General features: G+C 42.5%; 1 protein-coding gene and 1 pseudogene across 1 annotated transcript; both read right to left on the reverse strand.

Moving 5' to 3' along the window:
* The window catches only part of LOC109914420, a 42,669-nt pseudogene extending 12,896 nt beyond the window's left edge, over window positions 1-29,773 (reverse strand).
* Window positions 29,774-37,888: 8,115 nt separating this feature from the next.
* LOC109923555 (sodium- and chloride-dependent neutral and basic amino acid transporter B(0+)-like) lies at window positions 37,889-106,733 on the reverse strand. Its single transcript, XM_048604949.1, has 15 exons — window positions 106,701-106,733; window positions 103,210-103,363; window positions 101,406-101,537; window positions 96,857-97,024; window positions 81,967-82,063; window positions 79,890-80,022; window positions 78,447-78,587; window positions 72,076-72,304; window positions 69,959-70,084; window positions 63,577-63,695; window positions 51,128-51,227; window positions 50,790-50,899; window positions 50,526-50,696; window positions 40,432-40,517; window positions 37,889-37,910 (listed from the first exon to the last, which is right to left on the reverse strand). Exons 1-15 carry the CDS (start codon window positions 106,731-106,733, stop codon window positions 37,889-37,891), a joined length of 1,821 nt encoding a protein of 606 aa, XP_048460906.1.
* Window positions 106,734-136,768: the final 30,035 nt, after the last annotated feature.

A 136,768-nucleotide genomic window follows, 5' to 3' on the forward strand; every position in this document is an offset into this window, starting at 1 on the left:
ACATTCCGTAATGGAATTGCCTCTGGAAATCTGGTTGACATATCCATTATGGTTAGCAAATACTGGTTCCCACTTTTGGTTTGAGGGAGGATACCTACACAATTAATCATAGCTCACGTGAAAAGTTCTTCAAATGTGGGAATTGGCATCAAAGGTACGGGTTTTATTACTGCCTGCGGCTTTCTTACCATCTGACATGTATGGCAGGTACGGCAAAATTCAACCACATCCTTATGCAATCCAGGCCAATAGAAGCACTTTTATATTTTAGCCTGAGTCTTCCTCATTCCTAAATGATCTTCTACTCGTAATTCATGTGCTATCCGTGATACTTCCTGTCTGTATGTTATTGGCAACACAATCTGGTGAACTTCCATCCATTACTCCTCTGCACTAACTTGCCAAGATCTCCATTTTCGTCTAAGGATTCTACCCTTGAGATAATAACACTCAGGAATACGTTCTGATTCCTTTCCTGAGTAGGCATTTTAATATAGATCTTTTATTGTCTCATCTTTTTGTTGTAACTCCGGTAATCTTCCACAACTAAACACCTCTGGCTGATCCTCTACCTACTTAGGTTCTTCCTTTACCATTTCATCAAACAGGATGTCAGCTAACTGGACCTCAACTCCTTCATCTCTCTCTTTGGTTTTCCCCTCTTGCTTTAACCTTTGTCTGTAGGATCTTGCCACCACAGAGTCTGGAAAAATTCCAGGGTATTTTTTCTCCATTTCACTCCTCAGTTTCCTGGTTTTCCCTCGGCTTCTCCACTACAAGAGGTGTCACTCCCACTTTTGCTCCTGCCAGGTCATTTCCAAGAACAAACTGTATTCCTAGAATAGACACTCTTTCAATCACTCCCACTGTCACTTCCCAGTCTTGATTGGACTTTTCAGCCCAATCTTACACAGGAGAATGCTAAATTTCTGTCCATCTATTTCACAGATTTCCACTCTCTCAGGTAGCATTTCAGAAGGAGTGCAAGTACTTTCATCTCTTACTATTAGAGATTGACCAGGTCCCATATCTCTCACTATTATAACTTCTTTACCTTCTCCCCCGTTCTTCTTGAGTATACCTTACCCACAGAGGTGAAGTCTTTGTCAAGATTGGGCACTGTCTCACTATCCAGCCCATGTTAAGGCTGCAGACTCTCCTGCAACTCCTCGACTCCTTTTCGGATTTCCTTCATTACCACAGCTAATCTCACTGGTGTAGCCTCTTTTACCAATACCTTTTTCCCAGTGCCTTTCTTAAACTACCGGAACTGTGACTTTGTGTGTCCCACCTTACGGCAATGAAAACACCTGAGGCCTCTTGCCTCCTTTTCACCCTCTTTTCTTTTTCCACCTGTGGTAGACTATTCCCAGTGTGATCTACGTTTTGTTTCTCACTGAAGGATCTCCCTTTTTCCCAATTTCTATCCTTCACGGAATAAAATTGCTGTCAGAAGCTAAATTTCGATTTATGCACTAATACATATGCATCCGGCATCTCTGCGGCTCTTCTTACTTTGGTAACTTTCTGTTCCTCAGTATGAGTTCTTATCATCTCTGGAAGTCAGTTTTTAAACTCCACCAGCAGAATATTCTCTCTAAGATCCTTATATGTCTTTTCTATCTTTAATGCTCTCACCCACCTATCGAAGTTGCTTTGTTTAATTCTTTCAAATTCGACATAACTCTGACTTGCTTCCTTCTTTATGTTTCTGAACCATTGTCTATACACTTCTGGTACCAGTTCACTCAAAATAGCTTGTTTAACTTCTTCATAATCTCTTGACACCTTATCTGACAGCGCTGCAAACATCTCACTAGCTCTGCCTACCAACTTTGTCTGAATTAACATTACCCACACAGTCTCTGACCAATTCATCTGCCTAGCCAGTTTCATGAATTAAATAAAAAGTCTTCTACATATTTTCATGGAATTTTGGTCATGTTTTGTTGTATATATCCCTACCATGTCTTTGGCTATGATGAGCTTGTTCATCATCACTCTCCTCCTCACTAAGCCTATCTTTCACCTTCATCTCCCTCGTTTTAAATTGACTTTCCTGTTCAATTTGCAACTTCTGAAGTTCAAACTCTCTCTTTCTCTCTGTTCAGCTAAGAACCTTCTCTCCCTTTCTTTATTTCTTTCCTCTGCTTGTAACCATAATTCAAACTCTCTCACCATCCTTGCATTCTCTAACTCCAGTTGTCTCATTTGCAATTTAATTTTTTCTAACTCCATGGCACTTGTCTGTTTCTCTGGTACACCTAAGCTCTTGACCAACTCCATGATAATTTCAGCTGGAATTGAACCTCTGCTGTTGGTGTTGTAATACAATGGAAACCCTATTCCTGAATGCACGTTCCTACATTGTTAGATACTTCGTTTGCTGTCTGATTGATGCTAACATTCTGATGGTTCAGGACAACTCAGCACTACAGAAATGGTCCAAGACCATGGAAAAGTCACAGCCATCATGAGGTCACTATTGTTAATGATACCTCTATCATGATCGTGTGTACAAATGAGGAATAATACCACACAGAGAGGGCAATTTCTTTTAAATGGTGGCATGAAAACAATGATCCAGAATTTAACCTTAACCCACTATGTCTTCTATTGTCAATAGCACTGGCTTATAGCACAGTGGTTCAGCGGTGAACACGGTTGCTTCGTAAATGCCAGGGACCCAGGTTCAATTCCAGCATTGGGTGACTGTGTGTGGAGTTTGTACATTTTCCCCATGTCTGCATGATTTTCCTCTGGGTGCCCCAGTTTCCTGCTATAGTCCAAACATGTACAGGTTAGGTGGATTTGTCATGCTAAATTGTCCACAGTGTACAGAGATAGGGTAGAGGGTGTGGAATGTTCTCTGGAGGGGTGGTATGGACCTAATGGGCCAAATGGCCTGCTTCCACACTGCAGGGATACTATGATGAGAAAGGCCATTCAGTTCACCTTAATTCATCAATCCTGAGAGCTCCACAGTACTGCTATTCTGTTGTCTCTTAAATAATTCTTGACTTTTGCCTCACTATATGTAGAAATATATTCCATGTTGATCACTCTTTGCTTCATTATTATTATTATTAGCTTGAATCTGTATCCTTTAGTTGTTTTCTTGCAGTTTAATTTGAAGAAACAAATGGAAATTAAAATTGGATAGTTCCTATAACTAGTGGTTTTCTTGGTCATACTTGTCTCAGTCCCTTGGCTTTCCCCTGAAGTTGGACTGGAGCAAAATACCTGAAGTTCATTAACCTGACCAAGCATATCTTGTTCCCAGCCATTAGCGTCTCTACCTCTGTATCTGGTACTTTGTTAAGGATAGGACATTGAGGGTGATCTGACTCAGCGAGTTAAAATGTTAAGAAAATTTGAGAGGTGACAAACAGTGAAACTATTTCGTTTGATGAGGGAATCAACGATGCGGGGTCGCAATTTTAAAATAGGAGTTGATTTATTCCGGAGGGAAATCTGGAATTATGCTTTCACACAGAGGTACTATAAATGTGGAATTCTATCCATGCTAACCTGTGGATGCTGAGATAATTGAAGTTACCCATAATAAAAGCGTCATGTTTGCTATCCAGGCACATGAATTTAGGGGTGTGATTTACTTGAGTTGTTCCGGGGCTAAATTTCTGCTGTTCATGTGTTTCTAATCAAACAATACTACAAAACACAAGTGGCGTGATCCCCTTATATACAAGTGGGAAGTGATTCGTGAAATTTATCATGTCACTCTTACCTACAGATGCAAACTGACTGTCGAGTCCCAGAGTAAGCAGCATGAAGATAAACAAAATGGACCATAAATGTGCCCTTGGCAACTGTGCAAGGGCCTCTGGGTAGGCAATGAAGGCCAAACCAAAACCTAGACAGTAGATACAATTGAAATAGAGAAATGAATGCAACTTAAAAGGGATAAACTGTAAAGTGAGGGGCATTTATTTAATTGGGACGTACAAATCTTGTGTTGTGACTTCAATCAATCTGTAAGAGTTTCAGAAAGTGAAACTAAATACAAAGTTTAAAATCCAATAATGATAATTAAAAAATGCAAGCCTGTATCTTTGAGCTTCAGAGTGAGATAGAGCATTTGTGTGCAGGGACCTGGAGCTGGATTTCCATTGCTTTTCCTTACCTGGAACTGGAGTGCAGCACAACAGCCAAAGTCAGCTGTAGCCCACTTATTGGGATTTTTCTGTGTTGAAACAAGACTTATGGGCAGACCCACCCTCACCTCTCTCCGTCCCTACTTTGCCTTGAGGCTAACACCAGCAATAGGAGAAAGAGATCCAATGCTTCTAAGATGCCACAGTGGCTGGGACCATAGCATAAATTATGAACACTTACACTCATTCAGATCAGAACAGTGGGCACAACAGTGTGACCAATCCGGCTGACAGGTTTACCAGGTGCTCAGCCACCTTAATGGATATGCCAGTAAATACTGCAGCTATGTATGGAATGGTCTATTTGTTAAACCTCCCATATCCACATCACAAAGCAGATGGCTCAGGAATGTGACAGTGGACTGATGAGTCCTGTGTTAAGTAATTCTTGTTGAAGCATTTTGAAGTTTGTGTAAAGTTCTATCATGCCATAGGGCTTTTTAATATGTCTTGGCTTCCTGACTGTGAGTGAAATGTAACCAGTTGAGATGTGGGTCACTGTCTGGATCTTAGCGAGTTACTCAGAGAGTTACGAAGGGAGGTGAGTTCTGACTGAAAGCATCATCACTGAGGCTCATGTTAAACGACTTTTTAAAAGAACTGAGGCAATTGTAATGGCTTGGGGACACACACATAGACATAGAGACATATCAGAGCATATCAATCCAATGGTGAGCACCACCAGACTCCCTGTGTACAAAACTTTCCTAGACAATGATCTGTGGACATGTGTGAGTGGCTTTCTTCCTGCCTTACCAAGATAAAACTGTCACATCCATTTCTGGCACCCAGTGACCTATCCCTAAGATCAGGAAATGACCACTTGCATGTAATCTTGTTTAGACACAATGTTATTGACAATCCAAATATATGACCTGATTTGAGGCATTACCTTATGTGCAAAGGCACCAGGATCAGAAAGGAATGTATCACAGCTCTCAAAGATGTCACTGCTGCAGCCAGGAAAGCATGACTTGGTTGGCACGATAAAACATAAGGTGAAATAACCATTCAGTGATGACCTCTTGTACAAGGGATCTCATGAATCAACAGGTACTGTGAATATGGGCTACTGCTTAAAGCTTTAGTAAACGATTATCACATAAAGTATCCAAAGTTAGTTTACTGTCATTAATACTGCGAGTGTGCGGAGTAATGACATAAGAAGCTAGTGTGACCTCCTGCTTAAGAATCTTATAGTCTCGAGATAATGGTGACTGAACATCAGTAACAGTTTAAATTGCTTGGAATTCAGAGATCTTTACTCATGTCTCAGAGATTGCAATTCTCTTGTCCCGCCCACACACATACTTGCAAATATTGAACAGGACAGTCTCATCTCTTCACTATAGAAATACTTGAGCACGATGCGGTAATTTTCAGTCCAGATACCTGACTGTGCAACCTCTGAAACAGGCTTGTCTTGTACATGAGACATGTGTCCAAGAATGGAGAAGATGGCAAATCCAGCGAACACACTCGTAGCACAATTAACAACACAGACAATGGTGGTGTCTCTGTAGCAGTTGTTGTGGAATTTGTTGTAGGATGCCAGTGTTGTTAAGCCTCCAAAAGATACTGCAATAGAATAAAAAAATTGTGTTGCAGCATCTTGCCAGACCTGGAAATTAGAAGGTAGAATGTGTTAACAGTGGGAGATTTGAATTCAATCAATCAGTTAGTCATACTATAGTAGCTGTGAGGAACATGGGATGAGATGACTGTTGAAATTCACTCTGGTTTGTCAATATCTCCACTATAATAGGATTATTTTTCTGTCTCCCCTGTCTACTGTCTGAGTGGCATGGTGGCTCAGTGGTTAGCACAGCTGCCAGGTTTGATTCCACCCTCAGGCAACTATCTGTGTGCAGTTTTGCACATTCTCCCCATGATTCCATGGGTTTTCTTTGGGTGGTCCAGTTTCCTCCCACAGCCCAAAGATGCACAGGTTTGGTGGATTGGCCATGCTAAATTGTCCGTAGTGTCCAGGGATGTGTAGGCTAGGTAAATTAACTGCATGGGAAATTCAGGGTTACAAGAATTGGGTAGAGGGATGGGTCTGGGTGGGATGTTCTTTGGAGGGTTGTCATGGACTCAATGGGCCGAATGTCCTCCTTCTACATTGTAGGGATTCTACGATCCGACTGCCTGTTGCTAAAATCCCACCAAGGTGACCTGAGGCGTGGCGACCCTTAGGTTAAACCACCACCAATCATCTGTCTCACTTATGAGAGAGCAGCCCTATGGTCTGGAAGGACCATGGCTACTTTACCTTTAGTGTCCAGCGCAGGGGCTCAGTGGCTAGCACTGCTGCCTCAAAGAGCCAGGGACCCAGGTTTGATTCAAGCCTCGGGTGACTGTCTGTATGGAGTTTGCATATTCTCCCCGTGTCTGCATGGGTTTCCTCCGGGTGCTCCGGTTTCTTCCCACAGTCCAAAGATGTGCAGGGTACGTGGATTGGCCATGCTAAATTACCCATTGTGCCCAGGGATGCTTAGGTTAGGTGGGTTAGACATGGGAAATTCGGGGAACAGGTCTGGGCGGGATGCTCTTCGGAGGGGCGGTGTGGACTTGTTGGGCCAAATGGCCTGTTTCCACACTGTAGGGATTCCATGATCTTTGGTTCTTTCATTGCAAGACATGTTTCTGGGCAGTGTCTCAGTTCTTTATATGCAGAGTACACAGTGTCACCTAGTGACCATTATACTTTTGTTAAAACAAAAAGCTAAAGCAGGTATTCTTTTTCAGATTATTACCTGTTCAGTACCTATGGCATGGGTTGCATGGCAAATTTAACTTTTAAACCAACAAAATCAGATAGTTCATACAATTGGTGGCCACTTCACTCTAGCATACTCAGACCAGGGGTACAAAATCTCACCAAAGCCTTGATATAAGACAAAAGCTTGTATCTAAAATGTGAAAGAGACCAACTAACTGTCAGATCTCATGCCAATAGTTACTTTTTCACATTCTGCTGCCATCATGCTAAAATGAGTCATATATATATGCATATTGATCAAACATACATGGCAGTATTGATTGACAAATTGCAATTAAAAGACAGATGTGAAACTCAAAGTTAAAACAGTTTGACTGAGAAAGGTAGTTGAATTTGATTATTTTGCAATGTTCACCTCAGCATCAGCCAGTTTTGAGATGTCCGACTGGCTTCCAATGTAGAATTCTATGCCTTCAGAGGCTCCCTCCAGGGTAACCCCTCGGATCAGGAGTATGGTTAGAACCAAATTCGGGAATGATGCAGTGAAATAAACCACCTGAACATGGAAAGAAACATGTTAGATTTTCCTGCATTTCTTATGCAGCATTTACAAGCTAGATTCTATTTGAATGGAAAATTGATAGGATTGCTATCAAAGCAATAGACTGCAGAGGAACAGAGATTAAATAGTGAGTGCATTTACAGCATGTTGTAACTGAATTAAATATGTTGGTAATTATTTACAGCTTAAACTAAGGGAACATAGAAATGTTTGGGACTGAAGAAGATTATTTGACGAGTGACAAGGGCTAGCATTTAAGACAGAGATGAGGAGAAATTCTTTTCACAGACAGTCATGAAACGCCCTTCCTCAAAAAGTGCTAAAAGCAAAGGCTTTGAATATTTTTATGGTAGACGTTGATAGCTTCCTGATAAATAAAAGATGAAAATTATTGGGTGTAAGTGATCAACTACAATCTTATCAAATGGTGCATCAGCCCTGAGGGACCGTGGATAGATGTTGTATTATGCAGGAGAATCAAGTGTTACTGGGGACAGATGAGACAGTGGCATACAAAATACAACTAAATCAATAATTATTGAAATATGGAGCAGTCTTGAAGGGTCTTGAAGAAGGGTCTTCTTCTACTCTTAATTTTTATGTTCATAAGCCTCATTCCTCACCTTGCCAGGGCTTGCTTGGAACATAAAAACCAAAAGAACTACGGATGCTGTAAGTCAGGAACAAAAACAAAGTTGCTGGAAAAGCTCAGCAGGTCTGGCAGCATCTGTGAAGGAGAAAACAGAGTTAACGTTTCGGGTCCAGTGAACCTTCCTCAGAACTGGGAGCATACTCGGAGCATAACTCTCTACTGGAAGCATGTTTTTCTGTTGTAACCCATCAGATTAATGCTGGCCCCGACACATACGTGCCTAGGAATGTAATGTTTGTATATAATAGTTAGTTGGAATAAACATCTATTGGAACATTCAATACCACATTATCCAACACCAGTTTCTTTCTTTTTTACAGAGCATAACATAATCATTGCCGCATCAGGTAAAATACCCTGATGGAGGCAGACTCACATCAGTGTGTTCATACATCATACTTATTAATTTTGTAGTCAAGCATCTGGTCAAGACTTCATCTCTGAAAGTTCTGACAGAGGCTAGCAGAATCTTAAAAAGAAGCAAACCGTTTAATAGGTTTTATTTCGAGAGGATTGAAAAGTCGCTATATCTTGCTAAATTTCTGTCAACACTTAGTTTCATACATGAAGAATACATGTAGTTCTGGACACCATATTATGATAGAAAAGAAAATGAGGGGGACTGGAGAGGGGGCAGAGAAGTTTTACAAGAATGGCACCAGCAAAGTGGGACAGGTTGGCTATTTTTTTCTCTTGAATTAAAGAATTGCAGGAGGCCCTTAAGATAGTATCCAAGGATGATTTAACATTGACTTTCCCACCATTATAATGTGAGATATTTGCTGATGATTGCAAGCTCTGTTATCTGTATCTTATTTCACGGCCAGTTCTGTTCATTCATCCCTCTGGAATCCTTGTCTCCTTATGTGGCTCAGTGTCAATTTCTGTTTGTCAATGCTTCTGTGAAGCACCACTTGGTGCATTTAATTGTGCTAAAAGTACTATATAAAGACAAGTTTTGGCTACTGCTTAGCCCTATTTGCATTTCCTTAATTGCTGATTATTTCAATGCCACTCACAGCAAGACTTTAGCATACTCACTAGCTTGGATACTAAGTAATATGTAAAATCTGTGTCACACACGTGGCAGGCAATGAGCATCTCAAATGTGAGAGTACCTTCTGAAAGTACATTTCTTGACGTTCAATGGTATTCTCATTATTCAATAACCTACCATTAATATCTTAGAGGCTACTATTGACCAGAAACTAAACTTGGCCAACCAAAATGGTACAACAAATACAATGCCAGTTATTCTGTAGTAAATGACTCACCTCTTAACTCAAAAGATTCTCCACCACATAAAAATCACAAGTCTTCAATCAGGTGCTGGAATATTCTCCAGTTGCTTGAATGCATACCATGGGAATGACATTTAGAAGGCTCTAAACTATCCAAGATAAATCAGTTGATTTGATTTGCATTCATCCACCAGATTACATTAACTAGAGGGCTCCTGTTGTGATGCTTCTCTCTCATTAAACAGGATATTCACCAACCATCTGTCCCAAGAGGAGCTACTGGCCCAGCTGTGCAGATTATAGGTGCAGCTCTCTACAGCAATGTACTTACTCCCAGTATTGCTCATTCGGACCCTGGTGAGGAACCGAGATTTCTGATCTGTTTGGACAAGTTTCATTGTTCGCCTGCAGCCACGTTGTATTAACAATTTCAAAATATCCATCGTCCAGAGTGAGGTTGCAGAGCGGATCTAGAGAATGGGGAATGTGTTTTAGAATTAGTGATGATTGGGAATCCTATCACAATGCACTTCAGAGAGCAACATGAATAGTTTCTCTCCAAAGTCCTCCCAAATCCAGGCTGATCTTTCCCAGAACTCCATGCTTGAATCCCTCTGATCAGATTCCTTCACTAGAATTAGAATTGGAATTAGCTGTTATTTCCGCATATACACAATGGGTACAGTGAAAAATTTATAAGTTGCCAATTACAGCACTGACTTAGGTACAAAAGTACCTAGGCACAACTTCTTTAGATCTTAGACAATAGAGAAATAAAACATGCATGCATTGCAGAAATAAAATTTCAGTACAGCAGGCCACACTGGCACCAAGCTTCCAGTCCGTATCCGGTCCTGGGTCCAAATTATGCCAATGACACTCCATGCCGGGAGGCTGCTACTGGAGGCCGGAAGATCATCATGCAACACCAGGAGGCCCCTGTGGGAAGATGCCACTGCGCCTGACCGGGACGTCACCATGCCACGCTGGGAGGCTGCTGTGGGAGGCTGGGAGGTCACCACGCCACACCAAGAGGCGGTTACGGGAGGCCACTGCGCCAGGCCAGAGGTCATCACTGGAGGCCCAGGAATTGTCGCTTGCCGGAAGCTGGGAATTGCCGCTGGAGGCTGGGCTTTACCGTTGGAGGACAGGAGTCATCGCTTGCTGGAGAATGGGAATTGTCGCTCATCGGAGGCTGGGAGTCATTGCTGGAGGCTGGGAATCAGCGCCAGAGGGCTGGGAGTCATCTGAGGTCATGCGAGAGGAAGAAAGAAAAGCACTAAGAGGAAGAAAAAGGAAGAGAAGGAAGAAAAGAAGAAGAACACGAGGAGCAGATGAGCTCCTGCTAGAGCGTCCTACTCTGACTCCACCTTGTAACAATGTCACAGTATCAAATATTTTCTTACAAATAATGTTTTGTCTGTTTGTGTGCAACCTTTGACTTCTTTGAGAGCATAAATACCTTCCAACGCTTCTGCACTACTGTCCAGCAATGTCATCCAAAGGCACAGCATTAGATTTCACATGTATACCAAAAGCACCCAGGTCTATTTCACCACCATCTCTACCAAATCCTCCTTTTTTTTGTTGCTGAGTGCTCAACACCTGCTCCCCTGAAATCCAGTACCAGAGGGACAGAAATATCCTTCAACTAAATACAGGAGAAGTATAACCATTTTTTCCAGGCTCCGCTCCATTAGCAAGACATGGACTCCATCCCTCTCGCCGGTAACTGTTTGAGGTTGAAGAAGTCTGTTTGTAACAAACCAGAAAGTGCTGGAGAAACTCAGGGTCTGGCTGCATCTGTGCGAAGAAAGCAGAGTTAATGTCTTGAGTCCAGTGACTCTTCTTCCGAAGTTTGTTTGTAATGTTGGTGTCTTCTTTGACCCTGAGATAAGCCCTAGACTCATTCCTAAGCTCACTTTTTTCCACCTCTGTAATATCAGTTAATTTTAGTCCTGTCTCAGCAAAACTACTGCTGAAACCCTCCTTCATACCTTTGTTACCTCTGCGTACGACTATTTCAATGCTCTCCTGACTAATATTAGAATCTTAGAAGCTTGGGAGCACTGTGAGATATGAGGAGGATAGCATGAAGCAATGTTTCCAAACTTTTGTGATCTCTGTGACCCTATTTTGAGACTTGGAAAGAGTAGTCATCCCCCAGTGAGAACTCGGAGAACAGGAGGACCTTCCTCCTGCATTTAAGTCATTGATCATATGTGATAATAAAGGCTATTCTATTCTTTTCTACATCACATGGTTATCGATCTCTCTACTAAGGGAAGTAGATGCTTTCTATTCACTCCAGCTACACATCAGTTTTATACATCACACATACATTTTAAATATCCCATTAGCCTTCTCTGTTATATTGATGACAGCCTATCCAATCCTTATTCATTGCTTAACCTTTATGCTCCTGTCAATATCCTTGTACATCTCCTCAGTACCCTTTCTTGTGCAATCACATCCTTCCCGTAGCGCCATGACCGGTAATGTAAATAGCACTCAAGCACTCTTCCATGTCCTGTCCCAGATTGTCTCCTCTTCCTCCTCCTTCTGCCTATAGTTTCTCCTCTCTGCAATCTCAGCCCCCCCTCTCCCTTCCATCATGTAGATGCAAGAGGGTCTGGAAAACGATAACTCAAACACATTTCTCCCCCTCATTCTTTGTCTTCGGTCATCATTTTGTGTAACTCTGCTAAATCAAACTGAACTACAATCATTATCAGTAGGATTCACCACCCTCCGCTGTTCCCCTTTACATCTGCATCCTCATGTCATCTGTTAATATTAAGTACAGACATGCCCTTTTCCCTGTTAGGCTTGTTACACAGGACAAAAAGTTTGCAATGAGAAAACTGACGAAGGTACACAGGACTCAAGACAATAACTCTGCTTTTTTGCCAGATCTGCTGAGCTACTCCATCACTTTCTGTTTTTGTATTGGGTCTCCAGCATCTGCAGTTGTTTCTTTTAGCCTTTAATTCACTGTCACATCTCTTCCAAGTATGCCCACCTTGAAAAAAGTCTGCTCCTCTTTGACAGGATTTCTGTTTAAACCTTTCTTTTTGTTCACCATTATTACTTTTTTTTCCCTCCTGGTGTTTAATGAAGTATACGTCAGAACTGGCCTCCACAGCCATATGTCATTCCTCACTGACAGCGTCTGGCTCAGATTTGCCCGACATGGATTCCAAATGAAACTTTATTCTTTGTGTTTTGAATCCAGCCAGGATCATAGGTATCTCCATGATGTTCAATGCTCCTCAGATAGCTGTTCTCGCCATATCCTGAGATCCACACTCAGTGCCATGCATCGTCATACACATACTCTTGACCTCTCGTTCCATCAGCAACACCTCTTGCTATCTCAGAGTTGCCCTGTCCCTTTACTAACACTTTATTCTTCAGCACACTCAATGTTATAACAAAAAAAATTGTTTTCTCTTCCTTTCAAATATTAAGGCGCTCAAGCTTCAACAGCTCAGAGGTACCCACACCACTCTGGAATGTTACTCCCCTCCCCATCCCTCTGACTCCATCCTTTCCTCTAACCTCACCTCTTGTTGAGTATTTACTATGCATTCTGACCTTCCACTCCCAGATGCTGAATGTTCTGTACTTGGCAAAGGTCTTAGTGTTATCCCTCTGTTCCCCCCCACGTTAACGAATTTCAGGTTGAATTCTTCTTCCATCGCCTTTGCCTCCCCCATCCCCCAGATCCCTTCACCCACCTTCAACACTCTCCATCGACCTGGACCCCTTTTAACTGCACTCAACCCGTTCTTTGAGATCTGTCAAAATGACATTGGTCAGCCTACTGTCGCTGCTCCCCTCACCTATTCTAACAGATCTCCTTCTGAACTTCCTGCACTGCAAACTCTCAGATCCAGCGCTGACTTTGTCATCAAGCCAGCTGATAAGGGTGGTGCTGGTGTAGTGCAGCGGACTGACCTGTACATTGCAGAGGCTGAACCCCAGCTCTCAGATACCTCCTCCCATCTACCCGTGGACTGTGACCCCACCATGGAACATCAGGCGATCGTGTCAACCACTGTCACCAACCTCATCCCATCTTGAGATGTCGCCTAGACAGTCTCCCAGCTCATAATCCCCCAAACCCACACAGCTTGCTTCCACCTTCTCTCCAAAATCCATAAATAGGGCTGTCAGAACAGATTCACTGTTTCAGTCTTTTCCTATCCCAGGGAACTCATTTCTTATGACCTTGACTCGACTTTTCTCCCCTTGTCCAGTCCCTTCCCACTCACATCTGTGATTCTTCTGACACTTTGCATCAGTTTCAAAATATCCAGTTTGCTGGGAGTAGCCTCCTCCTCTTCATCATGGATGTGAAATCTTCACTTTGAGCAGCTTCTCAATTCTAATAAACAGTCACTGAACTCGAAACAGTAACTCTGCTTCTCTCTCCACAGATGCTGCCAGACTTGTTGAGTTTCTCCAGCACTTTCTGTCTTTGTATGAGAACCCTGCACCTTTGAATGTCTTTTTATGCCTTGGCTTAGCTCAGTTACTGTCATTGAAATCTCTTCCTGTTGTTACCACGCCAATATCACTTGCAAACGATTTATTAAGGGAGGTAGCAAGAAGCTCAAAGCAAACTCAAGGAACTCCACACGGCAGGCAGTTTGAAAGATCTATTTCCTTTTAAAAGAGATTGCTTGCCATCTGAGCTCAGGAAATTTGGCAAGTTCATTTTGGCACAGACTGTGTTAGATCAGATTATTTGGACTGGTAGCAGTAGCAAGGGTGTCACACAACATTAATCTTCTGCATTTCAAATGAAGCTGGCTACAAAAGTTATTGTTGGCATTCTCCCCATTGTTCAGAGGAAGATTGAGAAGTCCTCCACTCAACTAGTTACTAGCATAGAATCTCCATTTTCTCATTCATGCTCCAAATTGTTGAAGCCTCACATCCCTGGCGTGACTCTGGTAAACCTGCTGTACACCCTCTCCAAGGCCTTGGCATCCTTTTGAAAGCACTGAGCACAAAATTACAACTGGGGCCCCAAACAGTGTTTCAGAAAAGTTGAGATTAAGTACCTTGCTTGGCCAGAATTTAGTGCCACCCTGGCAGATGGGTGAGATGCAAAGTTGGATGGGCAGTGAGTCTACTGTCTACCCATCTCTGCTGGAATTGTACCAGGGCAAGGGTAAATGTTAGTTTGCCTATACACTGTCAGCCTAATGGATACCTTAAGCAGCCATACAATGGTTACTTTGTAACTGTGGATGCTATGCTTCTAAACTTTATGCGTCCAGGCTTTTCCCTGGACAGTCCTGTCTCCCAAGAATTCACAAAATGGAAGATACGCTACCTTTTCGAGTCCTGCTGCATGTTTCATCTGCTCCCCACCAACTGAAGCAGTCTGCCCATGGCAGCTGTGATTAGAAGGAAGCAAGCAGGTAGTACAGACTGTAGCCGATGACACAGTTGTAGTAAATTGTCACAAATGTCGACACAAGGACCATGGAGCTGCCCACACCTTTAATTGGGGAGAGAAAGGGAACCTCAAGTTAGAATTTTTCAACCAATATTAAAGCAATAAGCTACAAAAGGACCAGTAAACTCCTTACCATCCCTGGCTTTTATTATCATTTGACTTCATTTATGGAATCCTATTTATACATGGTGGCAACCTTTGACCTCTAGCCTAAGTGGGCTTTGCTGATGACTAACTTCGCACGGTGAATGACAGTGAGTTATTCATCTATAAGGCAGCCAGTTGAACAGTGTTGCAGCTGAGATGGTATGGTATGGAATTAAAATGTCTTCTTAATGTTAACACTTCCATGGGATGCAGATGTTACTGGCTAGGCCAGTATTTGTTCCCTATCCCAGCATGCACTCGACAGGATTAAGGTCATTTCTGCTACTGAGTGGCTTGCTGGACCATTTTGGAGGGCAGCTAAGAATTAACTACGTTGTTGGGGACGCCCTGAGTCACACACAGGCCAGACCAGATAAGGACGGCACATTTCCTTCCTGAAAGAAGAAGGGTCTAGACCCGAAGTGTCAGCTTTCCTGCTCCTCCGATGCTGCTTGGCCTGCTGCGTTCATCCAGCTCTACACCTTGTTATCTCTTTAGTTCCTTCGCTTTGTTTCTACTTTTGCACTGAATGTGATTCTGATTCATCCTATTTCCTACCCCATTATTAGTTTCGTTCACATTCCTTAAATCTTATTGATGAAGGAGCTATGTTGTTGGGTACAACATTCTCCAAAGTCTCAAATACCCTATTGATCTTGTTCCACTATCATCGGCTCACACTGGCAACAATTTACTGTGTCAATATTTTAAAGCTGAGATTTTCAAGAGAAATATCCAACTAGTGACATCTGCCTCAAGATATCGCACTTCACCAATCTTCATTTCTTAATGTATCAATTAAATTTTCCTCATTAAATGGGGGATAAGCATAGTTTCCCTGCTGTACTATTTACAATTTGATCTGCTGAGCATTTTACAAATACAGATACAGACAGTGGAGAGACAGATGTGGCAGGAAAAATATTTTCTCTCAATTTACAATTTGGTCAGATGCTAGACTCAATGCCAGAAGCCTTTGTCCATCCTCCTGCTATTCATGTTGATTCATAATCATTTTGTTACAAAATGATAATTCAATTAATTGTGATTAAGTGAGGGAGAAAGTCAACTCAAAGACAATTTAGGCCTTCAAAGTGGTTAGGCAATACTTGAAAATGATAGAGGGCCACAAATGCACTTTTGCTGAACAAGGCCTGCTTGATTAGGTATTCAAGCAAATATGAGGCTGCATAAGCTTATTGCAAAGGAATTGATTGTAAATTGAAAGAAGTGGGCACGCACTCTTCACTGAGTTGTACCCTTAGGGTAGGGAGATCATCAATCCTCAAAAGGATGCTGCCACTAGAGTTTGCACAGAAACAGCTGTGAGGAGAGATGTTGGCATTGTGGTAGTGATTTCGAGCTAGTAATCCATATTCACAGCATAATGCTTGTGGGATGTGGTTCAAATCCTGTCATTGTAGCTGATGGAATTTAAATTCATCAAATTCCAAAATTGAACACAAATCTTGGTAAAGGTGATCATGAAGTTATCATCAATTGTTATGAAAATCCATCTGATTTGTGAAAAATGGCATTCCTTTGCAGCGTATGAATGTCCTCTTTGAAAGAGGAATTCATTTTCTGTGTTGATTTTAACGTGCAAATGCAGCAATTTCACAAAACCCATGGCGCTGTTGTTACTGAGCTGCAGACGATTTGTAATATGGTGCCCATGTATCGTTTTGAGTTCTAGACAGTCCTGAGTTTCAAAGAAAATACTCAATAAAGTCTGGAGGACTTTACACCTTTTTCTATTTATAGATGGATCACAAACAAAAAAACATTAGCATTCCAGCTGATTGGCCCATTTTTTTTCCACTGGGGAAAATTAAACATCAAAACTCAATGTATGTTAGACAAATGTAAATGATCATATTGATCTTTCATGTATTATAATGGTTTCCCTTACACCAACACAGAATAAGTTTACAACATCACACTTTTTCGTCCATGTTTAAAAAGCACTTTAAACTTGTACAAGTTATACAATAAGGAAGCCGTTTCTGTTGTCTTCTTTCGAACTTTATGAGTTCAGCATGAAACTGTTCTGCAGAGAGAGATTTCCATCAGAAAGTTATTGAAGGCAAGGTATTGAACATTTAAGTCATTGAAGCAACTAAGGTACTAAATGGCAATAGCCTGAAACCAAGAGAAGGACTTCCCCCAATCTGTTCCAGTTCACATTGACCTGAATATCAATTGCCTGAAGATGTAATGTCAAGAACTATAAGTTTACTATGAATCCTCTGCTCCAAGACACATCAATTTATCTAAGAAACCAAAGGTCTGTCATAAAATTGTAATTGCATTTTTTATAGTCACGTATATCTAATCTCTATATCTGTGATTGTCTATGTGAGATATGATTGAGTCATTACAATTTAAATATGTGGGGGTAATGTGTGATGATAAATAATGTTTCTTTTGGTAAAAAGTTACAACAAGTACTTTTTTCTGGAAGCTTTGATGGGTACAATCAACCTGTTGATAGGAGAGTACACTCTTTTTGCATAGAAATATAGTAATCATGGGGAAAAAAAGGAAACCTGTCTCATTTTGTCTGTGACAGGGGATTTTCTTTTCCATGCTGCAAATTACTGAATGACATTCGCATGAATAATCCACATGCACATTCACCTTATCATTATTTTTACAGAAAATTCTAGATCAATATTATTTAAGCACTATTGCTCACTTGAAGGGAACTATAGGCCAGTTAGCTTAACATCTATCATAGGAAAAACTGTTAGAAGCTGTTATTAAAGATGTTATATCAGGGCAGTTGGATAAGGTCAAGGTAATCAGGCAGAGTTAACATGGTGTGTAAAAGGGAATTCATGGTTAACTAATCTATTCAAGTTATTTGAAAAAGTAATATGTGCTGTGGATAAAGTGGAACAGGAGTTGGTGCTGGGGCCTCAAAACTTTGAAATTTGGATGAAGGGACCAAAGGTCTGGTAGCTAAATTTGCTGTTGACACAAAAATAGGTAGGTAAATGAGTTATGAAAGAGGTATAAGGAGCCAAGAAGGAATACAGATAGTGAGTGGACAAAGATCTGGCAAATGGAGTATAATGTGGGAAAGTGCAAAATTGCCTATTTTGGCAGAAAGAGAAAAGGAAGCACATTTTCTAAATGGTTATTGTAGAACTCTGAGATGCAGAGAAATATGGGTCTCCTAGTGCATGAATGACAGAAGGTTAGTATGCAAGTATAGCGAATAATCAGGAAAGCTCGTAGAATGCTATGTATTATTGAAAGAGGAATTGAATACAAGAGTACGGAGGTTATGCTTCAGTTACAGTGTGCAGTGGTGAGACCGCATCTGGAGTACCATGTGGAGTACTGGACACCATACTTACAGAAGGATGTTAATGTGTTGGAAGAAGTTCAGGACATGTTTACTAGGTTACTACATGGAATGAGCAGTATGTCTTATGAGGAAAGGCCAGATGGGCTAATCCTGTAACCTCTGGAGTTTAGAAAACTCAGAGGTGACTTATTTGAAACATATAAGATTCTGAGGGAATAGATGTCAAAAGAATGCATCCTCTTACGGGACAATCCATAACTGTGGTCATAGTTTAAAAACAAGGGATTGTCTATTGAAGAGAGACCTGAGGAAAACATTTTTCTGTCAGAGGGTGGTGGGTCTGTGGAATGTCCTTCCTCAAGAGGCAGTGAGTGCAGAATCTTCAAATATCTTGAAAGCAGAGACAGATTGTTTCTTGATTACCAAGGGGATGTAAGATTATCGGGAATAGGCATAGAGGACGGAAGACAGGAGCAGGAGTAAGCCATTCGACCCTCGAGCCTACTCCACCATTCATTGTGATCATAGTAGAACATGGAGCTCAATACCCTAATCCCACCCTCCCCCATTTCTCTTAATCCGTTTAGCCATAAGATCTACATCTACCTCCTCCTTGAAATCATATCATGTTTTGGCCTCAAATACTTGCTGTGGTAAATAATCCCACAGGCAGACTGCTCTCTGGATAAAGAAATTTTTCCTCATCTCAGTCCTGAAATGGTTTACCCCTTATCCTTAAACCATGGTCATTGGTCCTAGACTCCCCACCTTTGGGAACATCTAACCAGTAGAGTCCTGATTTAATTTCATAGGTTTCTGTGAGATCCCCCCTGCCTCCTCATTCATTTAAACTCCAGTGAATAAAATCCTAACCATTTCAACGTGCCCTCATACATCAGTCCTGCTGTCCCAGGAATCGATTTGATAAATCTTCACTGTCCTCCCTCTATAACAACAACTTCCTTCTTCAAATAAGGAGACCCAAACTGCACACACTATTCCAGGTGTGGCCTCACCAATGCCCTGTACAATTGCAGCAAGTCAACCTTGTTCATGTTCTCGAATCCTCTCACTATGATGGCCAACATACAGTTTGCCTTCTTTACTGCTTGCTACACCTGATTCTACCATTGTTTTCCAAATGGTCTGCTATGAAATTCTTGATAATGGATTCAAGCATCTTCCCCAGAACCACAGCCAAACTCTGTGATTTCCTGTTTCCCTCTACCTCCCTTTCTAAATAGCAGAATTACATTAGTCACCCTCTGACCTGTAGGAACCATTCCAGACCCTTACCAAATCTTGGAAGATGAACACCAATGCAGCCATTATTTCAAGGGCCATTCCATTAAGAATGTAGAGTTCAGGTTAAAATTGGATCAGCCAAGATCTTTATTGAATGATGGAGAAGAGCCAAGTAGTCTACTGTTGTGGGACTGACCTATCCCCTTCCTAACTCCCTACCTACACTCACCTTTACTGGCTCCATCCCCGCCTCTTCGACCTGTTTGTTTCCTCTCCACCTATCCTCTCCTCTATCCATCTTCTATCCGCCTCCCACTCTCTCCCTATTTATTTCAGAACGCCCTTCTCCTCCCCCTTTTCTGATGAAGGGTCTAGGCCCGAAACGTCAGCCTCTCTGCTCCTATGATGCTGCTTGGCCTGCTGTGTTCATCCAGCCCTGCACCTTGTTGTCTCTAGTCTACTGTTGTTCCTTGATTGTATGTTTGTATGAACTGTTGCCGAGACTGTGTTTGCTGAAGAAAAATTAACCTTGTAGGATTGGCACAGCTTTCCACACTGCAACGAGTCCACAACTGGCAAACTGTCCAAATGAGCATTCCAGGAAAAACAGGGGCATCCCAGCAGATACCAGCATGACGATATAGGAAATAAGGAAGGCACCTGGAAAATAGAACAGAGGAAATGGAGAAAGAATGTTTGCATTTTAGACTGACCAGGTTTATTTGGGTAAATTTAATGTAGGAAGTCCATTCCAAAACATTCCATGCCGACCAGATATCCTAAATTAATCCCATTTGCCAGGATTTGGCCTGTATCTTTGGGTTTGAATCCCATGGCAGAGTGGTCCCTCTCTTCTCCCTCAGTAACTTGCTCCCTTACAAAACCCACACCCCCAATCACACACACCTCCCTCCTTAACCCTTTCAACATACAACACTGACTGTGCCTTAAATAACTGATTTATTTCTTGATTTTCAAATAAGTTGCTCACTCCCATATTGACAGGGCTGAAGTCTACAAAGTACAGTGACGTAGTGATTTTAAAGAGATTAGTTGTAGAGGTGATTGGAATGGGAATAGACTGTGTTTTACAATGGCAGCTTTTTAATATGGTTTCAACACTGGGTATAGCACCAAGGTCATGTCCATAACATTACCTCACTTCAAATGATAAGTTGTAGCATCAAAAAGGCACCAACCAGTACTAGTTAAAAAGAAAAAAAAAAATCCAAATGCAGAGAATCCTGAAAGAAAAAAAAGAAAATTTAAACAGATAGCAACACAGTTTCTAAAGCATTCACAGAGATTAAACAAAACGTGCCTAGATCTGGATTGACTCATTATAACAGACCTTCCTCCCCTGCATTTAAGTCATACCTACCTTCACAAAGCTTGCATTATTATTATTGGAATTTTTCCTGTAAGACATGACCCAATGTCCCCAGAGAACAAAGTGACCAAAAGAGACTATTAATTACAGTCCTAATGTAACGGCCAGGAAGCCAATGGGATCTTTTGAACCCCAATTTTCAATTACTTTCTTTTAACCCTCTGAGAGAATTCTTTTCTTGCACATCATTACAATTCGTTAGAAGCTCCCTATTTTATCCCTCATCACAGATCAAAGTTTACTGTGACTAAAAATATCTTTAAGAAGTGAAACATGCAGGGGAGAGAAAGCGTATGGGAACCAGCTTTCGTGCTGTTTCAAGAAATGCAATGTACTGCTTCTGTTTTGGTTCAAACAGCTCTGAGTTATGTACTCCCCATTGTCTCTGTTCTGTCAACAGTGGCCCCATAACATAGCCGAGATAAAATTTGACAATAAAGTTCAATTTTGATCTTTGACCAGGTATTTGCTAAAAAATGTTTCCACAGCCACATCACATTGATCAATGACTGCCTCCAGCTCAGACTCAGCTCATGTGGATGCCAACTCAAGTTTCATCCTTTGTGCTTTGAATTCACTCAAGATCATAGGTATCTCCATGATGTTTAATGTTCCACAGACAGCTACTCTTGCTACATCCTGAGATCCACGCTCAGTGCCATGTGTCATCATATGCACACTCTCAACCTCTCTCTCCAATAGCATTGCCTCACACTGGCTCAGAACTACACCACTCCCCTACTCCACTTCATCCTTTGGATTATTCAACTTGCCAACAAGAAACATTTTCTTTTCCTTTCAGGCATCAGGCACACAAGATGCAACGACTTAGAGATATTCATGGCCCTCCAAAACCTTCCTCCCCTCGCCTTCTCTCTGACTCCATCCCCTTCTCCACCCCACCTCCTGTCACGTTTTCACCATCCTTCCTGATCTTTTGACCTCTGATGCTCAACATTATATGCTCAGTAAAGGTCTCAGTTTTATCCCTCTGTGTCCCCATCTTAATGAATTTTGGGCATGACATGACATTGAACTCTTCTTACATCGCCTTTGCCTCCATGCCCATTTCTTTGGACAAGAGTCCTCTTCCCATCCCACAGGCACCTTTGCCCAGCAACAAAACAATTCTCCCTCCATCTGGACCCATCCCTGTGGCCTTTCACATGCGCTCGACCTGTTCATTGAGAACGTGACATTGGTCGCCACAATTTCTCTGCCCCCTCTCCCCCCTTACCCATTCCAACTTATTCTCCCAGGAACTGACTGCACTCCATGCTCTCAGACCCAAACCTGACTTTGTAATTAAGCTTCCTGATAAGGGTGGTGCTGTTGTAGTCTGGTGGACTGACCTCTACATTGCACAGGATGAGCGCCATGTCTAAGATGCCTCGTCCTATCTCCCCCGGACCACGATCCCACCAAGAAAAATCAGGCCATTGTGTCAACTGTGGTCACCAATCTCATTTCATCCGGTAATCACCCCCCAGTGCCTCCAAGCTGATGGTTTCCCAATGTTGCACAGCTCACTTCTACCTCCTTCCCAAAATCCGTAAACGGGACTGCGTGGGCAGACCCATTGTTTGTGCCTAATCCCGTCCCAAAGAACAGAACTCTCTTCCTATCTTCACACAGTCTCTTCTCCCCAGTCCAGCTCTTGCCTACTTACATCTGTGATTCCTCTGATGCTTTATGCCAGTTTCAGATTTTCCAGTTTGCAGGCTCCAGCTGCCTCCTCTTTACCATGGATATGCAATCCCTTTACACGTCCATCCCCCACCAGGATGGTCTCAGGTCTCTCCACTTTATCCTGGAACAAAGGCCTGTACCGTCTCCATTCATACCAGCCTCCTCTGTCTGGCTGAACTTGTACTCACCCTTAACACATTCACTTTTAACTCTTGTTACTTTCTTCAGGTCAGAGGGTTTACCGTAGATGTCTGCACAGGCCACAGTTATGCCTGTCTCTTTGTGGCATACGGGGAACATTTCTTATGTCAGTCCTATTCTGGCCCCTACCAACATCTCTGCCTCTGGTATATCAATTACATCATCGCTGCTGCTTCCCTCTCCTGTCTGGAATTGGAAAAGTTTATCAATTTTGCTTCCAATTACCACCCTGCCCTCACTATCACTTGCTCCATCTTTGACTACTCCCTTCCGTTCCTTGACATCTCTGTTTCCATTTCAGGGGATAGACAGGTCAAAAATATCCACTAGAAACCCAACGACTCCCACAGCTACCTGGACTATACATCCTCACATCCTATTTCTTGTAACGACTCCTTTCCATTCTCCCAGTTCCTTCGTCTCCATCACATCTAGAACATAAAACATAGAACAATACAGCACAGGAATGGGCCTTTCTGCCCCCAATGTTGTGCTGAACATGATGCCAAATTAAACTAATCCCTTTTGCCTGCCCTTGGTCCATATCCCTCCAATCCTCGCATTTTCATGTGCTTATCTAAAAGCCCCTTAAATTCATCTGTCGTATCTGCTTCCATCACCACCCCTGGCAGCACATTCCAGGCTCCTACTATTCTCTATGTAAAAGACTTGTCCCTCACATCTCCTTTGAACTTGCCCCCTCTCACCTTAAATGCATACCCCTTAGTATTAGGCATTTCAACTCTGGGAAAAGGATTCTGACCATCAACCCTATTTATGCATCTCATAATTTTATAGCCTACTATCTTGTCTCTTCACAGCCTTTGCTGCTCCAGAGTAAACAATCTAAGTTTTCTAGCCTCTCCTTATAGCTCATACTCTTATTTCCAGGCAGCATCCTGATAAACCTCTTCTGCACCATCTCCAAAGCCTCTACATCCTTCCTGTAATGTGGCAACCAGAATTGAAAGCAATACTCTAAGTGTGGCCTAACCAAAGTCTTACAAAGCTGCAACATGACATCCTGACTTTTGTACTCAATTCCGCAACCAATAAGGGCAAGAATGCCATACGCCTTCTTTACCACCCTATCTTCTTGAGTGGCCACTTTCAGGGAGCTGTGGTCTTGAACTCCAAGACCCCTCTGCACATCAATGCTGTTCAGGGTCCTGCCATTAACTGCATGCTATTCCTTAACATTTGATCTCCCAAAGTGCAGCACCTCATACTTACCCGGATTAAAATCCATCTGCCTTTTCTCTGCCCATATCTGAAACTGATCTATATCCTGCTGCATCCATTGACAACCTTCTACATCATCCACAATTCCACCAATCTTTGTGTCATCTGCAAATTTACTAATCCACCCAGCTACATTTTCATCCAAGCCCTTTACATATATCACAAACAGCAGAGGTTCCAGTACGGATCCCTGCTGAATACTATTAGCCACAGACCTCCAGCCAGAAAAACATTCTTCCACCATGAATCTCTGCCTTCTATGGGCAAGCCAATACTGAATCCATGCAGCCAAGTCACCATGGATCCTATGCATCTTAATCCTGTGGATGGCCCTACCATGAGGGACATTGTCGAAAGCCTTACTAAAATCCATGTAGACAACATCCACTGTTCTACCCTCATCGACCACATTTGTCACCTCTTCGAAAAATTCAATCAAGTTAGTAAGACATGATATACCCTGCACAAAGCATGCTGACTGTCCCTCATTAGGCCATGCTTTCTAAATATGCGTAAATCCTATCCCAAAGAATTCTCTCCAATAACTTCCCAACCACTGATGTGAGACTCACTGGTCTATAGTTTCCTGGATTATCCCTATTTCCCTTCTTGAACAATGGAACAAAATTAGCCACTTGACAGTCCTCCAGGACCTCTCCAGTGGCTAATGAGGGTACAAAGATCTTGGTCAAGGCCCCAACAATCTCCTTTCTGGCCTCTCTCAACAACCTGGGGTGGATACCATTGGGCTCTGAGGACTTATCCATCTTAACGCTCTTCAAGAGACTCAACACTACTTCTTTCTTGATCTCAAAATGCCCTAGAATATTAGCATGCTCCACACAAATCTCACTATCCTCCATATCCTTCTCTTGTTCTATCGTTCCAATGATGTCAACTTCAATAAGGGGGTCTTCAAAATGTCCACCTTCTTCCTCAGCCAAGGATTCCCCAGCACTGTTGTTGACAGGGCTCTCAGTCATGTCTGACACATCTCCCGCACTCTGCCCTCACTCCCTCTCTTCCCTCCCTCAACAGTGATAGGGCTCCCCTTGTCCTTCCCTACCATCCCACCAGCATCCACAACCAGATGATCATTAGCTGCTATTTCTGCCACGTCCAGTGAGATGTCACCACCAGACACATATTCCCCTCCCCTCCCCTGTCAGCCTTCTGCAGGGACCATTCCCTCTGCAACACTTTGGTCCACTCTTCCTTCACTCCCAACATCCTCCACAGCCCCATGGCACCTTCTGCTGCAATCGCAGAAGGTGCAACACCTGTCCATTTATTTCCTCCCTCTTCAGTATCCAAGGGCCCAAATACACTTTCCAGTTGAAGCAGTATTTTACTCACACTTCACACAATCTTGTCTACTGCATTCGCTGCCCAAAATATGGTGTTCTCTACATTGGGGAAATGAAGCGTAGACTGAGTGACCACTTCCCAGAACATCTATGTTCTGTCCTCAGAATAGACCCTGAGTTTTCAGTTGCCTGTCACTTTAACACTCCACCCTGTTCCCTGGCCAACATCTCTGTCTCAGGCTTGCTGCAGTGCTCCAGCAAAGCTCAGCACTGGTTGGAAGAACAACATCTCATTTTCCACCTCAGGACCCTGCAGCTCAATATTGAGTTAAACAATTTGAGGGCCTGAGCTGTCCCACATCCTTACCCAAACCCCCACACATCAGGCCTAGCTATCACATAGACTGCTATTACACAGAATCCATTGTTAGCCACTAACAGTCCCCATTCGTAGCAATTCACCCTCTTAGCCAGATCATTATCCACTCCTTCTCTATCCAACTTCTGTACTTTTCTCTCTTTGGACTCTATCCCAACCTATCATTTACTCCTCTCCCCACCTTATCTTCTGCATATAAACCGACATTTTCCTAGGTAATGTCAGTTGAGGAAGGGTCACTCGACCCAAAATGTTAACTCTGATTTCTCTCCACAGATGCTGCCAGACCTGCTGAGCTTATCCCGCAATTTCTGTTTTTGTTTCAATTCTTATTGAGAAGGTGCTGAAAAGCCTTCAAAGCATGACAGTTATGTCAGTTAAGGCCTTCGTAGATAATGAAGTCACAAACTTCATCCTATACCTGCTGAGGTACATTGAAAGGGAATGCTCTGATTCAGATATGGAATCCTTAACTTGAGACAGGCAATATAATGTGCATATGTTACCACAATCTCCTTTCTTGCCTCTCTCAACAACCTGTGTTACCACAACAATGATAGAAAGTGAACAAGTCAGAGAAGTGCACCATGGGTACAGAAGCCATCAGCAGATATTACAATGGAGTAAGAGATAAGGGTGATTTACATAATTGAGGAAGCACAGATCATGGCCTGTTTTACTGCAAAAGTCAGATATTCGGTCATAGTGAATAGTCATCGAATGAGAAATCTTAGGCTCACAAAAGGGTCCACAACTGAGATATGTTCTTGAAACCCTTCTTGGAAGACAATAAAGTGTGCATGTACTGTAGACAGCATGGGAAAACATCAATGTTTCCAATGTTAATGCCAAATAAAGCATTGCAAATTCAAGTTTCCCATTGCTATCTTGTCAGGTTCACTGACATCATGTCTCTCCTATATGTAGTCTTTCTGAGACTGTATTTAATACCTTGATTGCCTTTGAACCTTTCCCATTTTCTTCAATTAAAACACGCCTCTTCCCTTTTACCAGGTCTTTCCAGCATAATAGATGTGTACATTCTTGCACCATCTTCACAAGGTAATACCTTTTGATTTCACCACCTAAAGAAAACCATTTCATATATGTAACAACCCTTAAAAAAAACTCAAAAAAATGCAATTCACTTATAAAACCCAGTGCTAAGGATAAACATATTTTCTGATTTAATTCTGCTGAAATGTTGCTAGTGAATCCTGGAGTATGGTAGGTGCCTTACAGATAATCACTTACAGAGGAGTTTCAGGAATGCACCGACTTTTGACAACTGATATCGTATTTTCTGCACAATTGTAGAACATACAGACTGCAATCTTTATTAAGTGTGGCTTTTGCATTGCCGTTAATAAATCATGTTCCCAACAATTGCACTCTTCAAGGCTAAGTGCTTTTACATGTTAATTTGTATCCAACAACAATGATTAATTAAGAATATTTTTGATGAAGTACGCTTTTACTTCAAGTTAAAAGAGTTCAGGTTCATAGCTCCTTGAAAGTGGAGTTGTGGACAGACAGGGTGATGAAGTAGGCATGTGGCAAGCATATTTTTATTGGTCAGAACACTGAGTTTCGGAGTTCGGGCATGATGATGCGGCTGTACAGGTCATTGGTGAGACTGCTTTTAGAATACTGCATACAATTCAGGTTGCCCTTCTATAGGGAAGGAGTTGTTAAACTTGAGAGGGTTCAGAAAAGATTTACAAGGATGTTGCTGGCACTGGAGGCCTTGAGTTATAAGGAGAGGCTGAATAGGCTGGGGCTATTTTCCCCATAGCGTCAGAGGCTGACCTTAAAGAGATTTATAAAATCATGAGGAGCATGAATAGGGTGAATAGCCATTTCTTTTTCTTGGGGTAGGGGAGTCTAAAACGAGAGGGCATAGGTATAAGGTGAGAAGGGAAAGATTTAAAAAAGGCCTGAGGGGTAACTTCTTCATGCAGAGGGTGGTGCGTGTATGGAATGAGCTGCCAAAGGAATTGTTGGAGGCGGGTACAATTGCAACATTTAAAAGGCATCTGGATGGGTATATGAAGAGGGAGGGTTTAGAGGAATATGGGCCAAATGCCGGCAAATAGGACTAGGTCAGATTGGGATGTTGGCATTGAAGAATTGGACCGATGTGCCTCTTTCATGCTGTACGATTCTATGATTCTAAATACAATATAAAATAAATACAATAAAATAAAGTGTTACCAAAGTTACATTTTGCACAATCTGATCGAACACATCAGTGCTGTGCTATAGGCACGTCTGCACTGCTGGATGTGCTGTCTTTTGGATGGGAAGTTAAACTGAAGCCCCATGAGACCTCTCAGTTGGACATAAAAGACTCCATGGCATTCTTTGAAAAAAAGCAATGTTAAATTCCTTGGGAATATTCATCTCTCAAAAGAACCATTAACAATGCTGATCTATTCTTTTCATTTTGTTGCTCTGTTAGATTCTTGTTGAGGACAATTTAGCTTCTGTTTTTACTTCAACTGTAAGTATTTTGGGATGTCCAGAGACACCACATAAATTCAAACATTTCTTTAAGCTTGAATACTGTTAAGCTAGAAAACAAAGTATGACTTTTGCATCAACAATTTACAGTATTCCAATCACTTAATCTGAACTATCAACATCCTTCCGCCCCTAGCACACCAACCCCCCTCCCACTCTAGCATAAACGCTGCCTCTCCACACTTCAGCTCTGATGAAGTGTCATATAGACTCGAAACGTTAGCTTGCTTTCCCTCCTTGGATGTTGCCTGACCCGCTGTGATCTCCAGCATTTTTTTGTTTTCAGTTCAACTTACTGTATAATAGAGTTACACTCTACATTTGAGTCAGTTTTAGTCCTGATTTACACTCCAAAGTTATTGTCAATATGAAGCACTTCTTTAGCTCCATTTCAATGCAAAACTGCCTCGTCTACAACTGCAAACATGTAAAATCTGATCAAGACTGTATACTCCCACCTTGTGAAATACACTGCATAAAAACCAAAAGAACTGCGGATGCTGTAAATCAGGAACAAAAACAGAAGTTGCTGGAAAAGCTCAGCAGGTCTGGCAGCATCTGTGTAGAAAAAATCAGAGGTCCCGGAGTCAAAACGTTAACTCTGACTTTTCCTTCACAGATGCTGCCAGACCTGCAGAGCTTTTCCAGCAACTTCTGTTTTTGTGAAATACACTACTTAATTTTGAATGACATCTTCCACTTCAGTTCAATATGTTGATTCAAATATCCATAGCAAGAAGTAATAAATTAATAAGTATTATTTTAATTTGAAGTGACTGGTACTGATTTCTTGAAATTGATTAATTTCTCCCTAAGACTGAATGAACTTATTGGCTCCCCCCTACAGTTACATTGCTAAAATCAACCACAGAATTGTGAGAGTCGAGTACTTTATTGCTACACAATTCATCAGTCCTGACATTAACATGCTTCATCACTGTGCATTTACCCATAAATTTCATTACATTCTTGCGTTCTTATATTTATTATTCAAGTCTTAATTGTCCTTTTCATTTCTCTCTGCTATGGTTTGGATTTCATGACAGTACCTCCTCCATTTCTGTAAGCCAGGTATGGGAATCTCCAGACATTGCCCAGACCCACAGCGTAACCGATCATCGAGAGCAAGTAGTCAGTCTTTGAGGACCAATTACCCCGCTCCACATTCTCTTCACTTTTACCTGTAGGTTGAGTGGTAGCCTTGAGGGAGGAGAGGAAATTGCGAATCAAATTTAAACTTTCTCAACCTAGAACTCATGCAATAAGTACAGTTTTCACCCACAACAAAAAATACTGTTGTTGTCCATTTAGCAACAACCGGTTATTAGTTTGGAAACATCTTGAACCCTACATGGAGACTCTGCAATTCACAACAGCCAAAATTGTCAAATCATCAGGATTTTAAATGTGTTTAGTGTCACATTTTGATAAAATACTCACACTGTCCTCCGAAGGGTGGATTCGCCGATCGTTCTGTGAGAACACCAAAGCTAATTTTCTTTTGTCCATTTTTAAACAATGATGAACAATTTTTCTACCTTTGCGCTAAATTTTTCAAACTTTGCACTGCTGCAGACTGCTGGTTAAGAATAATTCAGTATCACATCAGATAGTGACTCCTTCGCTGGCAGAAGTCATGGTTTTATGCAATCTTGAAGGAGTGTAACTCTGTTCAATCAGGTCATAATGACATTCAATCTCCCAGGACCTTGACTGTTAATAAATTAATCTACTATATATGAAAGTTGTTACTGCAGACTGTATATATTATTTTCATTTGTTAATTATATTGTATTCACAATGTAGTTACAAGTTTGACAATTGGGACACGTTGTAGTGCTATACCAGCAAATCTCTGAACCTGGCCACTTGAAAGGAACAACAAGTTCTTTCTAACATTTGCAAAGTGAAGGCAGTTAATTAAGTAACTCAGCTCTTGCTTAAATTTAATCAAACTCCCAAACAACTTAATCAATGGTCCTTTGTCTGCAGTTACTGTTGGATTGAACATCCTGCTTCTCCAAATACTCATGCTAAGTATTAAATATGAACTTGTTCTAGTTCAGCTGCACCTATATACCACAGGGTCAGTAGTTGCATGACACCAGGTTATAGTCCAAAAAGTTAATTTGAAATCACAAGCTTTCAAAGCGCTACTCCTTCGTCAAGTGAAGTGTGGACATGTCACTTTATCTGACAAAGGAGCAGCACTTTGAAAGCTTGTGATTTCAAATAAACTAGCTCGACTACAACCTGTTGTCGTGTTACTTCTGACCTTATCCCCCCAGTCCAACACCAGCACCTCCACTATTTAGCAGAGTGTGAACAAAGTGTAAACAAGTGTTGAGTTACACCATCGGAGACTACTAATTACTGTGGATGTTATTATCAACACACATATTTAATGCATAGTACCAAACTCCTTTCTTCACAACTATAAACAAAGCATCAAACCAGAATTTGAATAAGTTTAAGGGGAGATTGAATTGAGGTTGTTAAATGACCAAGGAATTTAATTGGATAGACGAAGAAAAGTTATATCCTCAAATAATTGATATCTAAATTAGAGCAGGCTCTTTTAAGCGTGAATTCAGGGAGTACTTCTTTGAACAAAGTATAGTAGAGATCCAAAAGCCTGTGGATGCTGAGTTAAACAACTTTATTTTAGACGTGAGTTGACAGATGTTTGGTGAATAAGGGAGAGTCAGAGAAATGCAAATAAAATACAGATCTGTTTTGATTTAGTTGAATGACGGGGGAGGTGGGCAGCTAAATGATGTGTACCACATCTAAATTGTATATTTAAAACAATCTCCCTCATGGAAACACTCAAGTTGGTTAGACCACAATGGGAGTATTGCATGGATATCCGGACATTACATTATAAGAAGGATTCAATTGTTCTAGAGAAGGTTCAGAGGACATGGACTTGAATGTTGCCTGGGCTGGAGAAGCTGAGCTATAAAGATATATTTCAAAGGCTGGCTGCTTTTCCTTGGAGCAGCAAGGTTGAGAAAGGAACTGATAGATATACGTAAGCATATGGGGGACATGAATAAGCTCAATAGGGAGGCACATTTTCCATTAGTAGAGGGACCAATAACCAGGAGCACAGATTTAAGGGAAGACATAGAAGGCTGGAGGAGGGTTTAGGAGAAAAGTTTTCACTCAGAGGCTTGTGAGAGTCTGGAACTCACAGGCAGAAAATGTTATTGAATCAGAACCTCTCATAATATTAAAATAGTATTTAATTATTCGCTTATGTTGCCATGGTCCCCAGTAATATGGGCTAGAAGCTGGAAAATGGGATTACTGTAGCAAGATCTTGATTGACTGGCATGGGCATGACAGGCAAATGGTCTTCTTCTGTGATGTAATTATCTATGAGTCTATGTTCTACAGGATTAGTCTGTAACATGTCTAACAGCATGAATTAATTGTGACTTGCACCCTATGTGCACTTAATTTCAATTTGACTTCTCAGTTCTACCAATGTCCTTTTCTGTTGACATTTTCACCATCTAATTTTACCTCCTGTTACCCCTTTGAATGTTGATTTTGCAATTTTAAATGTGCTTTGCTTTAGACTTCAGTCTGTTTGGTGGTTCCCTCCATCTCATACTTGAAATATTCTTATTGGAATAATCAAAGAAAAGTATCCAAAATTCTTGAATGTTGTGAACTATTTTACAGGCATTATTTACTTGGAAAATGCTTGTGAATACAGGTATTAAGTTCTGAGCTTGGTTCGCCAGACCCGAAGTGCTCACTCTGATTTTTTTTTAAGTGATGCTGCCAGATCTGCTGACCTTTGCCAGCAACTTCTGTTTTTGTCACAGGTATTAAGTTATTATTTGTAAACCTTTCCTTTGCGAAGCAATATTATTCAGGAATTCTTTGGTACTAAATGTGGACAACTCTCAGGTTTTTTTTCAAAGTTTTCTCGATTTCTCTATCAGATTTCTTTCCATGAGTAGCTTGTGCTGATTTCATGGGATTGGAGTGAATGCATTGATTAAGGATAGGTTGGACAGGCTGGACTTGGTTTCCAATGAAGGTAAGCAGAATGTGACTTAAATGAATTCTTGAACAGTTTTGACATGGTTGACATGGAAGAGATGTTTCCTCTTGTCAGTGAATCCAGAGCAAAGGGGCACTATTTTAAAATTGAATGACTAGGCTGACTGGAGGAGCTGAAAGGTGTACTTCCGCTACTATTTTGTATATTTGTGTGTTCATAGATTGCAGGGTCTCATTTGCAAGCCATGACGTTAGTTCATTGTGATGATGACGTTACCTTATGATTGGCTGTGTGACATGCAAATATTACCACATTTTCACACATTCAATCTTCCATGCGTCATCAAGAAGCACAGGTGATATTATACGGTCAACCCATTGACACAATAGTCCTGGTGAACAATCTATTTTCAAAGGTAATGCAGTTTGGAGTAATAGTAAAATAGTGTTGTGACTCTAGGATAACCATGTGAAGTAGCAGTGACTCTGTCAGGTAAAGTCCTTATTATAGAATTAGAGTGCTCCCATTCCAAGATTGAATGACAATGGAAGGGAATATTCAGTCTACAAGTCTCTCCAATGCTTCCTTGTGATCATTAGAAGAGGAAAAAGTGTGTGAAAAATACATGGACCAAAACTCTAGTTTGTGGTCTCCATGGGAGAACTGGATGAATCAAGTTAATTATGTGCTTTCATATCTCTCCTTTCCATCTTCCAAAGCTGCCCTTAAACCTACGCCTAGTACCAGGTTTTTGGAAAACCCCATATCCTGAAACACCAAAAATGATCAAATGAGCATTCTTGTTGATGCGAGTACCATTTGCTGCGTGATAGCATGAAATCCATGAATAATTTCTAACACATTGTCCTGTCTTCCTAGTCTGTAATTGAACCAATGACAATCTGCTCATTGAATGGTGTAGAGTTGAGTGGACATATGTCATTAAAGCAAGATCTGAAAGAGGAACAATGAGTAAACAGGATGGATTTTTACTGTTCTCATCCTCTTCGTATCCTGCATAACAGGAAACATGATGATGATTGAAGTCATTCCATCCATAGGCAGAATCTTATAAGGATATGAGCGATCATGGGCTATAGCAAGTCAAATGCAGTATCACATGAGGAGTTAAGTGAGACCTGTTTCAATGTGGACAGAAACTGGCTTCATCTCTTATAACTCTGCCAGGTGGCGAGATGAGATTCCAACTGGGCAGCAGAGAGTTGCCAATGAACAAGGATTGGAGCTGGATAAATGCCTCATTAGTGTCACAACTCACCTCATTAAGTCTGGAGGCATAGTTGGAGGCACTGGATACCAAAAAGGCAATGGGCCCTAACAACATTTGGGCAATAGTAATGAAGACGTGTGCTCCAGAACTTGCTGCTCCCCTAGCCAAGTTCATCCGGTACAGTTACAACAGTGGCATCTACCCAACAATCTGGAAAATTGTCCAGGTATGATCTGTACATAAAAAGCAGGAAAAATCCAACCCAGGTAATTACAGCCCCATCAGGCCACTCTCAATCATCAGTAAAGTGATGGAAGGTGTCATCAACTGTGCTATCAGGCAGCACCTGCTCAGCAATAACCTCCTCAGCGACGCCCAGTTTGGGTTCCACCAGGGCCGCTCAGCTCCTGACCTCATTACAGCCTTGGTTCAAATATGGACCAAAGAGCCGAATTCCAGAGGTGAGGTGAGAGTGACAGCCTTTGACATCAAGACCACATTCAATCAAGAATGTTATCAAGGTTCCCGAGCAAAATGGAATTAATGGGTATCGGGGGCAAATTCTCCACTGGCTAAAATCATACCTGCATATACAAAAATGGCTGTGGTTGTTCAAGATGTGTCATCTCAGCTCCAAGGCTTCTTTGCAGGAGTTCCTCAGGGTGGTGTCCTAGGCTCAACCACCTTCAGCTGCTTCACCAATGACCTTCCCTCCATCATAAGGTCAGAAGTGGAAATGTTCGCTGATGATCACACAATGTTCAGCAACATTTACAACTCTTCAGATACTGAAGCAGCCCATGTTCAAATGCAACAAGATCTGAAAAGTATCCAGGCTTGGGCTGACAAGTGGCAGTTAGCATTCACACCATACAAATGTCAAGCTATGACCATCTCCAATAAGAATCTATCTAACCATTTTGGCATTCAATGGTGTTGAATTCCCCACTATCAACATGTTGGGAGTTATCATTGACTAAAAACTCACTGGGCTTGCCACATACACACAGTGGCTACAAGATCAGGTCAGAGGCTAGGAATACTGCGGGGAGCTAGTAACAGTGAAAACAGAAAGAAAGATGAAGATGGGTCTGAATCAGAAAAGAGCAAGTTAATTAGAAAAGACAGATAAGAGCAAATTAGAGAACAAAGTAACTCTGAAGCATTAAGCTGCATTTATTTCAAGCAAGAAGTCTTGCTGGTAAGGTGGATGAACTCAGAGCATGTATCAGAACATGGGACTGGGACATTGTAACTGTTGCAGAAATTTGGCTGAGAGAAGAACAGGACTGGCAGTTCAATGTTCTGAGTTTTAGATGTTATATTAAGGAGAGAAAGGGAGGCAAGAGAGGAAGGGGAGTGGCAATTTTGATTAAGGTAAACATTACTACTGTAATTAGAAAAGATATTTCTGAGAGATCAGTTCGCGAAAATATATGGGTTGAAATTAGAAATAAGAAAGGGATGTTCACCTTAATGGGATTGTACTATAGAGAAATTGAGAAGCAAATATGCAGAGACATTTCAGATATATGTAAGAATAATAAGGTTGGAATAGTAAGGGATTTTAATTTTCCAAACATTGACTGGGACTGCTGTACCATTAAAGATTTGGATCACGTTAAAAGTGTTCAAGAAAATTTTCTACACCAAAATGTAAATGTTCCTACTAGAGAAGGAGTAAAACATGATCTTCTCTTGGGAAATAAGGCAGGGCAAGTGACTGAAGTGTCAGTCGGGAAACACTTTGGGTCTAGAGATCATAACACTATTAGTTTTAAAATAGTTATGGAAAAGGATAAGTCTTCCATAAATTTAAATTTCTTAATTGGAGTAAAGCAAATTTTAAGGATATGAAACAAGAACTTTCAAACATTGATTGCAGTAGACTGTTCATAGGTGAAAGGACTACTGACAAGTGGGAAGCCTTCAAAAGCATGATAATGAGATTTCAGAGGCATTGTGTTCCTTTTAAAATGAAAGGCAAGGCTGATAAAATTAGGGAACAATGGATGAATAAAGATACAGAGGTTCTAGTCAAGAATAAAAAAGACAGAATAATATATTAGATATAAACAACTGGGATCAATTTAATCTCTTGAAGTGCATAGAGTGTAGGGGCATTCTAAGAAGGAAATCAGGAAGAAAAAGGGGAATATGAGATAGTCTTGGCAGATGAGGCTAAAGGTAATCCAAAACGTTTCTACAAATACATTAGGAGCAAGAGAGCAACTAGAAAGAGAGAATAGGATCCCTAAAAGATCAACAAGGTCGCCTGTCTGTTGAATTCAGCACATGGGAGGGATATTAAATGAATATTTTGCATCAGTTTTCACTGTTGAGAAAGAAATGGAGGCTAAAGAACTCAGGACAATAAATATTGACGTTTTGAAAACAGTTCACATTACAGAAGAGGAAGTGCTGGAGGTCTTAGAAAACAAAAAAGTAGATAAATCTCCAGGACCTGATCAAATGTATCTCAGGATATTGTGGGCAGTTAGGGATGAACTTGTAGGACCTCTAGCAGAAATATTTGCATCATCTATAAACATGGGTAAAGTACCAGAGGACTGGAGCATGGCTAATGTTGTACCATTGTTTAAGAAAGGTAGTAAGGAGAATCCTAGAAACTATAGACCTGTGAGTCTAATATCGGTGGTGGCTAAGTTGTTGGAGGTGATTCTGAAAGATAGGGTTTACATGCATTTAGGGAGGCAAGGATGATTATGTATAGTCAGCATGGTTTGTGCGAGGGAAATCATGTCTCACAAATTTTTTATTGAAGTTTATTGAGTTTTTTTTATTGAAGTAACCAAAAAGATAGAGGGCAGAGTGGTAGGCGTTGTTTACTTGGACCTTAGAAAAGCTTTTGACAGGGTTCTGCATGGTAGATTAATTGGTAAAGTTAGATCACATGGGATTCAGGGAGAGCTTCCTGGAATTCCCTCCCTATTGGCATTATGGGACAATCTGCAGCACGTAGACTCCTGTGGTTCAAGAAGGCAGCTGTCCACCATTTTCTCCAGGGCAACTAGGAACAGGCAATAAACGCTGGCCCAATCAGCAACACCTAATCCCACGAATGAATAAAGAAGAAATTGGCTTTCTATTTTACCAAATGTACCAAACGATATTTAATTTGCGAAAATGTGACTTGAAAATCAGAGCACGTACCTGGTGAATGCAGCTCACCATTGGCCACAGCCAGCCTCGATGTTCTTCAGCACCGAACACCATCTCAGAGCATGATACATGGGCACTTCTCATCTATAGTCATTGGCATCCAGCAAATGCCAACCCCTAATGCCTATCACCGATCCACTGGCATCGAAAGGCTGCAGCAAGGATACTTTGAGCAAATGGATAGGAACACAGCTCACGAATTGGACCACCATCTCTGGGCAATATATTTGCTGTCTTAGCACTTGCTATCTTAACGCCAGCCTACATGCTCTCATCACCTTGCCAGACCTCGAATTTATCATTACTGCTGTCATGACATGCTTTTTTTCGTGCAGTTGCACAGTCAAACAAGCCAACACCTACAGCACATGCTATTTTCCTGCATGATAAAATTATATCCAACCAAATAGCCAGATTGGAAACTGGGCAGGGACTCATTGTTAGTGCAGTCAAGGGGAGATCTGTTGTTGGTCAGTCATCAGCGGAGTCTGGAAACAGTCCTGGGCCTTGGCTCCAGTCAGTCATCTCCTTAGACTGGTCAAGAGGTTTATCCAGCCACAGTCCTGGGAATGGGAAAAAGAGCTTTCAGACCAGCACCTTTCAGTCAAGGGAGCTGTGTATCATTAGTCAAGGAGCCAGAAGTGAGGAGGCTGGTCAGTCATATCTTGAGGCTACTAGTAAACATTTGTCGGGGACCTGGGGCGAATGACATCCTGGGAATCCATCCATTGTTTGTCAAAAGGGAAGCAAAGGGAGGTGGACTCGGGAAGGTCAATAGGGAAGGAAAGCAAAGGCATTTGTAGAAGTTGGAACACAAATGGTTTAAGGAGGGTAGATTCTCAAGATCTGGGGGTGTGAAGTCGAACAGATCAGAGGGCAAATACATGAAAGAGGTGTTGCAAACTGGTCATACGCTTTAAAATTTTAGCTTTTGATCATCTGTATAGAATACATGCAAAGTAAATGTACTTGATATTAGAATTCTGGCACCACCCCACGATCATTGCAAATTGAACATTGCACTCTCACTCATGGTGAAGTTAGCAGCAATAATGTTAAAAGGAGATGGATGTCGTTCAAAGGGGACTCAGTACTAGTGACATTTACAAGAGTCCTATTGAAGGTGGAGAACATCACTTCATCATCCTATGGTATAAGTTTGACAATGCTTGGAGCAGGATACAATGATTCAGTGACTGATTTGTGTGGATCTGGGATGCTCGCGGTCACTCCTTTTGGAACATTAGCAGGCTTCCCTCATAAATATCAGGACCCTTCCAACAACCATTGAGAGTAGCCATTGAGATAAGACTGTGTAGCTGCACTAGGTAAAGGAAAGATGCAATGAAGATGGGGTGACCAACAAGGATAAATAGTTCATTTCTGTAGGTATTGCTGCATGCATTATTGCGCTAACAGCTTGAATGCTCCTCCAACCCTTCATACGACTAATTTCACCCTTTACCATCTTGGTTTGCTTCTATCTACACTGCTGCCTCCAATCTCCAGCATTAGATTTCCCATATTTGCCTGCATTGCAGTGTCCCTTGGCAAACCTTCTTGATTTTCACTCAGCTAACCCCTTGGACTGACTGTGGCTCACATTCTGACTGACTTGGATGGCCAGTCCCAACTGATGAATGACCAGACCCCTGACTGGTCTCTTCAAGTTCCTCACTGTTTGCACTGGATCTGAAGAACTGACCATGGCCCTTTACTCGGACTGTAGTGAGACGGAGTCCCAACCCTGACCACCTAACTGTGCTAAATCCTCTGAAATGCTAGTGAACAATGAACTTGACTGCCTATTTTGGGATGCCCTGACTGATGGCAGTCCCCTTCTTGATTGTTTCCCTTTGACTTTGAGACATAACTATTGGGTTGAAGCGTGTGCAGTCCAACTGTCAATGTATCTTCTACGTGTGAGATTGACAATCTGCCAGACTTTGTGTCTGTGCTAAACACTAAGGCCAGACAAAAATACTGTCAGCCTTTAGAGCGCCGCTGAAGGTAGGGCAAGGCATGGATGCTGTGAGCATTCAAGTAGGCAAAAGGTGAGTGAGTGCTAAGAGGGTGAGTCAGGAGCCTGGAGTTAAAGCCTGGTCTACTTCATGAGCTGGGTGTATGGCCTTTGCAGAAATGTCCTTAAAGCAGCATTGCGGTAAGAGCTGCCTGGGCTACAAACTGCAGTATTGAACTGCAGACGGAAGTGCAAGTGATGTGTCCTAATAATGCATTGATGCTGATATGTGTCCGAAGCTAATATCCTTGAACATGGACTATGTGCAGTTGATGTCCATGGTGCATACTCTGAGATGTTAGCGCTGGCATTCAAGGTGGAGTTCTGGGTAATGAGCAGCAAACTCGAATTGCCAGGAACCTGCTCTCCATTTCATGTTAGAAATTCTGGGGTCTAGTACAAATTCCAAATGAGATGGAGTGGGTCACTCCATTTGAATGCGGTGAGATTAAGTAATACTGAGCTGTTGTTGAATGCTAATCCATCCAAAAAGATCTCACGCCACTGAGTAGTGAGAATCTTGTTTCAATGTTTAGTATTTGTTTGGAAAACAGAACTTTTCAGTCTCAACATTGAGAAAGTCACAAAAGCCCATTCACAAAGACAGGAGGTCAGGAAGAATACATCACTGATCATCCTTTTTCACTGTTTCGTAGAAAACAAAATGAAGTTTGGGGTTACAGGAAAAGGTGAAATATTCTGCATGAGCATTAATTTTAAAAAAGTCCATTCTAAAAATCTATGTAACACTGTAAAAATCATACTGGAAAAATGCCACCAACATTAAAATTAGTTTTTCAGGACCAAGGTGGTTGTTCATGAGAAACTATGAACTTAATATGCTGTTGCAAACACAGTTACAAAGCATAACATTTGCAAGTATTTTAATGATGAGATAAATAGTGTCGATGTGGAAGTTTGCATCTATTCATGTGGAGACTTCAACGAAGTACACATTGAAAGAACAGGAATAATTGACAGCAATCTCTGGACTTCAGTGTTTAAATACACATATTTAAAACCCTTTATTTAGGAGAAAGCTGTACAAATAAAGTAGGTGCATGTACAGGAGTCAAAACCCTACCATTTCAAGCGATCAACTGCAAAACTACAGAGGGAAATTAACAATCAACGAGCAAAAGATTTGTTGGTACTACTTGTAAAAGTATCCCTGAATGGCTTGCAGTATTCTAGGAGAAAATCGTTTACTCCCCTGGAAAGAAACCAGGTACAACTGTGACAGAATTCAACTTGTGCCCCAAAACAAGCACAAATCTGATGGAACTACCACACTGTGGTCAGATGGCCTGAACCGTTTTGGCATTTGGGCTTCCTCTGAAGAGTTGTAATGAACCACGGGTACAATATGGGCTCCCATGCTGCACTGCACTAGTTGAGACGAGCCAAGGTAATCAGCTGGCACTACTAGGATAGGAGATGAAATCAGTCACATGGAATAGGGAGAACACTCCTGACTCTTCCAGTCCTAGATAATCCTGTCCTTCGCAAAAGAAAATTCCAGACCCTTTCCTAAAATTTCCATCGAGGATCTGTAGTTAGGCCACTAACTGCCAAGGAAAGCAATGTGTGTGGGTCATGTCCTGCCCATTTATACTTGAAAACTTCCTTCCCTATCCCTAAAGCCTTCTTATTTCTTTTTGCTCCCCGCAGAAATAACAGAAATCTTGGATTTGAGGAATCTGTCTATAGGCGCCTGTTGTTTTCTGTATTGCTCCCCTCGGTGTTGTTCCAAGAATGGACCCCAGTCAGGAGCTGGCCTGAAAATTGCAATGGCTTTCTGTGGAAACAAAATTGAAATTATTAGCATTTTTTGTGGCGTGTCAATCACGTGAACGCATTGTCGTACCATTCACTTGGTGTTCTGTTACTATGACCCAATTCTTTCATACTGTCTTCAAATTACTGCTTCTTATTTTTCCCGAAAAGCAATAATGGCTTTCATCAAATCACGTGCAGTGTTTCTTTTTCCCACAAAGTAATATCCTTACTAATCCCAACGTAATAGCATGCTAACCCACTTAACATTGCACTTGCATGCAAGTGCAGAGAGGCAAAACTAGAACTGTATAAAACATGTGTTAGGCCAAAGTTAGAGTGCTATGTACAATTCCAGAAGTAGGATGCAATCAAGAACAGTGCATTTTATATATGAAAAGAGACTGGACGAGCTGAGGATGTTTCCTTTGGATAGAAGAAGCCAATGGAGCATTTAACTGATTTACATAAAATGAATTGAGACGTGGATAATATCCATTTCCCCTCATAAAGGTGCCAATAACCAGAAGACAAAGTAATTGGAAGGATTTGAGATGAGTTGAGGAACAAATTTCTTCACATGGTCTGTGGTGGAACTTTGTTTTGAACTGCCTGGAAAGGGCACGAAAGACAGAAATGCCCTTTGCAGTTAACAAAAGGGTAATGTAATTTCCAAGGCTATGGACAAAGTGCTGAGACATGGGACTGTATTGAGGGGTCAAAATGGATAAAATGGGATAACTATGCTTCCATTATACTTTATCCAAACACTCTATCATCTCCAATCCAACACTGTAGTATCAATCTCCATCATAACAGTGCATTAATTTCTTTCATCTCAATACAGCTACAGCTTTCTTCCAAACACTGAAGCATTCCGTTACAACTGTGCAACGCAGCATCCTGCTGCAACTCAGCAACACATCAACCTGCTCCAGCTCCGCAATGCAGCACCCTGCTCCAGCTCCGCAACGCAATAACCTGCTGCAACTTAGCAATGCATCAATCTGCTCCAGCTCAGCAATGTAGCACCCTGCTGCCACTCAGCAATGCAGCACCCTGCTCCAGCTCCACAATGCATCAACCTGCTCCAGCTCAGCAATGCATCAACCTTCTCTGGTTCATCTATACAACAGCTGCTCTAGTTCAGTAATGCAGAATCCTGTTCCATCTTTGACATGCAGCCACCATCTCCAATACAGCAATGGAGCTTCCTTCTCCAGCACTATGCGGCAGTTTCTCTATCCATCCCAACATTACTTCAGCTTTCCCCTCTTAAATGTGCAACAACTGCCTCCATCCCAGCACAGTAACATCATTCTCTATCCAAATGCTGTTTTATCTTTTTCCATCCTGACTCTGGAGCATGCCTGCTGAGTTCAAGAGCCGTCCATTCCAGTGTTATAGCTCCTTCCTGCTGTGATACTGGTGCCAGTTTATCAGGAAATGGAATGGAACACCTTATTCCCACAGTGTGTATCCTGATCCCAACAGAAATAAGTCTTCCTTCATTCATCTGCTAGGGTAGCCTCAGCCACCTTCATGTTTTATTATGGTGAAGGCACCATTTAAATGCAACTTGTCATTGTAACAGCTTGCAGCATGATCATGTGATTCAGTTGTATTTTTCTCATATTTCTTAACTTATCCTTTTCTTGAATTTTCATCATCTCTATCTGATTTATTTGGCATGTTTTTATACACTAGTTTCAATAATTAAAAACTGTACCACAACTTATCAAAAAGAAAGCAAGCCAATCACTAAGCTTCGTCTCTAATCATACAGAATTGAAACATGAATGACTAAACAGTCCTTAATGTTCAGTACACAGTTCAGGCCAACTTATTATAAAAAGGACATACAGAGGGTGTAGAGAAGATTTACAAGGATGATACCAGAATTTAGGAGTATACACATCAGGAAAGAATTGACAGGCAGGGTTCCTTGTACCTTGCTGAAAGAATAGGGAGATGTTGGCCAGGGGCCGCTCACGCATAAGGCTAGTAACTGTAAACTGAAGTTACCAGAGCCCTAGCTGCTGGCTTGAGCCAGTTTGAGCTTGTTCAGCTCTGAGGATGACATAAGGGGGAAATCACTATTTGGTGGAAGGGTAATGAGGTAATCCTAAAGGTGTCCTTGGAGTGAGCCTATAGTGGAAAGACACCAGCTTGTCTGATGTGCCAAGAACCAACAGGAACAAGACACCACAGTTTGGGGATAAGGAAGAAAGATAAAAGTAAAGGAACACAGCAGGCCAGGCAGCATCAGAGAAGGAGGAAAGTTGACGTTTCAGGTCTGAAGAAGGGTCCCGACCCTAAATGTCAACTTTCCTGCTCCTCTGATGTTGCCTGGCCTGCTGTGTTCCTCCAGCTCCATACTGCATTGTCTCTGACTCCAGCATCGGCAGTTCTTGCTATCTCCAAGATAAAGATGAAGGATTTTTGTGTGCCATCAGCAAACACTCTAGAGAGCAACCTTTGCAAAGTCATGGGCCCCGTGCTTAGAAATGTGGAGAGGACTCCAAGACCTGGGAGAAAACACTTGGCCAACATGAGCTTCTATTCTTGGGTATTAGCCTTTAAATTTTGTTGACTGTTCCAGGAATGTCATTGAAAAACGAATGGACATGCGCTTGTATTTTAGCCTTGTATGAATTGCATACCTACTGTTAATCTTTTCTTAACTAAATGGCATGAACTGTACGTCTGGTTTAACTAAACTAATAAAGTTAGTGGTTATTTGATACAGATTAGACTCTTTTCCTCTTTGTGCCAAGCCAATAACTGTTGTCAAGGGCGGTAACCAGGCAACAGAGGTAACCTAATGAGAGATCTTTACAACAGTGAAAATTTTGGATAGAGTGGATACAGAGGAATTGTGAACAGCAGAACCAGATGCCACCATGACCAGATAGTCACCAAGAAACGTAATCAGGAATTCATCAGAACGGTCTTCGCCCAGAGAGTGATGAGAATGTGAAAATCTATACCATACAGAATGAATAATGAAGTGAACAATGTAGCTGCATTTAAGGGAAAGCTAGACAACATGTAAAGCAACAGAATATAGATAGTTACAAAGTCAGATTTATATAAAATGGGATGAAGCTCGAGGAGAGCATAAAAAAATGGACTAATTACATCCAATGACCTGCTTCTGCGCTGTATAACCTTCATAATCCCAACACACCAGCATCCCAGAACGCCAATTGTCCCCATCTCTACAAAGTAACATCTTTCCCCTTCCCCATATCAATCGAATTCTGAACAATTGACCATCATGCAACAGCCAGCACTATGGTGATGCTCTCGATTTAAAGACTCCAGCATCCATTTTTATCTAAACACTGCAGCATCCTCTTCCATCCAACAGAGTTGTGCGATTCCTTGCCATTACGGTTCAACAATGTGTTGTACTATCAAATACTGCATCCTTCACTTTGTAACTTCATTCTTTCATGAGATATGGGTGTTACTGGTAAGGCCAGCTTTTGTTCCACACCCCTCAACACTCCTTGAACTGAGTTGCTTGCAAGACCATTTCAGAGGGCAGTTAAAGTGAGATGTCCAGTCACATGTCAGTCAGACTAGATAAGGCTAAGAGATCTCTACTGACCCCTTCTCCCGCTTCCAACACACCCCCTCCTCCTGGACACCACCCCAAGGCCTCCTACCCTCCCTCGACCTCTTCATCTCCAACTGCCGTCGAGACATCAATCGCCTCAACCTCTCCACCCCTCTCACCCACTCCAACCTCTCCCCCGCAGAACGTGCAGCCCTCCGCTCCCTCCGCTCCAATCCCAACCTCACCATAAAACCCGCGGACAAGGGAGGTGCAGTTGTAGTATGGCGCACTGACCTGTACATCGCCGAGGCCGGACGCCAACTCTCCGACACCTCCTCCTACCGCCCCCTTGATCATGACCCCACCCCTGAGCACCAAACCATCATCTCGCAAACCATCCACAACCTCATCACCTCAGGTGACCTCCCACCCACGGCCTCCAACCTCATCGTTCCCCAACCTCGCACTGCCCGCTTCTATCTCCTTCCCAAAATCCACAAACCTGAATGCCCTGGTCGACCCATTGTCTCCGCCTGCTCCTGCCCCACCGAACTGATCTCCAACTATCTCGACTCCATTTTCTCCCCCTTGGTCCAGGAACTCCCTACCTATGTCCGTGACACCACCCACGCCCTCCACCTCCTCCAGAACTTCCAATTCCCCGGTCCCCAACACCTCATCTTTACCATGGACGTCCAGTCCCTCTACACCTGCATTCCCCATGCAGACGGCCTTAAGGCCCTCCGCTTCTTCCTGTCCCGCAGGCCCGACCAGTCCCCCTCCACTGACACCCTCATCCGCTTAGCCGAACTCGTCCTCACACTCAACAACTTCTCTTTCAATTCCTCCCACTTCCTACAGACAAAGGGGGTAGCCATGGGTACCCGCATGGGCCCAAGCTACGCCTGCCTCTTTGTAGGTTACGTGGAACAATCCCTCTTCCGTACCTACACCGGCCCTAAACCCCACCTCTTCCTCCGTTACATTGATGACTGTATCGGTGCCGCCTCGTGCTCCCACAAGGAGCTCGAACAGTTCATACACTTCACTAACACCTTCCACCCCAACTTTAAATTTACCTGGACCATCTCTAACACCTCTCTCCCCTTCCTGGACCTCTCTGTCTCCATATCGGGCAACCACCTCGAAACCGATATTCATTTCAAGCCCACCGACTCCCACAGCTACCTAGAATACTCCTCCTCCCACCCACCTTCCTGCAAAAATGCTATCCCCTATTCCCAATTCCTTCGCCTCCGCCGCATCTGCTCCCAGGATGAGGCATTCCACTCCCGTACATCTCAGTTGTCCTCGTTTTTCAAGGACCGTAACTTCCCCTCCTCGGTGGTCGAGAACGCCCTCAACCGTGTCTCCCACATCTCCCGCACCTCATCCCTCACACCCCGTCCACGCAATAAAAACCAAAAAAGAATCCCCCTCGTCCTCACGTACCACCCCACCAACCTCCGGATCCAACGCATCATCCTCCGACACTTCCGCCATCTGCAATCCGACCCCACCACCAAAGACATCTTTCCCTCCCCACCTTTATCTGCTTTCCGGAGGGACAACTCTCTCCGTGACTCCCTTGTCCGCTCCACACTCCCCTCCAGCTCCACCACACCCGGCACTTTTCCCTGCAACCGCAGGAAGTGCTACACCTGCCCCCATACCTCCTCCCTCACCCCCATCCCAGGCCCCAAGAAGACTTTCCACATCAAGCAGATGTTCACCTGCACATCTGCCAATGTGGTATACTGCATCCGCTGTACCCGGTGTGGCTTCCTCTACATCGGGGAAACCAAGCGGAGACTCGGGGACCGCTTTGCAGAACACTTACGCTCGGTTCGCAACAAACAACTGCACCTCCCAGTCGCGAACCATTTCAACTCCCCCTCCCATTCCTCAGACGACATGTCCATCCTGGGCCTCCTGCAGTGCCACAACGATGCCACCCGAAGGTTGCAGGAACAGCAACTCATATTCCGCTTGGGAACCCTGCAGCCCAATGGTATCAATGTGGATTTCACAAGTTTCAAAATCTCCCCTCCCCCTACCGCATCCCAAAACCAGTCCAGCTCGTCCCTGCCTCCCTAACCTGTTCTTCCTCCCACCTATCCCCTCCTCCCACCTCAAGCCGCACCTCCATCTCCTACCGACCAACCTCATCCCGCCCCCTTGACCTGTCCGTCCTCCCTGGACTGACCTATCCCCTTCCTAACTCCCTACCTACACTCACCTTTCCTGGCCCCATCCCCGCCTCTTCGACCTGTTTGTTTCCTCTCCACCTATCCTCTCCTCTATCCCTCTTCTATCCGCCTCCCACTCTCTCCCTATTTATTTCAAAACCCCCTTCCCCTCCCCCTTTTCTGATGAAGGGTCTAGGCCCGAAACGTCAGCCTCTCTGCTCCTATGATGCTGCTTGGCCTGCTGTGTTCATCCAGCCCTGCACCTTGTTGTCTCGGATTCTCCAGCATCTGCAGTTCCTACTATCTCTAAGGCTAAGAGATTGCCTTCTTTAAAGGACATTAATGAACCAAATGAGTTTTTACAACAATCATTTCACAGTAACGTGTGCAGCACAGTGGCTCAGTGACAGCACCAGGGACCTGGATTCAATTCCACCTTCAGTGTAAAGTTTGCATATTCTCCCCGTGCCTGTGTGGGTTTCCTCCCACAGTCCAAAGATGTGCACATTCGGTGGATTGGCTATGCTAAATTGCCTATCACGTGCAGGGATGTGCAGGCTAGACACTACAAGAACGGTTGAATGGATACTGTGTAACAATCGTCAAACAGGGATGTTTCCTCCCAGTGGGGGAACAATTCAGTGGTCAAGGTCACTCGGCCTTGGATCTTTGGGTAAATGTCCTCCAAGGTCGCCTTCAGGATACACAACAACGCAGCGTCACCGAGCAGAGCCTGTTAGCCAAGTTCGGTACCAAAGAGGACGGCCTCAACTGGGATCTTGGATTCACGTCGCACTACAGGTGACCCCACCACACTACACGCTCTCTCACACACACATATACGCACACACTCTCTCATACAAACACACTTGCACAGACCCTCTCAGTCACACACACACACACACGTACATGTGCTCTTTCTAACACACACACACGTGCGCTCTTTCTCTCACACACACACACACACACAGGCTCAAGCGCCCACACACGCACTCTCTCACACACACACGTGCGCTGCTTCTCACACACACACTCACAAATACACGTGCGCTCTCTCTCACACACACACGCGCCCACGCACACACACGCCCTCATACACACACGTATGCTTTCTCTCTCTCAAACACGCATATACACACTCTTTCACTCACACACGTGCACACACACTCACATGTGCACACACACTCGCTCACACATATGCACACATGCTCTCTCTCTCTCCCTCACATGCATGTGCACACACATATATATAAGTCTGTGGGGTGAACTTGCATTTGCAGATTTGTAATTGCAGATACATTTTATTTTGTCCAAAAAGCACCCAATTTGTCGACAGTCATTGTGGCATTTTATAAATTCCTACTTTGGAAATAAAACCAATCTGACTCCAAGTTCTTACACAGCCAGATTCTAAACAAGGCCACATACTTAAAATGCATTGTCCGACTTGGGATGTCAATTCTGGCATACTAATAAAACCGCTAGTTATCTCGGGGCAGTGACTTGAAAGAAATTCTGATACTTGCATATTAATAATTTCTGATTGATTAAAGATTTAACAGGCATCTTAGGTTTGTTCAACACAGCATCAGTTCTATGGCCCTTTGATCTTTTGCTTATAAATTCTGTGTCCATGTTTGTAGATTCAGGAATTTGCCCCCTCAATGCATATAATGGAGGAGTGAAAATACAGGCCTTTTTTTAAAATACAAACATTAAAACAACTTTATACCTTTATAAATCAGCTTCATGCTCACCGCAGCAATGCGGCAGCCCTCCTTATCCCACCACTGCAGCATCTCTCTGTGTTCACACTGCAAAAACCTTCTCCATCCGAATGTGTCTGGCTAATTCTCACTGTGGGAATCTTTAGCTTGTGAATAATTTGCACTGTGGAAAATTCTCACCAGTTCAGTGCATGATTATGCTACTGTGGTGTGATGGGAACGGACGCTGCAGCATTTATAAATGACAGATGAGCTGTTGGGGCAGGGATTGAGAAGGAAGTTACCACGTTGAGATTGAGAAGGACGCTCGACACTTGCGCTGCCGGGATGGAGAGAGCTTCTGCACCATTCTAAATGGCGAAAGATGTTGCTGAGCTAGTATGTAGTAGAACTCTCCTGTGCGACGTTGGACACGAAAGCTGCAGCATTCTGGTTCACAGATGATAAAGTGACATCCTTGAACACGGGGTCCCTTCCTTGTCAAAACTCTCCAGTGTGCTGCTAAATACAATCACTGCAGCATATATCCACAATTTTCTACTGGTGACAAAAACTGCAGAATTCTTTTAGAACCTACCATTGCAGTATCATTATCTACCTTAGAAATCATTCACATCTCAACACACAGTTCCCTTGTCTTACCAACATAGGTATTTACCAAACAAGAAAACATCCTTTTGTCTACTAACTTCACACTCTCCTTCTGTATGTCAATGCCTGTTAGCATTCCCATCTTAGTCTGCAGCAGACTGACCCAATTAAATACTGCTGCATATTTTCTATGATGGTAATGTGGTACAACAGTGGTACATCCTTCTCCATCCCAATACAATAGCAATGATCTTGATTCCAAAAAAACACACACACTTACCAAGTAACTTATTTCAGTCAAACACTGTTGCACGCAACACCGTTTGAAATATGAACATACTGAATTAGGCCACTCAGCCCCTTGAGCCTGGTCTGCCCTCACCCCACAACTTCTTTCTCCTCGTAAACAGATTCCATCCCCATTCCAACGCTGCAGCAACCTATCCATTGCAACAAAGCAGCATCATTTCAAATCTCAATACAGCAGCGTCTTCCAGCATCACAACACAACCATATCGTCTCAAGCCTCAAAGTGCAGCCTCTTCATCAAGCCCAACAGAGTAGCCTCATTCTCAATCCCAACATGTTAGCGTCCATCTTTGTCTAAATCTGCAAAAACAAAACCAATGAGCAAGAAATCGATGTGCGGAAACCAACCCTCAAAGAGGTATTCAATTCAGTTCATCTTGAAATGTTTAAATGTAAATCAATAAGTTTACTTTCAGAGTATAATATTTTGAGCATAACATTTTATCATCGATAACAGCAAACATTGGGTTTTTCTCATTTATTTAGTCTATTGTGGACTAATGGAAAGAAGAGATCATCAACATTAGTCGACAGTTCCATAGTAAATTGCATCCCATGATGACCAGAGTGGTAGACAGTGAACTAGATGGATCTTGGTGAGCTTTGTTAACAAACCTTTAAGTTGTGATGTAGACTTAAAGTTCATTACAAAACGCAAACATGCATATAAGTAACTCTCCTTGTCTCTTTGCTCCACAGTTTCTCCCTGTCGCTCTGCTCCAGAATCTCTTACTGCCTCTTTCTCCACAATTTCAAGAATCACCACCTCCTCCTGTGCTCCAGTATCTCTCCCTGTCCCTCAACTCCAGAAACTGTCTGCTATCTCTCTCTGAATGTCTGCTCCAGAAACTCTCCCTGTCACTGTATAACAGAATCTGGCTTTAACCCTCCAAACCTGGTTCTTGCCTTTTCCCTGTGTTCCAGAATTTGATCCAAGATCTTTCTCAGGCCCTCTGCTCCAAAATCTTTCTCTGTGCCTACGACCAAGAACAACTCCCATAACTCTGCTCAAGAATCTTTCTATCACTCTGCTGCAGGTTCATCATATGTCCCCCTGTCCCAGACTGTCTTCCTGTCCCTCTTTCACCACATTCCTGTGTTCCAGGCTTTTTCTGAATCTCTCTACTCCGAACCTCTCCTCCTGTGCACTCTCTCCTGTAATCACACGGAAATTGCTTGTCTTGAGAATTAAATGGAAAATGGTAAAGCGAAGCATAGAGCAATGACAACCTGACTACCATTTCCAAGCACAAAAACAAAGTTGCTGGAAAAGCTCAGCAGGTCTGGCAGCATCTGTGAAGAAAAAATCAGAGATAACGTTTCAGGTCCGGTGACCCTTCCTCAGAATGTTCCGAGGAAGGGTCACCGGACCTGAAACGTTAACTCTGATGTTTTTTTTCACAGACGCTGCTAGACCTGCTGAGCTTTTCCAGCAGCTTTGTTTTTGTTCCTGATTTACAGCATCTGCAGTTCTTTCGGTTTTTATTATTTCCAGGCAGTCTTTGTAACTCAATTACCTCCTATTACCTGAAGAAGGGGTTTCTTCTGTGTCTTGAATCATATCCAGTGTTACTACCCCAAAATAGCTCACATTATGTTTAGTTTAAATACAGACATCACTCTAAGCTTTATGTTTTTTTTTCTCTTACCTGGCGCAGGCTGTCACCTTCAGCGTAAACAATGACTACCAGCGCAATAACAGGGACCCAAAGGAAACAGAATGTTAACATAAGCCAGCCAAGGGCTATTGCCCAAGAAGGATACTCCACAAATCCATATTCTGGTTTTCTAAATATTATTATAGACCAGATTAGCATTAGCTAAAAAAAAAAGAAAAAGATGTTAAATGAGCCAAAAACATGCCGCTTGATCAATGGTAGTTTAAGGCACTAAAAGATGGAACATCCACTTACTGTCAGCAGAATAGGTGTAACAATAATCCAACAGGCTCTCCACCACAGCCAGAAGAGCCAACTCCTTTCCCCAATCATCATCTCAATGTCCTTGATGAATCTGTTTATCCCTGTGAACAACAAGAAAACAGAGAGACACCATCACTCGCTTTGTCCTGTCTTCTGGGCAGCTTATTTCTGAATTTGAAGTTCATCCTGTTTTAGGTGCTACTGTTGAACAGTCAACTTCAAATTCTCAGTATTTTGGACATGTCTGGTAAATAAATCCCAATGCCAATTTACTTCCTTCTGCTAATCTAAGCGCTTCAGGGATTCCAACCACTTTGACTTTCGCTTACCATAAATCCAGCTTAAGCCGATGACTTCCAGTATTGCAATCAAAATTAGGCCCCATCCAGAACAGAAGTGATCAATTAAAGTTATCCAGTAAATCCCAGCCTAAAAAATGCATTGAGAAAACAGATAAAGAAGATGGTCCTTTTCAGAATGCCAAATACTGAACAAACTGTGTTTTACTTAAAACTAAGATAACCACACATCCCATTCTCTTGGAGACAGTCGCTAAAGTTCGATACAATATAACCTTTGTTAAAGTACAGTTGAAATAGAATTTATGGCTACTTAGCAATGCTGAGGGGTTATTTATTTGGCTCACACAGTATTTCCCATTGTCTCACTATAACATCTCTTCTCCCAATACCCCATTGCCAATCCAGTTGGCCTGAAACAATTTCACAAACCAGCAGTGATGAACCTTTTTATTTCCGGCATCCTAGCACACCCAATCACAGAATCAATTTCTAGACATCAAATAACATTTTTAGGAAGGTTGTAATCAATTCTTTCTTAATTCAAGGATATTTGGTAGCAGTGGTTAAACCTATTTTGCTTCTCAGAGCCACTTGTATTTTTGGACTGATTTTCACTGCACTGAAATAAGTAGGTAAGATTACAGGAAGTCCTTGCTTAATGTTAATTGGGTATATGAAACCGCAATGTTAAGTGGAAGAACATGTTGCAAAACAGTCTGTCTGAGGCTCATAATCCTGTCCTGCTCCCCTCCTTACTCGAGACCTGCATCCCAGCTCTGGCAAGCTCAATATGGGAGCTAGGCCAAAACGTCCTGGCATGCAATGATGTTAATGCAAAGCAGCAGCAATGCAGTGCAAATGCAGGGCTATAATTGCAGGGGGTTGTTAATGCAAAATAGTGTTGCATGGCATGACATTAAGTGAGGGCTTCCTGTATGGTAAAACTATTAAAAATTGCTTGTAATTTTTATATTACCTCACAATTGCTGAAAGCAAATCTGACTCACGGCTATAATTTACTTCCAAGATGCAGCGTACTTAAAGGACATCTTGACACTGAGAGACAGATTGGTTTTAATGCTTCACACATTTAATTATGTGCTCATTACTTCTCAATAGCATGAAATCAGGGGAAAATTGATTGTGTTTGTCTAACATGGAATATCCTGTACCACATAAAAATATTGATGTCTGTTTAATGTCTCCGATGATAGAGGACTTTTTAAAATCCTTTATGGGATGTGTACATCATTGGCAAGGGCAGCCTTGATTGCCCATCCCAAATGACCTTTGAGAATGTGGTGATGAGCCACCCTCTTGCAATGTTGCAGTCATGAAATGCAGGTACACCCACAGTGCTGTTAGGAAGGGATTTTGAGAATTTTGACCAGATGACAATAGTTCCAAGTCAGGATGGTATGTGGCTTGGATGGGAACCCGAGGTGATGGTATGCACATGCATCTTGAGTCATTGGCCTCCTAGTTGGTAGAGGTTGCAAGTTTAGAAAATTCTGCTCAAAAAAGCCATGGTAAGTTGTTTAGTGGACTTTGTACACTGGGCACACTGTGGCTTGGTGGTGGACGGACTGACTGTTTAAGTTGGTGGATTGGGTGCTGACCAAACAGGGTGCCCAACTAAAGCAGCAGCAGAGAAAGCAAAAGAGTCTCTGTTAGAGACTGTGAGAGAGGGGGTTGCCACAGCACAGATAAAGGAAGAGGAAGTGGAAATCAGAGAGTCGCTGTGAGACCAGCAGAGGCTTCCAACATTACAGGAAGCAAGCTAAGTAAATAGTCAATGAGTACTTCTCTTTTTTTATTATTGAAACATATATCTTCCAAACTAGGAATTGGGCAATTAAGAATTTGAATCAAGTTACTGAGGTACTACATGAATTAATAGCTTATAAGCTCCAAGCAGTACCAACTGAGGCATTAATTGAGACCGATAGCTCAATCAGAGTAATACCCAGATTGTTAAAATGGTAATAGAGGTTTTCTTTTACACTATTGATGGGACTTCCTAACATGTGGGACATTTTACGCATCTTAGGGGTCATGTATATTGGAAGTGTTTCCAACTGCTCCAGCTCAAGGTCAGGATTTGCAAGCTCCAGGGACAGCTGGACTCACTGTGGAACATTAGGAAGGATGAAAATTCCCTGATGGCATGTTCCAGTCGGTGCTCATCCCCTGGCAGTGGAAGTTTAAGACAGCAGGTTGGTAGACATCCAAAAGATACATGCTCCTTTTAAACCAGTACAACATTGGAACCTGTTGGGAGTGACGATACCCTGAGTAGTGTGGTTGAGAACATGATACTAATCACCAAATGGCAGCAAAGTATATAAATACAGTTGTTATAGGACATTCCACAGACAGGGGGACAGATATGCTTTTCTGTGGCTATGATTGAGATTCCCATGTGGTGTTTTGCCTCCATGGTTCCAGGACAAAAGTCACCACCAAAGAGAATGCAAAATGTTCTGGAGGAGGAAGGAATTGAGCCAGATGTTGTGGTACTCATTGATTCTAACAATATACAGAGGCAAGCATTTATGGTCAGATTTCCAGGAGCTAGGAAAGAAGTTAAAAAGTAGGACATTAATGATGGTATTGTTGGTTCCTCCCAGGGGCACATATTAGTGAAAGCACAACTAGGAAGATAGCTAGAGTCCTTGCATGTTTGGGAGTACATTGCAGGAGGAAGGACTTCAGGTTCCTCGGCACTGCAGTCAATATTGGGGCAGAAAGCATCTATTCAAAATGAACAGTTTGCACTTGAACAGGCCTGGGATCATTGCCCTCACAGAGAGTTGCACAAGTTTGACTGGAGAGGATTTAAACTATATTGGTGGTAATGGCTACCAACATAATGAAGGAGAGAAAAGTAAGCATAAATTCAGCAGAAAGCGAGAGTGCTTGGCAGTGAATGAGAAGGAAATAGTTTCATATTGAATAGAAGCTTTAAAAAAAAGTAATAGTAAGCTTTTAGGTAGGTTCAGTGTATGAGAGAAAGGAATAAAACTAATTTAAGCATTCTGTGGAACGTGTATATGAATGCATGGTGTGTGTTGAAGACGACGAGGGAGTTACAGATGCAAATTACAATGTGGAAATACCATGTGCTAATTGACAGAGTGTGACAACGCTGAGGTTTTAAGAAGTTATTTTGTCCTTTTTTTAAAAGAGGTTTTAAGACAGAGGTGGAGAGCTATCTATTTTGCAAGCCAATAAAGTAACCAGCTTGTGAGGCCTTGGGGTTTTTATTGAAGTTGGAACAATTGAAGCAGCCTGGATGGGTGTGGCCAGCTCTCACAGACCAGGATTTCTATTTTTTTTAAGCAGTTGCTGTTGGAGTCCCAACAGGGCAGAAGCTGCAGGAGTTTTGAAAAAGTAGAACATAGAACATAGAACATTACAGCGCAGTACAAGCCCTTCGGCCCTCGATGTTGCGCCGACCTGTGAAACCAATCTGAAGCCCATCTAACCGAAACTATTCCATTATCATCCATATGTTTATCCAATGACCATTTAAATGCCCTTAAAGTTGGCGAGTCTACTACTTTTGCAGGCAGGGCATTCCACGCCCTTACTACTCTCTGAGTAAAGAACCTACCTCTGACATCTGTCCTATATCTATCACCGCTCAATTTAAAGCTATATCCCCTCGTGCTAGCCACCACCATCCGAGGAAAAAGGCTTCCACTGTCCACCCTATCTAATCCTCTGATCATCTTGTATGTCTCTATTAAGTCACCTCTTAACCTTCTTCTCTCTAATGAAAACAGCCTCAAGTCCCTCAGCCTTTCCTCAAACGATCTTCCCTCCATACCAGGCAACATTCTGGTAAATCTCCTCTGCACCCTTTCCAATGCTTCCACATCCTTCCTATAATGTGGTGACCAGAACTGTACGCAATACTCCAAGTACGGCCGCACCAGAGTTTTGTACAGCTGCAACATGACCTCATGGCTCCGAAACTCAATCCCTCTACCAATAAACCCTAACACACCGTACGCCTTCTTAACAATCCTATCAACCTGGGTGGCAACTTTCAGGGATCTATGCACATGGACACCGAGATCTCTCTGCTCATCCACACTACCAAGAATCTTACCATTAGCCCAGTACTCTGTATTCATGTTACTCCTTCCAAAGTGAATCACCTCACACTTTTCTGCATTAAACTCCATTTGCCAGCTCTCAGCCCAGCTCTGCAGCTTATCTATGTCCCTCTGTAACCTGCAACATCCTTCCGCACTATTCACAACCCCACCCACTTTGGTGTCATCCGCAAATTTACTAACCCATCCTTCTACGCCCTCATCCAGGTCATTTATAAAAATGACAAACAGCAGTGGCCCCAAAACAGATCCTTGAGGTACACCACTAGTAACTGAACTCCAGGATGAACATTTCCTATCAACCACCACCCTCTGTCTTCTTACAGCTAGCCAATTTCTGATCCAAACCGTTAAATCATCCTCAATCCCATGTCTCTGTATTTTCTGCAATAGCCTACCATGGGGAACCTTATCAAACGCTTTACTGAAATCCAAATACACCACATCAACCGCTTTACCCTCATCCACCTGTTTGGTCACCTTCTCAAAGAACTCAATAAGGTTTGTGAGGCACGACCTACCCTTCACAAAACCGTGTTGACTATCCCTAATCAAATTATTCCTTTCTAGATGATTATAAATCCTATCTCTTATAATCCTTTCCAATACTTTACCCACAACCGAAGTAAGGCTCACTGGTCTATAATTACCAGGGTTGTCTCTACTCCCCTTCTTGACCAAGGGGACAACATTTGCTAGTCTCCAGTCTTCTGGCACTATTCCTGTAGACAATGATGACATAAAGATCAAAGCCAAAGGCTCTGCAATCTCCTCTCTAGCTTCCCAGAGAATCCTAGGATAAATCCCATACTGCCCAGGGGACTTATCTATTTTCACACCTTCCAGAATTGCTAACACCTCCTCCTTATGAACCTCAATCCCGTCTAGTCTAATAGTCTGTATCTCAGTATTCTCCTCGACAACATTGTCTTTTTCCTGCGTGAATACTGACGAAAAATATGCATTTACCACCTCTCCTATCTCTTCAGACTCCACACACAACTTGCCACTACTGTCCTTGACTGGCCTTAATCTTACTCTAGTCATTCTTTTATTCCTGACACACCTATAGAAAGCTTTAGGGTTTTCCTTGATCCTACCTGCTAAAGACTTCTCATGTCCCCTCCTGGCTCTTCTTAGCTCTCTCTTTAGGTCCTTCCTGGCTAACTTGTAACTCTCAAGCGCCGTCACTGAGCCTTCACGCCTCATCTCTACATAAGCCTCCTTCTTCCTCTTGACAAGAGATTCAACTTCTTTAGTAAACCACGGTTCCCTCGCTCGACCACTTCCTCCCTGCCTGACAGGTACATACTTCTCAAGGACACGCAGTAGCTGTTCCTTGAACAAGCTCCACATTTCAATTGTGCCCAGCCCTTGCAGTTTCCTTTTCCATCCTATGCATCCTAAATCTTGCCTAATCGCCTCATAATTGCCTTTCCCCCAGCTATAACTCTTGCCCTACGGTATATACTTATCCCTTTCCATCGCTAAAGTAAACGTAACCGAATTGTGGTCACTATCACCAAAGTGCTCACCTACCTCCAAATCTAACTCCTAGCCTGGTTCATTACCCAGTACCAAATCCAATGTGGCCTCGCCTCTTGTTGGCCTATCTACATACTGTGTCAGGAAACCCTCCTGCACACATTGGACAAAAACTGACCCATCTAAAGTACTTGAACTATAGCGTTTCCAGTCAATATTTGGAAAGTTAAAGTCCCCCATAACAACTACCCTGTTACTTTTGCTCCTATCCAGAATCAACTTTGCAATCTTTTCCTCTACATCTCTGGAACTTTTCGGAGGCCTATAGAAAACTCCCAACAGGGTGACCTCTCCTTTCCTGGTTCTAACCTCAGCCCATACTACCTCATCAAACGTCCTTTCTGCCACCGTAATACTGTCCTTGACTAACAATGCCACACCTCCCCCTCTTTTACCACCTTCCCTGATCTTACTGAAACGTCTAAACCCCGGAACCTGCAACAACCATTCCTGTCCCTGCTCTACCCATGTCTCCGAAATGGCCACAACATCAAAGTCCCAGGTACCAACCCATGCTGCAAGTTCACCCACCTTATTCCGGATGCTCCTGGCGTTGAAATAGACACACTTCAAACCACCTTCCGGCCTGCCGGTACACTCCTGCAACCTTGAAACCTTATTCATGACCTCACTACTCTCAACCTCTTGTACACTGGAGCTACAATTCAGGTTCCCATCCCCCTGCTGAATTAGTTTAAACCTTCCTGAAGAGCATTAGCAAATTTCCCCCCCAGGAAATTGGTACCCCTCTGGTTCAGGTGTAGACTATCCCGTTTGTAGAGGTCCCACCTACCCCAGAATGAGCCCCAATTATCCAGATATCTGAATCCCTCTCTCCTGCACCATCCCTGTAGCCACGTGTTCAACTGTTCTCTCTCCCTATTCCTCGCCTCGCTAGCACGTAGCACGGGTAACAAACCAGAGGTAACAACTGTTTGTTCTCGCTCTAAGCTTCCACCCTAGCTCCTTGAATTTCTGCCTTACATCCCCATCCCTTTTCCTACCTATGTCATTGGTGCCTATGTGGACCACGACTTCGGGCTGCTCCCCCTCCCCCTTAAGGATCCCGAAAACACGATCCGAAACATCACGGACCCTGGCACCTGGGAGGCAACACACCAACCGCGAGTCTCTCTCGTTCCCACAGAATCTCCTATCTGTCCCCCTAACTATGGAGTCCCCAATGACTAATGCTCTCCTCCTTTCCCCCCTTCCCTTCTGAGCAACAGGGACAGACTCTGTGCCAGAGACCTGTACCCCATGGCTTACCCCTGGTAAGTCGTCCCCCCCAACAGTATCCAAAACGGTATACTTGTTATTGAGGGAAATGGCCACGGGGGATCCCTGCACTGTCTGCCTGTTCCCTTTCCGTCCCCTGACTGTAACCCATCTACTTTTTTCCTATACCTGAGGTGTGACTACCTCCCTGTAACTCCTCTCAATTACCCCCTCAGCCTCCCGAATGATCCGAAGTTCATCCAGCTCCAGCTCCAGTTCCCTAATGCGGTTTCCGAGGAGCTGGAGTTGGGTGCACTTCCCGCAGATGAAGTCAGTGGGGACACTAGTGGTGACCCTTACCTCGCACATTCTACAGGAGGAGCATACAACTGCCCTAACATCCATTCCCACTGTTCTTAATTCTCAAACAGACTATTAAAAAAAACTAGTAGCCTTACCAAATCAGCGCTCAGAACCTTTTTTTTTTGGTTCGAGGAGGAGGATGGGTGGGAGACACTACCTAGGTAGTGTTTCGGGTAAAGAAGCTCTCTTTTCCCTCTCTCAGTTACAGCTAGTCGATGGGGTTTCTCTCTGCTACTGGATTATCTGTGAGACAAGTCTATTTTTCCGAATTTGCCATTTTGCCAAAGGGTGTGTCTGCGGGATGTTACTATGTTGGAACAGTTAATTAATAATAGTTACAGCACCTATTGTTTGGTTAAAATATCCAATACAGCTAAGTTCTTCTTTCCTTTGTTGTATTTTAATTATAGTATTTCAATAAACTGTGTTTTGCTTAACATCGAGTAGTTTGACCAATCAAATTGCATCTGGAACACAGCATGTTACATTTGTCTTTAAAGAAAGAAAAAGTTAGGGTCGAGGCTACCTTCTTAAAATATTTTGAGGAGGTCCGGTATGGCCTATAACACAGACCTAGCTCAATAAAGGATGCGATGGGTGTTAAATATCCCTGAACACAATGCGTTCTCAAAAGAAAGGAAGGAAACTTTAGTGGGGAGGATAGTGGTGGGAGTCATCAGTGGGGGTGACCATGTTCATAATGGAGAGCATTGGAGGGACAGAATGCCTCGGAGGGGTCAAAGTCAGAAACTATTTGGCTAGAACTAGGGAGCAAAAATATACAATTACATCACTCAATGTGGATTACAGTGATTTGAATTGAGCTTACAACAGGGTTCAAGAATTCTAAAGTAATTTAATGGGGAGCTTTAATTATCTGAATATAGACTGGGATAACAGTAGCATAATGGTCAAGAGGTGTTCACTGGTCAGTAACAAAACAGATACTGATCATTATATTGTAAAATCTGAATTGATCATGGAAATGATCAAGAAACAATCCAGTGTAAGAACTATTAACTGGGCGAAAGTTCATTTCAATGGGGTTGAGAATGGATCTCGCAGAAACCAAATGGAATTAAAGATTGACAGAAAAAAATACAGTATCTGACTAAAGATCTGCCTTTCAAGTAGAGATATTTCAGGTATCAAGGTATTCAAACAAAATGGAAAGATAGGTTTAACAAATCCAGAGCTCCCTGAATGATAAAAAGATAGTGATTAAAATGAAGCAGCAAAAGTATGCTTCCAACAGATGTCAAGTGGATAATGCCGCTGAGAACAAGGTGAAAGTAAAAGATTCAGAGGGGAATGGAAAAATTGTATGAGGATCTAAGGAAGAGCAGGAGTGGAGACTGGCAGCTAAATTAAATCCCAAAGTCTCCTATAAATAGTAAACAAATGGTAAAAAGAGAATAGAGCTGATTAGGGACATAAACAAAGGGGTTTTACACATGAAGACAGGCACCATGGTTGAGGTATATTAATACTTTATGAAAGAACAAGATATTGCACAGGTCATGATGAAAAGAAATGCAATTCAGATATTTGAAGACCTTAAAATTCAGGTGGAGATATCAGATGGACTGCTTGCCACTTAGAGTTGACAAGTCATCAGGGCAAGATGGGATGTATCCAAGGATACTGAAGGAAGTGAATGTCAAAATGACAGAGGCAATGGCCAGTGCTTGTTATACACACAGGGAATGTTGGACAATGGGAGAATCATAAGTTTACACCTTTGCTCAAAAAGTAATGTAAAGATAGGCCCATTAACTACAAACATACTGTTTAACAGTAGGGAAGCTTCCAGAAATTTTAATTTTGGATGAAACTAATTCAATAATAAAACTGGGCAAAAGTGGATTAATTATGAGAAGTAATAATTAATGGATAGTTTTTGGACAGAGGGAAGATTTGCAATGAGTGCCCCAAGGATCAGTATCAGAACTTTTGCTTTTCCTGATACATATAAATGATCTAGACTTTAGTGCACTGGGTTAATTCCAAATTTTGCAGATGACATATGATTTGGAAACTTTGTGAACTGCGAGCAGGATAATGTAGAACTCCAAAAGGATTTGAAAAATTGATGGATTGGGGAGGCAGGCTGAAGATTTAATTCAAAATTAATTTTTGGTTGGAAGAGCCTGAGAAACAATATAAAATAATTGCCTGGTTTATACTATAACCTATACTCTTAACTATTGTGAGCGAGCCCATAAAAAACTTCCACAAATATTTTCTGAACAAAAACAAAGTTGCTGGAAAAGCCCAGCAGGTTTGGCAGCATCTGTGAAGGAAAAAACAGAGTTAACTTTTCGGGTCCGGTGACCCAAGAACTTTGTTTTTGTTCCTGATTTACAGCATCCGCAGTTCTTTCGGTTTTTAAATATTCTCTGAACCCTTGCTGCTTCTTCGTTCCATCTAAATAACTCTACATTTTTATATTCTGAATTATATTATTTGTCTTAACTCTCTTTATCCTATCCTTGACAATCAAGACTCACCCTCTTCCTTGTCCTATGATCACATGGTGTTATGGGTAATTTATTAGTTTGGATAGAGAATTGGCTAACCAACAGAAAGCAGAAAGTCAAGACAAATGGTCTTTTCTGCATTGTCAAGATGTGATCAGTGGGGTGACACAGGGTTCAGTCCTCAGGCCCCAACTATTTATAATCTAAATTAATGACTTGAATGCAGGGGTGGAAAATACTACTGCTAAATTTGTGGGTGACACTAAAATAGGTGGGACACTACGCTGTAATAAAGAGCGAAAAAAACTTATAAGTGGATATGGATAGGTTAGGCAAATTGGCCAAAATTGGTGTAATGGAGATAAGTGAAAAGTTATCCATTTGATTGGACGAATAGAAGAAATGGAGATAAACTTCAGAGTGCTTTCGTACATAGGGATTTGAGTGTCTCATGCATGAATCACCAAAAACTAGCATGTAGGTACAGCAGGTAATTAAGAAGGCAAAATGAATTTTGGCATCTATAGCTCAAGGAATAGAGTTTAAAAGTATGGAAGTGTTGTTGCTACTATACAAGGCATGAGTGAGACTGCACCTGGAGTAGTATGTTCAGTTTTGGTCCCCTTGTTTGAGTAGGGATGGAGATGTATTGGAAGCAGTTCACAAAAGATCCACATGTTCATTCCAGGGATGAACGAACTGTCTTAGGAAGAGAGTTTGAGCAGCTTTGTTTCATGCTTGCTGGAGTTTAGAAGAATGATAGGAGATTTGATTGAGGTCTAAAAAATACTAAAAGGGATTGACAAAGTAGACATAGAACGGATTTCCCCCTGTGGGCAATCTAGAACAAGGGCCATAGTTGTAGGATAAAGGGGAGCAGATTTAAAACAGAGAAGACGACAAATTACGTCTCTCAAAGGGTCATGAATTTGCACTCAAAATGCAGTGAATGCCGGGACACTGAATATATTTAAGGATTTTTTATTGAAGGGTGATGGAGAGCAGGCAGCAAAATGGAGATGAGTCCAAGATGAGATCAGCCATGATCATATTGAATGGTGGAGCAGGCCTGAGGGGCTGAATTGCATACCCTTGCTCCTCGTTCTTATGTTGTCCATCTTGGACTATTTCTTCTAATGATTAATGATTCCTGAAATGCTTACTTCCCAACTTTGATACTTTACAACAAGGAATGTTTTGCCTTCTCAAATCTGACTTAGGAGTAAGTATCCCAGATACTTAAATGTTAGTTGTAGGGTGGGTTGAGGCAGTCATTAGTGTAAATCATGCCTAACATCCTAGGATATTGTATGGAGGCAACTAGACATGTGGACCTTCAGGTGCAGAGGTGGGCTGTGTGAAAGATTGAACTCGGTGCTATAAAACCTGTAAAAAAGTGAATGAGACATAAAAACCCTCACCCCCTCATAACTCCACATATTCTCCCCATGGACCATCCATGCTAACGTATGCCTCAGAGCAGATTCCATGGCTCTTATACACTTCATACCAAACCTATGCCCCTCTACCCGTCTTTTGACCCTATGCCGCATGCCAAGTTAACACTAACCTGTGCCCCATGAACAATCCCTTGACTTAACCTCCCATTCTAATTCTCTCCGTATCCCTCATGGACAGACCTCATTTGCCCTAGTAAAATTAAATAAAACAATATTTTAACTGTCTGCGGCAGACTTAAAAATCTCACTGATAAAATCCAAACATTTCATTTAAATTCATTCAAGTGTTTAAAGTCTTTAAAAAAACCTTTCGTCCTCAAAGTCTGCATCAAAGACTTTTTCACCATTTGGATTTGTCCATCAAACTGACAGGCACCCCACTATAATAATGATAGGTGATGGAATCAGTAGTGTAACGCAAATCTTATAAGGATACACCTTGGGCTTAGGTCAGCAAATTGCATTTGCAGGCAGTTTTTTTTTTCAAACCAGCAGTCTTTTTTAATGTGAGGGGCAGGAGATATAAAAGCTTGGCAGCTCCACAGAGTTAAATGCATTTTTTTTTGTACAATCACGTCTAGTCTGATGTATGCCAAAGGATATCTTGCCTATTCAAAAGGTGGCTCTGAATCTATCTGAAGCATACCCTCTCTCTTCAAGCAGTTCTGATATATATTGGACCAAAAGTTAAAGTCTATGGTTCCGGTTTCGGACATCATCTTAATGAAAATTGGATCTGCTTATAAAGCAGTGGAAAAGTATAGCTGCCTGTATGAACTGAAGATATGCAAACTACAATCCATCCCTGTCCCTCCTAGTGAAAATGGTCAGTGCTGTATTTGGTGTGGCATTTCCAGAAATCAGGATCCAATACCATTGTCACTGAAGCAGGGAGGCTTTCCATAACCACAAAAATTCAAGCCAAAATTTCCATTGCCTTCATCCCGTGACGGCAGGGGGATTTTTACCATAAAGCTGCATCAATGCTTTACACAAAATTAAATACATTTAAAAGCAATACTTCAATGCAAAGCAAAACAAAATGCAGCAGAAGTTGGAAATCTGAAATTAAAAGCAGGAAACTTGGACCTACTCAGCAGGTCAAGCGTCCTCTGTAGGGAGAGAGACAGAGTTAATTTTTCAGGTCAATGAAATTTCAACAGAACACCATTAATGCATTACGTTGACAGCCAGAATATAGTGCAATCTTTCCTTCAGTACATAGCAACCAGAATCTACAAAAAAAATGCTATATGGCATTTTTAAAGGACTAAAGGACTTTGTACCTCTGTTACGAGCAAAATTCCGAATAAGTATGAGATCAAACACACGGCAACTGTCACATAAAAACGTTTGTTTCGCAGAAAGCTGGGAAACTCATCCTGAAGACTTGTTATAATTGTTTCTGGTGAAAGAAAATGGAGTGACATCAATCAATAATTAGCGCACAGGAAAACAGATGAAATCATCTCCCTCATTTTTTCTCCATGCATATCCTCTCCCTTCTGGGACTTGCAACAAATCAGACTTATGCTGACCAGGCTTGGTGTGAGATATTGCCTTCCCTGTGCCTACACTGACCAGAATCAGTGATCTGGCAGATGGAATTCTGAATGTGTGGCTTCCTAGCAAGATAGCTGCTCACCCATAGTAGCCCATCTTTACTAGGAGCAAGGCATGTAACATACAGTGAAAAATATGGGCAGTACTGGTAGGCTTAACTCCAGTTAACAAAGGGAGAGCCAGGGAGCCATTAATGCATAGGATCATGTACATTATAAGAACTTCTCCCAACCTTGCCTTCTAGAATCATAGAATCCCTACAGTGTGGAAGCTGACAATTCAGCCCATTGAGTCCACTCAGCCCCCTATCCTATTGCTGTAAGTCTACATTTTCTCATGGCTCATCCACCTAGCCAGCACATCCCTGAACGCTATGGGACAATTTAGCATTGCCAATCCACTTAAGTTGCACACCTTTGGACTGTGGAAGGAAGCCGGAGCACCTGAAGGAAACCCACACAGACACAGGGAGAATGTGCAAACTCCACACAGGCAGTCGCCCAGGGCCGGAATTGAACCCAGGTCCCTAGAATTGTGAGGCAGCAGTGCTAACCACTGAGCCACTGTGCCACCCACTCAGACAATTTAATTTAGTTCTTTTCTCTTGGGAAGCATTTCATTGCAATTTAAGCTTGCTCAGTTAATAAAGCTCAACTTGGCAATATGGTGTTTGTATTAAATTGTCAGGGAGATGGTGGGTGCCTTGTCATCAAATGGAACAGGCATCCGTCCTCCTGCCTGCCTAAAATGATGGTTTAGAGAACAAGGTAAGGTTGAGGAGGTTGAAAATTGAGTATCAATTGTGGAGTGGTGGACAAAGAGTTGGAGTTGACAAGGTGGACTTATTTGGAATTGAATATAAGGTGAAAGGGAAATGGGTAGGACAAGCCAAAGAGGTACATAAAGAGAAGTATAACTATTTGAAGTTAACTTACTGCAAGAACCCACGTAGGTCAGTGATAATGGGATCCATTAGCAGTTATGTGTGAGATAGCCAGCTTTGCAATTTTTTAAACAACCTGGGACTTACAAACAAGTGAGGATGAAGGTTAGAGTCTGAACCAGGGTAAATCCGATGTCTAGGGTAGCAATGTATCTCACATTCTGAACCATCTTTAATAATGTAAAACCTCTGAACTTTTCAGCCAAAAATTGACATAGGGCTGATTGCAGACGTTTGGACAGTAGATATGGGTTTTAAAAAGCATTAAAGGAGTGTGGTTTTATGGAATACAATTTGAGAATGGTTAAAACCCTGAAGAAGCCATCATGTCTTTACTGGCTTGCCAGTCAGCTAATTCCCCTCAACCTCCACCCTTGCCATTCCAATTTTGCCCCAAATTCTTGCGTCATTATTTCACTTGACATAATTTTCTAATTCCTTTATGAAAGCCATGAGTGACTCTGCTACCACCACACTCTCAGGCCATGTTCTTTACAACCCACCCACCATATAAAAAGGCTTTCCTATGTCTCCTTTGGTGCTTTTCAAATTCATTTTAAATCATTGTTCTCTAGCTTGGGACTGTTCTGCCAATGGGAATAACCTCTCTCTGTTATCTCTGTCCAGTCACCTGATGCTTTTGGAACATTTTTGTCAAATCTCTCAACCTTCTCTTCTCCAAGGACAACAGTCCTAGTTCCTCCTGTCTCTCCAAACAAACAAGGGGATATCATCAGGTTGATGTCCAGATGACTGAAAGCGTTGCTGGCAATGTACAAAAAAGGGGCCTGATGGCTTCAAGGTGGGTGAGCGGTAACCAGACGGAACCCAGTGTCCACCGTTACCTGCAATAGGACAATGCTGGGACAACACCTAGGGTGGACAGAATCAGAGTCAACATGGTGAGTGAAAGCGCAGTATCCACATCCGCTGGACATTAAGACATGTAAGGGAAAATACATGAAGCATGCATTTGCAAAACTGCAGCAACATTCCATTTAAGATAATTCCTTCACCCATTTACAATGCATGGAGAGTAAACACACTTAGCTGTTGAATGCTGTCTCGACAAACAGTCTAGGTCTATTATGTGATACTCAATAGCTAGCTACATTACTTCCGAGATACAAGTGATGGCGCTGTGCTTTTAAGAGGGATTTGTTCTGTGCTATCACTCTTATAAGGGATATTGCCACAGTGGCACCAGAACGCTTGCTTCAGAAGCAGTGGGTAAACAGCTTTGAGCTCCCTTAACTATTATTTTAAATTCGACAAAAGAAGCCTGAGCAAGTGGAGTCAGGCTCATTCAGACTCAGGGTTTCAGTTTTGCTTTCTGTTGAAGTTAGGATTTAATGCTGATAGATACAGTTCTCTCTGTGCTGGAGCAAAAAATCTTGAGTTCTCTTTATTCTGCTAGATTGTCTCTTTCAATGTTCCTTTCTCCTGGACTGGAGGAGATAGCATGTGAGGAACATCTGCTGAACTGAGCTTTGCCAAGGGTGTGTGTATGAGATGATGCTAAATTCAAACAGTCAATGATTAGAAGTTAAATAATACATATGTTTTTTCTGTAGCTAAAGTTGTGTCGATTCTCCTCTTCTTGTTTATATTTTTACTGTGAGGTAAGAATAAAGTGTATTTTGCTTAAAACATAGTAGTTTGACCAATTGAATCACATCTGGAACATAATGCCTTACATTTGCCTTTAAATAAGATAAAATTTAGGATCTAGGCTATCCCCTTGATCATTTTGAGGGGGTTTAGTCTATTCCATAACACAATTGACTCTTATGAGACATCAAGCTGGACTTGAGAGTAGGTTTACGTTACATTCAGCTACATGGAACTAAACACTAGAAGACCTAATGGAAATCCCAAGAACAGCTCTTTATATCCTGATGTGTGGAACCTTACTTGTGACATCAGTAAACACTTGTGCCAAATGTCTTATACAACATCCATTACTGAATGAATAGAAGTAAAATTCAAAGTCAAAATAGTGCGTGGTTCACTACCTATAGGTTGTGGTGCTCCCAAGAATTGGCTGCCCCTTGTCCTTCTAAGTGGTTTGAAAGGTGTTGTCAAAACAGCCTCAGTGAGTTATTGCAGCGAATTCTGGAGATGGTGCACACTGCTGTCACTGTGCATGTGAACGTTGAAGGCAATGGATATGGCTTCATTCAAGCAACTACTTTGTCCTGCATAGTGTTGAACTTTTTCAGTGTTGTTGGAGCAGCACTCATCCAAGCAAATGAGAAATATTCCATCACAGACCTGACTTGTACCTTGTAGATGGTGGACAAGCTTTGGGAATCAGGAAGTGAGTTACATAAAATAAGGGGAGGCGATGGCCTAGTGGTATTATTGCTGGACTATTAATCCAGAGACCCAAATAACATTCACGGGACCCAGGTTCAAATCCCACCACAGTAGATGATGGAATTTTATTTCAATAAATAGCTGGAATTAAGAATCTAATGATGACCATGTATTGATTGTTGGAAAAACCCATCTGGTTTGCTAACGCCCTTTAGGGAAGGAAACTGCCACCCTTACCTCGTCTGGCCCACATGTGATGCCAGACCCACAGCAATATGGTTGACTCTTAACTACCCTCTGGGCAATTAGGGATGGGCAACAAATGTCCAGGTCTTGATACATTTGGGCATGGACTGCTTCAGTGTCTGAGGACTCACAAATGGTGTTGAATATTGTGTGAACATCAGTGAACATCTTAAACCAGCACAACTACCTTCCTTTGTGCCAGGTCTGACCCCAACCAACAGAGAACATCCCCCTTAATTCGCATTGACTCTAGTTTTGCTTCTGATGCCATGTTTAGTTAAATGTGGCCTTTCTGCCTTGGGCAGTCATTCTCACCTCAGCTGTGATATTCAGCTCTTTTGTCCACGTTTGGCCTAAAACAGTAATGAGGTCAGGAGCTGGGTGGGCTTAGCAAATCCCATACTGAACACCAATGAATAGGTTATTGCTGAGCATGAACTGCTTAATAGCGCTGTCATTGACCTTTTCCATCATTGTGCGAATGACTGACAGGAGACTGATAAACTGGTACCTGGCTGGATTCAATTTGGTTTCAGTGGACAGGATATACCTGAGCAATATTTGATATTGTCAGCTAGCTGCTAGTTTTATTGCTGTAGTAGAACAGTTTGACTAAGGGTACAGCTACTTCTGTAGGACAAGTTTTCAGCACACAACAAACATAACATAATGCATTGGAGTATTTATCTATTTGAAAAAGTGCAACTATACTTTCATAACTGAAGAAAACTCTGCTTTCAAACTCTAGTATCAGGATTTATAGCGATTTTAATATCCTGTGCCCTTTTAAATTAGAATAGAAGGATTCTATAGCTTTCCCTTTGTGAACAAAAAGGCAGCCGCATTGTTTGACTGGATATTTAGCGTAAATTAAGAAAAGAAACTGTCTTTGTAGTTGCAATATTCTCCTTTGTTTGTGTTTCTAATGGTTGGCTTTGCAAACTGAGACATTATCAGTGTCTGGCTTAGTTTCAAAGGTAACAAAGAAGTTTATTTCAGCAGGGGAGTTGCTCATAGATTGACTGACAGTTTTAGGATGTTAACAAAGGATAATCTGTCTTTAAAATGGTGTCTGTGTATATTTTTGATAATGTTACAACAGTTTGGCCACTTGAACGAATTTAATTTTTTAATGATTTTTTTTCAGGTGAATTGTGATAATATAACAGGTTTATCAGATTATAAGAAGTCTTTATTTTAGGGTCTGTTGCAAAGACATTTCTTCTGAAGCTAACCAGTAATGAACAGTGGGTGAGTAGCTATGGAGGGTACATGGAGTGTAGAGAGGGGAATACACAGGGACATGACGATGGGTTGGGTGTGAAGAGGATTGGGAATGAGTAGGGGTGGGGTAAGGGTTAGAAAGAAGAAAACCTAAATCAGAGAGCTGGCCCAATGTCTCAGCAAAGTAAGGCAGACCTTGCAACCAGCCCACTTTGGCATCTGAACTCATCTGAAGCTGGTTCTGGAATAGGAAAATACAAACACTCTCTGCCCATGTCTCTGGGAGTTGACTATAAAGGGTTAATATGCATACAGGTGACAAGATTGGACTTTCAACTTCCATTTCCTATGGCCAAAGTAAAAATCCAGCCCCAGAGGTCAGTAATAAGACAAATGAGATCAATAGTTGCTGCGAGCACCAGTTTGAGGGAATTAAAGCAAATGTTTTCTTTCTTTTTCTACCCAGAAGTGTTATCATACACAACTGAATACTTTCCTACCGCCAAAATCACTGTGATTTCTATTTTGCTTTTATTTTGAAACTAGTAACCACCACAAGTAGGAACATTAGTGTATCCAATTAAGAATTGACAAGCAAAGCAAGTTAAGGGCAACGCAGTTACTAAAATGTGAAGGTGAGGGGTGTGGTTAGGGACAGAAGGAAAGGGCTAAATCAAAATGGAGTAGGAGGGGGAAATAAAGCGCTCCAACCCCCGTGGTGCCCACCTCTCCCTAAAAGGCATCAAGGACATTGATGGACACCACATGCTCCCTCTCCAAGGGCACCCGGGCTCAAAAGTAACCGTGGAAGAGGGGCAGGCACTCAGCAGAGGTGCTTGCCTGGACCTGCTGAGAGCCAGCCTGACTAGGCCCAGAAGCAGATCCACGAGGAAGTCCTTCGATCTCCCCCATTCCCTCTGCATCGGGTGCCCCAAAGTCAGGAGCGTGGGGCTGAAGCATGCAACCAAAACACAGCAAAAGGTTTTTCAAATAACTAAAGAGGGGGTGCAAACACCCACAACTGGTATATCCATGGACTACACATCACTGCAAAGTAAACAGTTGAGCAATTGTTTTCTTGGTAGTTAAGTTTCTTGACCAATATAACACAAGCTACTGCTTAATAAACAGACAGCCAAATCATCCTGTACTTCAGTTGCTGTGATCTGTCTGCTTGAAATGGCTGGGTAATTCTGCAGAAGCACCAACATATTGCTGGTCTTGTTACTATTTGGGAATGGCTCAAGCATTTTTGCATACAACTTAGAAAAAAACTTGCAAAAAATATTTTAAACAGTGAATTCACTAATTAATTTGATAGCTTCCTTCTTGGAAGATCGGATGTAAACTAAATTAGCAAATGCAGCACTCACCTACAATTGCAAACTGACTGGTTAATCCTGTTGTGACAACCATACCAAAAAATACAATGGACCAGAGAGGGGCAACTGGAAGGTGGAGAAGAGCTTCTGGGTATGCTAGAAAGATCAATCCTATGCCTAGACAGTGAATAAAAGTATGCAGTGTTATTAATGAATTACAAGGTCATTGGCAAAATGTTGTACCTTATCTAACCCAACAGAAGTGGGGTGCAGTTCTGTTTTGCTACATGCTACTAATCCCACTATGCCCTCTCTGCCATCATGTTGGCTGGGGCCTTCTGCTGGGCAGTTAACATTGGCATTTGAAAAGGGCAGTCCCCTCCACAGTGCAAACACATCACAGTGTGCCAGATGCCAGGAGAATAGTTCCTAACTGACAAGTAAGTTCCAGCTATCAGAAAGGCTAGCCATCTCCTACCGGGGAAAGAGGGAAAAGTGCCATGTATCACTGCCCTGCAGTGCCATGCCTGCCCTTAAACACAACTAAATATCAACTGACATCATTCACTGCAGAATAGAAAGGAATATAGCTTCTCTAAAATGACCCAAATCTTGCTTTTGACATTATATTGCCATTGGGTCCAACATTAAAAATGACATTTAGTCTGAGATCTAAAACAATGTAATTCGAAAAGGGGCATACAGAAAATATAAACATTACCCATATTCTTACATTTCACTTTCAATTTTCCCTGCGAGACCTGCCCAGAATTCAGGCTGGAATGGAAACCAGTAGATTTTTGGGATCAGAATTCCAAACTTGTCCCTCCATTCCCTACATCCTTCACAAGCTACAGGATGTGTTGAGTCACAATTTGACAGACACATCCTATGATATTAATGTCTCTATATGAAGGCTTACACTACCTGCAACGAAAGGATTTGGGAGCATGTGTGATCCCTATCAGGTAAATTAGTTTGTGAATCTCGGAAGGAATATTACTTAGGTGTCAGGGACTTTTTGGCACTTACATTTAAAAGGTCTTTCCACTATCTCTTCATACCCTGTATACCCCTCAATGACCTGTCATACCTCTACGCACCCTATATGGCCCCTTTCCCCTAATTTACTGTATGCTCGCACCATGCCGCTTACATACTGTCCATTTCCCTTCAATTACCCCTCTATCCTTCTCATGCCCCTGGACATCATTCAAATGCATCTTACCAGTACCAACAATGTAAGAAACAATGTGTTGTTTCTTTGAAATGATCCAAAAACTGATTAAAAGGACAAACAGATTATAAAAATTTCCTCTGCAAGTACCAATAAAAAAAAACAAAATGAAAGGTTTTTTCTCTTCTTAACCTTTCGTGATTTTGTCCAAACAAACAAACAAACAAGTGCTTAGAAAATTTGCACTCCCTTTCAAACTGTTTAACTATTCTTGGCAGTCAACACAATACCCATAATGGAGATCAAATGGAGAAACAGATGCCTCAGAGGGTTCCACTAAGAATGGTTGGTTGAGTGCCAAGACTGGTTGTAAGACTCAAACCTGTAGGCCAGAACAATAGTTTAGGTTCAAAAACAGACGTTGCTGGAAAAGCTCAGCAGGTCTGGCAGCATCTGTGAAGAAAAATCAGAGTTAAATTTTCAAGTCCGGTGACCCTTCCTCAGGACTGGTTTAGGTTGTTCTGGTGGAGAAGAAGGGAGAAACATTATTTGTCCCTGAGTAAGCCACCATTGGATAAATCAAGATATGACCAAGGTGTGAAAAGTTACAGCTAATTGACTATGCTTTGCAATCAAACACCATGGAGTCAATGTTAAACTTTGTCTACTGAGTGATAACATGGTGGAATAGATCTCCTGTCTGTTGCAGAAAGCCATTGGGAGTGCCCCGTCAGTAAGTTCAAATTGGACTCAAAGAGCCACAGTTCTTCATTAAGAAAATATTAAGTCCTAACCTAAATTATTGGGAAAAATCTAAAAGATAGGTGGAGTGGTCTCCAAACTTTCAGATAATCCAAAGTAGGGGATATAGCAAATAACTCTGTTGACCAAAGGAAGTCAGAATGCCAAGAAGACAAAATGACCAGGTGGAATCGGTGGTCACCTTTGTTAATGGTTAGATAAGATAAAATATTTTAAGTACTGCAGGTACCTGAATGTGAAATCTCTGCAACTGATAATTGAATTTGATGAGCCATATGTCCGAGGATGGAAAAGATGGCAAATCCAGCCAACACGCTCGTAAGACAGTCAAGAACAGCAACAATGAGGGTATCTGTGAAACAGTCATTCTGGAATTTGTTATAAGATGACAGTGCTGTTACACCCCCCAGCGACACCGACAGAGAATAGAAAATTTGAGTTGTAGCGTCTTTCCAAACCTGATAAAATGTAAGATAGAATTTATTAGCAGCAGTGATTTTTGGGTGTTCCTTTGTGACAGCTTCACATTTACTGATATGTTACCCAATGTTTTGCCCCTGCCACCCCCACCCCTTGCCAAGCTCACCACTATGTCTCATGAAGACTGATTTCAGCGCTGTAGCTGCATTTGCCCATCATGTACGCTGGGCCACATTTCCATCACCCATGCAGGTAATTTGATCGCTTGCTCATGTACCATTGTGTGTTTCGTATGATTGAGCCAATTTTCTGGTGTTTCCAACAAACCTCATGGCTTCCATCACAAGGCTCTGTTCTGGACAGGTATCTGTTTCTCTTGCTTTCTCAATAAATTAAACAAAAAGCTGTGGGCAACATTAGCAGGAGCTCCCCCAAACCCGGGTCAGGTCACACAGGCCAGGGATCAGCTCCATTGGCTGAACAGCTGGCTTGCAATGCAGGCTGATGCCAACAACATGGATACAGTTCCCACATTGTCTGAGGCTAGCATGAAGATCTTTCCTTCACAACCTCTCCCCTTGTCTGAGGTGTAGTGACCCTTAGGTTAAACCACCACCAGTTGACTCTCTCTAATGAAAGAGCATCTCCATGGTTTGGTAAGTCTATGGTGTCTTTACCTCTAGCATGCCACCACCCATACCCCTACCTGGCTTCTACTGAGAACACAGTGTTAAAACTACCCCTTTTGTTTCTCCATGCTTTTATTGCTGATGGATTTCCTGTGGGAGTCTCACTGCTCAGCCATGTTGGTCAGTGTGTAAGCAAATTTCCTAATTGACAGTGCTAATGTGAATACTTGGCTCCATTTCTCTTTGTTGCACTTGGTGGGGTTCCAAGGCTGGGGTTCAGGTATGTTATTGGGGCACAGTCGAGAAAGTGTTCATCCATACCCAGTTTTATGATAGTTGATCAGGGAACACTTGATCCCCAGGCAGTGTTTCATTCCATGCTGCTAACGTCAGTTATTTCGATGGGAACAGATTTCACCAAGTCTTATTAATGTTCATATAAATGTGGCCCATTGTTGTAGACTGTGACGCTTTACTTTTGTCCTTTATTGATATGTTACTTTGAAAAGAGATGTGAGCTTCTTTAGGGAATGCAAATTAACATTGCCATGAAAAATAACAGACAAGAGACATTTCTCTTCTCAAGTAGACTGTACAGTAAGCTCAACATGTCTATGTTAGGCACCTCTTCAATCAAATTTACGATGACCCTCAGGAATTGCATACTCCTTATAAATTCAGGCCACTTTTCTAATTAGTTGGAAACATTCAAAGTGTTCATTTACTCAGAGACCAGAGCAATTTCATAACAGTGCATATTTGACTAACTCTGTCACCTATCTTAAATTATGGAAGAGCACATTAGAATTAGAATCCCTACAGTGTGGAAACAGGCCCTTCGGCCCAACAAGTCCACACCGAACCTCAGAGCATCCCACCCAGATCCATCCCCCTATGACCCACCTAATATACACCCTCTACCTCCCTGAACACTACGGGCAATTTAGCATGGCCAATGCGCCTAACCTGCACATCTTTGGACTGTGGGAGGAAACCAGAGCACCTGGAGGAAACCCACACAGACGTGGGGAGAATGTGCAAACTCCACACAGACAGTCGCCCGAGGCTGGAATCGAACCCAGGTTCCTGGTGCTGTGAGGCAGCAGTGCTAACCACTGTGCCACCGTGTCGCCCTACACATGCCACTTAAAGGAATATTTCCCAAATCAAGAGAACTTTAGAAGATTATTTTAGAGTAATGTCAATGTTCTTTTTTCACTAGGATGGAAACCATCTAGGTTTTTCACTCTGCTACCATTATTTTCTTCCTGATTGTTGATTTTGCATTTAAGTTGAATGACTCCCTATCTCAGATTTAGCATCAGTGACATTAGGACAGCCAGCATTCTAGCATTTTCTTTAAGATAAATACTGATGTAAAGCATTACTTCCAATGATAATATCTCAATAAACAACTTATAAAAGGCCCACATTACCCTTAACCATACTTTTATTTTCCTCCTATTACAATCATTTTTCTTTTTGACTTGGATAACACTTGCAAAGTTTTCATCATACTGCTGTTTTGTTGCTTTCCTCCTTTGTACCAATTCCTCATAGCCCTCAAATTCTCAACATTTCAAAACTATATCCGCCACCCCTTTAAGCACATTGCAATCTAGCCACCACAACTCTGATGTTGAGAATTTCAGACATCCATTACAGTCTGAGAAAAAGAATTCCCTTGCATTCTAGTTTTAAATGACTGTCCCCTTCAACTGTAACTACGCTCCCTGGTTTGAGATTTCCCCAGTTGAGGAAATATCTCAAAATCTACTTGTTAAGCCCCTTCAAAATCTTGCAAATTTCAATAAAAAATCACTCCACATTCTGCTAAACTCCACTTTTTTTAAGAAAAGACATTTAATAATTCTTGATAAGTCAATCCTTTCATTCTAGGAATCAACTGAGTGAATGTCTTTTTATAGAATCAGAGAATCCCTACAGTGCAGAAAAAGGCCATTCGGCCCACTGCGTCTGCACCAACCCTTCAAAGGGTGTTCTTGTTGGGGCCCATTTATTATACAATTATAGTGTAACGTCCCCACCGCTGGACCAGGAGACCTGGGTTCAAGACCCACCTGCTCCAGAGGTGTGTGATAACACCTCTGAATAGGTTCACGAGAAAAAATAGTGCTCTTTTGGGGGCCCTCTTATGGCACTGTGACTGAGTCCCTACCTGGGAGCACGGGTTCAAGTTCCACCTGCTCCAGAGGTATGTAATAACATCTATGAAGAGGTTGATTAGAAAAATGGGTTAAATTTTTAATAAAAGGTTCTTGTAGTGCAGTGGTAGTGTCCCTACTTCTGAGCTTGGATACCTGGGTTCAAGTCCTACCTGCTCGAGAGGTGTGTAATAACGTCTCTGAACAGGTTGGTTACAAAGGAAAAAAAAAAGGTTCAGTCTGATCCCCTTCCCCTCTTCCTACTTCTCCCTCACCGTTGATGGTCTGAAATACTTTCAATGGGCTTTACTGGTAAGTGAATCAATGGCGGATTTACTGGTTGTGGGGTTAATAGATCCAGTGACAGAGATACAAAATAAAAGTTGTGTTTAAGAGCACTTCTGGATATAAAACAAAAAAAAGGTCCACTTTAGAGGACCCTTATGGTACAATGGGATTGTCCTTATCTCTGAGTCAAGAGGCTTGTGTTAAAGTCCAATCTTCTCCAGAGGCATATAATAACATCTCTGAACAGGTTGGTTGGAAAATATCTTAAAAGGTACAGATAGCCATCTTTTGTTTTTTTTTTAAAGCTAAAGCAGATGGCCTGTCAATCAAATGAGTCCAGAGATATGAAGGCATTTTCATGTCAAATCTTTTTCCCTCTGCATTTCTACCTCTCTGTGATCATCACAGCAGGATCCTCAAGCATCCAAAGATTTTGATTTTCAATGCATGGGAATATTTTCTCCAAATGGCAACATTCCAATATATTTCAACACGGACAGAGTACAAGTTAATGCAATGGCCAACTTAACTTTTCAGGATGGGGGCATATGATCAATTACAACATTAAAAACTACAATTTGAAAAATATGCAATAACATAGCAGATGCAGTACATCATAATTAAATGTCAAGTTATATACATCAGTTTGAAAACCAGAAAGGCCAAGTGTTATTTGGAAAGTGATATATTTTGAAGCATGGATGTGCACACGGATCTGAGTGCCCTTGTACACTCATCAATGAGAGTAGACAGTAAGATGCAGCAAGCAATTCAGAATGTGAATGGTATATTGGCCTTCATTGCCAGAGGATTTGAATTCAGAAATGGAGATGTTTCGTTGCAGTTATTCGGGGCCTTAGTGAGACCATACCTGGAGGATTATGTGCAGTTTTGGTCTCCCTGACTAGAAAAGAATATACATGCCATAGGGGGAGTACACCAAAAGTTCACTAGGCTATTTTAGGGATGGCAAGATTGTCGCATGAGATAGGCTGGTTCGATTGGTCCTGTACTTACTCAAGTTGAGAAGAATGAGAAGGGTATACGAATGAAATGTGGAAAATTCTAACAGGGCTGGACAGACTAGGAGCACGGGGGATATTTTCCCTGGTTGGAGTCTAGATCCAGAGGACAAAGTCTCAGGATATGGGGTTGTCCATTTAGCACAGAGATGAGGGAAGATTTCTTCACTCAAAGTGTCATGGACCTGTGGATTTCTCTACCACAGAAGACTGTGGAGGTAAAAATCACTGAATATCTTCAAGAAAGAGATAGATTTTCTTTTGGATTCTAAAGACATCAAGGGTATGGGGAGAAAATGGGAATATGGCATTGAGACAGAAGATAAGCCATGACCATATTGAATGATGGAACAGGCTCAAAAGGCTGAAAGACATATTCCTACAGATGTTAAAATATTCCCCATGTTTAATAATGTCATTTGAAGTTGTCAATAGGTTTCTCACTCTACAGCAGCTTCTCCAAGAGTAGTGGTGGCAGTCCCAAGTAATTCCCATCGCAAAGAAAATAGCGTACAAGATGGAATTCATATTTTCCCTCTGCCTTTACAACGACAACCCTGAAGTGTCAGGATAAGTGAGCAGTGCCACAACATGTCACATTTTTTGACATGTGCTGATCTAATTTCTGTGGATTAATATGTTCTGTCACTTCAGTGCTCTAGCGTGGGCTGGGTGCTGGTCTCTAAACAACTTCCAACATATAATATTTGCTATTCTCTGTCTTCTCATGCTATCCCTGAACTCTCTACCGTCTGCCTCCTTCTAATGTGTTATATCATATCTTGTCAGAATTAATCTCACCTTTCACTACTGTTGCAATACCTCCTTTCTACCAGATTCTCTCATCTCACCACAGTTTAGTTCCTTGTGCTGATCAGCTTTTAGACCCATGTCTCAGTAATGGCCAGCACACCATATGTCTACAATTAATCATAATGTATTTGAATGGTTTTTTTTTGCAGTCATTTTAGCAATTGGGTGTTTGGGTCACGTGTATCCGAACCTGTCCTTTCGCTGTAACATTAATTCGCTTTTTTATTTCTTTTTCTTTAGGGTTTAATTGCTTTGCCCCTTTAAGAATAGAACAGAATAGAATAGAATCCCTACAGTGTGAAAACAGGCCCTTCGGCCCAACAAGTCCACACCGGCCATCAGAGCATCACCCGCTCCCCGGACCCATCCCCCTATAACCCACCATTCTACACATCACTGAACACTACAGACAATTTATCATGGCCAATCCACCTTGCCTGCACATCTTTGGACTGTGGGAGGAAACCGGAGCACCCGGAAGAAACCCATGTGAAGTTTTCCCTTCTCCTATAGTACATAAATCACAATTTCTGATTGCTACTCTATTCTCTATGACTACTACTACACTACCTTTTCAACTCTGTCTTCCTCCAACTTACTACATCAGAAGTCGCTCGACACCAGGTTACAGTCCAACAGGTTTACTTGAAATCACAAACTTTCGGAGCACTGCTACTTCATCAGATGAAGTTGTCAAGTGATTTCAAATAAATCTGTTAGACTATAAGCTGGTGTGGTGTGACTTCTGATTTTGTCCACCGCAGTCCAACACCGGCACCTACACATCCAACTTACTAGTTTAAGGTCCTCATGGCTGTTTTATTTCTCCTATCTTTTGCCTAGTTCAGCTGAAATCCATCCCAATAGATCCATTCTGTCTCAAAGATGGTTCCAGTGTCTTATGAAATGGAACCGTTGCTCACTTGCCATGCCTTTAACTTTATGTTCACCTCCATAACCTGGTTATCCTGATGCCAAATTGTGTGGGCTTGGAGATTACTTAGAGACTCTAACCTTTGAGATTCTGTTCTTTACTGTATCGCCTAGCTTCTTATATGATTCAAATTATGCCTCATATTCCCTATATTGTTGGCTTATGGGCCACAATGATTGAATTCTCCCCTTCCGCACCAAGATTCTTTCAGTCTCTTGCAACACTTAACCATGGAAACTGAACCATACGGTCAAATCCACCGATAAACACAATTAAATGCATTAATCTCTAAGAAATGTGCTTGAATTCCATTATCCTGGTGTGTTTACCTGAGCATCAGCCAATTTGGAGAAGTCTGAAGGGCTTCCAATGTAGTATTTAATCCCTTTATCGGCTCCCTCTAAGGTAACACCCCGGATCACAAGTAAAACTAGAGAAGCATATGGGATTGTCACAGCAACATAAGACACCTGACATAGAGAGTAGATTGTTAGACTTTTCTGTATTTCTGGTACAACATTTACAATACTGAAACCAATTGAATGAAAATCTAATATGATGCAAAGCAATGCAGAGAATGAAGCAGAAACCAGGTGCAATAATGCCATGAAGTGTATATTTGATATGGAGTGCAGATTGATTCCAAACAATAGAGTATTATTCTAATATTGATCAGTGTATTAGCAACATATTAACAAGCGTAATGCATCAAAGACAGTGAAGGTCGATTCAAAAATTTCAATGCTTCTTCGGTTGTCCTTAAAAATTTAGTTCACTTGAATAATATCTCAATGAGTACAATGACTGAAGACTAACAAACCGAAAACAATCATCATGCTATAGTTTACAACTAATCAAGAGATCGGCAACATAGTCATAGATGCCACAGAAGCTATTTAGCTCAGCAACACTCTACACATGGCAATGAGATAAAGCAGGCCTGAGCGAGAACATTTTATAAGCAAGCATCTTTTAAAAATCCATAATTGATTGAGGAAGCATATTTCTGAGTTGTTTTGCTATTAATTTTGCCTTACTTTTGGTCAGCTGCTAATGCAATAGTGTGTCTCTCCCTCCCTTGTATATGTGGATTGTTGATTGGAATGATATAAAGTGAGATATTTGCAAAAATTGCAGAGGGCAAATTATATACATTTGCCAAAAAGATGGGAATTTGCAGCTACAAAGAGAAATTACAAGAAAACACCTTGTTTTGATGAACAGAGTATGCACAGCAAAGTCTCCATTAGAGGGGGTGTTTCTACAGTATTTGAACACTTGACTAACTTCTGAGCTTCTGAAACTTCTGAAAAGAGATCGCAGGGTGATTAAGGGCTGGATCAGCTGTGGACAATCCCACTAGCAGTCCCACTACACATGACAATGGCAGTGTATGGGGTTCAATCTTAGGGTCTGGGTCAGAAAGACACAGCCATTGATTTGCTAGGGGGCACCTTTAGCTACTACATGATAGAAGGCTGGCATACTTGACAGGCAGTGACACAATCAACTGTGCGCTAAAACTTGACTGGATCTCTTTGCAGAGAAATGCAGTGAACTGACCATAAAGAGGCACAAAAGATAACTCTCACTCGAGTCAGTGCCTTATCGAAAAACGTCTGAACTGCAGCATACATTGCTTATCAGTGGAACAAGGCTGGTATTTAGGGCTCATTGTGTGCTTGTTTCTGAGTTCTATTCCTTAAATCCTGACCCCTATAGCTGTGGCCAATGTAAAAACGTTGTTTCAGGTTCTCCAAAATTAATTTTACCTTTCCAGAAAATTTGATTCCTTTGCATAGCACGAGTAAAACTATTAGCCAAGTTATGAGTAGACAGACAGCTAGATGCCAGAGGACCTTCCCAGTCTCATTAATTGAACTTGAACGATGTAAAACTGTAACACTGAATGAATGAAGACAGAATCGGTTACAGTTATATTTATTACATCGAAAAATAAATTCTGTCCTTGTTCAAGGCTAAATTCTCAAGGGAGCACCAAAGCTTGTCTTATTTCTTGGAAAAGAGCATGACAAAAGACAAATAAAAATGTGTGTGAATAATTAAAGAAACCCAAATGAAGACAAATTTAAATTTAGCATGATTACCAATGTGAAGTACAAGAGAGACAATGGGCACATATATAGGTACCTGCATCGCTGGAGTGGAGCTAGAGGCACAGTCATGAGCCAGCTGAGAGCCACTTATCAGGAACCAGACACTGGGAGCTGGGGACTACATTATACCAACAGAAAGTCTGAAAAGCAGTTTTGATGCATCATGTTGCAGGAGGCTGGAGGCTCACTACAACGTGTGAGCTGCTGTTCATTGCTACCAATCTTCTTTAATCGTAAGAAACTACATGGTCTAGAGTGTTACAGGAGAAACACTTCCTGGTCTAACTAGAAGGGTCTCTCGTGGATAATGAGGTACAGTTTATTGCATGTCAGCAACTAGTTACATATATTTATAAGAAAGACTGTTTTACAGTGACTTTGAGGAAGACAAGATGTTAGGTCTTGACATCCCAAGCGGTTCAGTCCACATGACATCGCCACAGTGGGTAGTGCTTTGGACAACCATCATTATTAACTTATTCAGACCCTGAAGCACAACATGGAAGCAGTGGGAAGTTGGTGGTTCTCATTATAAAGGTAATCGCCTCAAAGTCATATATCTCTCACTAGAATTGAACGCTTGCTTCCAAATGTAATGTGCGAGGCCATTGGGAACATATCCAAAAGGTGACAGCGTTGAGGCAAGGCCTCAGTATGTGTACAGAAGATCAGGCTCTTCATAGCCAGAGTGGAGAAATGGGTACTTCATGTGAAAACTCCCCAGAGGGCAAGATTGAAGATGAACTCTGCTTTAGGGCTCTCAGATGACTCAAATAATTTTAGAGTGATATACATTATACTCTATCTGCTATACCATCTATCGGTGTACCTCTAAAATCTAGGGAACCCTGGAAGTTCAAAATCAATGCAGACGTTGTATGCGTAGCCATCTGTTTTCACCATTTATGCAGCAATAATTTCACAAACCAATGTTTTTAAACAGTACAGTAACAGCAAGCCCAGTTTATCTTTCGTACACAAATTAAACATGGGGTTGATTTTCTTGTAAAATACCATTGCATTTGTATTTGAAAACAAGGCAGCGATAGGAATAAAACAACGTGATGAGTTGACATCACTGTCAATTTCTGAGTGCAATTTCATTTAGACTCCATTTGGAACTATGTGGGGGCCCTTTTTCATATGGTGACTGGGAGTATTGTGGCTCACAATCCCTCATATTCTACCAGCTTTCAAAACTGTATGTGGGAAGATGTGTTACCAATGAAAACTCTTCATTGGATCTTCAACTGTAGGTCAGGAAAAACAAACATTTTTCTGATAGTTACTCATGGGTCTGGGGCCTTGTAGTCTTAGAAGTTGATTACAAGATACCCACTGATCTAATGTGCTGCCCTTGACAGTGCCTCCACAGTCCCTGTGATTTTGGCTACACTGTCCAATTCCTCCCACCCATAGACTGCAGAATTGCTTACTGGAGATATTGCCACGCTTTCACAGTTAACCAAGCTTTTGAAGAGCTGGAACCTCCAGGCCAAAAAATGGATCTGGTCCTACACCGATCATCTAGTGAACTGGTCCTATACTGATTCCATGATCACCTGGCAAACCATAGCAATCCAGTGCACAATAATGCTTAATGCAGAAATCAGTTCCCGCCCTCAAATCTCTACATAAGTAATTGAGTTTCGGTAAACTGACAAACAGTAAGTTCAGACCCCTAGCTTCACTAACTTTTATAGTACCCACTTTGAGTAGAATGTGTACTCACTCCCAGAAGTGTTCGCTTCGAATCTTATGGAATGAAGAATTCTGGCAGTTTTTATTTCCATTCATTTCTGTAGACGATGTCAAGTTGCACATGGGATCTGAAAAATGATAAATAATGCCTAAAAAATTCATCTCGGGAGAACATCATTGGTCCTGTGCTGCATTCACACTTTCTGATCTGTTCAGACTTTTCTACTCATTCTGTTTTATTATATGGTAAATGTGAATGAAATAGTGATTCAATCAGCCTCAACAATTAGTGGCAAAAAGGTATTTGTTGATATCACCCCGTTAAATAAAAATCAAATCCTTTTTAACTCTCCTAATAATAAGATAATATCCCTTTTGCATTTATCTAAACACTAAAAGATAATCATTCGCTTACTTACCTTTTTAAAACGTTTCCACCTTAACAACATCTGCTGCATTGAACACAGTCTAACTCATTGTGAATTTTTTTCGCTCAAGGTCACTTATATTTCTGTCAGGGTGGAAGTGTAATTGTGGTATGGTGCACTGACCTTTACATCGCCGAGGCCAGGCGCTAACTCGCTGACACTTCCTCCTACCACCCCCTTAATCACGACCCCACCCCTGACCACTAAAACATCATCTCCCAGACCTTCCATAACCTCATCACCTCAGGTGACCTCCTGCCCACAGCCTCCAACCTCATCGTTCCCCAACTCCGCACCACCCGTTTCTATCTCCTTCCCAAAATCCACAAACCTGACTGCCCTGGTCGACCCATTGTCTCCGCTTGCTCCTGCCCAATTGAACATATCTCCGCTTATCTCAACTCTCATTTCTCCCCCCAGTCCAGGAACTCCTCACCTACATCCGGGACACCACCCACCCCTCCACCTCCTCAAAGACTTCCAATTCCCTGGCCCCCAACACCTCATCTTCACTATGGATGTCCAATCCCTATACACTTGCATTCCCCATGCAGATGGCCTAAAAGCCCTCCACTTCTTCCTCTCCCACAGACACAACCAGTCCCCCTCCACCGACACCCTTATCCACTTAAGCGAACTCGTCCTTACACTTAACAACTTCTCCTTTACCTCCTCCCACTCCCTACAGACAAAAGGTGTGGCCATGGGTACCCGCATGGGCCCAAGCTATGCCTGCCTCTTTGTGGGATACATGGAACAATCTCTCTTCCACAGCTACACAGGCATCATCCTCCACCTCTTCCTCCATTACATCGATGACTGTATCGGCACTGCCTCGTGCATCATCAACTTTACTAACACCTTTCACTCCAACCTTAAGTTCACCTGGACCATCTTGATACCTCTCTCTCCTTCCTGGACCTCTCTGTCTCCATCTCTGGTGACCACCTCAAAACTGATATCTCTCTCAAGCCCACCGACACCACAGATACCTAGACCACACCTCCTCTCACCCACCTTCCTGCAAGAATGCTATCCCCTATTCCCAATTCCTCTGCCTCTGCCGCATCTGCTCCCAAGATGAGACGTTCCACTCCCGGACATCCCAGATGTCCTTGTTTTTCAAGGACCGCAATTTCCCCCCTTCAGTGGTCGAAAACGCCCTCAACCGCATCTCTTGCGTTTCCCACACCTCTGCCCTCACACCCCCTCCCCGCAATAAAAACAAAGACAGAATTCCCCTTATCCTCATATATCACCCAATTAACCTCTGGAATCAACGCATCATTCTCCGCCATGGGCAATCTGACCCCACTACGAAGGATATATTTCCCTCCCCACCCCTATGTGCCTTCCATAGGGACCACTGTCTCTGCAACTCCCTCGTCCGCTCCACACTGCCCACTAACCCCACCACTCCCGGCACCTTTCCCTGCAACCGCAGGAGGTGCTACACCTGTCCCTACACATCCGCCCTCACCTCCATTCCAGGCCCCAAAAAAACCTTCCACATCAGACAGATGTTCACCTGCACATCCGCTAATGTGGTATATTGTATCCACTGCTCCCGATGTGCCGTCCTCTACATCGATGAGACCAAGCGGAGGCTCGGAGACCACTTTGTAGAACACCTGTGCTCTGTTTGCAACAAACGACAACATCTTCCAGTCGCGAACCACTTCAACTCCCCCTCCCACTCCCTGGACGACATGTCCATCCTGGGCCTCCTCCAGTGTCACATCGACACCACCCGGAAACTGGAGGAGCAGCACCTCATATTCCGCCTTGGGAGCCTACAACCCAATGGTCTCAATGTGGACTTTACTAGCTTCAAAATCTCCCCACCCCCAACCTCATCCCATGACCAACCCTCCCTCTCATTCCCGCCTCCTTGACCTGTCCGTCTTCTCTCCCATCTATCCGCTCCTCCCACCTCACTGACCAATCCCCACCACTGCCTATCTGCACTCAGCCATCACCATCCCACCTACCTTCCCCAACCTGACCACCCCTCTCTCTATTTAGTTTAGAGTCCCCTTCCTCCTCCCCCATTTCTGAAGAAGGGTCCCGACCTGAAACGTCAGCTTTCCTGCTGCTCTGATGCTGCCTGGCCTGCTGTGTTCATCTAGCTCCACACTGTGTTATCTCAGACTCTAGCATTGGCAGTTCTTACTATCTCAGATGGAAATGTTGTTTTTCTTTATGGCAGGATGGATTGCGAGGTTACTTTTTTAAGTTGCAAGGTAACCAAGGCTGGGGAATAAATATTCAAGGGCATTTGATATTTCAGATGGGTAGAAAGAAATACAAAGAAGGTGGAGTAGATCTATGATAAAGCATTAAATTAGTGCAACTATGGGAAATGATCTTGGCTTCAAAGATCAAAGTCTAGAATCAGTTTGAATGGAAATATGAAATATCAAGTGAAACAAATCCCTGGTAGATGTATTTAAAAGTCCCTTAACCAAACTGCAATGTAGGACAGAGTTCATTCTGTAAAATAATGACAGTCATTAAGGAAAGTGATACTTACCTTGGTGATACTTATCCCTGCCTTACAATATGTCTGAAATTTGATAATTTTGTTTTCACAAATACAGTTTTTGCTAGATTTAGCACCGACCCCAATGACTATAATTATTTAAATAAATTTTCTATTTATTCTACATGCACCTTTTATGCCTTTCTGGATGCTACACTATTATCCAATGATACAATAGGCTGGGTCTGCGAAAGGTGGTGAAGGAACCAACAAAAGGAAACATACTTGACATCACCCTCACCAATCTGCCAGCTGCAGATGCACCTGTCCATGACAGGCTTGGTAAGAGCAACTACTACACAGTCCTTGTGGAAACAAAGTCCCACCTTCACATTGAGAATACCTAGCATCGTATTATGTGGTACTATCACCGTGCTTAACAGGACAGACTTTGAACAGATCTACCAACTCATTACTGGGCTTCTATGAGGTACTGTGGGCCAACAACAGCTGCAGAATTGTACTCCTGCACAATCTGCAACTTCATGGCTCGGCATATCCCCCAAGCAACCATTACCATCAACCCAGGGGATCAACCCTGGTTCAATGGAGACTGCAGAACAGCAGGCCAGAAGCAACACTAGGCATTCCTAAAAATGAGGTGCAAAACTTGTGAAGCTATTAAACAGGACCACTTACATGCCAAGCAGCAAGTGATAGACAGAGCTAAACAAGCCCACAGCCAACAGATCAGATCTAATCTCTGCAGTCTTGCCACATCCAATCATAAATGATGGTGGACAATTAAACAACTCACTTTAAGGTTTTAGCAAAGATTTGTAGTTCGGGTCATGGGTGAGGTTGTGGACTTGCTAGCCGAGCTGGCTTGTTTATGTTCAGATGTTTCGTCACCATGCTCGGTAACATCATCAGTGAGGCCTCCGCTGAACTGATGTTGTTCTCCTCCACTTGGAACTTATATTGTCCGGTCTGTAATGGTAAGTACTGTTATTTCTGGTTTTGTTCTGTATGGGTTTGTATATGGGCTCCAATTCTATAGTTATGTTGTCCCAGTTAAACTGATGGTGTTCATTGTCTGAATGTATTGAAATTAAGGAAAGTTTGTTGTGTCATTTTGCTGCTAGCTGATGTTCATGTATTCTGATGGCTAGTTTCCTTTTGTCTGTCCAATGTAATGTTTGTGGCCATCAGTTTAACTGGGACAACGTAACTCTCGAAGCCCAAGCCAAACGTAGACACACATGGGAATTCCTAGAGGCATGCTTCTCAACCCATAATGCAATCAACAAATATATAGAATTGGACCCCATATACAAACCCATACGGAACAAAACCAGAAATGGCACCACTCACCATAACAGTCCAGACAGTATAAATTCCAACTGGAGTAAAACAACATTGCTTCATCAGAGGCCTCACTGATGATGTTACCTTACATGGTGATGAAACATCTGAACAAAAACAAGACAGCTCGGCAAGCAAGTCAACAACCTAAACAACTCACTGGAGGAGAAAGCTTCACAAATATCCCCATTCTCAAAGATGGACAAGCCCAGCACATTATTGTAAAAGATAAGGCTGAAGCATTTGTAACAATCTTCAGCCAGAAGTGCCAAGTGGATGATCCATCTCGGCCTCCTCCAGTGGTCTCTAACATCACAGATACCAGTCTTCAGCCAATTTAATTCACTCCACGTGATATCAAGATATGGTGGAGGCACTGGATACTGCAAAGGCTTGGGCCCTGACAATATTCTGGCAATAGTACTGAAGACTTGTGCTCTACAACTTGCTGCACCCCTAGCCAAGCTGTTCCTGTACATTTACAACATTGACATTGACTCAGGTACGTCCTGTACACAAAAAGCAGGGCTAATCCAACCTGGCCAATTAGCGCCCCATCAGTCTACTCTCGATGAACAGAAAATTGACGGAAATGTCATCCACAGTGCTATCAAGCAGCACCTGCTCAGCAATAACCTGCTCAGTGACACCCAGTTTGTGCTCCACTTGGGCCACTCAGCTCCTGACCTCATTACAGCCTTGGTACATATTGACAAAAGAGCTGAAGTCCAGAGATGAGGTAAGATTGATAGCCCTTGACATGAAAACTGTATTCAACCGAGTATAGCATCAAGGAGCCATAGCAAAACTGGAATCAATGGGAATTGGGGACAAACTCTCTGATTGTTGGAGTCATCCCTGGCACATACGTAGAAGATTAGTTGCATTTGTTGGAAGTCAGTCATATCAGTTCCACGATATTATTGAATGAAATTCTTAGGGATCATGTCCTAGGCCTTCAGCTGCTTCATAATGACCTCCTCTACATCATAAGGTCAGAAGTGGAGATGTTCACGGATGATTGCACAATGTTCAGCACCATTCACAATTCTTCAGTTACTGAAGCAGTCCATGTTCAAATTCAACAAGATCTGAACAATATACAGGCTTAGGCTAACAAGTGGCAAGTAACATTCATGCCACAAAAATGTGAGGGAATGACCATCTCCAATAAGAGACAATCTAACCTTTCACCCACCCCCACTGTTGACATTCAATGGAGTTACCATCACTGAATCTTCCACTAACAATATCCTCAGGGTTACCCTTGACCAGAAACTTAACTAGACTCACCAGACAAACATAGTGACTAAAAGTGCAGTTCAGAGGCTAGAAATACTGCAGCGAGTTATTCGCCACCTGACTCCCCAAAGTCTGTTAATATCTACAAGGCACAAAGTCAGGAGTGTGATGGAATACTCCCCACTTGTCTGGATAAGTGCAGCTCTAACAAAACTCAAGAAGTTTGAAGCCATCCAGGACAAAATAGCCCACATGATTGGCACCATGTCTACAAGCTTCCACTCCCTTCATCACCTAAGGTCAGTTGCAACAGCATGTACCATCTACAAGATGCACTGCAGAAATTCACCAAAGATCCCCAGATAGCACCTTCCAAACCTATGGGCACTTCCATCTAGAAGGACAAGGGCAGCAGATAAATGGGAACACCACCACCTTCAGGTTCCCCTCCAAGCCACTCACCATTCTGACTTGGAAATATATCACTGTTCCTTTACTGTCGCTGAGTCAAAATCCTGGAATTCCCTCCCTAATAGCATTAAGGGTCTACCTATTACACATAGACTGCAACAGTTCAAGAAGGCAGCTCACCACCACCTTCTCAAGGGCAACTAGAGATAGATAGTAAATGCTGGCCAGCCAGCGATACCACATCCCACAGTGAATAAAAAAAATTACATACTTCAGTTATAACTCTGTTATTAATCATCGAAACGTGGATGGGGCATTCTTAAATCCAAAAGGCATAACCCAATATTGGTACAATCCATGGGTATGACAAAAATTTCCTTGCACAGGTCCCTGCCGGTATCCTTTCTACAATTCAATTTTTAGTTGAAAATGACAAGCTACCAACCCTGTCAATTCAAACTTCTACAACACCAAAAACAGGAATTACCAGAAAATCTCAGCCGATCTGGCAGAAACTGTGGAGAGAAAACAGAGTTAACGTATTGGGTCCAGTGACCCTTCTTCTGACCTGTTTTTTGTTTCTGCTTAGTGAAATTTTCTAGTCATAGAGTCACAAAGCATGGAAACAGACCCTTTGGTCCAACCCGTCCATGCCGAACATAATCCCAAACTAAGCTAGTCCCACCTGCCTGCCCCTGGCCTATATCCCTCCAAACCTTTCCTATTCATGTACTTATCCAAATGTCTTTTAAATATTGTAATTGTAACCGCATCCATCACTTCCTCAGGAGGCTCCCTCTGTTTAAAAAATTTGCCCCTCATGTCTTTTTTGAATCTCTCTCCTCTCATCTCAAACATGTGCCCCCTAGTCTTGAAATCCACCATCCTAGGGAAAAAGACAGCTACCATTAACCCTGACTGTACCCCTCCTGATATCTGGGAAAGGGCAAATTTATCTTTGTAATTGCATTCCCTTTCCTCCATAACATCTGATTGAACTACCTGGTTTAGAAACCAATATGACTGGAAAAGTTCAATTACTCTGGCTCAGTTCAATCAGATGATTCTCCAACATATATATTAAATTTCTTTTGTTGCTTAGGCTTGGGTCTGTAGGTTTTGTCTCTGGGTTAAACCAATATGTGTTTTGTTTATTGCGTGTGAATTGCCTGCAAACATCATGTTTGGTTAATGTGGTATGCCCATGTGTGTCTTTGGAAATTTATTTGGATTTTCTGAGCGATCTCACTACATCTATCTGTTGATTTTCTCCAGGCACAAAAACACAGCATCCAAATTCTCTGACATCTCCAAATTTGTTAATCTAAGTTCACTTTGGAGATTGTTCATTTCTCCTCTGTCATCCTTGTTCTTTCTGTCATCCTCTATGACACTCCCTGATACACCTGTACATTCTCATTGTCTTTTCTATAATTCTATTGTTTTAACATGTTCACATGGCACAATTGATTCTTTTCCCTCCAATCAGGAGTATCAATTAAATATGTCACTTCATTCACAATTTTAACTACTTTGGTCGGGAAAACTGAACATCACTTTTCGTAGCTTTTCTCTAAAAGGCAATTGTACAAAAACGTTTTCATCAGCTTTGAAATGTCGAGTTGCCGTATGCTTATCTGCCCACTCTTTCATTTTGTTTTGGGAATGTTTCAGACATTCCTGCACAACTCTACACATTCCGTCAACCTCTTCAGAAACATGAACACATTCTCTAACATTGAAAGTTCATTTATCTGACTTTTAACAATTTATCTCCGATCAGTTTTAATCGCCATTTTATTTCATGGCCAGAGTTCATTGGACTAAAGCCAGAAGATTTATTTTGGAGCATTTCTGGTCACAAATAAGGGAAAATCTAAACTTTTGTCCTGATCCTTTAGACACTCAGAATCATACAATCCCTACAGTGTGGAAGTAGGCTATTCAACCCATCGAGTCCACCCTGACCCTCTGAAGACCATCCTACCCAGACACGCCCCGCCTACCCTATAACCCTGCATTTCCCATGGCTAATCCACATAGCCTGCACATCCTTGGACTGTGGGGAAAATCTGGAGTACCTGGGGGAAACCCATGCAGACACAGGGAGACAGTTGCCCAAGTCTGGAATTGAACACAGGGCCCTGGTACTGTGAGGCAGCAGTGTTTTGAGTTTCATAACGATGAATATCTTCCCACCTGATAACTGGTGAAATTTATTTAGGATAAAGAAAAGGAGTGAGAGAGAACCCACAAAAATACATAAGCAGATTGTGAAAGTGCATAGCAACAGACTTTAACCATGGTTTTGAGAGTCCGGTAATATCTCTTCAAAGCATGTTGGGTCTGTGGATGGTATGCAGTCGATTTAGCTGTTAGCTCTCAAACTACTGATGATATCCTGTAAAGGTTTTGACATAAAGTTTGTTCCTTGATCAGATTATACTTTCATTGTTAGACCATAACAATTGAAAAGCTGTTAGTTTTTCGGCTACCACCTTAGCTTTCATTATTCTTAAGGGAATAGCTTCTGGAAATCAAGTAGTCATATCCATAATTATAACCATTATATTTATTTATAGTTTTCATTTTAGGTAATGGTCCTACACAATCCACTCAGACACAATTGAATGGTTCCTAAAAACTGGTAAGGGAGCCGGGGCACTGGTTTAACTACATATTGAGGTTTACCTACAACTTGACAAGCATAACATGTTTACAAAGCTGCACAACATCTGATTTTGGCCATGTAAAATGCCTGCATTTGTTGAATTCCTATGTGTCCTGTTATATGAATTTCATGTGCTACTCATAATATCTTCCTATAATAGCTGGGCAGTTCCACAATCTGATGAATAAATATCCATTTTTCATCTGCAGGTGTGTGAGGAGATCTTCATTTCCTCATTTCCTCATCAGTACTCAGTTCTTAAGATGACAGCATTATCTACTTCAGCCTCTCCCTCAGTATGAGCTGACTGTGCTAATTTAGTTAATTCAAGATCTGCTTTCTGTGCTTCACTTGGGACCAAATACACTTTCTGGGTTATCTTTGCTTTTCAGAAAAGCCTTTCATTTGTTTGTGGTGTCATATCGACCTTTAATAATGGATTTTGTTTAACTATCACCCTGGTCACCACTCATAAGGGAAAAATAGCAAGAACTGATTCCTGCAATTGTTTCTTGAACCTCCTTGGGCATTCCATAGTTATGAAAAAAGCTATGATTTTTAGTCTCATGAATTGCTACCCAGAAGTAAGTCTACTCCCACAATAGGTAATGTCTTGACTACGCCAACAATTACTTCCCCTAATAACAGATCACGTTCCAATTGTACTTTGTTTCATGGAACCAGAATATATTTTCCATCAATCCCATTTAATAAGACCTTAGCTCCCGTCGAACCCACTGGAGAGAAAATTAAGTCTTTCTCCAGTAAGTGATTGTGTTGTCTCTGTATCTATTAGTATGATTATGAGTTTAGCAATTCACCTGCAGAAAAAAGGATTTACTTCTCCTTTCAACAAAAATCATGTATGCTTCTCGTCTACATAATTATTTCTTTATTAACAACAGACCTCATTTCTGGCTTTTTTGTTCTAGGTAGAGGCACCATCTGGTTTGTGGCGTTGTCTTTTTGAACTCTCTTCCCAATTCGTTTTTACTAAGTCTTATATGCCTCATGGGATAAGCTTACAACTTCTAATATTCTAAATGAACACGTGGCAACTTATTACAATAGAAACATTTAAGTTTCCAAACTTCACCTCCACCCTCAGCATTTCCTTCGTATTATGAGGAGATGTTCTTCAACCACTCCTTATTGTCCATTCTCTATCCTGGCTACCTGCCTTCCTTTCACTCTCCCACATTTTATATTTCTTAAATTTCTGGAGATGACAGTAAAAAAGTTTATCAATCAGTTCATAATCGTCAGCCATTATAGCTGCCTGCCTTACCATCGCAACCCTTTAGTCTTCTACAGGGGTTCTTATTATAGACGGGAGCAAACTTTTAAATTCTTCTAAAATAATAATGTCTCTGAGAGTATCTTAAGTATTTTAGCCTTTAATGCACTTATCCACCTATCAAAATTGTTTTATTTATTCCCTCAAGTTTCTGGGGTCAGCTGTACAAGTGTGAAGTGGAAATAGTCCAATATACTTGCTAAAAGTTTGCTCATGCTGTTGGAGACGTTTTAAACTGATTTGGTAGGGGATGACACACAGAGTGGATGTGAAGTTGGGAGCAAGGCTCAATCAGGTATAGAAGGAACACTGAAACAATCTAGCAAGTGGAAAAGACATAGACATGATAAGGCATGTAAGAGGACTGGAAAGCTAAATTATATCCATTCTAATGCAAGGAGCCTGACTGGTAAGGAGGATGAATGTAGAGCATTGAGCAGCACGCGAGTATACGATATTGCTGCAATCACTGAAACATGGCTGAAGGAAGGGCAGGACTGACAGCTCAACACTCCAAGATAAAGCAATTTCAAACATGTTGTTGGTGGGTGGGGGGAGTGGGGATGTAAGAGGGTGGGGCCGTTACATTATTACTAAAGGAAACCATCACTGCAGTAATGAGAAGGATGTTTTAGAAGGCTCTTCAAATGAGACCATCTGGATAGACCTTAGAAATTCAAAAGAGGTGATCACTTTGCTAGGATTATACTACAGGCCTTCCATCAGTCACAGGGAGATAGAGGAGCAGATACATGGGCAAATCATAGAGAGGTTTGAGAATAATGGGGTTATAGTAGTAGTGGATTTCAACTTTGCTGACATTAACTGGGATCGCATTAGCGTGAAAGGATTAGACAGAATAGAATTTTTAAAAAGCATCCAGGAGAGATGACAGTGACCATAACTCTATAGGTTTCAAAGTAATTATGGAGAAGGATAAGGATAGTGCGGAAGTTAATTGGGGGAAGGCCAATTTCAATATCATTAGAGGGGATCTGACGAACATTGATTGTAGGTAAGTCTACATTTGTGAAGTGAAAGTCTTTTAAATGTAATATAGTGACAGTTCAGGGCAAGCGTGCTCCTCGAAGAATGAAGAGTAAGGGCAGCAAGTCCAGGGATTCCTGGATATCAAGGGATATTGAGAGTTTGATAAAGAAAAAGAAGGAAATATAAGTCAGGTTTGATGCATTAAAAACAGGGAAGGCCCATCAGCAGTACACACAGTGTAGGGGGTACTTAATAAAATTAGTCGGTCAAAGAGGAGCCATGAAATATTCTTGGCAGATAGGATTAACAAAAAACCCAAGGCATTTTGTAAATATAATAACAGCAAGAGAATTACCACAGAGAGAGTGGGAACTATTAGAGACCAAAGGAGGATAATCTGTTTGTGGAGCCAGGGGACATGATTTAAGATCTTTAAATTAATATTTCTTACCTGTATTCACAGAGGAGAAACACATTGTAGCTGAGGATAGTGAAATTCTAGAACATGTTAAGATGAATAAGGATGATGGATTAGATGTTTCAGCAGGCACAAAGGTGCATAAATTCCCAGGGCTTGATGAGATCTATCCTAGGCTGCTATGGGAGGCAAGTGAGCAGATTGCTAGGGCCCTGGCAGAGTTATGGCCACAGGTGAAGTACCAGATGACTGGAGGATAGTTAGTGTGGTTCCTTTGTTCAAGGAAGGCAACAGGGATAGGCTAGGTAATTACAGAGCGGTTAATCTGACATCAGTGATAGGGAAATTATTGGAAAAAGTCCTGAGTGACAGAATTAATCAACACTTGGAAAGGCAGGGATCAATCAGGGATGGTCAACATGGATAGGTTAGAGGGAGATACCATATCACAAAATTTAACTGAGTTTTTTGAAGAAGTGACTAAATATATTGATGCGGTTGATGTGGTTTACATGGACTTCAATAGGCCTTTGGCAAGCTCCCACATGGAAGGCTGCTCCAAGAGAAAACAGCCCATAGGATCCAAGGCAAATTGTCAAACTGGATACAAAATTGGCTTACAAATAGGAGGCAAAGAGTTTGTGGAGGGTTGTTTTTGTGGTCAGAAGCGTGTGGCTAAAAATATACCAAAGGGATCAGTGCTGGGACCCTTGCTGCTTGTTTCGGTACATTAACAATTTGGATGCAATGTAGAAGTTATAAATAATAAGTTTGCTGATGATACCAAAATTGGTGGTATTGCTGATAGTGAGGAGGATAGTCCCAGGTTCCAGTCTGACATTGATCAGCTGGTAAATTGGGCAGAGCAACAGTAGATAGAATTTAATCCTGATGTGTGAGGTGATGTATTTTGGGAGACCTAATAACAAGAGGATATACACAATGAATGGTTGGTACCTGGGGAGCACTGAGGAGCAAAGGGACCTTGGTGTACAAGTCCATAGATCCCCGAAGGTGTCAGCACAGGTAGACAGGCAGAAGGCACATAGGATGCTTGCCTTCATTTGCCAGGGCATAGAATATAGCAGCAAGAAAGTCTTTTTACAACTTAATAAAATATTGGTTAGGCCATAGATGAAATATTGTGCGCAGTTCTAGTTGCCACACTAACGGAAAGACGTGATTGTTCTGGTAAAGATGCAGAAGAGATTCACCAGGATGTTGCCTGGGATGAAAAGTCTCATTTATGAGTCTGAAAGGATTTACAAATTAACTTATCGATATTTCTGTACTTATGTTGAATTATTTTAATTCACAGTATGACAGAAAAACTTCCTGGATAATAGAGGGAATGTGTTTACACTGGGACAGCAAATGAACGAGCGCATGCATTTGCTGGGTAACAAGGTGTCTAAAGGTGTCCCAGTCGCGAACCATTTCAACTCCCCCTCCCATTCCTCAGGCGACATGTCCATCCTGGGCCTCCTGCAGTGCCACAACGATGCCACCCGAAGGGTGCAGGAACAGCACCTCATATTCCGCTTGGGAACCCTGCAGCCCAATGGTATCAATGTGGATTTCACAACCTTCAAAATCTCCCCTCCTCCTACCACATCCCAAAACTAGCCCAGCTCGTCCCCATCTCCCTAACCTGTCCTTCCTCCCACCTATCCCCTCTTCCCACCTCAAGCCGCACCCCCATCTCCTACCTACTAACCTCATCTCGCCCCCTTGACCTGTCTGTCCTCCCGGGACTGACCTATCCCCACCCTAACTCCCCACCTACACTCATCTTTACTGGTTCCATCCCCGCCTCTTCGACCTGTTTGTTTCCTCTCCACCTATCCTCTCCTCTATCCATCTTCTATCCGCCTCCCACTCTCTCCCTATTTATTTCAGAACCCCCTTCCCCTCCCCCATTTCTGATGAAGGGTCTAGGCCCGAAACATCAGCCTTTCTGCTCCTATGATGCTGCTTAGCCTGCTGTGTTCATCCAGCTCTGCACCTTGTTGTCAAGGTGTCTAAAATCTTCAATTTGTGTAAACCTAATCTCAATTGTAATTTGTAGTTGGATTTAATGTTTAAAATGCTGCTTGGAGCAGATTCATTTTCAAGGGATACAGTGAAAGAGCATGCTAATTAAGAAGTGGCTGGAACTGGATCCTCATTAACTAACTTAGATAGGTGTTTTGTTTTGGGAATATGTATTTGTAACCAAATTAATGCAGCTGAGCACTATAGTGAGACTTAGAACAAGAGTTCTAGAATTGAGCATCTCAAGGCGATCAGCAGTAAAAGGAAAAAGAGGTGTTTGGTTGATTTTTGCATGAACAGCAACGGACTGGTGAGTAGAATTAGTGAACACTTATAATCTTTAAAGTGAAAATAAGATTTTCACTTTGTATTCAGCTCTCCAGTTTCTTTTTGTTACTTTTTTTCTTCTGTTGTTTTAAAGCACAGGTATAACAATGATCCTAGTGCATTATAAAAAGAGAAAGATATACAATAAAGTGGGGACCTCAGAGGCCACAAAGTCAATAAGAAACTTAGAGGGAACACTATGAACTGAATGCTGCCAATTGTCTTTTCTTTCACAGTTAAGCAACACCACTGGTCAGACCAAACAATTGGATTGTGCTAAAATAAACAAACATACGCAGATCATAAAAAATAAAAACCAAAAGAACTGCGGATGCTGTAAAAACAAAGTTGCTGTAAAAGCTCAGCAGGTCTGGCAGCATCTGTGAAGGAAAAAGCAGAGTTAACGTTTCGGGTCCGGTGACCCTTCCTCAGAACCTGCAGATCATACTGACAAGTTGCAGGCTATTTTATTTACAGTGCTGTTGATTGTTTTAAAATGTTATTGGCTTTGACTTTGGGTTGGGGTCAGCTGTCGTAGTGGAATTTGTAACAGCTGTCAAAATGTGAGCAAAGTCTTCAGAGCAGGTTGTTAGATGCGGATTAGCCTGAAGCCTCCTCATGCATTTAGAGGGACTAGAATCCACTTTGGCTGGAATTGTAGCATTAATTAGTGTGTATAAGCAAGAGAACTTGAACTGCTTCCCTTTGCAATGTTCATACTGCACCTCACAAGGGTTTTAGGCAATGAATATCAGCTCAGCAATGCTGAAGGACTGGCAATCTATATCTGTGTCAGGAAGATTTGAAAGAAACCTGAACTTAATGGTTTTCTAAGTCATTACCAGAGATAGATGATTGAGGGGAGGATGCAGTCGCAGTAACTTTCTGTTAAACTTACATACTACAGCAGTGGCATGCTGGCGTTGGAACAGGTAAATATCAAGTCCGGCAATGTTTGGAAGGAAGTAGATCCCAAGATGTGACTTCTGTGAGAACCAGGATTATAGATATTGTCCATTATCTTGTTGGTGTCAGTAATAGATTCATTACACATCCATACGATAACTCCTTATAGGATATCACAAATATACCAATATTACTTCACTCTCTGACATCTTCAGCCTACCTCTTTGCATTTATGGAAGCATTATTTATAGCCTTTCTGTGGGCAATCAATACCAACTGCTTCTCAACAAAACAGAATGACAAATCACCAGAGACAATGGCTTTATACATTCTTGAAATTATCACAGTACCTGTGGGAGTCTTGCGGCAGATTTTATCATTTTCCCACCAACTGTAGCATTCTTGCCATGGCAGAGGTGTTTGGAAGGAAATAAAGAAGTAGAATAGGCAGTAGGCAACAATGCAGTTGTAATATATGCCTTGAAATGTTGACGCAAAAAAGGTCAGGAGTCCCATACCTTCAATTGTGAACAAAAAGGAGTTCAGAATAGAATAGTAAGGGCAAACCCTTTAATATTCAAAAGTGTGCAAGCCGGTCAGACTAAACAGATTTATTCTGTTGCAAATGGTTAATTCTAAGAAAGGCAGGGAGAACCCAAATAGTACTTGTCAGTTTACAGCCAATTCAGTACTTTCTGAAATGCTGTCACTGTTTTAACATGGGAAACTTCATATCTGATATGCACACAACAAATTCCAATAGAGTAGAAACATGGAAAATAGGAACAGGACTATTTGAGCCTGCTCTGCCATTCAATATCATCATGGCTGATCATCCTATTCAGTCTCCATTCCCACTTTCTCCCTATATCCTTTGATCCCTTTCAGCCTAAGAACGACATCTAGCTCCTTCCTGATAACAATGTGATGATCTGTTGTTGAACTGCTGTTTAAGGGATAAGTATCGACCAAGGACAGTGGGAAAACTCAGCAACTCTTCTCCAAAATATTATTATATAATCTTTTACCCAAGAACGTCGACAAGACTTCACCTCGACGTCTCATTTGAATGTGATACCTTTGATAGAGCAGCATTCCCTCCAACTACCAGATTACAGGTTTGACGCTAGTTAAAATCTTGACTACATTTTATAAACCAGCATTCTGTGCAGACCTGAACAAAAAAGTCAAAGTAATGTGAAGCTATTATTGCTCAAATATGTGAAGCTGTTATAAGCTTCTTTCTTCCTGATAAACAAGATCATTTGACCGTGATTGAACGCAAGGGTCTCCCACACCATGTGTGTGTTTGATAGTGAGGCCCATTGTCCTATAGATGGTTAAGAGGTCCTAAAACCAACAAAGAACTTCAATTAGAAGTGGTGTTGAATCTTTCAGTTAACTATATTGCAGCAAACCTCCAATTAGATGTGTCAATTAGTACATAGGACCATAACGAAATACCACATTTCTATAGCATGAAAAGGAATTACAATGGTTGAATGGAATAACTATTTTGAGCAGCTGCAAGCATAAATAATTGATCACAGAGCAGAATAAATAATGAACCCTAAGAAAGCTGACTTGAAGAATGCTGCAAGGACATTGTAGAGTTACCCAGGGGAATTCTACAGAATGAAATACAGGGAGATGGGTGTAAAACCTGATTAAAAAGCTCATGGAAGGTGAATAGCATCAGGTCGGACTTCTACTCCATTGTATGAGCAACAATTTGATTCATCTTTAAAAATTGAAACGCACAAAGGTGGATAAATCCTCTGGAGATGATCAGGTATACTCTAGAACTCTGTGAGAAGCTAGAGAAGTGATTGTTGAGCCCCTTGCTGAGATATTTGTATCATCAATAGCCACAGGTAAGGCACCGGAAGACTGGAGGGTGCCACTATTTAAGAAAGGTGGTAAGGAAAAGCCAGGGAACTGTAGGCAGTGAGCCTGGCATCAGTGGTGGGCAAGTTTTTGGAAGGGATGCTAAGGGACTGGATTTACATGTATTTGGAAAGCCAAGCACTGTTTAGGGATAGTCAACATGGCTTCGTGCATGGGGAATCATGTCTCACTAAATTAATTGAGTTTTTTGAAGAAGTAACGAAGAGGATTGATGAAGGCAGAGCAGTAGACATGAACTAGATGGACTTCAGTTCGGTGTTCGACAAGGTTCCTTATGGTAGACTGGTTAGCAAGGTTAGATCACATGGAATACAGGGAGAACTAGCCATTTGGATACAGAACTGGCTAGAAGGTAGAAGACACAGGGTGGTGGTGGAGTGTTGCTTTTCAGACTGGAGGCCTGTGACCAGTGGTGCATCACAAGGATCGATGCTGAATCCACTGCTTTTTGTCATTTATATAAAATGATTTGGATGTGAACATAGGAGGTATGATTAGTAAGTGTGCAGATGGCACCAATGTTTGTGATGTAATGGACACACAAGAAGGTTACCCCAGAGTACAATGGGATCTTGATCAGATGGGCCAATGGGCTGAGGAGTTGCAGATGGACTTTAAGTGTGAAGTGCTGCATTTTGGAAAGGCAAACCAGGGCAGGACTTATACACTTAATGGTAAGGTCCTTGGGACTGTGCTGAATAAAGAGACCTTGGAGTGCAGGTTCATAGGAGTTGGGAGGTCAAGTTGCGGCAGTACAGGACATTGGTCAATCCACATTTGGCATATTATGTTTGATTCTGATCTTTTTGCCACAGGAAAGATGACATGAAACTTGAAAGGGTTCAGAAAAGATTACAAGGATGTTGCCAGGGTTGGAGGGTTTGAGCTATAGGGAGAGGCTGAATAGGCTGGGGCTATTTTCCCTTTAGGGTCGGAGACTGAGGGGTAACCTTATAGAAGTTTATTAAATCATGATGGACATGGATAGGCTGAATAGCTAAGGTCTTTTCCCCAGGGTAGCAGAGTCCAAAACTAGAGGGCATAGGTTTAAGATGAGAGGGGAAAGATTTAAAAGGGACCTGAGGGGTAACTTTTTCATGCAGAGGGTGGCACATGTATGGAATGAGCTGCCAGAGGAAGTGGTGGAGGCTGGTACAATTACAACATTTAAAAGATATCTGGATGGGTATATGAATAGGAACGGTTGAGAGGGATACAGGCCAAATGGTGGCAAATGGGACTAGATTAATTTAAGATATCTGGTCACCATGGACGAGTTGGACTGAAGGTCTGTTTTCGTGCTGTACCGCTCTGTGACTCTACGACGTCTGGGTAATTAATACCAGGAGAATTTCTGTAGGGCAATATGATCCTGTCTATATAATAACCCAGGTGCTCCCCTGAAAAATTATTTAAAGTCATCATAAAAAGAACATTTACATCGCAGCTAACATGTAATGGCTTGACCAGCCACGCAGGCCTATAAAACACTTGGAGCTAATCCTTTGCAGGTAAGCCCAATTGTAGTTTTCAATCTGTTTTTCAGAAAGTAACTCTTTACACAAAACTCAGATGTTACTGCCATTTACTCAAGATAAATCATTTTAAACCCACCAAACACTGCAGTGAAACCTCACACAGCTTAGATTACATTCTCAACTCTCTGGAATGGGGCTTGAACTCACAAATCTTCCAGCTCAGACATAAAACTGTTATTAATGAAACAATAGCTGACGCCAACAGTGCAACTGTGCACTTGGGTTGTCAAAGGAGGGCAGTTAACAGGACAGAGGAGAGCCAAATCCAGCCAGTCCTCAGAATTAAAACATTAAATATCCTGCACTGACAACTGGAACCTGGAGGTGTGGATATTTCACTCGCCTCTTTGCGGCACTGACAGATGAGGTTTTCAGAAGTTGTATATAAAACTTTACACAGACACGCAGCATGTGCCGGAAAATGGCTGTTACTGCAGGAGGAAGTCATTAAATTGCATGACAAAATGGAAGTGATGATTAGACAAAGAGGTTGAACTTTTCAAGATTCTAAATGGAGAACATGGCAAAGTACAAATCCAGATTGTGTTGTGGAAGACGGCATATGCCTCCTGACTGGAGACTCTGCACCGCACAGGGAATCTTCAAGCCTGCAAGGCCTGTTCAAATAACCCTCCAGTCTGAAAATGGAGTCCCTCATTATCCCCCTCACCTTACACCCCCATTCATTTCCACCCTGCACCCACATTCAGCTCCACCCTGCACCCACATTCAGCTCCACCCTGCACCCCTGTTCAGTTCCATCAGATTAGCCATGATGTTTATTGAATGGCAGAGCAGGCTGAAAGGATCGGGAGGTCCAACTTGTTTGAATGTTTGGTGGCCACTGTTTACATTGGCACTGCTATAGTTCAGGAGCTGGCAGCTCTTTGGTTAGCCAGCAGTTTTTGGAGGTGAGTCATCCTGCCTCATGGAGAGCAAAAGCCAAGACCACCCATTAGCTCACCACTGCCACATTGCACCCTCCCCAGGTATAGCAGGCAGACTCACCGTGTAACGTCTATCCCCACCTGCTGAAACAATGATGCTAAGCGTTTGACAGGTATCCCATTCCATTGCACTCCCAACTGCCAGAAAGCACCTGGGGCGGGTGGTGGAGCAGGACGTAAAATTTTACTGTTCCCAAAGGAACTTAGTATAATTGTAATGGAAAATGGTGACAAAATTTGATCTTTCATATTTTCAACCTAGCAGTGCTCTTAGAAATGGCATGGAGCTGGGAGTCTAACACCTCATGCTCCCAATGCCATAATGCCAGTGTACGGGGCTGCTATCCCGAGGCACTGGGAATGTGCCAACACACCTCGAACATGTGTTTGTAAAAGGTTCATGACTTACTTGTTTGAAGTCTCACAGAAGGAACACACCCAAAGCAAATTGAAAACCATTGTTTCGAATAGCCCCTGAGATTGTGTTGCTGCCTGTAAACACTGACCTTGTAAGATGGGCACAGCTTTCCACACTTGAGCAGGCCCGAGGCTGGCAAACTGCCCCAAAGCCGACTCCATGAAAAATATCGGCATCCCAGCAAATATCATCATGACGATGTAGGGAATTAAAAAAACACCTGGAAGACAATAGTTAGAGCAGAGAAAGGTTACTGTGGTGGTGGAATTTTCACAACTGTATATGCACTGGCAGAGTAGGCACTCTCTCCGAAACTGTAGCCTTGAGATAGAGGCTGTGTTATAGTTTGGATTTCACCAAATTTGAGCCAGGTGTAATGGTCAATAGGTGGGTCAGGCCAACCCTGGTTTGGTTAAGAATAGTCCAGTGACTAAGCAGTAGTTAAGAGGTAACAAGGCCAACACAATTGGCCACTTAGCCAAACTGTCCAGGTAACTTAACTTTTTAAAAAGCATGACACATTGCATGCAGGAAGAGAGTGGGAAGTAACTCAGAGCTGCGTGCTTGTGTCACTTAGGCCCTTAAATTCCATTGAACTTACACAGCCCCTCTATAACGCAGCAAGAGGAGAATAATGACAGTGCCTTTATGGGCTGGGAAACAGGTAGCAGTTAGCACCACATGCTCTTCCCTGTCACCCACTGACACAGGCCCATCCTTTCTGATGCCCTCCCCCCTGCTTTAATGCCAGGGAGCTGGTCAGCAAGCCCCTTCACTGGCTGTTGGCACTTGATCTTAGGGGCATTACGGCACAAGCAGCAATTTGCAGTATCTGACAAGTCTGCCAATTTTATTTTCTAGCTCAAGGCTGTTTGACTTCATGATTTGGCACTTCCCACCACAAACTGAACTGCCTTGGGTGGTCACAGAAGACAAAGCCCTGAAACTTCTCTTATTTCCCAACATGGAAAAATAAATAACCAGTCTGGACTTTCAGATTTACAACCTACAATATTACATCCAACACCCAGGCACCGTGCAAAAAGAAAGGCTTGCATTTACATAGTATCCCTCATAATCTCAGTATTTCCTAAAGTGTTTCACAACCATTTAAGCACTTTTGAAGTGTAGTTATGGTTGTGACGCAAGAAAAATGGCACCCAATTTTGGTCAGCAAGCCCTTACTAACAGTGAACAGATAATTTTTCTCATTTGATTAATAAAGTTGTACTTTCCCCTGCTTCCTAAAGCCCACTTCTAGAATTTAGAAACGCAATCATTCTTAAAACAGAAGACCACAAGAAATAGCAACAGGAGTAGGCCATTCGGCCCCTCAAGCCTGCTCTGCCATTCAACAGGATCATGGCTAATCCGACATTACTCATGTCCACATTTCCACCCTTTCTCCATAGCCCTTGAGTCCACGACCGATCGAGAATCTATCTCAGCCTTAAACATGCACAAGGACTCTGTCCCCATGTTCTTCTGCTAATGTTTTGCAATATTTTACTGTCTGTACAATTCAGGAATTTATTTTTTGTTTGTTAATCGAATGTGGGTGCAGCTAAAATTCACAGATTTGGAGCCACGCACCAGCAAAGGTAAAGATTTTACATTTTTAAAAAATTTGATTCAGTTTCATGGTCACCAATATGGAGCCAAGCATTCAATTCCAAATTTCTTTATTAATTGATTGAACTTAATGTGAACGGTGGGGTTTGTTTGAACCCATGCGGCCAGAGTTTCAACAGCCTGATTCTCTAGATTACTTGCGAGAGATGTTAATACTATGTCACAGTCTCGGTGGTGGGGGTTATGACCATTTTGTCTGTATAAATCAATAAATTATTCCCCTTCATTTGTTTCTTTTTATTGTAAAATTGCTACAGTACCTCCACCATTTTTGTAAACCAGGTAAGGGAATCGCCAGATATTACCCAGTCCCACAGTGTAGCCAATCACTGAGAGCAAGTAGTCAGCTTTCAAGGCCCATTGACCTCGCTGTACATTCTCGTCATTTATCTCCAGGTCCTCAGCACTTTCAAACTGCAGGAGAGAAAGAAACAACATATTCGGGAAGTTAGAATTTGGCAGAAGTGGCTCTGAAAAATTTATCTTTGCCGACCTAGGAAACGGATGCCAAAGGCCAACACCAGGAACATGACTTCTCACATTTGGCGGAGGTGGGGCAATCCGCCTCACCCCTCCCCTCACCAACTCGAGGGTAAAAAAGCTCCTGCACAGAGAGCTGCTGGTCCTAGCAACGCCACGAGGTACAGTGGACAGGATCAGTACTGCAAGCAGTCCCCAGAGAGTCACAAGGAGTGATGAACCCAGGCAGATACATGGCAATGAGAATTAGGGGTACGGGTTCGCGGAACACATAGTTAACAATTTATCCAAAATTCTGGACATGAAACAAAGTACAGAAAGTTCAATTTGGAACCCGGGCATTTATTATACCACAATGGGGTGGGAGAGATTGAAAAACATCCCAGAAAATCCTGCAAATCCTCTGAAGTAAAAACAGAAAGCTATAGAAATACTAAGCAGCATCTGAGCAAGGAGATACACAGCTAACGCTTCAAGCCAAATTTAACTCTCATTACAAACTGAAAGATAAAAATACAATGGGAGTTCACGCTGCTGTAAGGGGGGAAGTGGACATAGGAGATCTGGAATCAGGTGGAGGCCTGGGAGAGATTCAATAACAACGATGTCAATCAACAAAAGGCAAAGGGAGAGGTCATCACTGAAGTGAAGTCACAAAACGCTTGTCCAAGTGGACTGTTAGGGGTAGAATAACAAACAAGTCTGACAACAAAAATTAGGGACGGGATTCTGCATTCTCCCATCAGGGAGATTGTAGGTGGAGGCAGAGAAGACACTGAAATCATCTCACACAGCCTTCCCACAAGCCTCTTCATAATTGGGAGATGGGATGGACAAAGGCCTTGGCCAGCTGGCCCACTCTTTCTCCAGTTGAGGCCATCGTGCTGGAGGGAGGAGTTCAGGGGCAGGGTGGAAGCGCACAAAGCCATAAAACCACCACATTCAGGACTTGGGTGAGACGCTGTAGAGAGAAGATGTTTCCATCAACAGCTTTCGTATAGCACAGGCATCGGCAGCTCACCCCATCACCAAACATTATGGATGCTCTGTTTCCCACCCACTGGCCTTTCCACCAACGCTCAACTCTGTTCTGCCCACCCCTTCTGATTCCCAATATGGTGAGACTCACTTCTCCTCCTTGACTTAAGCACACACAACTCCGCCCACCCTACCCCCCACCACCGCCTCAGCTCTCACCAATTTACCCTGGGATTATGACTCTCTGGGGACTACTTGCAGTAATGGGCCCGTCCACTGAACCTTGTGGGGCTGCTGGGACTAGCAGTTCTCTGCACACAACCCTTCTCCTGAGATGGTGGGGAGGGGATGTGGGGGGGTGATGAGAGATGGGATGCCCCATCTCCACCAAATGTATACTCATTGGAGTATGAGATAGCTATGAGGCAGTGATACATTCCCCACTTGCCTCTTCAGATAGCAGAAAGGTAAATCTCACCATCCTGAAAATCAAAGTTCATGTGGCACAAAGCAACCACAAGATGTCAAAGGAGAGTCATATTCAATGTGAAACATTACCTCTGTTTCTCTTTCTGTAGAGCTGATAGATCTGAGTATTTCCAACACTTTCTGTTTTTCATGGAATCCCTACAGTATGGAAGCAGGCTATTCAGCACATTGAATCCGTACTGACCCTCCAAAGAGCATCCTATCCAGACCCTCCCCCCGACTCTGTCCTTGTAATCCTGCATTTTCCCAGGACTAATACACCCAACCTGCACACTATGGGCCATTTAGCATGATCAAGCCAGTTAACCTGCACGATGGGGGGAAGGAACTGAAGCACCCAGAGGGAACCCATACAGACAAAGGGAGAATGTGCAAACTCCACAAGGGAGAAATCAAATCTGGGTCCCTAGCAGTGTGAGGCAGTGGTGCTAACCAATAAGCCACCATGCCACCCCAAAGATTGAGGTGACAGTCCTTCATGGTAACCTCAGCCAGTGTGAGAATTGAACCCACACTATTAGCACTTTGTATTGCAAAGCAACTGTATAGCCAACTGAGCTAACCACCTTGTTTTTAGTTTCAGGTTTCTGCCATCCACAGTATTTTACTTTGAATCTTGTCCAGAGCCTTTTCCCAGCATTTGAGAGCGTATACCCAGGATTTGGATGCATAGCAGCCACACTGTCACGTTATGGGTGACGCTTCAGTACAAAAATGGCAATTGTATCATATGCTTACACTTTGGTATGAGCTGTACATTTTGGGACGCTGATATGTAACACTCATTTTTCATCATCGATACCACATCTGACCTCACAGAGCTCAGCATACGCTCAGCAGTCAGATAGAATCCCCCAACAATGCTATTTAGAGAGATATCAACAACACTGCTGATTTGCAACAGTAAGATGCTGGGGATTTGAGGAAAGTTTCCACATGACTGGAGAGATGAAGGCTCTAGAACAGCCATTAGTTATGTGGGAATGGTTTTGTTCAGCTTGGCTACACTAAATGCAACACATGGGTGACAAGTACATTAGTTGTTAACCTACATTCACCTTGACACTAGACCTGCGAATGCAGGGCCTAGGTGATAAGAGTCACTGAATTACAGCCTTTGTCTTCAACAGGTTTTTGGGCTTCAACAATTCTGCACAAGGGTGGGCCCATACCAGCAAAAGCTCTATGACCTGAAGCTTTCAAATACAATAACACATACACTTTTTTTCTCTACAACAAGGGCAGCACAGTGGCTCAGTTGTTAGCACTTCTGCCCCACAATGCCAGAGATCTAGGTTCAATTCCACCCCTGGGCAACTGTCCATGTGGAATTTGCAAATTCTCCCTGTGACTGTGTGGGTTTCCTCCCACAGTCTAAAGATGCTCAGGTTAGGTAGATTGGCCATGCTAAATTTCCCATAGTGTCCAGGGATTTACAGGCTAAGTGGATTAGCCATGGGAAATGCAGGGTTACAGCAATTGGGTGGGATGCACTTTGAAGGGTTGGTGTGGACTCGATGGGCCAAACAGCCTGTAGGGATTCTATGATTACATAAATCTTCATTTAAAGTCATGATTTTCAGAATTGGAACCTTAATTTGCAGTGAAATAACTTTAAACAAGTCATGGATTTCCAAAGGAATCAATGGTCTGGCTAGTGTTAGATGGGAAAAGCAGTGTAAATTTCAAACACTATAACGCTTACATATAAAACTGTATAGACCCAGCTGAAATAACTTGCAACATTAAATGCATCACTAATGTAACATACAATACTTTTCATTTCAAATTATAGTACACTCACATGCACAGTGCTGTTGGATTCACCAGGCTCCATCTCATAGCAGAGGTTGGGCAGTGCAGGTATCAGATAAAATGACCAACGTCTGACATTAAATGGAGCCCAGGTGCTCAGTGCAGTCCTCAGGAGTGACAGAGATGGGATAAAAGTGACATTTTCAGAACGGCAACTGATAACCAATGGAATGACACAGGGATCAGTGCTAGGGCCACAGTTATTTATCATATATTAATGACTTGGATAAGGAAAGTGAATGCACTGTCCCTAAGTTTGCGGATGATACAAAAATAGATGAGAAAGAAAGTAATGAGGGTGACACAAAATGTCTAAAAATCAATATAGACAAATTAGGTGAGAGGGCAAAACGTTGGCAGATGGAATATAACATGGGGAAATGTGAGGTTATGCATTTTGGCAGGAAGAATTGAGGAGCAGAATATTATTTAAATGGATGAAGACTGCAGAAAGCTGCAGCACAGAGGGATTTTGGTGTCTTTGTGCATAAACCACAAAAAGCTACTACCAAGTTTAATGGGTAATGGGGAACTTGGCCTTCACTTCAAAGGGAATCGAGTATTAAAATAGAGAGATCTTGCTAAAACTATCCAAGGCACTAGATAGACTATAGCTGGAATATTGTGAATTGTTTTGAGCCCCTTTCTAAGGGAAGATATACTGGCATTGGTGGCAGTCCAGAGAAGATTTACTTAGTTGATTCCAGGTGTGAAGGGATTTCCTCATGGGGAGAGTTTGAGCAAGGTGGTTTTGGCAGTTAGAAGAATGAGGAGACATCTAAGTGAAACTTAAAAATCAATTCAAGATTTTTAGGTGACATGACAGTGTAATCTGACAGGTTGTTTCCCCTTGTGGGAGGGTCTAGCTTTGAAGGGCATAATCTCAGAATAAGGGCTTTCAGGTTTAAAACAGAAATGAGGAAGAATTTCCTCTATCAAAGGGTACTTGATCTGTGGCTTTCTTTTTTTCCTGCAGTGGGCTGGGTGTATTCGAGGCTGGGACAGATTTTTCATTATTAGAGTTGATGATTATCATATCAGCTATGATCTCACCGAAAGGATATCTCCCATGTATTACAGTTTAGAGTTCACCATTGTAGAAAGAAGATCATTCACACTCTGGAAACGAAGACAGGAATGAGGATGTTGCTGGCTGGACCAAGATTTGTTGCCCATCTTAATACCCTGTCCCCTCGAACCAAGTCAGAAGTCACACGACAATAGGTTATAGTGTGCAGGGCTGGATGTACACAGCAGGCCAAGCAGCATCATAGGAGCAGAGAGGTTGACGTTTCGGGCACAAGCTTCAAAATCTCCCCTCCCCCTACCGCATCCCAAAACCAGTCCAGCTCGTCCCTGCCTCCCTAATCTGTTCTTCCTCCCACCTATCCCCTCTTCCCACCTCAAGCTGCACCTCCATCTCCTACCGACCAACCTCATCCCGCCCCCTTGACCTGTCCGTCCACCCGGGACTGACCTATCCCCTCCCTAACTCCCCACCTACACTCACCTTTACTGGCCCTATCCCCGCCTCTTCGACCTGTTTGTTTCCTCTCCACCTATCCTCTCCTCTATCCATCTTCTATCCGCCTCCCACTCTCTCCCTATTTATTTCAGAACCCCCTTCCCCTCCCCCTTTTCTGATGAAGGGTCTAGGCCCGAAACATCAGCCTCTCTGCTCCTATGATGCTGCTTGGCCTGCTGTGTTCATCCAGCCCTGCACCTTGTCGTCTCGGATTCTCCAGCATCTGCAGTTCCTACTATCTCTGATTCAACAGGTTATAGTGTACAGGTTTATTTAAATTCACAAGCTTTGGAGCACTGCTCCTTTGTCAGGTGAAGACATAATACTTCAGCTTACGAAGCAGCAGTGCTCCGAAAGCTTGTGACTTTTAATAAACCTGTTGGACTTATAACCTGGTGTCGTGTGATTTCTGACTTTGTCCACCCCAGTCAAACACTGGCACTTCCATATGATGGCTACCTTGAGCTATATGACAATGTAAGACAACTTCATACTGCGGTTAATAGCCAACCAGATTTCTATGGGTCACATTTACACCGGACCAAATATGGACAGCCTTGTCTTCTCTAAAGGACATTTTACTATCTCTCTTTCCAGGCAGAAGCATGGAGCAGGTTGGCACTAACTGCACCCTGGTTGATATGTAGGCATGGCATGAAAATGTGGAGATATGCTACAAACGTTCCCTCAATGCCCAGCTAGTGTATGAATATAATCAGCATATCATTCTCATCTATATTCTGGCAGTCGTTGCGATGCCTGTATTCTGCTCAATCTCCTTTCCCTTCAGTACAAGTGACCATGAGAGTACGCAGTATGGCTTCTGGAAGGATGAAGGATATCCACGGATCACTGCGCCACACAATGTAATTCAGTCGTTCAATGTGCTTTCACCAGGCTGAAATAACCCGGATAAGATGTCAGACTTGCCATAGGGTTTTTCGCAAGTTATCATGGCCAACTACATTCTGCACAACCACTGAGTGACTGCACAGTTCTTCCTGCCAGAGATACAGAATAGAAGACTAGAATAGAATAGAATGGAATAGCCTTTATTGTCACCTTGTATGCAATGAGTATAGTGAAAAGCTTACACGTTGCCAATTACAGTGCCGACATGGAGAGTAGCTGAGGAGGAGGAAGTGCAGGACACCCATCAGCAGTATAAAGTGAGCCTGTAGCTATGACACTGAAAAACAAAGCAGGTTTGCTTTGTATTTCTGGCATTAGTAAACAATTCCAGTCTCCCAGCCCACCTCGATCCCCTACAATTTGCCTACCAACATGACAGGCCCACAGAGGATGCTATATCCCTAGCCCTGCACTCATCCCTGGAACATCTGGACAACAAAGGCACCTACATCAGACTCCTGCTCATTGACTACAGCTCCACCTTCAACACCATTATCCCCTCCAGATTAATCTCAAAACTGTATGATCTTGGTCTCGGCTCCGCCCGCTGTAACTGGATCCTCAGCTTTCTGACCCATAGGCCACAATCAGCGAGGATAGGTAACTGCACCTCCTCCACAATAACACTAAACGCTGGAGCCCCCCAACGATGCGTCCTCAGCCCCCTACTGTACTCCCTGTACACCCACAACTGTGATGCCAAATTCCAAACAAACGCCATCTACAAGTTCACTGATGACACCACCGTAGTGGGATGGATATCTAACAACAATGAGTCAAATGACAGAAGGGAGATAAAGGGTTGGTGATGTGGTACAATGAAAACAATCTGTCCTCAATGTCGGCAAAACCAAAGAACTGATCATTGACTTCAGAAAGAAAAGAGGAGAACAAGTCCCCATCGACATCAACGGAACTGAGGTTGAGAGATTGAACAGCATCAAGTTCCTTGGAGTGACGATAACTGACGACCTGTCCTGGACTTCCCACATAAATGCAAACAGTCAACAAGGCACAACAACGCCTCTTCTTCCTCAGGAGGCTCAGGAAATTTGCCATGTCCATAAGGACCCTCACCAAATTCTACAGATGAATCACTGAAAACATACTGTCTGGGTGCATAACGGCCTGGTATGGCAACTGCTCTGCCCAGGACTGTAAGAAACTACAGAATGTGGTTTGCACAGCGCAGACCATCACGAAAGCCAACCTTCCATCCATGGACTCCATTTACACAGCTCGCTGCCACAGAAAGGTGGCAAACATCATCAAAGACCCCTTTGTACCCTGGTAATGATCTCCTACAACCCCTTCCATCAGGCAGAAGATACAGAAGCCTGGACACACGCACAAGCAGGCTCAGTAACAGCTTCTTCTCTGTCGTTATCAGACTGATGAATGGGCTCTTTAGGCTCAAATAATGATTGATCTTGCTAACACTGATCTTGCCTAGCACACACCCTGTGCAATGTAACCTGTATGCCTCTAAGTCTTTCTTGATCTGCACATCCTTTTGCTTACTATGATCTGCCTGTACCGCTCATAAACCATGCTCTTCACTGTACCTCGGTACACATGACAATAAATAAATAAAATCAAAAAAGGGTATTACTAATTAATCTGCTTTACAGGAAAGCATTTTGTACAATATTGGTAAACAAACAGTTCAGTTTTAGAGTATCACTTGTAAAATCCTGTCTTGAAGTTCCTTCTGTAGTTTTAGTCTCCTCAACCTTCTCTAGCCCATTATCACAGCTCTCTCTTCCCTTTGTTCACAGTCTGGCTGACTGTGCATTCACCAATCCCTTTCATTTTCTTTAATCTTTTGTGGGATGTGGGCTTCACAGACAAAGCCAACATTGATCACCCACTCCTTACTGCCCCTGAGCTGAGCCCTTTCAGAGGCAAGTTAAAATGGATAAAGACTGCAGAAAGCTGCAGCATAGATGGATTTGGGAGTCAAAGAACAATGCAGCAGAGGAACAGGCCCTTCAGCCCTCCAAGCCTGCGCCGACACATTTTGCCCTTCCATACTAAAACTGTCTTCACTTACAGGACCCATCAACCATGTTGCTGTAGATCTGTACTCATGAGTCAGCCAGACCAGTACAAGACAGTAGATTTCCTTCCCTGAAGGACTTCCACTTTACAAGCAGCCATAAACAGGGACGTTCAGCCAGCTAGTTGACACCTTGTATCTTCACCCTATGTTCCTCTGCCTCACTGCCACTCTCTTCACCAAAAAAAGCTTCATCACAGCCAAGCCCTTGGACAAAACCTTCCAACCAATCATTTTATCTTGCTCTTTCACTGGACTAACAGGAAGGATTGTTCAACATTTTCCAGCATTAGTAACACTTTGTTAATAGAAATTGCTAATGTGGCATTTGCTTAACCTTCCTGTTTATGTTTACTAACTTATGCTTTTAGACCAGAGCTGTCCAACGGTTTTAAGCACAAAATCACTTTTTGCATTTAAGGGTCATCCAAGACGTACCTCACAGAAAATACAGAATAAAAAGAACTATAGTTTATGAATCAAGAATGTTTTTGGGGAAGAAAAGTGTGACATTGGAGCTGGTGTGGGAGGAGGCAAAGGAGCCCTTAGAGGGAGTCACATGTACTCCCCACCAATGCAGAAATGCACACTGTAGTGGATGCTGTTCTAGAGAGTGTGAGGTACCTTCATGTTGAAGATCACATACAAATAGATGCTGGAGATAGGGACAGAAGTCATTCCTAAGCTGTAGCCACCCCAATTTCTGTACAGCTGAATGCAAAAAAAAATACAGAAGCATTACAGTTGGCAACTGAGAAGACATGGGTTAATTCTGTTGTGAACTGGGTAGATCACTGTTTCTCCCACACGAGGTTACAAGCTATTGTCAGTCAGGTGGATCACTTTTGTGGTTAATGTAGATGCCAGGCCTTGAGGGTCATCCACAAAGAGGGCTATTTTGGAGCAGCAATAGAAAAAAGTCAGGTTCTCGAAGTTTTTCTTGGGGCAGTGCACATTCTCTTGAGGAGAGATTATAAGAGCCCACTACGATCATGAGTGCAGTGATCTCTCAGCTCCTGGCCTCTGTGGAAATAGCAGTCACTAACCGGGGTCCATCAGACACAGAAGCCAGACACAGCCCATGGAACAGCCTGATCCCTCAGACTGCCAGTTTACACAAGTCGAAAGCTTTGCCTTGACTCTTCGCTGCCATGAGATCGAGGTTGGAGAAAGGGAACGCAGAAACAAGGATTTTGCTTATGAAGCTTCCACTTCTCATCCCTCATGCATGCCCCTCCAGGAACCCCTACCACGGAGAATCACACACATTACCTCCTACTCGATGGTCAGGTCTGTTCCCCCCAGAGACACTGATGGGGCAACCTTTGGCATGATCCTGAAGGACCTCAAATCCCAGAGGATGTTGATCATTTCCATCACATAAATCAGGCTATCAATCTGTCTAATTCCAACTCTGCTGAAACCACAGGGAATAGATAACAGGACGTGAAAGATAAAGAGTTTTCAGTTGCACAATGACGGGAGTTCATTGGGTGACTCGGTGCTGCAATAGATTGCAAAATACAAATGAATCTTGCACTTCATTTCAAGTTTCTGTCATCCATTCATTGTTTTCTTGCTCCCAAATGGACATTAGCCTTGGCGAGAATAGTGTATACAGAGCAGAAAATGAGCAAAGAATAGGAGTGAAATGGAGAGATTTCTGACTGTGGGAACGGTTTGTGTGTGGGCTTTGAGCAATGAGCTCAGCATTTTTGTGTCACAGTCTTTACACACGAGTTATAAAACTTTGCCTGGATATGTGTATCTTTGACTTCTCGACTGGCTGCAGGCTCTCCAACAATAGTAGGTTCCTCCTCCTCTGAAGACTTTTCTTTCTTCTTTATTCATTCATGGGATGAGGGTGTCGCTGGCTAGGTCAGCATTTATTGCCCATCCCTAATTACCTAGAGGGTAGTTAAGACTCAACCATGTTGCTGTGGGTGTGGAGTCACATATAGGCCAGACCAGGTAAGGATAACAGCTTCTTTCCCTAAAGGACATTGGTGAACCGGATGAATTTTTTTGACAACAGACAACAGATTCACAGTCATCGCTAGACTCTTAATTCCAGATGTATATTAAATGCAAATTCCAACCCGAGTCTCAAGAACATTACCCGGGGCTCTGGATTAACACTCCAGCGATAATACCATTAGGCCATTGCTGCCTCCTTTTGAAGGAACTAATTGGCACATTACTTGCTTTTGATGGATGCCTTTATCACATACCCATTTTTTTGTGGGTTGAAACTGTATTTCAAAATATGGATGCAGAGCGTCCTCATCTTCCAGTCTTCTCTGTAGTGTGATGTTTCTCAAAGCAGTTACCATTTTGAATGCCCTTGTTGGTACAGATCAAAGAGTGTAACCCTATCTGTCCAGGCAGCTAAATCACACTTTAAGTGACCCAGTGGCTTCCTTGATGATTACTCCTGTGGTTTTGGGTCATTTTTGCATCTACATCAGTGGTAGAGTTCCTCACAGCATGCCATCAAAAGTTTACTCTTGGCTCCAAGACGTCATCCACTGACTGTGCCTGGGGCTCTGCAAATCCGAGGAAGATGGACTGAGTGCAAAATGAAAGCATCATGGCAGATCCCAGGGCATTGTGCACAGGCGTGCAATGAAACCTTCCTCAGGCACACACTGGCTTTGATCAACACTTCAGGAATGAGCTGACCGACCCATGATTGGTACATGACAGTATTCAACATCTTCCAGTACCCACCGGAATCCAGCCACTGCAGCAAATGCTGGGTCTGACTGGACTCATTAGTGTTGGTGTGAATGCAAGCGACAGCCTTGGTAAATCTGGCACCTGATGTGAAATCCTGCAACTGTCACTAAGGGGTGCACAGAACCTCAAGGCTGTGATGACTTTGACAGCCGCTGGCAGTGTCTACCCACTTCTCGATGGAACTCTGGTTCCAGGAGGCTACCAGCATCAGTGAAAACCTGCTGTTTGTCAGCTCAAGGCAGTCGACTCTTTGTCTATATCTCCTCTGTTTGGGACATCATCCAAGTTTGAGTCCTGTGGCCATTCCCCCATGATCTATGCGCCAGTAGCTGACTGTGGAGAAGGATCTCTTGCTGATGGTGCTTCTGGTACTGTTGGGGTCAGTGCTGTTGTGCCTCTTGTTCTTTTTTTGAAGGGCAAGGTGGAGCTGCTGAGGTTGCTCCCATGTTGTAGTGAACACTGACAACAGGGAAGGGCAGATCAAGGGAAGTAAGATGTAGATCACAAAGATAATCAGGGCTGTTACACTTTCTTAAGTCTACTGCTAATATGAAATTGACCACGTGTTGCAGACATATCTTTGATATGTGGTTCACGCATCTTGACAAGAACGATCTCACATGACTCTTAATGTAGTGATACAAGAACTGGAGAACTCATCATGAAGATTCAACATGTACCTCACAACCAACACTCTGCTCATCTATAAGTCATTCCAGCACAAGGAAAATCAAATATATTTCATTTATCCCTGCTTAAGGTGGTCCTCTTAACATCAAAACTTTAGCACAAGGGATTCCTGCTGGATAGAGTTAAATCTTACATATTCTTTGCAGTTAAACATCACTAGAAAGTTAAGTGATAGGAGCTTTGAAAGTTTATCAATTTAACATGATAGTTTTCAGTTTTTGAGAGCTTTTCCTAGATGCAAGCCCCTTGCCCTTTGATAAATTACCAGGTACTTAAAGATGTTTTGCTTTGATGAATTTTCGCACGAGTGGTTTCTAATCGCTTTGTAACCAAAGCCTATTTGCAACACTCAATGTAAGTCACTAACCAAATTAAATTAATTAACGTAAGCTCCCTGTCCTCAGGTACTGTTCTCTTGGCTTTCAATTCTGCTGCGATCAACAACATCCTCAAAAAGCTTAAAGTTTACTCGACCGTATCTCTTGCGTTTCCCCCCACTCAATCCCTCACACCCCCTCCCCGCAATAACAACAAAGACGGAATTCCCCTCGTCCTCACGTATCACCCCACCAACCTCCAGATTCAACACATCATCCTACGCCACTTCTGCCACCTGCAATCTGACCCCTTAACCAAGGACATTTTTCCCTCCCCACCCTTATCTGCTTTCTGGAGGGACGGCTCTCTCCACGACTTCCTCATCCGCTCCACACTCCCCACTAGCCCCACCACCCCCTGCACTTTTCCCTGCAACTGCAGGAAGTGCCACACCTGCCCCTATACCCTCCCCCGCACCCCCATCCCAGCCCCAAGAAAACCTTCCACCTTAGAGAAAACCTTAGGGGCGGCACGGTGGCACAGTAGCACAGTGGTGAGCACTGCTGCCTCACAGCGCCAGGGGCCTGGGTTCAATTCCAGCCTCGGGTGACTGTCTGTGTGGAGTTTGCACATTCTCCCCATGTCTGCGTGGATCTTCTCAGAGTGCTCCGGTTTCCTCCCACAGTCCAAAGATGTGCAGGGTAAGTGGCTTGGCCATGATAAATTTCCCGTAGTGTTCAGGGATGTGTAGATTAGGGGGATGGGTCTGGGTGGGATGCTCTGACGTTCGGTGTGGGCTTGTTGGGCCAAAGGGCCTGTTTCCACATTGTAGGGATTCTATGATTAAACAGATGTTCATCTGTACATCTGCTAATGTGGTATATTGTATCTGCTGTTCCCGATGTGGTCTCCTCTACATCGGGGAAACCAAGCGGAGGCTTGGAGACCGCTTTGTGGAGCACCTACGCTTGGTTCGTGACAAACAATTACACCTCCCAGTCGCGAACCACTTCAACTCCCCCTCCCACTCCCTGGACGACATGTCCATCCTGGGCCTCCTCCAGTGCCACAACGATGCCACCCAAAGGCTGGAGGAACAGCACCTCCTATTCTGCTTGAGAACCCTGCAGCCCCATGGTCTCAATGTGAACTTCATAAGCTTCAAAATCTCCCCACCCCCAACCTCATCCCAAGACCAGCCTATCTCGTCCCCGCCTCCTTGACCTGTCCATCTTTTCTCCCACCTATCCGCTCCTCCCACCTCACCGACCAAACCCCAGCCCCACTTCCTACCTACTAGCCTCATCCCTACCTCCTTGACCTGTCCGTCTTCCCTCCCACCTACCCACCCCTCCCTCCCAACTGACCAACCCCCATCCCAACTCCCTACCTACACTCACCTTTACTGGCTCCATCCCCGCCTCCTTGACTTGTCCGTCTTCTCTCCACCTATCTGCTCCGCTATCTACCTTCCATCATCGCCTCCCCCTCTCTCTATTTATTTCAGAGCCCCTTCCCCCCCACCACTATTTCTGAAGAAGGGTCCAGACCCAAAACATTAGCTTTCCTGCTCCTCTGATGCTGCCTGGCCTGCTGTGTTCATCCAGCTCTACACCTTGTTATCTCAGACTCCAGCATCAGCAGTTCCTACTATCTCTTACAGTTTAGCCTTCTGTTCTTACAAATGACCAATCTCATTTTCAACTTTCCACTGCTCAATAAAGGTCCTTGAAACAATTGTCACCCCCAAAATTACCTGAAACTCCATGTTTGAAGCCCCCAAGCAGACTTCCAACCCTACCACTGAAACAAACATGTCAAATATGCACAATATCTTCTCGTCTTAACTGCTACCTTTGATAGAATGGACCACATCATTGACTTTGAACATCTCCCCACCTGAGTAAAGGCAGCCCTTCCTTATCTCCTACCATGCCTTTTCTTTCTACCCGATTGTATTTAGAAGCCCCCAGAATTCTGTCTTTTACTCCCTCCTATTTTCCATCTGTACAGTGTCCCCAGGCAAAATGATCCAAAACCATTCCAGCTCCCATATATACCGGCAACTCCTAATTCGTGCTTGCCACATTGACCCTCAGTTCCTGAGGAATATCAGATGGGTTGGCCAACATCAGTTCTGGATAAACAGGAGTTTCCTCAAATTGAATATTGGAAAGGCTGAAACCGTTCTCCGCCAACCCAGCCTTTCCACTCTGTCCACTCACCACTGTCTCCATTCAGTCCCTCACCACTGTCCCAAGCTGTGCCAAACTTTACATAAACTCAGCTGTCTAACTGATTCTAAGCTGGGTTTCTCACCCCAGATCTACTTGATCACAAAGACCACCTACTTACAACCCCTAATTTTGCCAATAGCCACCCTTGCCTCAAATTACCTGAGACTGAAGCCCCCATCCACACCTTTGTGTTACCAATGAGGCAAAAAGTCTTCTGGCAGCCAATCTCATCTATCACTCTACATAAAACTGATCTTATCCAAACTATTGCTGCCTGTGTACAAATCGGCTCACCAACTGACCCAGTTTCTCTGTACACTAACATTGTGAATTTATATTTTGTTCATGGCCAAGCTAGCACAGCCTAGGCTAGTTTTGACCTTGGCCTCTCCATCTCTGTAACTCTTATAGACCCAGGAAGTAGAGGTGATCTTCCACCTCTTATATTTTATATCGCCCCTAAGTCCTTCACTCAACCTGCTGCCCAGCCTCTACTTATGAAATCCCATCTCTAACCATCACTGTTTTTATTTTTCTCCTCTGCGTTCTGCATTAATAATCTCTTACCAAATCTCCCGCCTAATCGTCTCCTTCCTTAGTTTGATGTAATTATGATTTTGTTGGTCTCGAAGGATGGTAGTGTAGTGGCCACGTCACAGGATTGGTAATTCTGAGCTCCAGGCTAAAGCTCTATGCACGTGGCTTCAAATCCCACCACCGCAACTGGTGAAGTCTTAATTCAGTCAACAATTCTGAAACTAGAAGCTAATCTTAATAGCCACAACCTTGAAATCATCAGTGATTGTCATAGAAGCAAGTCTGGTTCACGAAGATTCTTTAGGCAAGGCAATCTGCTGTCCTAACTGGATCTGGCCTACATGTGAATCCAGACCCACAGCAATGTGGTTGACTCTTAACTGCCCTCTGAAGTGGCCTGAAGAGCCACTCCATTCAAGGTCAATTAGGGAAATCCTGACCTTGCTAATGACACCAACATCCCATGAAAGAATAAAAATGAAACAGCACTCCTGTAAAACACAATTAGAAAGTTTCCTAACATTAAGAATATTAAATAAATGTACATTTTTTTTATTTTACTACTATACCTCATTATTTCCCTGGGATATCCTAGAGTGTTTTTGCAGTAAATGGAATAATACACTAATACAGTTTGACAGCAAAGGAAATTAGTTGACAAACAAGCAAACAAAAGAAATATTTTTAAGCCACTCATAACTTGACAACAATACTGCAATACTGTTCACAACTGATTGGAGATAGTCATGGAGTCATACAGCATGAAACAGACCCTTCGATCCAACCAGTCTATGCCAACTATAATCCCAAACTAAACCAGTCCCACCTGCTTGCGTTTGGCCCATATCTTTCCAAACCTTTCCTAATCATGTACTTATCCAAATGTATTTTAAATGTTGTAACTCGACACACATCCAACACTTGTTCTGGAAGTTTATTCCACACACGAACCACTCTCTAAGAAAGTTACCCTTTGTGTCTTTTCTAAATTTTTCTCCTCTTACCTTAAAAATATGCTCCCTAGTCTTGAAATTCCCCAGCCTAGGGAAAAGACATCTGCCATTCACCTATCTATACCCCTCATGATTTTATAAACCTTTATAAGGTCACCCCTCAACCTCCTATGCTCCAGTGAAAAAAAAATTCCATCCTTTCCAGGCTATTTCTTTATCTCAAACCCTCCAATCCCAGCAACATTCTGGTAAATCTTTTCTGAACCCCGTCCAGCTTAGTAATATCCTTACTATAACAGGAAGACCACAGCTGGACATAGCACTCCAGAAGAGGCCTCACCAATATCTTGTACGACCTCAACAGGTTGTCCCTCCCGGGAACTGACATGCTCATGTTTTGCAGAGCGACATTCGTAAACCTTCAAAAGGTACACTAAAAAGAATTGGGTAGGAAGTTTGAACTGGCTTGTTCTGACTTGGGGGTGAAAGTTGTGAGGGGTGGGAGGTGGGGTTAATCAGAGGTCTAACTTCTGATTACAGGATAGAAAATTCAGACGACAACAAATGATACTTTCATGTCGAGGCCCTCTGACCACTAATTGGAACATAAGGAACTGAAACAGGATGGGGACCCATAGTGTTTTGAGCCTACTCTGCCATTGGGTAAGATTATGGCTGATCTCTGACATCAACCATCCTTTCCCATATATCCTGTGATTCCCAATGCCTCAAAAACCTATTGATTAAATATTCTTATCAACTGAGCATTGCTGGTCTTTGGGATAGAAAATTCCAGATATTCACAATTCCTGGAGCAAAGAGATTTCTTTTTATCTCACTCCTAAACAATCAATTCTTTATACCTTGAGAATGTCAAGTCGAATCTTCAGCCGGGGCAAAATAGCCTCTCGAACCTCTCAAGTTCTTTAAGAATTTTATAAATTTTAGTGAGCTTATCTCTCATTCTTTAAAATGCCAAAAATTCTAGGCTTAACAACTACTCATATGACAGACCCACTCATCCCAGGAATTAATCTAGTAAAGCTTTAAATTGGGTAGAGTTCATATAATAATGTCACACAAAACAATCTCAAAGCCATCAAGTACTCAACTGTGAAAATGCCTTATTAGTCTAATTTTGGCCTGTCAGTCCTCATTAATCACTCTGTATTTTGGAAAAATTGAACTTCAAGATAGCTTCTATAATGAACTCACAACTGAGCAAACTAAGGAGGACAAATGTCCCAATTCATTGGCAAATTTTGAAACTGTTTTTATATTAATTCACTTTTTTAGCAGTTTGTTAAAATTACTCACCTCAAATTCATTTGGAGAAACCTTACTTAAGTATTTGGAAAGAAAGCTTTTTATCATCTTTTTTCGGCATGGAAGGGTGTTACTCAGAAAAGAAAATTGACTGGTGCCCTCAGCAATTGCCTGTCTTCTCACTAGGCCCTTTTGTCAGATGAATAATGGAGAAACAGGGAGGAAAAAAATCAAAACCAGAAAAATTAAAAGTTCCCTTATTTGGTGTTTGCTGTCTAGGCTGCAGCTCCTTCAGGTCCGAGGCAGTAATAATGGGAAAGGGTGAATCGAAGCAAAAGGCAGGAAGATTGACAGCCACCTCTGTTATGCTCATAGGAGATAAAGAAAGTCAAATTGTAAGTGACAAATGTGTCAAGGTTATATCAGGTTAAAAAAAAATTCTTCCAAAAAACGTCAGAGAAACGATGAGACGACAACACACACAGTTCCCGGGACCGCGCGTAGAGGGCCCTGCTTACAATCAGTTGATGGCTGAACGGTTGGAGAATAGAACGTTGGTGTTTGAAATCAGAAGTTTGGTATTTGAAATAAGTTTGGTGTGTTCCAGGGATCATTCTACTGTTCTGAAGAGAACTGTATGAAAGAATGAGCTCGGGGCACCCAGCTGCCACTGAACTGACTGACCAAAGGAAAGAAGATAAACAAACAACCCAGACAAAAAAAAAATCAATCAGTCAAGGAAAAAATGGGAAGCATAGAGAATAACATCGATATCAAGGAGACCCTAACAGACCTCACAATATAATGACACAGTAAGAGAATTATGAAGCTGCACAATTGTTCCAAAAGCCCCATCTTTCAGAGATGGAAATCTGCCATCCTTTCCTGGTCTGGCCTACCCTTGGAGAATTGCAAACCACTGAAGTGTGGCCAGTTCTCAAATGCCCTCTGAAACGGCCCAGAGAGTCAGACAGCAACTAGGTTTGGGCAACAAATTTCCAACACATGATATCCATATCCCACTCAAGATTTTAAAATAAAATTTAAAAAGAATTGTAGGCCCTCTAAAAGTGCTACAGTAGTGAACCTACCCATGGATCAGGAGGCCCAGGTTCAAGTCCTACCTGCTCCAGAGGTGTGTAAAAATATCTCTGAATAGGTTGATTAGAAAAACAGGTTAAATAAAAAAACTTAAAAAGTAGTGCTAGTCCCTCTTGAGGGAGAATCAGAAAACGGATGTCTGAGCAATTCATTCTGAAGAGGTGAATCAGTATTAACAGATTTTAAACCAGGATCAGATCTTACTGTTTTGAACTTAATTTAGAACAATTTGTTGTCGTACTGTTTCTGAATGGTTCAGAAAACACAGTGTACAGACCAGCTCTTCATCAGGGTGATAAAGGCAAGAGGGTTGCGATATAAATTAACATTCAGTGTTCAAAGCTGCCTCCTCAGTTTCCTCTGGGATGTAGTTTACTGGGTTCTAGCTGTGAGGTATTTATTGGGAGAGTTTGTTGGTGCTGAATAGGGATCATGAGTGAGTCACTGTGGCCTTGGAGAAGGTGGTTATCACTGCTTCTCACGACTCTTTGGATGAGGAAGCATGTGAGGATCACCAGCAGTGGGCGCTATGCTTCAAAAGAGGGACAGCAGGGAAGTGGGGATAAAAGAAGCTGAGATTGCACAGAAGATGTCACGCACGAACAGCTCTAACAGTCACCAGCTCCGCTTGCTTGATCGCTCAGGAACAACCAGTGCTTTGCAATGGTCACACCCAATAGCTTTGTCAGTGAATGGTTGTTCACTATGAATTTCGAGGGAGTTTTTGGAGATAAAACACTCAACTGGGTGGGGTGGGGTGGGCACTGTTACCAGCAAGTATTAAAGACTGAAACACAACCATTAATAGCAAAGCACATTAAAAATATCCTCCTCCGCTGTGAAATTGCAGTGGGAGAGCAGTTCCTGAGGTTTCCTATCCTGTGAGATCTCAATCACAGTTGTAGCAGGCAGATGATTGGCAACTGAGTCTTGATGCTGACAGACCAACTGCCAATGTACTGTATTGGATTTTATATCCGCGCGGTGAAGAGTCGTAAATTATTATGGTCAGCCAAACCACGGCCTTCCTTCCCAATCCTGACCCAGCCCTAACATCATGAGGGTGAGGTAGGTGCTCAGTAGCTTGTCCACCTTTTGATCAACTGAGGCCCTTAAGGGACCGATTATTGCCCATTTAATGGCACCCAGTCCACTCCACTTCTGCGATATACTGGTGAGAGTGAGAGTGGGAAGGGCTTTTTTAAAACAAATTTTCAATGTAACAAGGTGTCCCTTTAAGAGGGAGTTGTGCAGTCCGGTTTCTCTTGAAGAGAGGTGTTGTCACCTGCTGCTGAGACATCTGCTCCACAGAAAGCAAAGTGAATAGTTTTGAGTTTTCACACAAAAAAAATTAGACAAAAGAAGCACGAGTTGCTGAAGTTGGAGTTTTTGGGAGTTGAAGCTGCTAGATACAGCTCTCTGTCTCTCTCTGTTGCAGAGTTCTCCCTCTGTTGTGAGAGTGAGAAGACAGTACATGAGATTGAAACTATTTTGCTAAATTGCCATGCCAAGGGTATATTTAAGGGATGCTGCTAGATTAGAAGTGTTGGTGAGTACTGGTTAAATAATAATTCTTTTATTAGAGTTAAAATTATGCCAGTTCTTCTTCTTATTTGCATTTTAACTGTAGTGTAAGAATAAAGTGTGTTTTGCTTAAAGCCTAGTCATTTTGACCAATTAAATCACATCTGGAATACAGTGCCTTACACACTTACCTTTAAAAAAAAACTACATAAGTTAGGGGCTGGGCCAGCTCCTTGATATGTGTTGAGGGGTTTTGTCTGGTCCATAACACTAAAAAGACAGTTAGCAAGTGGGGTTATTCCACTGGGGAACGTGTGTTACTTTTTGCATCCAGCTGTCTGATAGTCAGTATAACTTTTAGAAAACATGCTCATGAAATCAGTACTGTATAGTGACCTAAGGGTTTAAACGTCTCAGACTCCATCTTACCTCTAACCAATTGAAGCATGGCACTGTACTGGAAGCACATTCCTCTGTTGTAAACTAATTACTTATTAAGAGCCCAGGCACTAGTGTGTCTGGTGAATGTAATTTTTGTACTTAAAAGATAAAGTCGCCATTGTCCCACTAGACCACAGGGCTGTTCTCTTGCGAGAGAGAGAGATGACTGGTGGTGGTTTAAACTGGAGAGTCACCATGCCTCAGATGAGGGGAAGAGGTTGAGAAGGAGCGTCCTTTGTGGTAACCTGGCCGGAACTGACCCCTTGCTGTTGGCATCACTCAAGCCAACTGAGCTAAGCAGCTCCCTGCTTATACATAATAGTTAGCCGTAATAATTTTCTGTTGAATTCAATACCTTGACATCCACACGCAGTTCCTTATATTGCAGGAAGTAAGATAAACATTGTTGCATCAGGTAAAATACCCTGTTACAGGCAAACTCACCGCTACCTCCCCCACACGTCCCCACCAATACCCCCTATCCCATCAACATTTTGCCTTCCTGCCTGGCTTCAAATCTGACTACCACACATTTCAGCCTTTCCCTAGGGTGAGCAATTACCCCACCAGAAGCCAGGGACTTACCCCTGGATCCAGTGCCCACGTGTGATCTCAGCTGGGCTCCTTGCAATCCTGGGTGCTCCCACGACTGGTGATCAGATTGTTGAGAACTCTCGCTGGCCGGTGAGAAAGGATAAAATAAAATCACTGTAATTATAATATGGGCTAACCTTATCCTGGTTTCAGCCATTGCAGACCACAGTCCAGTTGAATCTCACTCGATAGAGACTGACCCACCTTGTTCCAGTGTCTTGCTGCTATGCTATATTTAGCCAGTTGGTGGCACCATACACCTACTAATTCAGGGGAATTATGAAAACAGAAAATGCTGGAGAAATGCAATAGGTTTGGCTGAGTTTGGCTGCATTTTTGGAGAAAAAAAAGTTAAGGTTTTTGAGCTATAACTGTTAGTTTCTTCTGTTATTATTTTATTGCATCTGCCAAGTTTCTTTTTGCACTCTATAGGAACTGTCAGGAACCATTCAGGTTCAAACAGGCAAAAGACAGAGGGAATGTGGCAAACAGCACCGCAAAGATTAGAATGCACTTGAACATATATTCCCCACTTGTTTATGTTCCAATTTCTCCACTTTCACAAGGGTGTTATAGTTATTTGCCTATATTTATATTATTTCATAGGATCACGGAATTTTTACAGCATAGAAAGAGACCCTTCGGCCCATCAAACATTCATTTATTCTAATCTCATTTTTCAGCACTTGGCCCCATAGCCATGTATGTAAAAATAACAAGCTTCGACAGGCCTAGTGATCAAAATGAACATATTTAGTCAAGAGTATTTAAAGTGTACAGCCATCCACTAGTGATGATGCCTTGGGAGGTTGAGCATGTCGAATTTGTCTTGCTTGGTTACCGTTTTAGATCATTGAATCCCTACAGTGTGGAAAGAGGCCATTCAGCCCTTCAAGCCTGCACCGACTCTCCGTAGAGCATCCCACCCAGAGCTAGCCCCTTCACCCATTCTCTGTAATCCTGCATTTCCCATGGCTAATCCACCTAACCTGCACATCTTTGGATTGTAGGAGGAAACCAGGAGTACCCAGTGGAAACACATGCAGATATGGGGAGAACATGCAAACCCCACACAGTCACCCGAGTCAAATCAAACCCGGGTCCCTGTCACTGTATTACTACCTTCAGGAGCCTTATTGCAAGCCAAGGTCTCTCATTACATCTACCCCTATCAGTATATTCCTGTTTATTGTGTCTTCCCTCTTGTTGTTTGACCTCCCTAAATGCACACTTATCAGAGTTGAAATCCATCTGTCAGTTTCTTGCCCACTCCAATATCATTTTGGAGATTACAGCTTTCCTCTGCACCATCCACTACATAGTCACACTATCCATATATGTTTAGTTATTTAAAAAAAAACCTCCACATCTCTTTCCTCTGGAAGTCTTCCATAAATTTATAGAGCTTCCGACTGGCTGAGAGTCAGATCTTTCCTCATAGGAATTTCTATTAGAGTCATGATCAAGTCTTTATTTGTTCCAGCCTTTAAACTAGTATTAATTTTCTGAATCCATTTCTCTCTTCCACCTCATCTTTTTCTCTTTGCAAATACAGTTCCAGCTTCTTAAATGTGCTCTCCCTTCCTCCTTCTCTCTTATTTTGCTTGCCTGAAATTCTGACGCTACACTTTCCAATCGAATCTGTGCCGTGTAACCCTGTCTTCTTCAAATTCTATTCACGCATCTACCTTTGCACGGCAATCTTCAAGATTCTAGCCACTAGTTTCAAATTTCAAGTCTCCTAGCTTGTGGTCTAATGTCTAATTTCAAATGCTTCACCACACTCAGCTGTTGTGGATTGGAAAAGCCCTTTAAAACTCATAATCCAAGGGCTCTTGGGGGTACAGTGGCAGTATCCCTACCCCTGTACCAAGAAACCTGAGTTCTAGACCCACCTCCTTCAGAGGTGTGTAATAACATCTCTGAACAGGTTGATTAGGAAAATAGGTTAAATAAAAAATATCTCTTAATCTATCCCAGCCTCCATACAAACTCACTTGCAAATTTGATATTTACAATTAACATTTTCAAAAATAAAAAAAATTCTGACATCCATAAATCCAAATATGTGATTTTTCTTTAAGCAAATCATTGTCTTTATGGATCTAATCATTAACTGTGCTTAACTGTCTCTACTAATAAGTGTGTTTTTTAAAAAAAAAATCAAAAAGTGTCTTTCCAGTACACTTTGACTAAACAAGTCCAGGCATTTCCACTGTCTTTCAAATGAGTCCGTTTTTATACAATGTTTTTGACATAAGTCCTCAGAAAAAAATATTAACGAAAGCACCTTAATAGTAGCTGCGATAGATAAAGGAGAATTGTCAAAAAAGATCATCCAATATTTTGCTAAATAGTGCAGAAGGCCTTAGCTATCATTTTTCTTTCTTCTATGATCTCATGGAGTACAAGCAGCTCTGGAAATGCCAATATTTATTGCCTATTGTTAATTACCCTTGGCTGAGTAACTTGCAAGACTAATGCAAAGGGCAATTAACAGTCAACTACATTCAGAGTCACATGTTTGCCAGACAAAGTAAGGAAGGCACGTTTCCTTCTGACAAGGGCATGAGTGAACCAAATGGGTCTTATAGCAACTGATGATCATTTCATGGTCACCTTTACTGACACTGGCTTTCAATTCCAAATCATTTTTAAAAACTGAAGATAAATTCCATCCATGTCCTCTGGATTACTAATCCAGTGACATTACAACTGCACTACACTCTCCACCTCCTCCTCTGCTGAAATGCTGACTCCTGCTCCTAATTTGTATGTTTTTAATTGGTAGCAACTATAATTTGGATTTATCAGGAGTAAACTTGAGGATTGCCTGTACAGTACCCCCAACAGACAGCATTCATTTCAAGCTGGTGAGGAGCCTCTCTGAGCAGAATCCAAAAAAGACTCCCCAAGTGGCCTGCAAGTCACAGCGCTAGATTTCGAAACACAATTAAGCACAGTTTTTTCGTGAAAGTCCAGCAATTGGGGCGTAGTCTGTGGAATGCCTCCAGCATCTGTAGTTGTATCCCCAATGTTTATAATTTACACCAGTATTTGGATGTACAAATTTACTTCAGGACTCCATGAGCAAGTGGTTGGTGAGGGGCACCGTATAATAATAAGAAACTCACGTCATTAATGTGCACCAACATTGTACTAAATCAAACAATACATGGATACTGAGGCTTTCTAGGGCTAAGAGAGAGAGACTACAGTACATTTTTTCAGGCAGATGGCAGTTTAATGCCAGTTTAATGTGTAGTCCAGGAGGTGCTGGGCAAATGGATACTGGATGCAAGTCAGGCTTCCAATTGAGATGACCCATGGGATGCTACTATGACTGATGTGGTCAGGCCTCATTCATTATGGCTGAGCCTGTTGCCAACATTTTCTCATAGTCTTGCTTCTGGGCAGCACACTGGGAGTTAGGGAGATCTACCTGGGTGATCTCAGATCTTGAAAAGGGTGGAAGGAAGTATTGCGAGTCAAATTGGACCATTAAAACAAACAAACGCTGCCACATTCATAGCAGCCAGGAGATGAAACAATGAAAGCCTCTATTGCTCAAGACCTGTGAGAGATTAGCTGAGTAAAATGTAGGCCAGATCTACCACCCGCTTTAGGGACATAGTTAAGGAGGAGGCCCTTCAGCCCCTCAAACCCATTCCAGACCTAATTTGATTGGGGCTGATTTGTATCTCAAATCTATTGATTTTCCTTTGGTACATAAACTTGATACTATTACCCAACATGGACTTATTGATCCCAATCTTGGGAGTTTCAATTGTTTCCCCAGCCTTCTTAAATATTTGGGGGGGCAATGTGTTCATGGTATATTTTTGAAATGCAAAGCAGTAGGCCTTTCTCCAGATCAGTCTCACAACAATTTGCGCTCTTCGGAAGGTGACGGTTTCTCAGGATGATGAGAGCTATTCAACTTGTCTGTTCCCATATCAATCACTGACAAATGAAATGGAAATCGAATGTTCCTCATCTTTCCCTTGAACTCTAAATCAACTTTATTCCCCTCAATCCAACTGAACAGCAGTAAAATTGTACTCTCCAATGTATCAACTTATTCTCCCAGTGGAGAATTAGAGGCATTTTTAATGTCTCTATCTGGCAGAAAACCCAATTCCATTGTGATTTATCCACTTTCTTCTATTTCTTACGTGGCACATTTTCAAAAAGCATAATTATTAAAAAAGGGTTTCCCTGGTGTACGATACCTGAAATGTTAGCTCAACATACGAATGCACTACACAGTTTGTCAATGTAAAACATCTCCATGTTATGTATCCCTGTTGCTTTAAAAACATTTACATGGCACCTCATCACATCTCCAGAATAACTCAAACCCTGTTTGGAGTAACTGGTATACAGATATAAACAGCAGCCATTTTACATTTTAGGGTGGATAGCAAGAAGCTTTTTCTCAGAGTGGGGGATTCAATTACTCGGGGTCACAATTTCAAGGTGAGAGCGGAAAAGTTTAAGGGAGATATGCATGGAAAGTTCTTTATGCAGAGGGTGGTGGGTGCTTGGAACGCGTTCCTGGTGGAGGTGGTAGAGGCAGGCACGATAGCGTCATTTAAGATGTATCTAGACAGATACATGAATGGGCAGGGAGCAGAGGGATACAGATCCTTGGAAAATAGGCGACAGGTTTAGATAGAGGATCTGGATTGGCGCAGGCTTGGAGGGCCGATGGGCCTGTTCCTGCGCTGTAATTTTCTTTGTTCTTTGTTCTTTGTACATACACAATACAACTCCAGAAACATCTGGTTTGTTCATTTAGTTTAGACATGGCTTATAGGAAGAATATTAACTCTGTGATTGAGAGAATTCCTCATTGTTATTCAAACTGAGGAGTTGGATTTTTTTTTATGTTGCGAACAAAAACTGAAATTGTTGGAAAAACTCAGCAGGTTTGGTAGCATCTTTGGAGAGAAAGCAGAGTTAACGTTTTGGGTCAAGTGACCCTTCTTCACAAGAGACCACTGGGGATTTCTCCCCATAGCCTCTCACCTCAGAGTGACATTGTACAGCTCACTTCTACCTTTTTCCCCAAAATCCACAAACAGGGCTGACTGGGCAGGCCCAGAGGTCAGAAGAACTGTAGATGCTAGAGTCAAAGATAACTCAGTGTGCAACTGGAGGAACACAGCAGGCCAGGTAGCATCAGAGGAGCAGGAAAGTTGAAAGAAATGTCCACTTTCCTGCTCTTCTGATGCTGCCTGGCCTGCTGTGTTCCTCCAGATCCAAGCCCATTGTTTCTGCCTGTTCCTGCACCACGGAACTTATTTTGTAGAAACCTAGGAATAAGAGGAGGCCATTAATCACCTTGCATCTGCTCTTCCATTCAATAAGATTGTGGCTGATCTATGGCCTAACTCCATTTGCCTGCCTTGGGCCCATATCCCTTGATATCCTTATATAATAAAAAAATGTCTATCTCAGATTTTAATTTCACAATTGAATTAGCATTGAGCATCATTTGAGGAAGAGAGTTCCAAACTTCCACTGCTCTTTGCATATGGAAATGCTTTCTAAAATCTCTCCTGGTTGGCCTGGCCCCAATTCTTAGGCTATGCCTCCTGGCCTAGAATCTTTAACCAGTGGAAATAGTGTATCTTTATCTACCCTGACTTTCCATTTTAATAACCTGAAAACCTCAATAGATCACCACTTGATCTTCTAAATTCTAGAGAATAAAGGCCTAATTGTCTAACCTCTCCTCATGACTTAACCCCTGAAGGTGAGGTATCATTCTCATCAACCTACAGCGAACTCCCTCCAGAGCCAAAACGTCCTACCCAATGTGTGGTGCCCAAATCTGCTCATAGTACTCCAAGTGGGGTCTGACTGGGGTTTTGTATAATTACAACACAACGTCTGCATCCTTATATTCTAGTCCTTCAGATATGAAGGCCTGCATTCCATTAGCCTTTTTGACTATTTTCTGTACCTGTTCATGGCATTTTATAGAGCTATGCATCTGATCCACCAAATCTTGTTTTTCACTATTTTTAACTTTGTGCCTTCCAAAAAAAAACCCTGATCCAAAATGGATAACCACATACTTGTTTATATGAAAATCCATCTGCCACAGCTTTGCCCATTCATCTACTCTATCAACGTCCTGTTGTAATTTTATGTTGTCATCAACACAGTCTACAATGCTGCCCAATTTTGTGTCATCAGCAAATTTGGATATTTGACTTTTATGCCATTATCCAAGTGATTAATGAATAGTGAGAATAATTAAAGCCCTAACACAGATCTCTGTGGGACACCACTAATCACGTTCTGCCAATTTGAATACTTTACCCATTATTCCAACTCTCTGTTTCCTGCCACTCAACAAATTTCCAATCCATGTCTGTAATTTGGCCTCGATTCTATGGACTTCCACCTTAGCTAACAGATTCTTGTGTGCAACTTTATGAAAAGCCTTTTGGAAGTTCATAAAACAGCATCCATTAACTTGCCTCTGTCCACCACCTTTGTCACCTCTTCAAAAAACTCTTGAAGTTTCTTAGCATGGCCGACCTATCATGAACCCAGACTGACTCTCCTACATTTACTGAAATTCTGAGGTTATCAATTACCCAACCCTTGATTATAGTCTCCAATAATTTCCCCACCACAGGCGTTAGGCTAATTGGACTGTAAACGCCAGGTTTCCCTCTGTCACCCTTCTTAAACAGCAGTGACATGAGCAACTTTCCAATCCATAGGTACAACTCACGAATCCTAGGAACTCTGAAAAATTATAGTTAGGGCAGCGACAATGTGCTCTCGTCCATCCTTTAAATCCCATGGATGGAAGCCATGAGATCCTGGGGATTTGTCACTCTTCACTTCTACTAATTTCCCCATTATCGATCATTTACTTCAGCTAATTTTATTTAGGCCATGGCCCTGGTCCTCTGTTAAATTCATTGGGATTGCTGGCTGACTGACTCTGACTTGAGTTTTTTTTTTCTCCCTTGTCCAGTCCATCCTCACTTACATCCACCATTCTTCTGAAGTTTTACACCAATTTCAGAACTTGAGTTTGTGGGCTCCGGTGGCCTCCTCTTTTCCATGGATGTGCAGTCTCTTTACTTCAGAGTGGTCTCAGGGCTCTCTGCTTGTACCTGGAAAAAAGACCTGATCCGTCCCCATCTGCCACCACCCTCCTCCACCTGGCCAAGTTCGTCCTCACTCTGAACAACTTCTCCATTAACTCATCTCAATTTCTCTTCGTGGGATACTCAGAACATTCCTTGTTCTAGTCCTACATCTGCCCCCACCCACAGTCTTTCTCCAGTACATTGATGACATCATCAGCACTGCTTCCCCCTCTCCTCCAGAATTGGAAAAGTTTATCTATTTTACTTCCAATTTCCACCCCTCTCTCATCTTCACTTGGTCTGTCTCTGACTCCTCCCGTCCCTTTCTCGATGTCTGTTTCCATTTCTCGGGGTAGGCTAGCTACTAATATCCAGTATAAACCCACTTACTCCTACAGTTACCTCGTCTATTCATCGTCACACTCTACTTCCTGTAAAGGCTCAATTCCATTCTCATAGTTTCTCCGTCGCGTCTTTTCTGATGCTAACTTTGACAAGGGAGCCTCTGAAATGGCCACTTTCTTCTTCAGCTCAAGATTCCCCAGCACTGTTGTTGACAGGGCCCTCAGCCATGACTGACCCATCTCCTGCACTTCCACCCTCACCCACTGTCTTCCCTCCTGCAACAGCGATAGGGACCCCTTGTCCTCACCTACCATCCCACCAGCATCCACATCCAGAGGATCTTGAGCCACTATTTTGACCACCTCCAGCAGGATGTCAGCTCCAGACACATATTCCCCTCCCCTCCCTTGACAGCCTTCCACAGGAACTGTTCCCTCTGGGATACTTTGGTCCACTCCTCCTCCATTCCCACAGCCTCACGGCACCTTCTGCTGCAACCGTAGAAGGTGTAACACATCTGCCCGTTTACTTCCTCCCTCCTCAGCATCCAAGTCCCCAGACATTCCTTCGAGGTGAAGCAGTGTTTTACTTTCACTCCATATAATTTAGTCTACTGTATTCGCTGCTCTCAATATAGCCTCCTCTGGGCAAATGAAATGCAGACTGGGTTACTGCTCTGCAGAACACCTACATTCTGTCCGTAAGAATGATCCAAAGCCTCCAGTTGCCTTTCACTTCCGTGTTCCCTGGCCAACATCTCTGTCTCAGGCTTGCTGCAGTGCTCCAGCGACGGTCAACACAAGCTGGAAGAACAGCACCTCATTCTCCCCTTGGGGACCTTGCAGCCTCTAGCACTCAACATCGAATTCAATAACCTCACAGCCTGATTCCATCCGATGAAGGTTTTTTATGCACTCCCACAGCCTGGTCCTATCATGCCATGTATTGCTTTCAGCACAGTCACCCATTGTCTCCTACTCTCATTATCACTTATTCAGCTTCTCTTCTGTTCTGGCCTGCTATCAATGATGCCCTTCTTTGTCTACCCCTTTCATATCTCCCTCTCTCTCAGCTCCATCTCCATCTATCTGCTCACCTCTCCCTCCGCCCAATCCTCCCACTTAGTTTTCCGCATAAATACCACCTTTTATGCATTAAAAACGTCACCGCATTAGAAACGTTAACTCTGCTTTCTTCCCACAGATGCTGCCAGACCTGCTGAGTTTCACCAGCAATTTGTGCTTTTATTTAAGATTGCCAGCATCCACAGTTCTTTATTTTGTTCTGTGCCCATGGATGTAAGTTTCACTTGTCCAATTTCTATCCAATTAGGAGTGCCTTCACATCAATATTTGTCATCGTTCTACTGTTAGATCTAAAAGGCTTTATTGTAGTTCCTGTTTTCGTTTGCAAATAATTCTAGCCACGGATTTTTTTAAATTGGCTGCCAATCAATTTCCTTCTTTCTGTTTCAGGCTTGCTGTTAATTTTTGCATGCTGGTTAATATTTTTGTAATTTCAATACACTTTATTGCTTGTTTTAATAGATCATGTATTAGAACATAGAACATAGAACATAGAACATTACAGCGCAGTACAGGCCCTTCGGCCCTCGATGTTGCGCCGACCTGTGAAACCAATCTGAAGTCCATCTAACCTAAACTATTCCATTATCATCCATATGTTTATCCAATGACCATTTAAATGCCCTTAAAGTGGGCGAGTCTACTATTTTTGCAGGCAGGGCATTCCACGCCCTTACTACTCTCTGAGTAAAGAACCTACCTCTGACATCTGTCCTATATCTATCACCCCTCAATTTAAAGCTATGTCCCCTCGTGCTAGCCATCACCATCCGAGGAAAAAGGCTCCCACTGTCCACCCTATCTAATCCTCTGATCATCTTGTATGTCTCTATCAAGTCACCTCTTAACCTTCTTCTCTCTAACGAAAACAGCCTCAAGACCCTCAGCCTTTCCTCATATTAGACATGAGTTCCCAATTCTGCCATGGGCAAAGGGGGAAATGGGGTTAATTTAAATAATAATTTATTCTCCCCTCTTAGGCTTGACATAGCTAGGCATGGTTTGGTTTACTTTATTTTCATTTTTCATTCCACTCCATTCCCATTGCTGTGGTAGACCAACCATGCTCCCTAAACCCTGGTTTTCAATCCAAATTTTTGAAGCAACAAAATCTCAGCTGAAATTGAAGATAGAGTTCATTAACAAAACAGTTGAAATGCAGTGGAATTGCTTCATTACTGCATTCACACACACACACACACACACACAAAATCAGTCACTATGAGTTAGAACTTCCCTGGAGCTCCATGTCCAATATTTGTCTCCTCACTGAAGCTGGAGCTCGTGGTTTTCCTTCTTACAGACAAAAGGTGCGCTTCTTTCTAGCCAAAAGCTTGGAGACGGAGGCAGAGGGTTCAAGGCAGACTGACAACTCAGCCTGATGCCCTGCATTCCCACTGGGGGTCACATAGCAACTGACTTCATAGAACATAGAACTGTACAGCATGGCAACGGGCCCTTCGGCCCACGATGTTGTGCCGAACATGACACCAATTTAAACTAATCCCTTCTGCCTGCCCTTGGTCCATTTCCCTCCAGTCCTTGCATATTCATGTGCTTATCCAAAAGTCCCGTAAAACGAGCCTAACGTATGTGCCTCCACCACCACCCCTGGCAGCACATCCCAGGCTCCTAAGACTCTCTGTGTAAAAAAACTTGCCCCAAACATCTCCTTTGAACTTTACCCCTTTCACCTTAAATGCAAGCCCCCAGAATTCATTCCCAGAATTGAATTTTTAAACAATTCAACAAACTCCAACTTCAGTCATGTGACAAGGGCAGTTCAAGTGTTAGTGGCCTGACTTTGTAGGCTACTTGGAAGGTCATTCAGCTTCCTGTTTACTTTCCCCATTCAAGTTTGCATCGTGAGATGATGTGTTATCCTGAAGAACATCACCACCAACTTGAACATAATGGGTTTTGATGCTTTCCTTTGTCCAGAACTGGCGGTGGATGGCACATCTCCAACACTTTTGCGTCAGCTTCAGCTTCAGCACTTATATGATGCAGGGGGCTCAGAACCTTCGGTAAATACAATTACGTGATCAGTCTTGGCCAGTTTGAGTCCAGCAAGGTTGTCCATTTTAAAAGTAACAGAATTTAAACACAAAGATGGAGAAGAGAATACAATTTCTCTCCATGTTCTCCGGTCATGGCACTATCAACAGTGTCAATAAAACTAGCACTGTGCAACGATATTGACGTTACTACTGAAATGTCTACTAGGACACTTCAAAGAGGAGCAACAGAAACTGATGCTGAGCCAAAGAGGTTCGGAGACAATGGAAATTCAATTGTTATTAATGAATCACAAAATCATAATGTACAGGAGGCCATTCAGCCCATCGTGCCTGTTTCAGCTTCTTGAAAGAGTTATTTAATTAGTCCCATGTTGCTGCTCTTTCCCAGAGCCTGCATTACTATTTTTCCTCTATACCTTTTCAAAGCTATAATGTAGATCATAACCACTCAAATAAAATCTTTATCAACCCTGCTCTTTCGAGAATTACCTTAAATCTGTATCCATGGTTGACAACCCCCTCGAAAGTGCAAACAGTTTCTCTCTATCAAATCCCTTCATTATTTTGAGCTCAGTTCATAACTGTGACAAATTATGGCCTAGAGATGCCGGTGTTGGACTAGGGTGGACAAAGTCAGAAGTCAAACGACACAGGTTATAATCCAACAGGTTTATTTCAAATCACAAACTTTTGGAGCGCTGCTCCTTCGCCAGGTGAAGTGAGGCAGCAGTGCCAACCACTTCACCTGACGAAGGAACAGTGCCCCGAAAGTTTGTGATTTCAAATAAACCTGTTGGACAATAACCTGGTGTCATTGAATTTCTGACTTTGTCACAAATTATGCTGCTGGCTAATAGCACAGTCATAAAATGAGCATCAGCTCAACATCAGAGTGTCCTTCAGCAACTGGTCAGGAATCTGGGTCTCATCGATACTACACACAGTCTCTCTTTCTCCCCCTCTCTCTTCCATCATGTCAGACACAGAGCAAAAGGAGGGAATGGACGTGTTAGGATATCATGAAAGTGGAGGGAGGCTGGAGTCCTCAGCTACCTTGGACACTCTGGAGAGGACAAGAAGGGGTTGTGAAGACATAAAGGACACCAATGGTTTTGACCACGATACAGTGCATGCAAGTTGGGTGGAAATGGGATTCTATACATTCTGGCACAAACAAAAACTACAAAAGGACAATGTGTTACTTCAGTTAAAAAAAAACCATGATAAGAACAGCGCTGTTTTAGGAACATAGGAAATAGGAATAAGCGTAGACCATTGGGCCCATCAAGCATTTTCCACCATTCTGCTAGATCAGGCTGATCTTATACCTCAATACCACTTTCCTGCATTATTCCCTTATCTCTTAACAACTTTAATATCTAGGAAGCTATTAATAACTGTCTTGAGTATATGCAATGACAGAGTTGCCATAGGCTTGAGGTATAAAAATCCAAAGGTTTGTCACCCTCTAAGTGAAGAAATTTGTCCTCACCTCAGTTGGCCTACTTCTTACTCTGACACTGTGTTCCTTGGTTGTAGACACAATGAGGAGGAAACATTATTCCTGTATTTACCCTGTTAGAATGGGTATGCTTCAATGAGATCACCTCTCATTCGTCAAAACGTTTTACAATATGGGCCCCGATTCTCCTTAATCTCCCCTCAAAGAGGGTCCCACCACTCCAGAGATCAGTTTAACAGTAAAGTTGAAAAGCTTTAGCAGATGCATTTCTGGAGTAATGACAGTAAAGTCACCTTCACTTCCTGCTCACTGCTCTACCTGAAACATTAACAGGAAACTACAACAGGACTGGTAATTGATATTCCTGCTTTCTCCCTTCTTGCGAAAGTCCTGACTCATGCTGGGCTGTGGTTGCCTTGGAACTGGAAGATTTCCAATACCTCACCCACTTCAGGATGAATCACATGCAGCAGTGAACACCGAATGTTGGCCGTTCAGTTGATTGCTACTTTTGCCTCCTTCTCTCTACCTCTCTCACATACACACACGCACACTCTTTGACAACATGAGCTCAAGAATATATTGCTTCCCCTTCCACTCTTTTGCCAGGGAATATTGAAGTCAGTTTGAACATCACTGCCACCAGCCAGCTAAGCTAGCTGGATCAAATCAGAGTGAGAATCGAACCCAAGTACTGGTACGTTGGGCTGAATTCTGTGTCTCCCTCCACCGGTTTATTTTTGGTGGGTGGTGGAAGTGGGGGGGTCCACACATAAAACATAATGAATGATCCCAATTACATCCTATACCTTCCAACCAGGTCCCCATGAAGCAGGTCTCTATTAGGTAAATCTCACCTGCCCTCAAGCCTTTCGAGACTGTTAAGTGTCTAATTATTGCCCAGTTAAGTCACTCAATCCATCCCCACTAATGCAGTGAAAGGCAGAAGAAAGGGAAAAGACCAATTATTTAACACATTTGGCAAAAATGTGGCGTGGCACGGTGTGTCTTTGTGCGCGCATTGGGCCACAACCACTTGCCAAAGATGGTACCCCTGTGTACCCTCATGCCTTATCACCACATCAAAAGTCTGCAGCTCCTCCACTCCAATTTCTGATCCCTTCCTG

Source organism: Rhincodon typus, chromosome 14 (assembly GCF_021869965.1).
Source record: "Rhincodon typus isolate 14 chromosome 14, sRhiTyp1.1, whole genome shotgun sequence".
NCBI lineage: Eukaryota > Metazoa > Chordata > Chondrichthyes > Orectolobiformes > Rhincodontidae > Rhincodon > Rhincodon typus.

Excerpts from the sequence above, each read along its gene's own strand:
- LOC109923555 (XM_048604949.1), bottom strand. The coding sequence starts at position 106,733 with ATGGAGCCTGGTGAATCCAACAGCACTGTGCAT. Across the intron at positions 103,364-106,700 it reads AATCCAACAGCACTGTGCAT|TTTGAAAGTGCTGAGGACCT; the intron begins GTGAGTGTACTA and ends TCTCTCCTGCAG. Across the intron at positions 82,064-96,856 it reads CTGCCGCAAGACTCCCACAG|ATCCCATGTGCAACTTGACA; the intron begins GTACTGTGATAA and ends ATCATTTTTCAG.